Source organism: Carcharodon carcharias, chromosome 7, assembly GCF_017639515.1.
Source record: "Carcharodon carcharias isolate sCarCar2 chromosome 7, sCarCar2.pri, whole genome shotgun sequence".
Taxonomy (NCBI): Eukaryota; Metazoa; Chordata; class Chondrichthyes; order Lamniformes; family Lamnidae; genus Carcharodon; species Carcharodon carcharias.
In genome coordinates this window covers 14,269,063-14,413,241 of record NC_054473.1, presented here as the reverse complement: position 1 = coordinate 14,413,241, position 144,179 = coordinate 14,269,063, and the positions used below count along the sequence as shown (strand labels likewise).

Sequence of the window (144,179 nt, the reverse complement as noted above, 5' to 3'; positions counted from 1 at the left end):
GTATAGCAGCTGAGACAAAAGCTTGTTTATAAATGAAACAGCTTGCTCCTAACAGAGAAACAGTGTCAAAAAGCATGGGGAAATGGAAAATCCTGTACTCACCCCTTTTCTTTTCCTTTGTGAAGCTGTTTCTTCCCTCCAGTTTTCTTCAGTCCCTCTGGGTTATAATGAGAAAAAAGTGGCCAACCCCCAGGCATGATTATAGCAAGTGAGCCACCGTGCTCCATTTGACTTACAGGGCCATCACAGTCACACCCAAGTGACTATTCCTCAGGAGCAATACAAGGCAGTGAAGCTTAGGTTTTCCGAATGCCATCAATCATTTTGAAAGTGGAAATCACCCATTTTAAAGGAATTGGTTAGTGCCGCTGGAAAATCTAGGCTTGAATATTGGCCATCTATTTGACCATGTGAACCATCACAAGGAAACTTACGTAACAGTTCCTCATTTGTGAAACGGGTGAGTGTTGACAGGCCCTTCTGCTTTGCTGAAGGGATGAGGTGGGGAGCCAGTGTCGAACACAATGCTGTGCTCTCTGACATGAACTCTGTGTATATCACTGGATCGTCATTTGGAATCATAAAACCTTATGGAACAGGAGGAGGCCATTCGGCCCATTATGCCTTTTTGAAAGTGCTATCCCACTCCCCTGCCCATATTCCTGCAAACATTTTCCCTTCAAGTATTTATTCAATTCCCTTTTGAAAGTCCATTGTTTCCGCCACCCTCTTGGGCAGTGCGGTTCCAGATCACAACAACTCGCTGCATAAAGGTAAAATCTCCTCATCCCCCTATGCTTCTATACAGAGAGAATGTTGATTAACTTCCCTCCCTTGTCGGTGGTGCAGTGGCCTCTGCATCCTAAATCTCTATTGGCCCCTTTCTATCAAGTTAATTTTTCTACCCTCCTGTGACAACTGCTGTTTCTTGGTCGATGTCACCCTCCCAGCTCTCTCCTTCACCCTGACCATCTGGAAGAACAACAATCTGGAGGGATTGTGCCAATGAGTTCTCCATCTCATCCTCATTGAGAAGCACCTCGGCTCCATCCACTTGCCAGCACTATGAAGCCATTCACAGGCACGTTGAGATGCCAATACCTGGTGCTGCTGTGTTGCTGTGATCAAGTAATTCTAAAGCATCAATTATATAGCACCTTTAATGTAGCAAAGCATCCCAAAGTGCTCTACAGCAGCATTCTCAAAACAAAGCTTGACACCTAGGGGGTTATTAGGGCAAGTGACCAACAGCTTGGTCGAGAGATGGGTTTTAAGGAACAGGGAAGAGCCAGAGAGGTTCAGGGCCTATATAGGCAGCTGCATGAACAGTCACCAATGTTGCAGTGAGGAAAATCAAAGAAACTCAAGAGGCCAAAATTGGAGGAGTGCAGAAATCTCAGACGGCTGTCGGACTAAAGGATGTTACAGAGATAGGGAGGAGGAGAAGCCATGGAGGGATTTGGAAACACGGAAGCTTGTTTGATGATAAAAGCGTCTTGGCTGGTATCTGCCCACCCCCAGGAACAGGACTGCCTTCTGTCCCTCCGTTGTTCAGGCTGCCGATTGAGATTTGGAGACAAAGAGCCCCAGAAGGAAAAAAACAGTAAAATCTGGGAAATAAGAATGCTGGTCCGAGCTGGTCTTGCATACTTTAAAATGGAACACCAGTAAAAACTGGGATATAAGAGCACTGGTCCAATATGCTTCTTTCTTGTGGGAGGGGAAAGCCTTGGATAGAGGAGATGGATAAATTGAGAAGATGGGGTGACTTACCAAGAAGTACTAGTTAAGAATTAACATCTTGGGGACAGGATCTCGGGGACCTCCTCACCAAACTGAGTTACCAAGGCCACTGAAAAAGACAATACAAATGGGCTTGTGCCAAAAGACAATGAGATGTGCTTCTGGTGAGAAAAGGAATTGAGGGATAAATTGGTAAGGTGAATAGGGAAGGTTGATCCATTAGAAAGAGATGGCTTAGCCATTCCTAATAATTCTCACATTCCAAGAAATCATTTCCACCCTTTCTACTAGGGTTGCCAACTGTGATTAAATGTATTCCTAGAGGCTTCATCACATGACTTGACCTGGTGCTCCAGCCATTCATTGACATATTACCCTCCTACGTCAAATGGAAAACTAAAGGACTTATCATCCAATGGGATGATGCTCGAATGTCAGCCAAACAGTCTTTGTTTCCCTCCATTTTCAATAGTTTTAAATCAGGGTAAAGAGAAATGTTCAAAGAAAATGACAAAAGAAATATTACTAAATGTCCCAATAGTATTTCTCCAGGGTTGCACACTACAGTGTCCTGGAGATTGATCTTGAATTCCTGGAGACTCCAGGCCAATCCTGGAGGTTTGGTCACCCTACTTTCTACATTTTTCTCCATGATACTCTGAAACAGGGCTTCCCAATCTGTAGGTCATGACCCCCAATGGGGTTGCAAGATAAGATTTTGAGTTAACGAGCTCGGAGGCAGCAATGGCTACCGTGGAGCTCAGGCCAAAAGCTAACAGCTGCAAGGCCTCTTTAAATACCCCTTTTTTTTCCTAATGATGTAAGGATAGTGGCCCCTGCTGCAAAAAAAGCCTGTAAAAACCTTACATCATGCAACCCCCACCCCGGCTCAGCAACTGAAGGCCACCACCACTCCCCCAACTTGACAAACTCTCATACCGCCCCCCCCAAATTTCCACTCCGGGACCATGCAAAGTCTGGGGCATTAAAATGGGGTCACACTGAGAAAAGGTTTGAGAAGCACTACTCTGAAAGAAGCTACTGGCAAAACCCTGGTAACAGATCACCTGTCCACATTTATGGATAAACTTCGCAAGGGTTCAATTGAAATAAGAACAGTACAAGTAGGCCAGCTGTCAATTGTACATTAAGCGAATGTTTAATTGTATGGGTCTTAACTGGGTGTTCACTTGTGCCCCTATAAATAGGAACAGACTGAAACAGTGTTTGTTGGGATTGGAGATGCACGTTTGTAATGTGTATCTCTGTAAATAAAAGCTTGTAAAGTGTGTAAAGATTGGCTCCAGCTCTATCCTCTGCTGGCTGGCTTTCTGGTGTAGAACATCTGCCATTTGTTATCATTTATTGTGGGGGGAATTGATTACAAAAGTAGGGACGCTATACTTCAGTTGTACAGGGCACTGGTGAGATCACATCTGGAGTACTGTGTGCAGTACTGGTCTCCTTACTTAAAGAAAGATGTAAATATGTTAGAATCAGTTCAGAGAAGGTTTACTAGACTAATACCAGGAATGGGCGGGTTGTCTTATGAGGAAAGGTCGGACAGATTAGGCTTGTATCCACTGGAATTTAGAAGAGTAAGAGGCGACTCGATTGAAACCTTTAAGATCCTGAGGGGTCTTGACAGGGTGGATGTGGAGAGGATGTTTCCTCTTGTGGGAGAATCTAGAACTAGGGGTCACTGTTTAAAAATAAGAGGTCGCTCATTTAAGACAGAGATGAGGAGCTTTTTTTTCTCTCAGAGGGCTGTGAGTCTTTGGGATTCTCTTCCTCAAAAGGCAGTGGAAGCAGAGTCTTTGAATACTTTTAAGGCAGAGCTGGATAGATCCTTGATTAACAAGGGGGCGAAAAGTTATCGGGGGTAGAGAGGAATGTGGAGCTGAGGTTACAATCAGACCAGCCACGATCTTATTGGATGGCGAGCAGGCTTCGAGGGGCCTACTCCTGCTCCTAATCTGTATGTTCATGTGTACGTATGTATGTTATAAAATTTGTCAGTCCAGTACCGGAAATCGTGTTGACAATCTTTCCACTGCAAATGCAATTCAGAGAAAGATTTAATGCAACGCCTTTCGTGACCTCAGGATGTCCCAAAGTGCTTCACAGCCAAGAAAGCACCTTAAGCTGGAGTCACTGTTTATAAAGTAGGAAAACGCAGCAGCCAATTTCCACACAGCAAGGTCCCACAGCAGCAGTGTGATAATGTGGTATTCTGTTTCCAGCTGTCGGTACATTGGTCAGGAAACTGGGGAGAACTCCCTGTGCTCTTCCTCATATATAGTGCCAAGGGATCTATTATGTACATCCGAGGGGGTAGATGGGATCTCATCCGAGAGACGGCACACCTGACAGTGCAGTATTCCCTCAGTCCTGGGCACTTGCAGTGTCTACCTTGATTTTATGCTCAAGTTTCTGGAGTGGGACTTGAACCCCCGACCTTCTGACTATATATAAAAAAAGGATTAACGTATTTCTGTATAAATGACGCCCACGTATCCTCTTGGCTGCAGAACGCTCCTTGATTCAGGGAAGCCTTGGCTGCCACATGTCCTGTGTTACAACCGTGACTACATTGGCTATAAAAGTGCTTTGGGACATCCTAAGGTCACGAAAGATGCTACGTATATAAAAAGCATCTTGCTTTTTACTACTGTGCTTGATGTTAAAAATGTGACAGAAAATGGTTAATGTTACAATATGAAATCTTTAAAACATGACAGTCATGAAAAAAATGGGATGGATCCCTTTAGGCGGGTATCATGAGGAACAATGGAAATAGAAGAGGGTTTTTGGGGGGGAAATGGGAGCTGGGGGTGCACTTATAATTTTTTGCTACGTTTTGAAACTGTCTCTTTAAAACCAAATTAAAGTGGAAATTTCTGTTACCTTTTTTGGTTGTCACCGGATTTTAATTTAGTTGTGCAGTGCCAATAACAAGTGAAGTACGAGCTGTGCTTTAACGGCTATGTTCTATAAATATAAGAGGTGCAATTTGTAAACCAGTGCAGTTTATAGAAGGGACAACTGCGATAGAGTTGAGTGGGCTTAAAGTGCCAGTGTGACGCACATAGATTCTAAATTTGCTGTGGGAGGGAAATCCTTGCAGGATTTTACATTCTTGGATGCCATAACTTTCAACTGCGCCCTTTTTTTTTGATTGGGAGGTCACAGGATTGAAGGTTAAGGGTCTCCCAACGTCAGCCAATTTGGCAATTCTACCGAAATCCATCACCCCGCGTGCCCAAGCGAGGAGCTGATCTGCACCCTTTCAGCACATCGCTGCTTGAGACGTCCACTAAGGAACGTTAGTCCCACCATACGCAACCAAGAGAATGAAAAACCACGTGAAAATATTGCTGTCCACAAGTACGGTTCCAGGCCACAACAGTACTGAGTGAGTCAGGGGGAAATGCAGCAGCAGAGATAACAATTTACTTCATTGCCCAACAGCTCTCTGGATGCACAGATGTGTGGATCCTCACTGGTTATCTAGAACATTTTTGGTTGTTGTGTCAATCCGGTACATTTCAAGATTAAATCCTGAGGCTCAAATTGGGTTGATAATCTCATACAGTCTGTGCCACAGAACCTTCCCAACAGTGCCCTCCAGTGGTGACACAAATCTACCCTCAGTAGAAAATAAATACAACAATTTTTACATAAGAGTCCTGTTAACATCTCCGAATAAACTACCCGGACGTACTGTTGTGTTATTACGCAGGTGAACGAAGCTGGCATTTGGAGCACAGCAGCAATGCATAAATAGTAATAACCAGTTTGGTCGTTTTTGTTGGTGTTGGTTGTATGAAAAATCTTAAACTGAAGTGAATTGCCTGCTTCTCTGTAATTAGTGATCATGAGATGTTTAACATCCACCTCTGAGAAAGGCAGCTAGATCTATCGTTTAGTGTCCCATCTGAAGAATAGCATCTCCAATGCTGCAGTGTAGTGTCAGTCTTAATATGTGTAATTTAATCCACATACTTCTGCCTCAGAAGCGAGGGTACTGCTAACTGAGCCAAACTGACAGAATAGACGAGATTAATGATTTTGAATTGATTAATGAACTTTTAATATGTTCACACGGCTATTTTAACACAAATGTGCTGGGCTGTTTGATAGTGTAAAGCGGGTGCTAGCCAATCAGCAGCCTGTTATACATCTCTCTCAATTTTTACAGCATTTACTTTAAAATGGTTTAACCTTTCTCTTAAAACAGCAAAAGACTGTTCAACAAACACTCTAAGTTACTGTCTGCTAGCATTTCCAAGTGCGATCTATGTAGAAAATTTGAATATCATTGCACTTTCCGCGGTGGCCATTTTGATATGTTTGTAATGTTCTTTTTATTGTATTGCAGCACCTCAGAATGCGACATGATCTATTGTCAGGAAGATATAGTAATTTTCATAATGATATTTGGAATTTATCGTAAAATATTAGTGGGGTCTGTGTCTATGGGTCTGGACGGGGGTGGTTTAACTGGATTGCAGACAGCTGCTTTGACATATCAAATGGGAAACTAGGTTTGAAATGCTAAGTAGGTAAGCATGGGGGATATTTTGAATGTGAGGTGTAAAGGGAACGTTTGCATTTTTAAATAAACCAGATTAGTTTGAATTCAAAAGAGGGGGGCGAAATATTTCACCCAGCCAGGAGGAGTTAAGAAACAGTATGTTTATTTTTCCCAAAGATTACTGGTAAAATTGGTACGATTTTTATTAATAGAGAGGTAAAGTCCAAAGATATAGTGAAACAATGGGAATTTGCATTCAAAAGGGAAAATATGTATAAAGGAGAGAAGGCTGTGTGCAAGGGAAGGAATTCTAAGACCTAACAAGTGTGAAAAGCGTCTAGCCTTTGTGCCCAAACTGCTGTCTGCAAGAACTGAAGTTAAGAAAACTTAAGAAAATTCGGCTGTTCAGGGTATTGTGTTATTTTGCCTGGGTCTGTTATGTGTTTTTACTGTTGCCTTAATGGAGGTATAACCGGGACTTAGATTAACCAGGGGAGCTAGGAGTTATCATAGTAGTAATTTGTAAACCTATGTATGAGCTTAAAAATATTTTTTTATTAATAAAGGTTTAATTTGGTTTTGTAAGAAATCTCTAAGCCTCGGTGACCTTTTTTACTGAATTCAAAGCCCGCATCTCGAAATAACTATGTATTACAAATAGTTGTGGCAGCTGCTTCAACTTTCCCTCTGGTATATGGGCAGCTTGGCATTTACCATCTGCCTGCCATAACACCATGTAGAAAATTTGAATATCATTGCGCTTTCTGTGATGGCCATTTTGAAATGTTTTGTGATGTTCTTTTAGATGCTTTATGAATAAAGTATATTTATGCAAAAAAAAACTTGAGTGTTTGTTGACACCTGGTCTGCATTTCCTATGACATCAGGGCTCCGACATCAGAATCATACCTGGAAGCCCCGTCGAATGTGTGACGTTGGCTGGGCCCTGCAGTTGAGAGGGCCAATCGGAATACCTGAGGCTGTGGGTGGCTGGCACCTCCGTAGGAGAGGTGCTACCAATGCATGTAGGGGACTGTGAAAGCACCTCAAAATGGAGGCGGTCTCTGAAGATTTGCATTCATCAGAGCATTTCACAAGTATACCAATATAAAAGGAAAACAACAATTTATACTGTATGAGAAGAGAGTGCTGATTCGTTGGCAAATGAACACCGATAGAGGTGTTACCATGGGGAATGCACCAGCGATGGTGACTGACAGTTAACTGGCGTTGTTTCAAATTTAGACCAGGCAGCTTGACCCTGATTAGTCAAGGCATTGCCCTGAGGAATGAGTCAGCGAATGGCTGTCACTTACTTTGTTCAGCTGAAACAGGCGCAATGTTCTTTCTGTCTGCAAAGAACAGGGCCCTATGTATTAATATATGGAGTTTCCAGTACACACAAATACACCAGACTGCGAGCCTGACAGACAATCTTAAGTTGGTTATCAGCGTAATTCTTAGCACCTTTAGGATTGTTTAGCAAATGTTGTCCAATCACGGATGGACACTGTGTTTTAAATTTTGCAAGCACAGGCTGGCTGGGTGCGGTCTGTACCCTGCCCTTTGCGAACAGTGGAAGGGGCATGGCTGTTTAATACAATCCGACAGTCTTTGGGACGTACAGGCCACATGCCTAGCATCATACTGGCACTGAAATTCGTATACCACATGACTCATTTGTGTGATTGGCAGAACGACATTTCGGCTTGACAGCAGCATCCTGTAAGTGATGAATACCACTCGTGTTACTATTGCATAGTAGCAGCGTGAAACAGCTAGCTTCGCCTGTTGCTCAAATTTTTGAGATACCTTGCCCTTCCAGGGTAATCTGAGGGAGACTGGACACTTTTCAAGGCCAAAAGTGAGGGCCGGAGGCCCATTCATGAGTTTGCGTGATATACAGCACAAAATGATCTGATCAGGGTAGCCATTATCCCGCAGGATGATTTTGACGCACCCTACTTCACTATCAAGCTTCCATCATGAGTAAATGGTTCGGGCCCTAACTACAAGGTTGCCAGTAAGATCAATCTTATAGGTTGTGTAACTGTAAGAATCCAAACACGTGGATTGACCAGAAAAGGTAGGTTTTCAGTTGACTGTGGTAGAGAACCCCTGGCAGATTTCTCAACTCCCAACTACTCCCAACTCCTCTACTCCCAACTATCCTGCCACAAACTAGCTTCCGCTGAAGACGCTGAATCCTTGAAAGCGCACCTAGCTGATCTAGTGTATGCACAATGCGGGATTCTGAATGACCTGTCTGACTTTCACATGCAACGCAAAAGTCTTACAGCGTTGCCAAGCCATAAGACCAACCCAACACACACATCAATAAACCTGACAAAGGGGCGGGAATGGTCATCCTTAACAAGTGTGACTATATCAACAAAGTGCACACCATTCTTAACGATTGGTCCAAATTTGTATCCATTGGACCTACCGCTCAGCATAACTGGACAGCCTTGCTCGAAAGTAAGCTAAAAAACGCTTGCTAGACTTGTGCAAGAGCGATGAGCTGCCTCGTGAGATATATGACAGGGTTCATCCTCAGGGCTCGTGTAAGTATGGGCTGCCCAAGTGTTATGATATGACAGGTGGTATTTGCCAGGCTGACCAAATCCTAAAGGGAAACTTAGTTACACTATCACAACAATTTTCTAATTTGTATTTATTACAGGAAGGCTTGTGCACTGAAGTCAGAAGAAATAAGTCCATTACCACCTTTAGAGATTTTAAAAATTAAAGTGAAACATTTATTAACAAAAGAAAGTAAAACTTAAACACACAAGGCTACAGTTACACAGTTACAATTAGTTTTATAACAGTTCTCACCAGATTTCCACTTAACTAAACTCCCAATTACACACCCCTTTCGGGCTATACTCCAAATAGATTATTAATCTGTAAAACATCCAGCAATATTACCACAAGCACCCACTGTTGCTGTAAGGGAGATATTTCACAACTTCTTTCTTCCTTTCACTCGACAATGGAATTCCAAAACTTTTAACAAAACCTTGCTTTCAGGAACAACAAATTTCTCCAGGGCAGTTAGAGGTTTTTTCCCCACAGGTCTGATTCACACAATACACCTTTCCAGGTCTCACCCAGCCACGCTCCATTCAACTTTCCATCTTTCTTTAAATATATTTCTCACCTTTGATCTGTAAATGCCCATTGTTGCAAGCTTTCTTTGGCAGTTACTTTTCCCAGGATATAAAAATCTTTCATGTTGCATTTAGGGCCAGCATTTTAGGGAAAAATAAACTTAATAACTTTGCCTTATTTAACTTGCCAATTGTAAACATCTTATCATGTCCGTTTGAAAATCAAACAACCTCTCAATTTATCTAAAAATACAAATTTCATTCATACTGTATCTGCAGGGACTTCATCCTAGCTTACTCATCTCCATTTCAAATGCCTGTTTACACCTAGCACCTTTTGATGATTCGAACCTTGCAATCTGACTGTCTGCAGTTTAATTAAACAAGACACATACACAAACACACAACACAGCCCTCACAAGACTGCTTTAAAGTACCCCACAGTGTTAGTGGGAAAAGAAAGATCTTTCCTTTACAACAAGGCACACAAAAGTGATGTCCCTTTACACCGTCTCTTCTCTATGACTGGTTCTGTACAACATGAATTGGCCAAATGGTTGGGCAAATTATTACAACCAGTTTTGAGCAAGTTTCCCACATACACGTTGAAAGATTCCTTCAAGTGTGCGAAGGCCATACAGGACTAGCAAATCGATAGCAATGCTATGTCCATGTGCTCATTTGACTTTGCTAGCCTATTCACCAATGTTCCCCTTAAGGAAGTCATGGATATTTGCGCTGCAGCACCATATCATGGTGGTCTAGACCTGTCACCATTGTGTGAATCAGTATTCACTAAACTTATGAACTTGGCGATTCACACAGTTGAGCTCAGTTTTAATGACGCCATGTATGCCCCAATAAATGGTGTTGCCATGGAATCCCCTCAAGGTCCAGCTCTTCCAAACATCTTTGTTGGGTTCCATAAGAAACGTGTCTTGGATGGAATAACACCTAACCTCCTATCCCTCGCATGTTTCTGATATTCAGATGATACGCTCGCTATATTTAAATCCGCAGCTGCAGGTAATAATTTCCTTACATGTCTTAATTGGGCTCCATCCTGTGCTCAAGTTCACCTTTGAAATGGAGCAGTCAAAAGAACTCCCCTTCCTTGCCGCACTAATTGAGAAATCTGCCAGGGGAGTTCTCTACCATGGTTTACTGCAAACCTACCTTAACTGGTCAATATACACATTGGGATTCTTATAGTTCCACATGCTATAAGATTGGTCTTATTGGCAACCTTGTAATTAGCGTATGAGCCAGTTGCTCACCATGCAAGCTTGATGCTGAAATAGGGGGCATCAAAGGCATCCTGTCGGACAATGGCTACCCTGATCAGATCATTTCACACTGTATATCACTCCATCTCATGAACAGGCCTAAGGCTGTCACTTTCAGCCTTGAAAAGTGCCCAGTCTACCTCAGATTACCTTGGAAGGGCAAGGTACCTCAAAAATTTGAGCAACAGGTGAAGCTAGCTGTTTCACGCTGCTACTATGCAGTAGCGACACGAGTGGTATTTGCCACTAACAGAATACTTGCGTCAAGCCCAAATGACATTCTGCCTGTCATACAAATGACTAACGTGGTGTATGAATTTCAGTGCCAGTGTGATGCTAGGCCCTACATACCAAAGGCTGGCGGATCATGTCCCAGCTGTTTCTCGCAACGGGCACGGTACAAACCATACCCAACCAGCCCGTGCTTGCAAAACTCAAAACAGTGTCCAATATTAGATGTGATTCTGGGATTGGACAACATTTGCTAAATAATCCTCAGTGTGCTAAGAATTACGCTGACAACCAATTTAAGATTGTCAGTCAGGCTCACAATGTGGCGCATTTGTGTGTACTGGAAGCTACATATATTAATACACAGGGCCCTGTTCTTTGCAGACAGAAAGAACATGTACACACATTGCACCTGTTTCAGCTAAACAAAACAATTGACAGCCATTCGCTGACTCATTCCTCAGGGCAATGCCTTGACCAATCAGGGCAATGCCTTGACCAATCAGGGTCAAGCTGCCTGGTTTAAATTTCAAATAACGCTTGGCAGTTAACTGTCAGTCACCATCACTGGTGGATTCTCCATAGCAATGCCTCTACCAATCCGAGTCCACTTGCCAACCAATCAGCACTCTCTTCCCATATAGTATAAAGTGTTGTTTTTCCCCTATATCGGTACTCTTGTGGTGTATTGATGAGTGCAAGACAAAAAGCTTTGACATATCTCTTTTCAGCAATACTCAAGTACTACCAGATTGAGAATTGGTTAGCAGACAAAAAGCAGAGAGTAGGAATAAACGGGGTATTCTCAGGATGACAGGCCTTTACTCGTGGGGTACGACAAGGATCCATGCTAGGTCCACAGCTGTTCGCAATCTATATAAATGATTTGGATGTGGGACTAATTGTAATATTTTCAAATTTGCTGATGAACCAAACTGGGTGGGGATGTAAGTTGTGAGGAGGATGCAAGGAGGCTTCAAGAGGACTTGGACTGGCTAAGTGAAGAACATGGCGGGTGGAATATAATGTGAATAAATGTGAAGTCACTTTGGGAGAAAAAAACAAGAAGGCAGACTATTTCCTATGTTGGCGTGTGTGTGTGTGTGTGTGTGTGTGTGTGTGTGCATGCGTGCGCGCGCAGGTTCATGTTCAAAGTGGCCTGGGTGTCACTAGGTGCAGCAAGCATTAGGAAGGCAAATGGTATTCATCACGGGGGAATTGAGTACGGAGTAACGATGTCTTGTTGCAGTTATGCAGAATCTTGGTGAGACCTCATTTGGAGTATTATGCACAGATTTTTTTCCCCTTACCTAAGGAAGGATACACTCGGCATAGAAGGAGTGCGATGGAGGTTCATCCCTGGAATGGCGGGATTGTCTTATGAGGGGAGGTTAAGGAAACTGGGTATTTATTCCCTAGAGTTTCCCTAGAGGGGTGATCTCATTGAAACTTACAAAATTCTTACAGTGCTTGACAGGGTGGATGTAGATAAACTGTTGCCCCTGGCTGGTGAGTCTAGAACCAGGGGATACAGTCTCAGGATAACGGTTCATTATTAGTGGTTTGTTTACATGCGCCAAGTTAGGGAGAAACTTTCCTACCTGATTGGCTATGCCCGTAACCTGGCGGGGTGGTGGAAAATCTTTTATGTCTTTGGACTTTTGAGGATCAGCCCTGTGTGGCTGCTGCATGAACGATAGATCCCAAGCACTTTATAGTTGTGAAAACTCACACGTATTGTTGGAAGTTAGCCATGCTTCTTCCAAGCAGTGCAACACCGCTCTCACTCTTCTATCATTGCCCTGTGTGGTGGACCCATGGATCAGGATGTGGCAGTTGACACCTTCTAATCCCTCCAAAATGGTTGTCATTGTTCTCTGGAGCCAACGTGATGCCAAAGGGTAGGTGATTAAAACAATGCCTCCCAAAGGATGGGATAAATGTAGTCAGTAGTTTGGATTCCTCGCCCAGAGGCAGTTGTCAGAAGCCACTGTTCAAATCCAACTTTGTAGAACTGGTACTTTTTGCTAGCTTTGTCAGACTCTCATCCACTGATGTCATTGGGTGGATCTCCCTTTCCACTGCCTTGTTTAGCTGTGTGAGGTCAACACAGATGTGTATCGAGCTGCCCGGTTTTGGCACAGGAACCATCCCTGAACCGCAATTCATGATACTGTTGCCCCTGATGCAGCATGGATTTGATTTCTTGTTTCACCTTCTTTAAATGTGGGTGTGGAACCTTCCTTGGGGTGGACAAGCACATTGGTGTTGCATCTGATCTCAATGTGATGCAATAGACTGTTTTTAAGCTTCCCTAGATCTCTGAATAGTACTGGGAAATCTGCCCTGAATGATGTTGATTTTTGTGGGCTTCCTCGTTTATCAGCTTTGTAGATGAGTTGTAAAGCTGTGCAAGCTTTCCAGTTTAGCAGTGAGAATTCTTGGTTGTGAATCATTTATAAGGTTCCTGTGATTTATTTTCCTTTATATTGGAGGTTTGCAGTCAACTGTCCCTTGACTTTCAACTGAATGCCTCCTGGACCATGTAAGTCTTATGATTGATGTCTGGAGTATCTCTGGTTTTAACCACTTCCCTGTATCTGACAGAATTGAAACTCCTGCTCCAGTGTCCAGCTCGAAGTTTGTTTTATGTCCATTGACCGTAATATTTGTATTCCAATGATTTCCATTCAATCCTGTGACTTCTCCCAAGGATGGTACTTCTGGTTCTTTTTCCTCTTCATTCTCTTGAATGAATTCAGTTTCTTGGGCGGTACATGATTTTGGCAGTTTCTCCTTTATTTGTTTGGTTAAAAGCTGTTTGCTGCGACAAACTGATATAAAATGGCCTTCTCTTCTTGCAGGGATGGTACTCTGCATTTTTGGCCGGGCATTCTTTGTACCCATGCAGCATTTCCCTGCCACAGCGAGAACGCTGAATAATGGTGGCTATCGCACCCTCCTTTTTTTCTCTGTTTGGGGTTGGGTGCGCTGCAATTTCTTTGTGCTATGACCAGGACTGTATCTGCTTGCTTTCTTAACGAGATTTCTTTATCGCCTCAAACAAAACTTTTGTTCTGCTTTCTCTCTTCTGCTTGCCTTGTTATCTGTACCACATTTGATAGGGTCGAGTTTTCCTGCAACTGCAAAAATTCTGAGGGTGTCTCCCCAAAGACTCCCACGTCAATGCAATCTCTACTTAGTTCATCGTTCAGGGCTCCAATCACAATTTTTTGTTAATCGATATAGCTCATTAACAAAGGAATCTACAATCAAGAGGACCTACAAGCAAAAGCTGGTTGGGACTGTAAAGTAACCACTTGCTGGAAAATTCCTATGTGGATTACACTTGACCAACTAGTCCAGAGAGAACACCTAAAAATGTGTCAAGGCCTACTTCAGACAGAGACACTTCAAAGGAAGAGATGCAATGCAAAAACTGAACTGTAATCTCCTGTGGTTGTGGAGATAATGGAGGCCGATTACCATCTTAGCAGAAACCATCTCCTGTTAAGTTATATCCCAGACAATGGACATGATGTGAGTTGGAAGGAAAGCAGTTTCTGGGCAAAAGACATGTTTGTCTTTTTCCCTTACAGAATACACAAGAAAGAGGGTTAAAAAGCCAACTGCCCTGGTCTCTGTGTGCTCGTTTTGGTGTCCTGCTCTGGTGCTAGTGTGTGCTGTGAAGCTCACAGCTGAAGAACATCAACTAGGCATCCCTGCTGTTGCAGGTAAAAAAGTTTCTCTCTGATTGTTGGAAGCAGATCACAAGTCAGCGAAGCCGTAGTCGAAAAGGAAACAGGACAACTCCTTTCAGCTAACCTGCAGAACCAAGAATCTCCAAACCAACCGCTCAACTGCCAAAGTCAGCGCTACCGGAATCACCCAACTTAACGGCCGCAACGTTTTACCATCTACTCCTCACGGAGCAGCCAAAGACTGACTCGTTTAACTTTTATAACTTTTGTTTCACTTCTCGTTTCTAATCTGCGTTTATGCGTGTTGCGTTTTTATTATTTTCTCTCGCGCTTTAGTAGCTAGTAAACTCGCTCTTCCTCTGCCTCAAGAAAGCCTGGTTAAATTGGCTCCTTCTAAATACATTTGGACTGGGAAAAGGTATCCTCGAGGGAAGGGATCTTTTTTAAATTAACCTTATTGGGACCAACCGAGGGAGTTGAATAAAGAAAGAGAGTCAGTTCATTCCTCCTCACCCGGGAGCATAACAATTTGGAGTACATCGTCCGGGATCATAACAAATTGGGGGAACCTCGCCTGGGGACAGGTCGTAACACTAACCCTCCAGAAGATCTGGGATGATTTCTTATTTTATTCTTTGATGGAGCACTGGCAAGGTGAAGGTGAAAGAAGGTTGGGGATTGGAAACAAAATTGATCAGGTTTTCCAGTTCCAGGCGAGAGCAGGAAGTGGCACTTATACGGTCATCTCTGTATTGGAAAAAGAGTTGGGGGAGCGGGCCCGAGTAGGACTAGAACAAGACGTGTTCCACACACCCCACAAAAAGATAGACATAACTATGATCCGTGGGGTACCCATTGCAACATCTTTTATTTGGAGGAAGTGGGACAAGTTAAAGGAGAAATTGTCCTATTACTATAACCATTACCACACCCTTTGCCTTTTGCTCCATGACATCTTTATCATATAATCTCTCCCTCTACTTCTACAGTACCCCAGACCTACCCTTTTGTTCTTCCTCAGCCTCCCCCCCCACTTCAATGGCATAAAACCCATCATATTTCTACCTTCCTTCAGTTGTGAAGAAGAGCCATATTCAACTCAAAATGTCAACTCTGTGTCTCTTGCCATAGATGCTGCCAGACCTGCCAAATATTTCCAGCACATTGCGTCTTTATTTCTGGGTTATTAGTCCAGTGACTTTATCACTACGCCACTAACTCTTTTAATTCCATATTATAGGCTATCACATAAGATCAAATGTGTAAGAATTAAGCATAAACCTTAAATAAGGACAGGAAATTGACTGAATAGTTAAACATAAACCTTTAGGTACTTGTGCAAGGAACTACATCAGTGTTCAGGGATAACACTGGCCAGGATTTTCTGGCCCTGTTGTGGGCAGGACCTGCCACGGTGAGGCGGCGCCCAGACAAAATTCCATTGATCTGCTGTGGGACCGGAAGATCCCAGCGGTGAGCGGGCGCAGAAAATCCCGCCCACTGAGTGGGGCTCCCCGGGAACAGCTGTTGGGACCACTGCAGTTTCTAATTTATATCAATGGATTGGATTTAGAAACCCGTTATAGACTTGGTCAAACTTGCAGACAACGCTAAATTAGAGGGAGAATGGGATCAATGGAGGCACTACCAAAATTGTAGAATGACAAGATACATGATTGAGCAGAACGATGGCAAATGAAATTGCATGTAGGCAAGTGTAAACTACTGCGCATTGGAAGGAAAAATAGGAAACTCATATATTCCATGTATGGTATTGAAATTGAGATGGGTGAACTTTAAAGACACTTGAAAGTTTTAGAAGACTTGATACTTAGCTTGTCCAGCCAATGTCGAGCAAGAACCAACAAAGTCAACGGAAATGTTAAACTAGGAAGTCCAAACGAGAAAACACAACAATCAGATGAAGTCACGATCAAACTAGTCAGAATCAGACCCTGAGTGCTCAGTTTTGGGCAAGGGACATTCAAATATGCAAGTTAGTGAAAAGAAAAGGAATGAGACTAAGTCCTAGTATTAGAGCTCCAAGTAGTGAAAAACATGAGCGTTTTAACTTGAGGTATTTGACAGGTAATCTTATAGAGTAACGTCAAATAGTAAACAGTACAGAAAAGACAAATCCAGCCAATTACTTTCAGTTAAATCAGCAAAGTAGGTCAAAGAAACGCAGATTCAAACTTGCAAAAAGCAAATTTAGGATTGATATTAAGGAATTCTTCACCTAAGGAGATCGGCGCTATGAATAGATTCCCCGGTTCAGTGGTGGAACCATGGAATCATTTCAGAAACAATTGAAGTCTGCAATTGCAAAACTTTAGGGTAACTCTGGATGGAGGATCTAAGGTAGGACAAATTATTTGGAATTATGGGGAACGCAAAAAGTCAATGGAGAATGCATCCCACCGATACCGGCTGCTCCGCAGCCAGCTAACACTCCGCGGGCCATTAATTGGCTCATGGCAAGACTTCCACCCCATCTGGGGAAGAGGTCCCGCCTTAGAGAGCTTCCAGCTCTGCAGTCCCAGCAGTGCCAGGTTCGAGCAATTATCACTGGCTAGAGAGGCATGTGTTGGCATGGAGGGACCACTGGGGTAGGTGGGGAACATGGGTAAGACCTTTTGAAGTTACCTTCATGTCCCTCATGCCCTCCAAGCTAACCCATGCCCCTCCACCCACACCCAATGGCCCCTCATACCCTCCATGCCAATTCGTAACACTTCCATGCCCATTCATGCACTAAACACTCTGTACAAAACCAATGAACCCTACAGTAACAATGGAATGCATGGAAAAGCTTAAAAAATAGACATTCAAGAGGTTCCCGCATCCAAACTCTGAGGGGCCCTGAATCACAAGTCCTTGACAAGTTGGCCTGACTCCATGAAAATTGCAAGGAGATGCCTACCAATGGAGCTGGCTAAGTTAGTAATATTCGCTGACCACACCCTTCACCCGCACGAGCAAAAATCCCCCAATCATGAAAATCCAGCCCAAAGAGCGGTGTGAATGTGGAACTCGCTGCCACAGGCAGTGGTTGAAGTGAATTTTTAGATGCATTTACAGGGAAGTTAGACAAGCATATGAGGGAGAAGGATTACAATGATAGATTTAGATCAGGATAGACAAGAAGGAGCTTAAGTGGAGCATAAGCACCAGCATGGACTTGTTGGGCCAAATGGCCTGTTTCTGTCCCGTATATCCTATGTAATACTATGTAATGTGAGGCTACCTTGGACATGGACTTCAGATGAGTGACTCTGCCCTATGATGATACTGACAGTCAGCGCTCCATCAACCATCAGTATCAGAACATTACTTTCCAGCACCAGGCAGAGCAACACAAACAACCATACATAGAGAGATTAATTCCAAAGGAGACTGGCAATGCATTAGTTGCAGCCAGCAGCTAGGTATTAGGAGCTTAAGGACAGACAAGTATGCAGCAAACAGATTAGAGTGAAAATGCAGACTGTCAAATACATTAGACTCTATTCATGGTGTGATAGGCTGAGACAAGTACAATAGGTGAATATTACCAGGCCTGACTAAGGCAGGATTGACCTTATTGTGAATGATTGTGAAAAAGAGCAATAATTGGGCTTGTAGCTAATCACTGAGAATGGTAAATAAATGAGTCCGACTAGATGTGGCAATTACTGACTATACACCGTGGAGAATGCTGTATTCAAGGTGAAAATATATGTTGAAGTTAAAAATATTCCTCTGGAATATTTTCATGTTTTCTCTTGCAGGTACAGTTATTCAGCACAATATAAACACGCAGGCCTTTGGCAGAGCAACTAAGAGAATCATCAGCTGTGTGGAGAACGAAGCTGGTGGGTTTTATACTGAGATAGAATCAGTGAGATTGCTGTTACTCACTGTTGCCTCTGATTACAGGGGATCAGTCGTCCTCTTCTTCAAGCTTATCCATCGGGATAAAACGCTGCGTCTTCAGGAATACCCAGGCCAGGTGACAAACCAGTGTGTGGCTCTTTAAAATTCCTACCTTGTCTTTAAAAGCAAAATAAACAGCATAATTCAATCTTCAGCCTTCACTGGAGACTAAAACAGCGACAATTTAACCAGACCAGTGGTAAGCAGGATCACTAAATTAATTGCTAGTCTTATTTGTTATCCACTCCTCTCCACTCAGTGCATCAAATATATTTTGTTTGCAATCTTTCCCTTCCCCAGGCACCATTCGGCACAGCCTAGCTCCAGCTGACAGCTAACTCCCACCCAGCACCCACTGATAGGCTGGCTCCCTGCAAGCGACCCGTGATTCACTTGTCGATTGGATGATTGTGCTGTCAGTCAGGGGAAAGAGCTGGTCCAACCGCAGGAGCAGGTTGTATGTGTGGCAGTGCCAGGGAGATGCTGCAGAAATCTCCATCTGCCAGCACATTCTGGGACTCTGACTGGGGGAGTGGGGAGGCTTTGTGAGGGATTACATAGTGTTGTATGTTTGACTGTATTTCAGTCTTTACATATGACCCTCCCCTTGCCCGCCACACCACCACCCCCCTCTCCCCCCCACGCACCCCCCACCCCCCCCCACCCCCACTGCCCCAGTGTTAACAAAATATTAGAATCTACAGATTTTAAAAAAAATGAAATTCTGCTCTTTCCTTTTCCTGCTCACTCGACGGCATTGGCTTTGCCTGGTGCACCCTCCACAGGTGCCAGCATCAACTGGCACCTTATTCACATGGGCATTCTGCAAGCCAGACTAGAGAGGGAATAGCAGACTAATCGACTGGAGAAGGCATCGGAGCCCAACTGGATCCTGTCAACACCTGATACCCACATCTATGACCATCTAGTCAGGGGGGAGGGTTGCTGATCCACTGCAAGATTAAGGTGACCATAGACAGGGACAGTGCCAGATTCTCAAGCAAACAACTTCCTTGAAAGTTCACAAAACTTGTCCCCAAATACCCCGGCTTTTAATTTCCCATATCGAGATGTGTTTAACACAGAAGTGAGGTGAAGCACAGAATATGTAGCAGACATCACTTTGGATGAAGGTGTCTGCAAAATGTCTAAATAATAATCATAATAATCAGCATGTTAATGATGTACGACCTAGAAAAGATGCAAAATATTAGGTTGGTGTAAAGTGAAAACAACATTGTTAAGAAAGTCTAATTCCTACGTTAATGACCAGTTTCAAAAGGATTTCCCATATTTACGATCAATTGAAAGGGAACCATCTTTATTTATGCCAGTCAGTATTTTCCATTTTGAGTGAAGGCAGGGCATCCATAAAAGAGCACATAGTTACCACTGAGAATAAAGCTGCACCTACAGCACATGCTGATTCAAGTTCTGTTACCAATTCTGTTTTGGTTAGTTAAGCCAACACAGGCTAGGTCATGTGGCCATTGGATACAAAAAGCTTACGCTCCTGAGCAGAGTTGAATATTACTTATAAACGGTGTGAATGCACTTCAAGTGTGTGATGTCACCTCTGTGGTAATTAAATGCACATTTGTTTTGCATTTGTAGTGAATACGTGCAACTGTTAAAATATAGTTTGCTAAAACGTTTTTGCCTTACTACACTGGTGACCTACATTTTCCATCCTGACTATACTTTGCTGTGCTCTCACCCTGTGACCCCTGAATTCCATTTAAAAGATATGGTCCCAGATTCCAACCTGATCTCAACCCCACCACTCCCAGCAGCACCGAGGGTAACTTTAACGCCACCTCAGCAGCTTTGGCTGAGAGCGGGTGATTTTCAAAGGGGCACACAGTAAACACTTTATCAGAGTTGCAAAGATGATCTTCTAGGTGCAAGTGATGTTCTGCTACGATCTACACCCCTTAGAATTCAAACTGTGCTTTCAGAGTTGCCACGTTACTATTATGCAACAGCAGCAAATCTCTCTGCTCTTAATGTCTATATATGAAGAACAATGGCAGATGCAAACAATACAAGTATATTGACTTTAATCTTTCTTGGGTTGCTAAGGTAATTTATAATAGACAGGAGACTGGTATCAACTTATTTTATAAAATAGCCAGCCAAATCATCAATGGATAAGAGTGTACAGTACAAGTGAAAAATGGGCAATACATTATTGGGGCTGAGTTAGGGCAAGCTGACAGGTGGTCTTGTGGCTCAGGGGATAGCAACCCTGCCTCTAAACCCGAAGAGTTCAAGACCGATTCCAGGACAAGCCAGGTTGATGGCCAGCCTTCCAAAAACGTTTCCCCAAGGGGGAAAGAAGTAAGTGTGAAGGTTTGAAGTAAAAAAAAACTGACAACAGTTAAAAGGTTTGGTGGACTTGACACTCAACAAGCAGAATTTTATGCCCCCACCCGGGCAGGGGGCAGGGCCCTAAAATGCAGCGAGGCCATCCAAAAGTCCAATGACTCCGGTGGGACCGGAAAATCCCGCCAGTGGGAGGGGCCGTAAAATTCCGCCCAATGTCTCCAACCAACGAAGAGCAGTCGTCAGCAAAGTCAGTTGAACGGTAGAGCGCAAGTTAGGGGGACTCACGATCACATCGTTCAGTCCTGTGCTCACACGCATCTCGAGTACCGGTGTCACGTTCCGGTCTTTAAGGAAGAAGGGAGTCAATCACCGGAGGCAGTTAGAGAGGAATCACAAAGTTAATCACTGACGTTAAAGGTTCGTGTCATGAAGTAAAATGAAAGAAATTTGAACCCCTCTGGCTTGAAAGATGGCATTTAAAAAGTGGTCTCACGGAGGTGTACAGGATTGTAAAGTTATGGTCACTCTGGCAACTTACTTTAAATTAAAATTATAAAAAGGGGATTTGGTCCAGAAAGGGTAACCAGTAAAAGGCTAAATTAGGACTAAAACCAGAATGTTCTTTACATAAAGGCCGGGATTTTCCATGTCTGCTGGCATCGGGGGTGTTTGATGACGTGAGCAGACAATATGGTCATAAGGCCAAAATTGGTTATGATCGTCTGCTCAGCCCATCGATGGAGGGCCATATTCACCACCATCAGCCGTTGGGAACCTCATTGTAATACATCAGTATATCTTTATAAGGCCAGCCCACCAGACTTATTACCCCCGCCCCCCCGCTGGATCATCTACAGGAAAACATGTCGGTGGGAAAACACGCTGACCTGTTTCACAACAGCATATATAAAGAGTGCACTTGGCAGGCTGCACTTCACTCTTCACCCACCTTGCTTCAGTCAGCACACGCAGTCATCAGCGCCAGGCTTCACAGACAGCACCACATCACTTTTAGGGGACTCCACCTACCAGGTCAACCATATATAGGTGGCTTTTCAATAGCTGCAGGGCTAGGACTGGCTTGGGGAAGGGGCAGAAGTGACCTCAGGCAAGGGAAGAGGCTGCAGGGTGAAGGCTGTACTGGGGAAGCAGGGTATCCAAGGTTGTGTGTGTGTGTGTGTGTGTGCGGGGACACATGTTGACCTGTGCAAGTGGCCTCAAGATGGTGAGGGCTGAGGAGGCAGCCTCCAGAGGGAGAATGGGTGGTGATGTCCCTTGAGCTAGCAGTGAGTGAGATGCCAGTGAATGTGTGATGGGCTTGAGTGTGTGGGTTTAGATTGATGAGATGGTTGCTATACCCTGAAGAAACTATCAGGAAGCGTCCTCCTCTTAGATGTATGGGCAAAAATTTGGTTTGTGGCAAAGTGTGCCAGGCACATTTGAGAACTTCATTATACATCTATGTGTCACTAAAAAGCTGCTTGGGATCTGAACTTCCAGTCCACCACACTCACTTCATGTTGTGTGATCGCTACATGTCAATATGTAGCATTGTCTGAGACTAAAAAGTATTTTCACAACCTTGGTGTTATATTTGACCCCGAGATGAGCTTCTCACACCATAACTAAGACCGCCTATTTCCATCTCACTAACATCACTCGATGCTCCTGCCTCAGCTCAACTGCTGTTGACCCCTATTCTTCCCTGTTACCTCTAGACTTGACTATTCCGATGCAGTCCTGGCTGGTCTCCCACATTCTACCCTCCATAACTTGTGGTCATCCAAAATTCTGCCACCCTAACTCGTGCCAAGTCCCATTCACCTATCACCCTGTGTTTGCTAACATACATTGGCTCCTGAACCAGAAATGCCTTGATTTTAAAATGATCGTCCTTGTTTCCAAATCCTTCCATGGCCTCGCCCCTCTCTATCTCTGTAATCTCCTGCAGGCCCACAGCCCTTTGCGATATTTGCACTCCTCTCACTCTAGCCTCTTGAGCATCCCCAATTGTAATCCCTCCAAGGCTACCTTTAATTAGCTGCCAAGGCCCAAAGCTTTGGAATTCCCTTCCTAAATCTCACCTCTTCTTGACCTCATTTTCTTCCTTTAAGACGCTCGTTAAAACCCACTTCTTTGGCCAAGCCTTTGGTCATCTAACCTACTATCTCCTTATGTGGCTTGATGTTATATTTTGTTTTATAACAATGCTGTAAAGTGCCTTGGGACGTTTTATTAAGTTTAAAGGCACTATATAAATATAAGCTGCAGTTGACTTTTAGATATGATTAAAATTAAAATGTAGGTTTTAAGAAGTATCTTAAAGGAGGAAAACAGGGTTGAGAGGTGGGGAGGTGTAGAGAAGGTATTCCAGAGCTTGTGGCCTAGGCAACAGAAGGTGTGGTTACCAATGGTGGAGCAGTTAAGATTTGGGATGTTCGACAGGCCAGAATTTGGGGAGCACAAATATCTGAGGTTACAGAGGAGTGGGGCCAAGAAGGGAATTGTAAACAAGGATGGGAATTTTAAAATCAAGATGTTGCTCGACTGGAAGTCAGGTCAGGGAGCACTGGGGTGAGTGGTGAATGGGATTTGGTGCAAGTTAGACATGGGCAGTAGAGTTTTGGATGACCTTAGGTTTATGGTTGGTAGAATATGGCAGACCAGGGTGCATTGGAATAGTCAAATCTAGAGATAACAAAGGCAGGGATGAGGGTTTCCGCTGCAGATGAGCTGAGACAGGGGCAAAGTTTGGCAATATTATGTGGGTGGAAATAGTCAATCTTAGTGATGGCATGGATATGAGGTCTGGAATTCATCTCGAGATCAAATATGACACCGCGATTGCAAACAGACTGGCTTAACCTCAGACTGTTGCCAGGGGTGGAGTTGGTAACTGGGAATGGAGTTTGGACTATTGGGTCTGAAAATGATGGCTTCAGCCTTCCCAGTATTTAAATGGAGGTAATTTCGGCTCATCTAGTGCTGGATGTTGGTCGGATAAGCAGCCTGACATAAGAACAATGGAGGAAGTGAGAGAGGTGGTGGTGAGATAGAGGTGGGTGTCATCAGCGTACATGTGAAAACTAATGCTGTGCATTTGGATGATGTCACTGAGTGGCAGCATGTAGATGAGAAATGGGAGTGGGGGGGGTGGGGGGGAGGGGGGGGTGGGCTGTCCAAGGATAGATCCTTGTGGGACTCCAGAGCAGGAGCGGGAAGAGAAGACATTGCAAGTTATTCCTTGCCTATGATTCGATAGATGAGAATGGAACCACGCCTGAAAGCATTCCCCACCCAGCTGGACAACAGTGGAAAGGCATTGGAGAAGGATGGAATATCAAATCGTATTAAATAATGCAGACAGGTCAAGAAGGATGAGGGTGGAAAGTTTACCTTTGTCACAGTCACTTAGGATATCATTTGTGCCTTTGATAAGAGCTATTTCAGTGCTGTGGCAGGGGTGGAAACCTATTTGGAGAAATTCAAACATGGAATTCTGGGAAAGGCATGAATGGATTTGGGAGGCAACGACATATTCAAGGACTTGAGAGGAAAGGGAAATTGAAGATGGGACAGTAGTTTGCAAAGACAGAGGGGTCAAGTGTTGGTCTTTTTTGAGGAGATAACGGCAGATTTAAAGAAGTGAGGAACAATACCTGAGTAAAAAGAACTGTTTACAATATTGGCTGATATCAGGCCAGGAAGGGAAGGTGGGTGGTCAGTAGTTTAGTGGAAATTGGGTCAAGGGAACAGGAATTAGGCCTCATGAACAATTAAGCTGAGAGAGGACATGAGGGGAGATAGGAGACAAAGTAGAGAAAGATGCAAGTTCTGGTCTAGGGCAGGGGATGGAGAGTTAGAGGAAGGTAGGCTAATGGATGGGAGGAACACAGCAGATCAGTTGATCTCGGACTTAGCAACAGCGAAGTCCCTGAGATCCTCGCACTTATTGTTGGGGTGAAGGTGAAGGGGACAGGGGAGTGGAGATTGAGAAGACAGTTTGTAGGAGAGAGAAGAAGCTGGGGGCGGTTCCCTTTGCATTCCAGGATGATCCAGGAATAGTGAGCAGTTTTAGCAGACGAGACCATGATTCGCTAGTGTTTTAAGGAGTCCAACCAGATTTGGCAGTGGTTGGCTAGAACAGTTATCCACCAAAACCATTCAATTGTGTATCCATCAACTGGATTTAAGGGAGTGAAGGTGAGGGCCATACAGGGGAAATGGCCAATAGTGAGAGAGAGTATTGGTTTTAATGGTTGTTGTTGATGTTACATCCATAACCCTCGAGTCATAGAGTCTTACAACACAGAAGGAGGCTCTTCTGCCCATCATATCCGCACCAGTCATCAAGCCCCAATCTATTCTAATCCCATTTTCCAGCATTCCAGCACTTGGCCTTGTATGCTATAATGTTTCAAATGTTCATCTAAATACTTCTTAAATGTTGTGAGTGTTCCCGCCTCTATCACCCTTTCAGGCAGTGAGTTCCAGATACTGGGTGATTTTTTTTTCTCAAATACCCTCTAAACCTCCTGCCCCTTACGTTAAATCTGTGCCACCTGGTTATTGACCCCTCCACTAAGTGGGCAAGTTTCTTCCTATCTACCCTATCGATGCCCCTCATGATTTTGTACACCTCAATCAGGTGCCCCCCCCCAGCCTTCTCTGCTCTAAGGAAAATAACCCCAGCCTATCTAGACTCTCTTCATAGCTGAAACACTCCAGCCAGGCAACATCCTGGCGAATCTCTGCTGCACCCTCTCCAGTGCAATTCTATTCTTCAATTTTAGTTTGATTGCACCATTCCCATTTAATCGCAGCGTTCTAAAGTTTTAAGCTCCTTTTTCAAAAACGGGAGCATTTATTTATTCTGGTTGGGGCAAGCCTATTAAGTCCAATGAAAGGGGAATCTGCTTACACATTGCATAAAATGTACAGCACATCGCCACTGTAGGTTATCGCCCTTTGGGTTCCATCGTGGGCGCAGCCACCTTGTCTCATGGCTTTGTACTGTTGTTTTGATGGCTGCATTAAAGTTTGACATTTTCACCTCAACGCTTGGTATTTTGACCCTGTGTATTTGCCGATCTGAAAGTAAACACAACCTACTGGCAGCGAGAGGACCCTGATTCAAAGTAAATGGATGAGCTTATTCGGCACTTCAACACGGATATTGACCTCCATTTAGTCCACAATATTACAATACCGTAACAGTGGAAACTATGGCAGCCACGCATTGGGCACCGAAGCAATGGTGCTTAGGAAAGATTGAGACAGTCAATTCATTTGAGCATTGGCGTCAGAACCTAATTTACACTTCGCCTGATTCCAACTTTGCCCCATTCCTCATTGATGGCTTCACGTGGGAGATGAGAACCAAGAATAACCCTCCCCGTGGATTCAGGGACACAGCAGATGAAGGGGCATTTCCAGGACTCACTGCCCAACAAAAAGTAAACTTATTGAAGCTGATACTGGGACAGATAGTGAATTACTGCCCCATTGTATCACACAACTCCATTGTTAAAACATCCACTTCTCTCACTTCAATATGGCAGGCCATCTGCTTACATTATGGTTTTCAGGCCAGAGTGCCTACCCCTTAGACCTGACTGATATCAGATTGCATGCAGATGAGCGGCATGAGGCTCTACATAATTCCTGGTGGCCTTCTTTGTGGATAACCTCTTGCAGAAAGGTGGGTTCAGTCATCATGGCTGACCTCTTGACAAGAGATGTCCCCCTCAGTGGAGAACATAGTAGTTCAACATTGGTTACAACTCAATCACCCTAATCTACCATGTCTAGTGAAGCAGTGGTATGGGCATCAAGCTCAGGTCCTGGACCCGTCATCTGTCAAGCCAGAGATCACTTGGATTCGCTGTGATATGAGATTCACGCATCTACTGATGTCAAGACTCTCCACGCTGCCACTTCCTCCTTCCAGGACCACTGGACCGTTTCATCCTCACCTAACAAGGCTAGACTCCCTAACTCCCCTCTCTCATGCACACAAGTGTCCTGCCCATTGTGTAAGCAAGTGGGACGATCAGATAAACATTTTCTCAGCAAGTGTAATTTTCTACCAAATCAAGATGTAAATACACAGCTAAAGTTCACAAGATAGCTGCTATCTTGGACAATGATGATAATGATAGTGTCACGGACGCTCATTTAGATGAAGGGCACGAGGGACCTGTTGATATGTCATTGGAATCAGCTGCACCCCCAGCACAAATCCACCAGTCACCCTATTTAAGCACATTCTTTGAGCCCCATGCTACTTGGTGACCATTGACAGTAGAGCCACTGGCAACAAGACCCATGCTTCCGCAGTTATGAGACTCCATGTCCCAGTCAAGAGTTCATTCCAATATGCTCACCAGGCTGATGGTTCAGCACTATTACATGTGGTTGATGAAACGCACTTCTCTCTGTCCAGACACCATCACAAATTGCCTTTGAAGGCCTGGTCATGGAGAACCTTGATGTTGAGATACTAGCAGGTACTCAGTTCATGGAAACTAATGATGTGTCAATTCGACCGGCCAAACACCTAGTGCTGATTGGTGACTCCACCATCAATGTTTATGGATCTCATCCTTTCTCTGGCCCATGCAGAGTGAGACTAGCCCATGTACTTCACCGTCCCTCAAAGTCAACAACAATCCAGTCAGGGGATTTCATCGAGATGACCCTACCTGATGATCATATCGACTTCACGACATTTTCAGTTAAACTGTCCTCTCTTCCTTCAGCATCAGAGTGTGCCAAGCCACCCAATGCTCGGCCTCCACCATATATTTTTAATGTTGCTAACAAGATTTGCATTGCGAAGGTCTCCCTTGAACCTCAGGTCCTGTCTCGCAATGATCATTTTCTCAGATACGACCTGTCTTCACCCCCAGCAACCAAGATTCTCAGCCCTCTCAGGACAACATGACACAGCCACTTACCAAGCAATGCAAACGTAAGGAACACCAGCTGCTTTCAGAGACTGTTCATGTGGATCTAGATCACACACCTGCTGCAGCGCACACATTCCCAGTTCCACACATTCCTTCAGGAGTATGATGATGCCTTTGATCCAGCATTCCCAGATTACAATGGCAAAACCGGACCCTTCCAGGCATTTATCAACATGGGACCTGCACAAGGATAGGGTCGCCTCCCCCAGTATGCCAGAGGCAAATTCGTTGAGTTACAATGAAAATTTGATTACCTTAAAAGCCTTAGATTCTTTGCTCAGCCTGAAGATGAGGGGTCACTGTGGATTACCTTAACTCATCATTTCTCGCAAAGTCGAATGGGTTGTTTTGACTTGGCACAGTTCACTGATGTTGGGCACTACAGTAAGCCTTCACTTATGCCAGGTGTTGACTCAACCTTAAGCAAGATTTCCCAGTGGAAACACATCATTGCAACAGATCTAGCCAGCACCTTTTACCGGATTCCATTGGTGTGACCTTCAATGAAATACTGTGGAGTTGTCACACTGCACAAAGATGTTTGCATATTCACTCAATCTGCCAAGGGTGGGGCTGGATCTGAGACTACCCTTGGGGAATTGACACGCCGTGTCTTTGGTGATCTTCCAGTGGAGAATTTAGGGGATATAGGGGATTTAGAAGTTACCATAGTAGTAATTTGTAGATCTTTGTATGTACTTAAAATCATTTCTTCTATTAATAATGGTTTAATTTAGTTTTATAAGAAATCTATAAGACTCGGTGGTCTTATTACAATGAATTCATGGCAAGCATTTTGAAATGTATACAATTTGCAAAACAGTTGACGCAGTTGTTTCAAGTTTCTCTTTGGGGTTTGAGCAGCTCAGCATTTACCATCGGCTGTGCCATAACAATACCTGATCCAGTACCACGGTCTTTATCTCCTACTCCAGTCAGCAGCCCCTAGCTCAGGCTCCCGATCCTATCCTACTGGCTTGTAGCATGGCTAGCCAGTCAATAACTAACCCTGTTCCCTTGATGTCTGCTTTAAAATGCTCCACTGGTTAGAGATGTCCTGCAAAGCATCGAGAAGATTTCATACTTCTGGATTGATGCTGGTATTCGAGTGCTAAATAAACTCCAGTGATTACAGGGTGGTTCAACCCCGTGAAATCTGTTTGTGCAAGTTTTGGACTGCCTTTTGCAAAGACATTTTTGCTTCTTACGTTTATGCTGTTGCATTCTTTGGCCATGTATGTTCATTTATGAGTGTATGTTGATGCGAGTATACTGTTTTCTTGTACTTATCTCGGTTGTTTCCGTTTGAGCATCGTTTGTTAGCACAAGTAAGGTATGTGATATACAGGTGAGAGAGAGAGAAAGGAGGTCACGCCACCATAGGTTATCGCTCTCTGGTGACTGGCAGCCAGGGTTCAGTCATGGGCAAGGCCACCTTGTCTCATTGCTTTGTACTGTTGTTTCAATGGCTGGATTAAAGTCTGATGTCTTCACCTCGAGCGTTGGTATTGTGATCCTAGGTATGTGCCAAACTGTAAGTAAACACAGTCTCCTGGTGCAGTATCAGGCCATTCAGCCCAACTGGTCCATGCTAGTGTTTTAAGAGTCTCCTTCCACAACTGTCCACCCCATCCTATCAGCTTATCTTTCTATTCTCTCTCACCTGTTTATCTAGCTTCGCTCAAAATGCATCTGTGCTGATGTTTGTCTCAGCGGCTCACCCGGTTGAGGTGGCAGCTCTTTTTATACAACAAGGCAAACAGGGTTGCATTTCAGAAAAGCGCAGCCCAAAATATTGAAGAGAAGAGCAGACCTTCCGAAGGAGAGTCATTCGGACTGGAAACATCAACTTCTGCCTCCCTCTCCGCAGATGCTGCCAGGCCTGCTGAGTTTTTCATTTACCAGCAGCTTTCTGTCTTTATTTTAGAAATACCGATTAGATTTAGAAATACCCATCATTTACCAATAATCACAGAAACCCTTTGTTCTGAAGCATGGGTGAGATCAAAGGTGTCCAATGGGGTACACAGGAGAAGCCTATTTCCCAGAGAGGGGTTGAAGTGGGGGAATCTCCACCAGAGAGAGAGAGAGAGAGAGAGTGTGTGGCTGAGGTGAGGCTGGGGGACTATGGAGAGGATGGGAAGAGGCTGACCTGGGCTATTCAACCCAGCACAGGCCTGTTGGGCTGAATGTGCAGCTTCTGTGCTGTAAAGACTATTGAGCAACACTGAGCTAGCAGAGGCAAAAGGACTAGAGGTTTACAAAAGCGGAATTTCGGTCCTGGGCTGTCAACACTGAATTTTTACCGGGTTCGGATTTGTCCAGCGGACCCCGCGGCGCGAGTCCCGAGTCTCAGCCGGACCAGCTTCAGAGACACACACACACACACACACACACCAGAGCAGAGCGAGGGGGCGGGGTCGGGGAAAGGGAGAGAGAGAAAGAGAGAGAGAGTGAGAGGGGCGGAGCCCGGGGGGGGGGACAGGGGACCAGCCAAGGGAAGAGGGGGGTGGGGGCCAGAGTGCGGGGGCCGGGCACACGGAATGGGGAAGAGGACTGCGAGAGGGGTGGGTGGGGGGGCGGGGACTGCGTGAGGGGTGGGTGGGGGGGCGGGGACTGCGAGAGGGGTGGGTGGGGGGCGGGGACTGCGTGAGGGGTGGGTGGGGGGCGGGGACTGCGAGAGGAGGCGGGGACGAGGGGGGGGCGGGGACTGCGAGAGGGGGGCGGGGAACTGGGAGGGGGCGGGTGCGAGAGGGGGCGGGGACTGGGAGGGGGCGGGTGCGAGAGGGGGCGGGGACTAGGAGGGGAGCCGGCGCGAAGACCGGGGGCGGGGTCGACGCTGATTTGTCGCCATTTTGTTCCACCGACTGACCTGGCAGGTGCGATTGCAGAACTTTATTTTCGCGATTTTATGAATCCCTCACTTCCCCAACCCCGCTCACTGCCCCCGAAATCCACCTCTCCTTTCTCTCCTCCTGTTCTTCTCTCCTCCGCCTTCTGGCTAGGTGGCAGGAAATGTGCTTCTCCTCCATGCCTGGCTCCTCCTTCACTCCAGGAGCTGAGCCCGGGGCCTGGAGCTCACACATTCAGGTTGTGCAGCGTTGTGCCCCTCACCCATTGTCCCTCAGGCTCAACCGTTTACTAAACAAGAGCAGAAATACCGTGGATATTGGAAACCTGAAATAGAAACTCAAATTGCTGATCATACTCGGAAGGTCAGGCAGCATTTATAGAGACACCGTCCAAAATCACCACCCCCCCCCACCCAGCTCTACCTCCCCACCCCCCCCACCAGCTCTACCTCCCCCACCCCCCCCACCCAGCTCTACCTCCCCCACCCCCCCCACCCAGCTCTACCTCCCCCACCCCCCCCACCCAGCTCTACCTCCCCCACCCCCCTACCCAGCTCTACCTCCCCCACCCCCCCCACCCAGCTCTACCTCCCCCACCCCCCCCACCCAGCTCTACCTCCCCCACCCCCCTACCCAGCTCTACCTCCCCCACCCCCCCCACCCAGCTCTACCTCCCCCACCCAGCTCTACCACCCCCACCCCACCCAACTCTAACTCCCCCACCCCCACCCACCCAGCTCTACCTCCCCCACCCCACCCAGCTCTAACTCGCCCACCCCCCCCCCCACCCAGCTCTACCTCCCCCACCCCCCCCACCCAGCTCTACCTCCCCCACCCCCCTACCCAGCTCTACCTCCCCCACCCCCCCACCCAGCTCTACCTCCCCCACCCCCCCCCACCCAGCTCTACCTCCCCCACCCCCCCCACCCAGCTCTACCTCCCCCACCCCCCTACCCAGCTCTACCTCCCCCACCCCCCCCCCACCCAGCTCTACCTCCCCCACCCCCCCCCCACCCAGCTCTACCTCCCCCACCCCCCCACCCAGCTCTACCTCCCCCACCCCCCTACCCAGCTCTACCTCCCCCACCCCCCCCACCCAGCTCTACCTCCCCCACCCCCCTACCCAGCTCTACCTCCCCCACCCCCCCCACCCAGCTCTACCTCCCCCACCCCATACCCAGCTCTACCTCCCCCACCCCCCCCACCCAGCTCTACCTCCCCCACCCAGCTCTACCTCCCCCACCCCACCCAGCTCTAACTCCCCCACCCCCACCCACCCAGCTCTAACTCCCCCACCCCCACCCACCCAGCTCTACCTCCCCCACCCCCACCCACCCAGCTCTACCTCCCCCAGCTCTACCTCCCCCACCCCCCTAGCTCTACCTCCCCCACCCCCACCCACCCACCCAGCTCTACCTCCCCTACCCAGCTCTACCTCCCCTACCCAGCTCTACCTCCCCCACCCCCCTACCCAGCTCTACCTCCCCCACCCCACCCCCACCCAGCTCTACCTCCCCCACTCCCACCCAGCTCTACCTCCCCCACCCCCCCTACCCAGCTCTACCTCCCCCACCCCCCTACCCAGCTCTACCTCCCCCACCCCCCCACCCAGCTCTACCCCCCCCACCCAGCTCTACCTCCCCCACCCCCCCCACCCAGCTCTACCTCCCCCACCCCCCCCCACCCAGCTCTACCCCCCCCACCCAGCTCTACCTCCCCCACCCCACCCAGCTCTAACTCCCCCACCCCCACCCACCCAGCTCTACCTCCCCCACCCCACCCAACTCTAACTCCCCCACCCCCACCCACCCAGCTCTCCCTCCCCCACCCCACCCAGCTCTACTTCCCCCACCCCACCCAGCTCTAACTCCCCCACCCCCACCCACCCAGCTCTAACTCCCCCACCCCCCCCACCCAGCTCTACCTCCCCCACCCCCCCCCACCCAGCTCTACCTCCCCCACTCCCACCCAGCTCTACCTCCCCCACCCCCCCACCCAGCTCTACCTCCCCCACTCCCACCCAGCTCTACCTCCCCCTCCCCCACCCACCCAGCTCTAACTCCCCCAGCTCTACCTCCTCCACCCCCCCAGCTCTACCTCCCCCACCCCCACCCACCCAGCTCTACCTCCCCTACCCAGCTCTACCTCCCCCACTCCAACCCAGCTCTACCTCCCCCCACCCCACCCCCACCCAGCTCTACCTCCCCCACCCCCCTACCCAGCTCTACCTCCCCCACCCCCCTACCCAGCTCTACCTCCCCCACCCCCCTACCCAGCTCTACCCCTCACCCCCCTGCTCTACCTCCCCCACCCCCCCCCGCTCTACCTCCCCCACCCCCACCCAGCTCTACCTCCCCACCCCCCGCAGCTCTACCTCCCCCACCCCCCCCACCCAGCTCTACCTCCCCCACCCCCCCACCCAGCTCTACCTCCCCCACCCCCCCACCCAGCTCCACCACCCCACCCAGCTCCACCTACCCCAGCTCTAATGCCCTCCACCTACCCCAGCTCTACCCCCCACCCATCTCTACCCCCCCCCACCCAGCTCTACCCCCCTCAAGCCCCCCACCCAGCTCTACCTCCCCACCCAGCTCTACCCCCCCAAGCCCCCCACCCAGCTCTACCCCCACAGCCAGCTCTACCTCCCCACCCCCCCACCCAGCTCCACCCCCCAACCCAGCTCCACCTCACCCAGCTCTACCTCCCCACCACCTCACCCAGCTCTACCTCCCCACCACCTCACCCAGGTCTCCCCACCACCTCACCCAGGTCTCCCCACCACCTCACCCAGGTCTCCCCACCACCTCACCCAGCTCTCCCCACCACCTCACCCAGCTCTACCTCCCTGCCACCCCACCAAGCTCTACCTCCCCTACCCAGCTCTACCTCCCCTACCCAGCTCTACCTCCCCCACTCCAACCCAGCTCTACCTCCCCCACCCCACCCCCACCCAGCTCTACCTCCCCCACTCCCACCCAGCTCTACCTCCCCCACCCCCCTACCCAGCTCTACCTCCCCCACCCCCCTACCCAGCTCTACCTCCCCCACCCCCCTACCCAGCTCTACCTCCCCCACCCCCCCTACCCAGCTCTACCTCCCCCACCCCCCCCACCCAGCTCTACCTCCCCCACCCCCCCCCACCCAGCTCTACCTCCCCCACCCCCCCCACCCAGCTCTACCTCCCCCACCCCCCCCCACCCAGCTCTACCTCCCCCACCCCACCCAGCTCTAACTCCCCCACCCCCACCCACCCAGCTCTAACTCCCCCACCCACCCAGCTCTACCTCCCCCACCCAGCTCTACCTCCCCCACCCCACCCAACTCTAACTCCCCCACCCCCACCCACCCATCTCTACCTCCCCCACCCCACCCAGCTCTACTTCCCCCACCCCACCCAGCTCTAACTCCCCCACCCCCACCCACCCAGCTCTAACTCCCCCACCCCACCCAGCTCTACCTCCCCCACCCCCCCACCCAGCTCTACCTCCCCCACCCCCCCCCCACCCAGCTCTACCTCCCCCACTCCCACCCAGCTCTACCTCCCCCACCCCCCCCACCCAGCTCTACCTCCCCCACTCCCACCCAGCTCTACCTCCCCCACCCCCACCCACCCAGCTCTAACTCCCCCACCCCCCCAGCTCTACCTCCCCCACCCCCACCCACCCAGCTCTACCTCCCCTACCCAGCTCTACCTCCCCCACTCCAACCCAGCTCTACCTCCCCCACTCCACCCCCACCCAGCTCTACCTCCCCCACTCCCACCCAGCTCTACCTCCCCCACCCCCCTACCCAGCTCTACCTCCCCCACCCCCCCTACCCAGCTCTACCTCCCCCACCCCCCTACCCAGCTCTACCCCTCACCCCCCTGCTCTACCTCCCCCACCCCCCCCCGCTCTACCTCCCCCACCCCCACCCAGCTCTACCTCCCCACCCACCGCAGCTCTACCTCCCCCACCCCCCCACCCAGCTCTACCTCCCCCACCCCCCCACCCAGCTCCACCACCCCACCCAGCTCCACCTACCCCAGCTCTAACTCCCTCCACCTACCCCAGCTCTACCCCCCACCCATCTCTACCCCCCCCACCCAGCTCTACCCCCCTCAAGCCCCCCACCCAGCTCTACCTCCCCACCCAGCTCTACCCCCCCAAGCCCCCCACCCAGCTCTACCCCCACAGCCAGCTCTACCTCCCCACCCCCCCACCCAGCTCCACCCCCCAACCCAGCTCCACCTCACCCAGCTCTACCTCCCCACCACCTCACCCAGCTCTACCTCCCCACCACCTCACCCAGGTCTCCCCACCACCTCACCCAGGTCTCCCCACCACCTCACCCAGCTCTCCCCACCACCTCACCCAGCTCTACCTCCCTGCCACCCCACCAAGCTCTACCTCCCCACCCAGCTCTACCTCCCCACCCAGCTCTACCTCCCCACCACCTCACCCAGCTCTACCTCCCCGCCACCTCGCCCAGCTCTACCTCCCCGCCACCTCGCCCAGCTCTACCTCCCCGCCACCTCACCCAGCTCTACCTCCCCGCCACCTCGCCCAGCTCTACCTCCCCACCACCTCACTCAGCTCTACCTCCCCACCACCTCACCCAGCTTTACCTCCCCACCACCTCACCCAGCTCTACCTCCCTGCCACCCCACCAAGCTCTACCTCCCCACCCAGCTCTACCTCCCCACCACCTCACCCAGCTCTACCTCCCCGCCACCTCGCCCAGCCCTCCCTGCCACCTTGCCCAGCTCTACCTCCCCGCCACCTCGCCCAGCTCTACCTCCCCGCCACCTCGCCCAGCTCTACCTCCCCGCCACCTCGCCCAGCTCTACCTCCCCGCCACCTCGCCCAGCTCTACCTCCCCACCACCTCGCCCAGCTCTACCTCCCCGCCACCTCACTCAGCCCTTCCCGCCACCTCACTCAGTTGTGGTTGTTGTTCAGAATGTTGCCAGATGTTTTGGAATTTTATGGATTGTCTCAGCTGCTGTGGGTGCAATTTGTGGCAACTGTCAAAATGTGAGCAGAGTTTTCAGAGCAGATTGTTAGATGTGGATTGGCCTGAAGCCGCCTCAATGAGATGGAAGCTCATAATAAAAAGATTTCTTTGTTCAGCTTTGTAGTTATAGAGCATCAACCAGGCAAGGAAAAGCTTCAAGGAAGTCCTCTATAATTGTAGTCAAGTTGAGTTAACACAGCGTGATGGAGATATGATCTCTATTGAGTGCCCTGTTCACTTGTCTGAAAGTCTGTTTTCTTTAATACTATATGCAGCTACTTTATTTTTGAAATAACATGGATCTCCCTGTGTGTGAATGCATTAAATGGCTTTATTTGACAATTCGGGATAGATTTTCAACTTACCTCCTGGCATTTTGGATTGATTGGATGACACAGAAACCATCTAAAGTCAGTAGCAGTGAAAATTCCTAACCCTTTCATCTTTTAGTGAAAACTGATTTCAGATGTCAGGAGAGCCACATCATATCTGTGCTTACTGACATTAGCAACATGAGTTGACATAATCTGGAATCAGCGAGAGCACACAACAGAATATACTGGGATAACAAGTATTAGGTGAGATTCCTATGTGGAGCTGACAAATTATGAAGGAAGCCCGATGTTGTCATCCCAAAGCCATGCCCATAAAATGAGAATATCCAGATCATCAAGACCTTTGATTACATTAACTGCACAACAAGATGTCTGACATGTTGACTGTAAACTTTGTTGGAAAACTTTGGGAGCCATTTGGGGGTAAGGGTGGTGGGGGGCTTTGCTCAGCAACAGACAGGAGAGTTACAACAACAACTTTAATTTATATGGTGCTTTAGACATGGGAAAGCATCCAAAAGCACTTCACAGGAGCGTTATCAAACAAAGTTTGACACTGAGCCACGTAATGAGATATTAGAGCAGGTGGTGAAAAAAGTAGCTTTGAAGGAGTATTTCAAAGGAGGAGAGAGGTAGAGAGACACAGGGGGGGAATTACAGAACCAGGGGCCCGGGCAACTGTAGGCATGGAGCAATAAAATCAGGAATGCACGAGAGGTTAGAATTGGAAAAGTGTAGAGATCTCAAAGGGTATTAAGGCCAGAGGTAGTTGGAAGGGTCGAGGGAGGCCATAGAGGGATTTGAACACGAGGATGAGAGTTTTAAAATTGAGGAATTGTGGGACCGGGAAGTAATGTAGTTTAGCGAGCACAGGGTGTGAATTAGGATACAGGCAGCCGAGTTTTTGGATCAGTTCAGGCTTATGGCTGCTGGAAGATGGGGAGTTGGCCCAGGAGTCCAATGCTGAAGCATTTGCTATTATCTTCAACCAGAATTGCCTAGTAGATGGTCCATTTCAGCCTCCTGAGGCCCCCAGCATCACAGATGACGGTCTTCAGCCAATTTGATGCACTCATTCCAATACTGAAGACTTATGCTCCAGAATAAGCCATGTCCCTAGCAAAGCTGTTCCAGTACAGCTACAACACTGGCATCTACCGGGCAATGTGGGAAATTGCCCAGGTATGTCCTGTCCACAAAAAGCAGGACAAATCCAACCAGGCCAATTACCACCCCATCTATCTACTCTCGATCATCAGCAAAGTGATGGAAGGGGTCATCAGACGGCAGAGCAATAACCTGCTCAATGACACTCTGTTTGGGTTCCTCCAGGGCCACTCAGCTCCTGCCCTCTTGTTGCAAACGTGGACAAAAGTGCTGAACTCAAGAGGTGAGGTGAGAGTCACTGTCTTGACATCAAGGCAGCATTTCACTGAGTGTGGCATCAAGGAGCCCTAACAAGACTGGAGTTAATGGGAATCGGGGGAAATCTCTTTACTGTTTGGAGTCATAAGACCATAAGACATAGGAGCAGAAATTAGGCCATTCGGCCCATCGAGTCTGTTCCACCATTCAATCATGGCTGATAAGTTTCTCAACCCCATTCTCCCGCCTTCTCCCCGTAACCTTTGATCCCCTTACCAATCAAGAACCTATCTATCTCGGTCTTAAATACACTCAATGACCTGGCCTCCACAGCCTTCTGTGGCAATGAGTCATACCTATTACAAAGGAAGATGGTTGTGGATGTTGGAGGTCAGTCATCTCAGTTCCAGGACATCATTGCAGGAGTTCCTCAGGGTAGTGTCCTAGGCCCAATCATCTTCAGCTGCTTCATCAAAGACCTTCCTTCCATCATAAGGTCAGAAGTTGGGATGTTCGCTGATGATTGCACAATGTTCAGCACCATTTGCGACAACTCAGATGCAGCAAGACCTGGACAATATCCAGGCTTGGGCTGACATGTGGCAAGTAACATTACGCCACACAAGTGTTAAGCAATGACCATCTCCAAGAAGAGAGACTATAACAATCTCCCCTTGACATTCAATGGCATTACCATCACTGAATCCCCCACTATCAACATCCTGGGAGTTACCATTATCCAGAAACTGAACTGAACCAATCACAAAAATATCTTGGCCACAAGAGCAGGTCAGACACTAGGAATTCTGCAACGAGTAACTCTCTCCTAACTCCCCAAAGCCTGTCCACCATCCACAAGGCACAAGTCAGGAGTATGATGGAATACTCTCCACTTACCTGGATGAGTGCAGTTCCTTCAACACTCAAGAAGCTTTACACTATCCAGGACAAAGCAGCCCACTTAATTGGCACCCCATCCACTACCTTCAACATTCCTTCCACCACTGATGCACAGTGGCAGCAGTGTGTACCATCTACAAGATGCACCGCAGTAACTCACAAGTCTCCATAGACAGCACCTTCCAAACCTCTAACTTCTACCACCTAGAAGGGTAAGGCAGCACTTTCATGGGAACACCACCACCTGCAAGTTCTCCTCCAAGCCATTCACCATCCTGACTTGGAAATATATCACCATTCCTTCACTGTCACTGGGTCAAAATCCTGGAACTCCCTTGCTAATAGCACTGTGGGTGTACCCACACCACATGGACTGCAGCAGTTCAAGAAGGAGGCTCACCAGTGCCTCCTTGAGAGCAGTTAAGGATGGGCAATAAATGCTGGCCTTGCCAGTGAAGCTCACACCCCGTGAAAGAATGTAACAAAAAAGAGCATTGGAATCCTCCAAGCCTAGAGCTAACAAAGGCATGGATGAGGATTTCAGCAGCAGAGGGGCTGAGGCAGCAGGTGGGGATGGGCGGTGCAATGAAGGGCGTTTCGCACAGCCTGCTCTTGTACACGTCCCAGCAGCTAATCACAAAATGGCACTGGCCAAGACCAGGAGTAGGTAACCTGGCTGGGGGAATTGTGTGTAGCATTAGGAGACTTAAAAAAGAGCAAAGAACGATGATGCTAATTTAAAGAAAAACAAGTTCCAGAATGTTAAGTTGTGGTAAACCAGCGAGTATTGTACTGTGAAGCACTGTAAAGCCACTATAAGCTGTGCTCTACTATGTAAGTGAGTGGCTCACTATCCCATTCTAATGTATTTCTGAGGCATTAGTTAAATCGCTTTTGTTCTAGTGTATTACAGGATCGGGAGGCAGCAATTATACAAGATCCTGTAGTTTGGGTACTTGTGATGCACAAGGAAATTTGAACTACAATGGTTTTTTTTTAAAACAATATAAAGTTTGTTTAGATTGTCTGATATTATTTCTGTTTTCACAGATATCCCAACACTTGAATTGGTCTGGTTGACTGCAATGCTTAAATGGGGTATTATTATTAGAGCTCCGTCTACAGTGACTATGGACTGAAATTGTGGATTATAGGAGCACACCCACAATACAAACCATTGATACGAGCTCCTGACGCAAGGCGAGGTTCTCCCAGTAACAGCACATTTAATGATTCAAGAAAGATTAGTATCGTGAAGACACCTGTTAAAGTACGCCAGGGCCGTGGGAGAGTAGGAAGGAATGTGGAGCAGACGAGATGCGGTGGAAGGTTTTCTCAGGACGCCGCGTGTGCTTGGCCTCATGCTTCAGGGCACGGTCACATCGCCACAGCAGAAGTGAACACACTACATTCCGTGGGGCTGCCTCTTTAACTGCTCCCTCGAGGAGTCTTTGCCAATTTATGCATGAGGCTATGACGGGAGCTAACTGTGTGACCCACTGGCAAAGGATATTTGAACAGAAGGGAATATCAGAGCCACAGCATTCAAGTGAATATATAATATCCCATGTGCTTGGAGGAAAAACTGTTAAGTATCATGAAATTCAGCTCTAGGTTAGGCAGCTTATAGAAGCTTGTGCCTATTGAAGTGCTTTTAAGTGTGATGTAATTAGCTACTTGCCTTAAAGGGAAAAAAACACCTTGTGTATGTTATATGACAAATGTTGAGGGGATTGAAAGATATAAAAAGAATGTAAAGGTGACCCATAAAGAAGTGTTCAAAATTGTGAGGGACTTTTAGGATCAGCAGTAGGCTGTTCAGCCCCTCAAGCCTGTTCCGCTGTTCAATTAGATCATGAGGAATAGGGGCAAGAGTAGACCGTTCGAGCCTGCTCCGTCATTCAGTGACATTATGGCTGATCTGATTGTGGCCTTTACTGCACTTTCCCATCTGCCCCCCATAACCCTTGACTCACTGAACGATCAAAAACTTGTCCAACTCAACCTTGAGTATATTCAATGACCCAGACCCCGCTGCTTTCTGGGGTAGAGAATTCCAAAGACCAGCAACCCCTGAGAGAAGACATTTCTCCCCATCTTAGTTTTAAATGGGTAACCCTTTATTTTAAACAGTGCCCCCCCCCCCCCCCGCAGTTCTAGATTCTCCCACAAGGGGAAGCATCCTCTCAGCATCTACCCTGTCAAGTCCCCCCTCAGAATTCCCTTGATATGTGAAGCTCCCGACAACCTCCAGTGTCACATTGTCCGTGCTGATAAATGGCAACATTCTGGATCACAATATCTTTCTTCCTGATGCTGATGGCCAAATCAAACCTTTTACAGGCATGAGAGTCTATCCATTTGCCACTGCAGTTGTTCCTCAGTGTGGAATGTTAGCGTAGCATTGTCAGTGTAGAGCAACTCTCTGATGAGAACTTGGTGTACATTTGTCTTTGATCCCAGGCCCACAGTAACTATTCTTGACACCAGTCAAGCTGGGTTTGTCACTGGTAACTGCTGCCTCCTGTATTGCCTTATTGCTCTGCAGTGAAACTGGAATGCCCTCTCCAGGGTGCAATTTGTGGAGTCCCTAGGCTGCCCAAGCAATCAGCATTGCATCTGTCTGCTTCCAATTCCCACCCCAGTGTCCCAGCAGTGGCTTTTTATGAGTACAGTAAAATCTTTATAATGTAGCATTCACAGTTAACAGAGAGTTCCATTTACCAATTACTTGTAGCATGAACTTAAATGCAAGTACTTGGGAAGGAAAGAACAGCATTCTTTTTACTTCAAATCTTCAACAGTACATAAGACATAAATTAAAGTATAAAATAATACGGTGTACAGATATAGGTTCCGGATAACTTTGTAATTGCTTCTGTTTGATAAAATTGCGGTTTACATTAGAGGAACATTAGAAATTCTGGTTAGTAAAGAATTCTGGATGGTACAGTGCCGAATAACACAAAGTTTACTGTACTCTAGGAACCAAATTAAACAAAGCCCTTCAACTGTGTATTTTAACAATATAATTAACACAACAATAACGCCATTGCTCCATCCCCAAAGCTCTGCAAGCATATTTCTCTCAGGTGCCCATCTAATTTCCTTTTGAAATAATTGATCACTCCTCTCCCACCACCCTCGTGGACTGAGTCCCAGGTATATTGTGCTGCTTTCAAAAGGGAGCTGGATAAACACATGAAAGAGAAAACATTTGCTGAGTTATGGGAAAAGGACAGGGAAGTGAGACTAATTGGATAGCCTATTCAAGGAGTCAGTGTAAACACAATGAGCTGAATAGCTTCCTTCTGTTCTGTGTTATTTTTTGATTCAATAAATATATTTCCACAATATTGAAATGAATTCACTCAGCGCTATTTCTTTCCATTGTGTATCAATGTGGTGAATGAGCACAGTGAGAACAGTGGGGTTCATCCTTATTCAGCAATCATGCTCACTTTTTAATGATTGCTTTTTCCTCTGCTTTTTGCAGGTTCACAGTCTTGCAGAGGAGGTCCTATCTCGTCCACTTACTACAGAGCAGAAGCAGATGATCTGGAATTTGTGTTCTAAGCGCCTTCAACAGTATGATACTTCAAAAATATTTTTACAGTTCCTTTATCCTTGTCATTTTTTTTTTAGAAGTAATTTTTTTTTGCTGTCTTTAAGCTCAAACACGCTACTCTGAAACCTGATGTTACTGGCAAGATAGCTGGCACCAAGCCTCATCCAATGTCACTTTGTATCCAGTGACTGACCAGTGCCCAGGTAACCTGTTAGGATTCACTGAGCAGGTTTTACTTCCTTCACTGTGTGGAAGCTTCATCACATCTTCGAAGGACAATTCTGGTGAAATCAGGGTGTGCACATGTGAAATGGAGACAGCATATTTTAGTGCAGGGCATTGATACACCAGAGGTGCAGTGTTACACTTCTGGTCAAACACAGGCCACTGTGGAGATTCCTTGTGTTTATAGTGAAACAATAGTTTAGCAACTTTGTGAATGGTTTATTTTGCAGCATGTTCTCTTTTCTTTCCTAGCATGCCTGTGCAGTATGTGATCGAGGAGTGGGACTTCCGTGATCTGACCCTGAAACTAAAGCCACCAGTCTTTATTCCTAGACCAGAAACAGAGGTAAGCAAATACATTCAATCACAAAATCACCTTGCGGGATTGTACGATGGTGTGTTTGTATTCCACTTCATTGAGGCATCCTGCATTTCTATATCGATAAATAAATCGAGTAGAGGACCAAAGCATTCATTGTAGAACGCCACTCAGGATGAAAATGTTGCTGCTGGTCTCGCTTTGTTCTCACTTTCACTGCTCTGCCGCCACACTTTTATCCTCTTGCTGTTTTTACTCTGTTTCCTTGGGCCTCTCTCCCTGATGCTATGGGCAGGATTTTCTGGCCATAGTAAGGAACAGAGGAAGACAGGGCCTGAAAATACTGGCGCTGGTGGTTGCTTAGGCTCTTTAAAAGTCTGGTTAAATCCAACTAAAGGAATCTGACTGCAAATTTCCAGTTGGCCTCCAATTTTCCACTCTTTTGGGGGCCGGTTTAGGTGCAGTGGTGGGGGCAGTGCTCCAGGTGGGCCTAAAAGCCCTCCCTTCGTGCGAGAGCAGCCAGATCTTTCCTGTATAAGAGCTCAACTCCTCCCTGCCTGCACAGAGCTGACCTAGCTGTAAGAACCATTTTTAAAGTTTTAAAAATGTTGGTGAGAAGGTACCTCCATGTTGAAGCATCTTCTCTGTTACTCACCTGTTATCATAGCCTGCTCCTCCTCTCAAGCTGGAAGCCCTTGCCCTCTTCCTTCAAAAGGCTATCACTGTTAATTGGACAGAAAATCTGTCTCCATGCTAATTAAGGGGATGTCCCATTGAAAATCCCAGCGAGTGACTGTTTCCTCCCGGAGGCAGCTTCCGCACCCAATAAAAGTCCTGACTCTCGTTTTCCATCCCTGGAGAGAATATTAGGTCTTACTAATTTCTTAAAATATGAAGAATATTCCCCTGGCCCCTGTGACTTTGTCCCACACTTGCAGCCCAGCATCTTCTGAGCTTCTTTAAGGCTTTACCCTGCCTGTTGTATTACCTCCCAACCTGCATTAAACTGTGGCTCCACTTGGTGCTGACCACTGGTTCTGTTAAACTGGACAGTACTTGAGTCCCCGCTTGCAGTACCATTGGAGATCTGCTAGTGGATAGTCAGACTTTTCAGTTATGTCAGGAATGTCACAGTTTATATTAGATTACTTCCAAGCTGGAGTGTGTTACAAGACAGCTCAAGTGACATTATAAACTGGGCCAGTGAAGCTTGAGCCATTTATCAGTGTCATCTGAACCTTGAGAGAAGGTTCATCCTTGAAATACACTCCAGCCTTTCCTATTTATAATCTGTACAGGTCGAGTTCAGGGAAGCTGTTTTATTCTGTTTTCTAGTGATAGGTATGTTTTTTCCTGGCAATGTTGAAGCAAGTACCAACCAGCAGCAGAACCCAGCTATTTAAGGAAATGAATAAACTGCATCAGAGTGGACAGTGTAGCTCAATTGATCTACCAGATGATTGGACTACAAGGTTGGAAGAAAGACTTGCATTTATATCATCATTCAGACCCTCAGGGCGTTCCATCCAATGAAACATTTTTTTGAAGTGGAGTCATTATTGTAATGTAGGAAATGCAGCCGCTAATTTGATTGAGGAGTAAACATTAGCTGGGGCACTGGGGAGAACTACCACTGCTCTTCTTGGAATAGTGCCCTTTTTATGTCCACCTGAGAGGGAAGACTGGGCCATGGTTCGACGCCTCATCTGAAAGATGGCACCTCCGACAATGCAGCACTCCCTCAGTACTGCAGTGGAGTGTCTGCCTGGATTTTGTGCTCAAGTTTCTTAGCTTAGAGAGATGTATCCCATGTTACACTTGGAATCTCCCATACTTGCTATACACCACTATTGAATACAGCATAATAAAATCATTTCACAAGAAGAGCCCTGAAGAAGAGTCATATTGGACTCAAAAAGTTAACTCGTGTTTTCTGTCTCCACAGATGCTGATGAGTTTTTTCAGCACTTTCTGTTTTTATTTATAATAATATCACTTTTTCATAGTCAGGCATTCTTTATTCCAGGAATTTCCAAACCATGGGTCGCGAGACCCATTGAGGTTACCAGACAATAATTTGGTCATGAACTCAGAGTGTCGAGCTTAGATTCTGGCCAAGGTGTTTTTTTTCTGCCCCCAAGTGGTTCATCAATGGGACAACCTTTCACTGCCCTGACTGACCATTCATTTCAGCACTTTGATCGTCTAATCGTGGACTTCCATTGACCCACTTGCAACAGAGGAGATACTTTGAACACACGTTGTGGTGAATAGCGAGATAGTCTTAGGATGAGCGCCAAGGATGCATGACTCTTAACTCCGAGACCCCATCAGAGTCTTCAAAATAGTTGTGGACAAAATGATTGGTGCCCACTCAACAACTCATACCCCACCCTCTCAACAACTCACTACCCTCACCCACCCACCCACCCCCCTCCCACCCCCCCGACCTCACCAAATGCAACGATTCTCCCCAAGTTCCTGCTCTTGCTCTGGAGTCAATTTTCAAGCATTAAAGTGGGGTCACAATGGGAAAAAGTTAGGGAAGCACTGGTTTATTCCCTCCTTTATTAATGTTCTACGCTACCCTGAGTGTCCACCAGATGGCTGAATTGGCACATTTTAGGTTTGAATCTCAGAGCTAACGTACAGAATAGATATTTGCAATTTTGTGCATGTTTTTTTTTAACCCCTGTCCCAAAGCGGTCACACTGTCTCACAGTCTTGCGTGCTGATCTATTTTTACTTATTCACTCGTTGCAAAGTCGTTTTGCGATGGTGTTTTGAATATGCTCGGTGATATTCTACAATTTATGGGGTATTGTGCTGCTTCCTGTCCCCAGCGCTCTCCATACAATTTCAGATCTACATGCTGGTTGTCCTGCAGTATCAAATATATGACATATATGTTGTTCAAGGAGCTCTTAATTGAGCCTCCAGATGAATGGGACAAACAAATCATTTGATAGCCCAGAAACCATTGAGTTTCAAGCAGCAGCTAACCATCCCTCTACCTATCCTGATAACTCACAATCCTTATTATGTTGTCAGCTGTGGCTCAGTTGATAGCATGCTCTCCTCTGAGTCAGAAGGGGTGGCTAGTATCCCTTCCAGGGACTTAGGTCAGAATTTTACAGTTCTTCACTGCCAAGTTTGCAGGCCGGGGAACACATGGGAAAGTAGGACTTAGGAGCAGGAGTAGGCCATTCAGCCCTTCGAGCCTGCTCCACCATTCAATAAGATCATGGCTGATCTGATTGTGGTCTCAACTCCACTTTCCTGTCTGAACCCCTAACCCTTGTTGATCAAAAATCTATCTAACTCTGACTTGAATATATTCAATGACCCGGCCTCCACTACTTTCTGGGGAAGAGAATTCTACAGACTAACAACCCTCTTTAAAAAAACATTTTTCCTCATCTCCATCTTAAAGGGAGACCTCTTATTAAAATATGTCCTGTTTCTAGTCTCCCCCACAAGAGGAAACGTCCTCCTGGCATGTACCCTGTCAAGTCCCCTCAGGATCTTATGTTTCAATGCATTCACCCCTCATTCTAAACTCCAATGGATAAAGGCCCAACTTGTTCAACCTTACTTCTTAAGATAACCCCTTCATCCCAGCAATAAGCCGAGTGAGCCTTCTCTGAACTGCTTCTAACGCAATTATATCCTTTTTCACATATATATAAAAAATAAGGAGTCCAAAACTGTACACAGTATTCTGGATGTGGTCTCATCAAGGCCCTGTACAGCTGCAGTAAAACTTTTCCCTTCCTTTATATTCCATCCCCCTTGCAATAAACACCAACGTTCCATTTGCCTTCCAAATTACTTGCTGTAACTGCATTGTAATTCATGTACCAGGATACCCAGATCCTTCTGCACCACCGAATTCTGCACTCTCTCCATTTAAATACTATGCTGCTTTTCTTTTATTCCTGTCAAAGTGGGCAAGTTCACATTTTCCCACAGTGTACTCCGCCTGCCAAATGTTTGCCCACTCACTTAACCTGTCCATCTCCCTTTGCAGGCTCTCTACTTCCTCTTGACAATTTATTCTCCTATCTTGGTTTCATTGGCAAATTTAGCCACCCTACATTCAGTCCCTTCGTCCAAATCATTGCTGTAGATTGTAAATAGTTGAGACCCCAGCATTAATCCCTGTAGCACTCCACTAGTTACAGCTCGCCAACCCAAAAATTATCCCTATTCCCTTCTCCCTGTTAGCTAACCAATCTTTTACCCATGCTAATATGTTGCCCCCTACACCACGAGCTCTTAATTTGTGTAGTAACCCTTGATGGGCATCTTATCAAATGCCCATAAAATTCCCTGGGTGACCTTAGCACCGCTGTCTCACCTGGCCCCAATTTTCTATTCGGCAGGCAAGACCTAGCCTGGCTAAGCCTGACTGCCTTCACCCCTTAATTGGCCAATTAGCTGATCACTCAAGGGTCACATCCCACAGCTTCAATGTTGAGGCTGTCAGGAGGATTTCAGGGACGTCTGAGAAGCCAGCAGGCCACCCTGCTTAGGCCTCAGATGAGAAGAGGGGCACCTCCCTCAAGGGCCCCTTTACCACATCCCCCCGCCCCCCTCCACCACCACCGCCATCCCCAGATCTGCCTCCTGCAAGTGCTCCCTCCTCCTCCTGGTCTTTCCATCAAGACACACGTCCCCATCTCCCCACCCCCCTCAGGCCTCATGAGACCTCCCGCACTCACCTGGTCCTGGACTCCAGGTCTTAGAATCTGGGGATTGCTTGTAGTCCCAGTCCTGACCACTGCCACCACTGGGACTACAGAGCTGCTGGCTAATCAGATTGGTTGGCAGCTCTCTGAGGTGGGACTTCTGCTCCAGTGAGGAACTGAAGTCCCGTCTCCAGCCAATTAACATTTCTCGGAGCATTAAATTGCTGCCGGGCTTCTGTGATCGAGGGGCCCTGCAACTCTTCTGGTGGCAGGGAGGGAACCCACACCATCCAAGAAACCGTGCCTTGAACTCATCTCCTGGGCTGAAATTTCCAGTGGAGACTGAGGGAACGCTGCAATGTCGGAGGCGCTGTCTTTCAGTTGAGTTGTTAAACAAGGCCGATCCGTCCCCTCAACTGGAAGAAACTGATCCCATGGCACAATTTCAAGATAAGCAGAGGAGCTCTGACTGGGCCTGGCTAATATTTATCCCTCAACCAACATCACTTTTTTTTAAAAAAGAAAGCCGATTATCTGGTGATTATCATATCACTTTTTGTAGGAGCTTGCTGTGAACAAATTGGCTGTCACATTTCCTACATTACAACAGTGACAGCACTTAAAAAGCATCTCACTGACCATGACGCTCTTTTGAGGTAAGTTTGTGAAAGGTGCTATATAAATATGTCTTTCTTTCTTCCTTATAGATATTCATCCCAGCAGCATTCCTCAATTTTTTTCTTCCCTTCTGCTCCAGGTGACAACTGCTGGGGTTGATTTAATGGACACTGGAGTCTCTCTCCATTAGTCTGCCAGTCTTTGTAGATGAGGCAAGACATTATACAGCAGTAAATCATTAAGCAGTAGTGAGCATTACAGAGAGCTCAATCCACTTCTCACAGTTCAGAAAGGGAGGAAATAATGAACCAGGGAACTACAGGCCAGTCAGTCTAACCTCAGTGATGGGGAAACTATTGGAAGTAATTCTGAGGGACAGAATTAGTCTACACTTCGAGAGATAAGGATTAATCAAGGACAGTCAGCATGGTTTTGTTAAGGGGAGGTCATGTCTGGCCAATTTGATTTAATTTTTCAAAGAGGTGACCAGGTGTGTGGGTGAGCGCAATGCATTTGACGTAGTCTACTTGGACTTCATCAAGGATAAGGTCCCGCATGGGAGACTGATAATGAAGGTAAGAGCCCATGGGATCCAAGGCATTTTGGCAAATTGGATCCAGAATTGGCTGAGTGGCAGGAAGCAGAGGGTGATGGTCAAGGGGTGCTTTTGTGACTGGATGCCTGTGTCCATTGGGGTTCCACAGAGATTGGTGTTGGGTCCCTTGCTGTTTGTGGTACATATAAACAATTTAGACTTGAATGTAGGAGGGTTGATCAGTAAGTTCGCGGATGACACGAAAATTGGTGGGGTGGTAAATAGTGAGGAGGAGAGCCTTAGATTACAGGAGGATATAGATGGGCTGATCAGTAGCAAATGGAATTTAATCCGGTTAAGTGTGAGGTGATGCACTTGGGCAGGACAAACAAGGCACGGGAATACACAATGAAAGATAGGACCCTGGGAAGTACCGAGAATCAGAGGGACAATCCACCAGTCCCTTAAGGTAGCGGGACATATAGATAAGGTATTTAAGAAAGCATATGGGATACTTGCCTCTATTAGCCAGGGCATGGAATATAAGAGCAGTGAAGTTATGCTGGAACTGTATAAAATGCTGGTTAGGCCACAGCTAAAGTATTGCGTGCAGTTCTGGAATCCGCATTATAGGAAGAATGTGATTGCACTAGAGAGAGTGCAGAGGAGATTTACCAAGATGTTGCCTGGGCTGGAGAGTTTTAGTTATGAGGAGAGATTGGATAGACTGGGGTTATTTTCCCTGGAGTAGAGGAGATTGAGGGGGGACATGATTGAGGTGTATAAAATATTGAGGGGCATAGATAGGGTAGACAGGAAGGAATTTTTCCCCTTGGTGGGGGGATCAATAACCAGGGGGCATAGATTTAAGGTAAGGGCCAGGAGGTTTAGAGGGGATGTGAGAAAGAATATTTTCACCCAGAGGGTGGTGGGATTCTGGAACTCACTGCCTGAAAGAGTGGTAGAGGCAGAAACCTTCATAACATTTAAGAAGTATTTGGATGTGCGTTTGTGCTGCCATGGCATACAAGACTAAGGGACTAGTCCTGGATAATGGGATTAGAATAGTTAGGTACTTGTTTGGCCAGCACAGACTCGATGGGCCAAAGGGCCTTTTTCTGTGTTGTAGACCTCTGTGACTCTAAGTGCATGCTAACACCGTCGCCTTTAAGTTTCCTTCAGAGTCACACACCATCCTGACTTGGATATATGTATGGCTGCTCTTTCATCCCCATTGAGTCAAAATCCTGGTTCCTCCAACCCCACTATCCACCATAGGCTAACCTTCACCACGTGACCTTCATCAGTTCAAGAAGAAGGCCAATTGCTACCTTCTCAAGGGTAACTAGGGATAGACAATGTGCCTAAATATCAAATGTTAAATCTGAACATCCACGCAAACACAAAAACTTTCAACCAGGATTGTAAACAGTCATAGAAATCCTGGTTGTTTTTTTTTAAGCCCCTCAGGAAACATATTTTCAGGCCATAGGTAGTAAAAATCTGGAACCCTGGCCCCAAAAAGACACTGGATGCTGTGGAGGTGTACGATTGAAATTTTCAAGATTGATTTGTTAGGGAAGCGTATTGGGGTTGCTGAGCAATGACAGATAAATGGAGTTGAGGTGCAGATGGGCCATAACCTAATTGAATGGCAGGGCAAACTCGAGGGGCTGAATGACCTTCTCCTGTTTCTATGTTATCAGTCACAAGATCCTGAGAGCAGCTGCTATCCTGACTGAGATCAGCTCAATACAGACCATAAATTCAACCAAGTTGTTTAGTCCTCCACTAAGCAGTACATTTGCCCAACTGCCTCTAATATTTTAATATTATAATGCTTTTGACAGCAAGTACCACAGTGTCAGCTAAGACTATCCCTTAATTTAGGAACAGCAGTCGGCCATTCAGCCCCTCGATCCTGTTCCGCACTGTTCAATAAGAACGTGGCTGATCTGTATCCTCATTCCCTCCATCTGCCTTGACGCCATTTCCCTTAATATCCTTGGCTATCAATCTCGGATTTAAATTTATTAATTAAGTTAGCATTGACTGCGTTTTGTAGGGAAGAGTTCCGCAGTGCAGTGCAGTCACTGGGTGTGTTGGGGTGGTAGCAGAGGAAGGCAGTATTGGGGATGATGTGTTAAGAGGCGTGATGGAAGAGAGGATGTGGAAGGAAATGTGAGCTTCTGGGGGAAGGGTTGGGATGGAGGCTGGAGCGAGGCAGTATTTACCTCATATCCCAGATGTTGCTCCTAGCACTGGCACACCATGCCATGACACCACCACTTTCAACACAAAGGAAGAAAGATTGAAATAAAGCAAAATACTACGGATGCTGGGAATCTGAAACATAAACAGAAAATTCCAAAAAAAACTCAGCAGGTCTGAAGGCTGTGGAGAGAGAAACAGGGTTGACGTTTCGAGTACGTATGAATTCTTCAGAGAAAGATTGAAAACTCAGAAGAGAGTTGAGTTAGGCAGTAAGAGGGGTGAGGAAGGGAGCAGCAGATAGGAAGAGAATAAGAGAGTCAGAAACAGATCAGAGAAGACACAGCGAGAAGCAACTGCAGACGGGAAGGAGAGACCATATTCTCTGATTTATTGTCATATCACCCAGTATACCGTTTGAGGATACTGTCTTGAGCTTTATAGCATATGTTGAATAACTTTGCTAACATCTGATGAATGGTTTTAGCTGTACATATCAGGCTTAGTACATTTTTTCCATCATTGGTTAAACTGGAAGCATAATGATAATCCTATGTATAATTTCAGTGCGTGCTTCCCTGCAATCAAGGCTCATTGAACCTAAACCATATTATGGCTGCAAGTTTATTTGTTTTTTTTTATCATTATTCGTTCACGGGATGTGGGCTTTGCTGGCTGGGCCAGCATGTTTTGCCCATCCCTAGTTGCCCTTGAGAAAGGGTAAAGACAGATTTCTAATCCTAAAGGACATAGCACACTTAGGAACATTTTTGTTAGGATCTGGACAAGAAACAGAGTCTCGGAAAGAAAACATTTTGAACAATTATTCTTTAAAAAACTGGAGAAATAAAATTCACTTATAACAGATCACAAGTTTGTCTATTTATGACTATTTGCAGCTTGTTTGGATAATAGTGATCATTTAGTCATTAAAATGCTGATAAAATGAGGAACAATTGAAGCAAAAGTAGATCACTAAAGATTGATCATTTGTGTTTATGCTGTAGTGTTTCAGCACACTTACGCAGTCCCTGGTTATAAGATGGCTTAGTGTTATTTACTCAGCTTCATTATCTGATTGTGGTTTGTGCAAAGGTCCTCTCCTCTCATTTCTATTTTTGCCCCCCCCATTGTAAACTGCCGTTTCTACAAATCATGGTGCGCAGGGGGCAGGTGTTGATGGAGGGAACCACAGATTTCTCAGTAAATAACTACCCTTCAATGCATTCTATGTGTATAAACCACCAGTTTGGCAGGAAACACAAGTGTCATTGGATAATTACAGCTGTTCCTTTTTCTCATGAAAAAGATGCTTTATTTCCAGGGGAAGATGAAGCGGTGGTGATGAGGCTAACCCACCTCGTGATTCAGCAGAGAGCTGATGAAAGGCATTGCATGTGTTTTTTCTATGAGAAGTGCTGAGTTTCATTGCGCTACACTGGGAGTGGGGGATGCTTCCTATGCACAACTCCGCACCAATGTAAGTTGTTGGTACATCTAGTCAGTGTGAACAGTATTGTTGACTGTTCAAAAGTTTGCTTGAGCAAAAGCAAAATTTATAATGCGCTAACCCTCTAAAAGGTCTCAAAAATGCTTCAAATACTGTAGTAATGTGCAGTGATTGTTGGTATATGGGAAGAAGAAGAAAGATTTGCATTTGTAATTGTGCTTTTTGCAACATTAAGACATCCCAAAGTTAATGACATTCTCTTGAAGTGTGGGCACTGGCATAATGTAGGGAGATGCAGCATCCAATTTGCACACAGCAGGTTTCCACAAGCAGCAACGTGAGATAATAAACAGATAATCTGTTTTGGTGATTTTGGTTCAGGGATAAATATTGGCTAGGACACTGGGGATAATTCCCCTGCCTTTCTTTGAAATAGCATCCTGAGATCCTGTGCACCTGAGAGGCTAGACGGGGTCTTGGTTTAACGTCTCATCCGAAAGACGGCATTTCCGACAGTGCAGCATTCTCTTTGGACTTCACTAAATTTCCAGTCTAACTCCTTTCTCTGGAGCAACCTTTTGGGGCTGTTTACAATTGGCCTCAGCATTCTGGCTTAGAACCAAAGGGGAAAAGAATTTACCCAGGATTCCCATTCCTGACAGTTGTCCAATTTGACTCTTCAGAAAACAGAGTTTACATCCACAACCTTTTGACTCAGGGGCATGTTATGAACGAAGTTCAGCACTCTGGAATGGCCCGCAAATAGTCACGTTCTAACCTTTTAAAAAAAGCAAGGCCATTGATGAAGCAGATGAAGATGGTTGGGCCAAAGATATTTGCCAGAGAAGCTGCAATAACAATTTTCTATGGCTGCAATGATTAGCCTCAATAAATCTTACTTTCTGATTTGCTCACAATTTCATATTTAACAATTTACAATTATGTAACTACAAAACTGCACCAAAATCTGCAAGCCACCTCCATGAGCACCTTGTATTCACCTTTTTGCTTTCGGGCCTCTGAATTTGGGACAGTTTATTCTTCTGAATCACAGGACCCCATTATATTGCCCCAAGACTCATGCTCCAGCATTATTAAAACCCTAATACCAATCTTTCAGTGTTCCAAAACCCTTACCACAGTGCTGTAAATGTTTAGGACCACTATTTGAGTTCTATCAAACCCAGTTCCCCATTCAAGAGCCATCAAATCTCAGAGTGACACCCTCAGTGGTGCCAAACCTCAGTTCTACAATAACCTAAGGTCTTCATTGTGGTGCTTCCAGATACCCAGACCCTTGATTCATTTCTACTAAAGACCTAGACTTCCCCAGTGCTGCCAATCCCCCCATGATACTCACCTACCTCAGTGTTACTAGTTATCTACCTCCAACCTAGTACATCTTGTCTAGCATCCTCTTGTTTATCTTGAAAAGGATTAATTAAAAATTGATTACATGTAGGTAGAAAAACATGCAGTAAGCAAGGCCACTGACTGAATATTTTTTACCACGTCAAAACGTATAATTTCACTTTCATCAGTCACTGTGAGTTAGTCATGAAACGTCATGTGTTGCATCACTTAACAGCTCCGTTATTATAAAAGAGTGAGCAAAACCATGAGAGGTCTAATTTGAGCATAATGAAATATTTGGTTTGACGGTCAGTCTGAATCAGAACATTCCTTTGCCCACTATATGGTAACACTCTGACTCATTCTGCACCTGCACCTGAAATTTTCATGGGGGTTCCCTCTATCATCTACTATACTGCAGACTACCATTTATGCAATTCCTTTGGAGTTTCTGCTGAGGTTATATTGGCCGATCAAGGGAACCCTCTTTCCCCACCCCCATACCCGGCTTCCACCACCTCCCCCCATTTTCCTCTCTAGAGAAAATTCTATCCCAATATTGTCATAAGTTTCGTTGCAACTGGAAACCTGGTAAATTTTGCCAGTCACTCACGCCTCTGTGTCTTTCTGCCTATGCTGGGTAATTCCCTTGCGGTTTCCTTTCACTATCTGATCACAGAAACTCCAGCCAAGATTAAGTCTTGCTGCAGTGCTTTCGATAGACAATGTTGTCAGATGGGGTCTTTCTTCTCACAGCCTAGTATGGTAATCATCCGATCTCTGGTACGTGCTGATCTGGAGCAGCCTTTTGGGGTTGTTTACAATTGGCCTCAGCATTTCGGTTTAGAGCCGTGGGGTAAAAGAATTCACCCAGGGTTCCCATCCCTGACAGTTGTGAGGTGAGATAAAAACGGAAAGTGCTGTTAAAACTCAGCAGGTCTAACAGCAGTTGTGGAGAGAAACAGAGTTAATATTTCAAGTCCAATATGACTCTTCAGAGCACAGTGTGCAGTGATGTGCAAGTTGTGCATTGCATCCTGCTGCTAAGTCTGCACAGGTCCACGATGGGTAAAAGCAGTATTTAGCTCAACTGTGATACCCATGTAGCTGAACAACCTGCCTATATTCACTGTCCAAACATGTGTGAAGGTACTTTGGAACTACCAGTCTCCAGGAACTGACCCAAGCAAGAGAAGGCACCTGTCAGAAGAGGTAAGTTGAATTAAAAGAAAAAAAATCAGTATATTGAAATCCACGGAAATTGATAGCATTTTCCCAAATGATGATTTCTAGATCAGAAAGCCACTCCCATCGTCTTCACTAATTTTCATGCAACTTGTTATGATCCTTGGCCAGACCCCAAGTTGTTGGTGAGATCCAGTTAGGGACCAATAACGTTTTATTTAAAGTAGCCAAAGTTTGAGATCCAAGACACTGACTAAGTGAAGGAAGCCACAAGATTCCACAGGTTTTGAACAAATCAAAATAAACTTTACTATATAAGGTTAGAAAGATAAAACAATTTACAATATCTATCTTATGCTCTAACATTCAAGGTACGTATGAGGTATATGTGGACAAGCCAACTGTAGTCGAACACCACACTGGACAATAAATGCCAAATAGGACCAAAACAGATTCCACAGATTTCAAAATAACCCACCCAGATGTCTGTTACATTGTGAATCAGCCAATCTCACTGAAACTTCGTCTCTTTTACAAGGGCTTCCAATCTTCACCTTTGAAGATCTCGCCTTGGAATTCTGTCCAAAAGTCACTCCAACCCAGATGGCTTCAACGATGGCCCACCTTGCAGGGTTTCGATCTCGCCTTCCGAGATTCCGTTCCCCTGGATTCCAGAGTACACTCAAGTGTCAATTTACAAGCACTATTTCAGCTCTTCGGCTGTGCCAAGCAATACTACTGCTCCACAGGGTACCTTTGCCCCAGCAGCAAGGAGTCACCAATCTTTGGCTGCCTTCTTGCATCTTCAAGGCTCCTTCTGAGCCCTGTTCAATTACCAGGGCTTCTCCCAAGTCCTCTTCACTTAAAGTCTGCTCCCTGCAGCCCTTTTCTTTAATTGGAGCCTGTTTCTCTGCTCCTTCCTTTTAACTGACCAAGACTGGGACCTGTTTCTGTCCTCTCTCAGCTGAATTCCTGCTTTATAAGAGCTACCCGTTTACCAGTGTAAATAAGTACCTGTATATGCTTTTATTTATGGTGTAGGGGTTCCCATTTTCCCTCAGAGACCCTCCCCACACTCAAGCTCGTGACACCAGATTCGCAAGTGTATGGCTTGAACAGAATGGCCGGTGAGACAAGTTTCTCCTGATAATTCACAATTGCTTTATTGAATCACCCACAACCCCACAGGACAAAACCCAAAATTTAAAACAACCTATTCCTAGTACCCGACACAAAATCACCACGACTCGGTTAAAACTTACAAAAACATGGGCAAAACATGACGTCCTGTCCTGAACTCTTAAGAACAAAAGCCCTCAGACCAATATCACCAAGATATGGCTGAAACAAGTTACAAGGTACCGACAAAAAACACAAAGTTTTCGCCCCAAACCTTCACAAAACACTCAGACCAATACCACTACGATTTGGCTGAAGCTTACAATCTCCAACGTGGCTGATCTGTCCGGTGTTGACAGTAGGCCTGAGTTGAGGTGACCAAATTCGACCCTTCTTCTGACTGCAACCCAAAACCGTCAGGCCAGTGTCACCACGATATGGCTGAAAATACTTACAGTCCCCAACACGGCTGGTCTGTCCGGTGTTGACTGTAGCTCTGAGTCAAGGTGACCAGACTTGACCCTTCTTCCAACAGCAGCCCAAAACCTTAGACCTGCTCTTCTTCTTTAATAATTTAACTCAAGCATGGCAAAACCTATTTCCTGTTGTTCCAATGTTCATTTAGTTGATTCCACACAAAAACCAGACAAATGTCATCAGCCCCTGTTGGTTGAAACAATACAGGGTTTTCCATGGAAGATATATCCAGATAATTATTTACCAGTTCTCACCGTATGAGCAATTCTCCTGCTGTTTGAGGTGGCACAGTGATAGCACCTGGCTCCAAAGTTGATGAGAGTTTGAATGACCCTATTCCAGTACTATTGTCTGTGGTCGTTGAATAATTCCCTAAGTATTATATTGATGATATGTCCTTTGTGCCATTGTATTGGGTAATTAGACTTCTTGATCACATTAGTCAATGCCCAAACCCTTTTGATGAGTTACTGTGTTTTCACTAAATTTCCGAATTATCCCTTTGCTGCCCAGCCCTGTACTGCAGCTTATTTTTTTTTAAATTTATAGTTCCAATCATGAGATCAAAACATGTCCACGGGTTTGAAATTTTGTTCCATAAATTTCCCAATTGGAGGAGATTTTGATCCTACAATGGGCTACTTGCTCTATTCTGGGGAATGTTCAACTTGATTATTTACCTGCCTGTATCTAGCTCCCTTACATTAGATTTCACTATTTAGAACCATGGAATGATACAGCACAGAAGATGATCATTTGGCCCATCATGCCTGTGCCTGCTCTTTGAAAAAGCTATCCAATTAGTCCCACTCACCTGCCCTTTTTCCACAAGCCAGCAACTATTACCCCTTCAAGTGTTTATCCAATTCTCTTTCAAAGTTTCACAATGCACTTAAAATTACCTTACACTACATAATCAAGTCCATCCCATCCAAGGAGCCTGATGCCTGCCTGTCTCTTACATTTCCGTGACAGGCTGGTGTTTCTAGTGCTGTTGTGTTTACCTATGTAATGCAGAAACTGAATTTGGCAGGGTGCAAAAAACAGGGACCCGCTCCCAAGTTTCGCTTGCAGGAGCTGGTAGCCTTAACCCAATAACAGATTTGCTGATCTACTTTTACTACAAGGTAGTAGGTTCCTTGATGATCACCTCAATTATACTAAAGATTGCAGCTAGCACTAGATGAACTATGCTCCAGAAATGTTAAACCACCTTTAATTCAACACCTCAGATTGCTCCCAACTCCAGTGTGAGATTACCAGTAGTTCACTGTAGTGTTATACAGATCAAAATGCTGTTTCTGGACACAACCCAACTATGAGCAGACAAAAGCTATCATTGGGCTGACAGGTGTTTTTCAAAATTCAAGCAGATATGGCACAAACATTTCACACATTTTACGAAAAGGACATGTACAACACAGATGTGTAGGGCTTTCACAGTGTTCCTATAATTCCTAAACAAGATGGGGTTTTTTAAGGCAATCTTGTAGCTTCATGGTCATCATTACTTCCATGGGTTGGAGAATTTGCAGCTAAAATGAGAAGAATCAGAGTCAAAGGCCCGGATTTTTGCTCCTGAGGCAACAGGCACGAATCAGGAATTTTTCCAGTTCGCTTACATTTGCCTCAGGAGAAACTCCCTCAAATGGCGGGATCTTCGTTCCAAGGGGCAGATGTGAGATAAAGTCAGGCCCAATGTCAGATCAAAATGTGGCCACAGACTCACTTCTCTGGGGCTTTATCCTGCTGTTTTGTTACATTTAAGGCCCTCTAGCCCTCATCTCTCACACTCCCTCTGACCCATCCCCATGCCCTCTTGCCAACCCACACACCATGCTTTGCTTTATACCCTCCATGCCAACTCACTCAGCATCTACCATGGGCAGACCTCAGTTGAGATGAAATAATATAAAGGTCTAAACATCTATTACAACCTTTACTGTATTAAAAAAAACACTCCCATTCATGAAAACCCATTCAAAACACTTAAATCTCTCCATGAACTTAATCCCTTATAAAAATAAACTTGTATTTATAACCCCACATCAAAGACTCCACATGAAATCCTTTCATAAGCTATTTGAGCTGTATGTCAGTCTGTGAATTTAGGATCTCCTGCTGAGATACTTACAGGTTATGGAAAGTAGCCAAGCATTAATAATGGCATAATGATCGCCCTTGCGAAAATGTCAATAAACAGCAATTGTAACTCATAGAACAGAGTTTTTTAAATCTCTCAATAACACAGGCAACCTGTTTTTTAATTTTTAAAGGGCTGAGGATTTAAATAACTTCATAGCTTGACAGTTTTACAGACTTCATCCACCTTAAAAGAGCATTTATGTCTACTTATAATTCCCACACTGCAGGTTAAGGTCCTTGCTACAGCAAAAATAGAATCTGTTTGAACTGAACATTGGGTTCAGGTTTTCCTCATGTGTGAGTCACACCCCATCCCCTTTCCACTACTGGTGAAAATGGGATCTATTGGAAATGGGGCAGTACTTCTGAACCTGGGTCCTGCCTGCCATTTTGGAAGGGCCAAAGACTTGTTACAAGGAAAGAAAGTGAAGGTGAAGGGGGCAAAAAAACTCTCTTTTGAAATACTCCTGATTCCAGAGCAATGGGATAAGAAATTCTGGCCAGAATTTTCCCGTCGGCGATTTGGGGGCAGGGCCCACTCACCAACGAAAAAAATAATGCCCCCGACGTCACTCCAGTCCATTTAAATGTTTAGGAAGGTGGGCAGACAGCGAAATCAGCTGTCCGCCCGCCAACCTGTCAATGGCCAATTGAAGCCATTGACAGGATAATTAAGATCATTACAGGCCCTGCCCGTCCAACCTTAAGGCTGGCGGGCAGGCCAGGAGCCCCAGGGGGCTTCTGATAAAACATGAAACCTCATCCACTGGCGGGATGAGGTTTCATGTTCGTGTTTAAAAACTTTAATAAAGTTTCAGTGCTTCTTATTAACATGTCCCATCTCGTGTGACATTGTCACATGAGGGGGACATGTTAATGATGTCTTTATTTTTCTGTTTTTAGAGTTTTTTAACCTGCCACTAATCTCCCTGAGACAGCACTTAGCATGCGCGAAAGAGCGCACTTTGACAGTTGGGGATTCTCTCTCTTCCCCCCCCCCCCCCCCCCGCACAGGAAGCGCATAGCGCTTCCCGTCGGGCAGGCCTTAATTGGCCCGCCCACTCAAAATGGCAGCAGGGCCTGTTTTGGTGGCAGGAGTCAGCTGCCTGCCCGCCCACCGCCAAGCCAGTGGGGCCCACTACGGGAAAAATTCTGCCCTCTGTTTTCACACAAGACATCATTAGCCCTTAAGATTTTAAATCTTGTGGGTTTTTGCTGTCATGGGCTAATGTGCATGTGCAAACCATCTGATGTGTGTTCTATTTATACTATGTGTGCCCCATGTTCAAACTCATGGTAAAGTATCACCAATGCTGAATAACAGCAAGGGTGTCAATCCTAGCCAACACAGCAATTCCTGTGCTGAAAATACACAAATTGATTTCCTATGTTTTTTTCCAATTACGATTGTAAAGAAGTGTAAAGATCTAGAGCAAGCAGGGAAGAGGGGTAAAGAAAATTAAACGGGCAAGCTATTCTTTACACATACAAACTGGTTCTATTGGTAAAGGTGACACATAAAGAACCCACATGGCCCAGATTATCCTAGGTTCATTTGTGAGCTTGATATCTGATCTAAACTGGGACTGCAGTTACAGCTGGCCTCAGCAATTCAGGAACTAGGGAGGGGAAAATTAATTCCTTTCTTGGAAAGGATTATTCTTCTTACAAAGTGAATCATACACCACTGGGTTAGATAAGAGACATATTTAGTAAAAGGAATTAGAAGGCCAGTAACATCTTTAGACGAAACAGCTGAAACAAGCTGCTTAAGTAACTAGTAAATGCAGGGCTGGGATCTAAAACAGGAACAGAAGTGATAGCCTGGCGGTTAAATGCCCTTAATCATTGCCTATGTGACACTCAAATGCTAGAGGATACAGTCAGTGTTCCTTCTCCTAGCTGTTGCATGGTGACGCTGGAAGTATAAAGGTGTTGATGTACTTTGAGGACAGATTGGATTCAGGTGTGATGCGCATCGTATTTGAGTATGCACTGTCTTGAATCATGCATGCAGAATGGCTCTTTAGCAAAGTAATCAAGGAGCTCTAGTAAAACTGGAGTTAATGGGAATCAGGGGGAAAACTCTCTGCAGGTTGGAGTCATACCTAGCCCAAAGAAGATGATTGTGGTTGTTGGTGGTCAGTCATCTCAGCTCCAGGACACCACTGCAGGAGTTCCTCAGGGTAGTGTCCTCGGCCCAACCATCTTCAGCTGTTTCATCAATGACCTTCCTTCCATCATAAGGTCAGGAGTGGGGATGCTCACTGATATTGCACAGTGTTCAGCACCATTCACGGTGACTCAGATACTGAGTAGTTCTATCCAAATGCTGCAAGACCTGGACAATATTCAGGCTTGGGCTGACAAGTGACAAGTAGCATTACACCACACAAGTGTCAGGCAATGACCATCTCCAACAAGAGAGAATCCAACCGTGTCCCCTTGATGTTCAATGGCATTACCATCACCGAATCCCCCATTATCAACATCTTGGGGTTTACCATTGACCAGAAACTGAACTGGACTAGCCATATAAATACTGTGGCTACAAGGGCAGGTCAGAGGCTAGAAATCATGCTATGAGTAACTCATTTCCTGACTCCCAAAACCTGTCCACCATCTACAAGGCACAAGTTAGGAGTGTGATGGAACACTCTCCACTTGCCTGGATGAGTGCAGCTCCCACAAGACTCAAGAAACTGGATACCGTCCAGGACAAAGCAGCCCACCTGATTGGCACCACATCCACAAACCCTCACTCCATCCATCACCGATGCACAGTAGCAGCAGTGTGTACCATCTACAAAATGCACTGCAGAAATTTACCAAAGCTCCTTCAACAGCACCTTCCAAACCCACGACCATTACCATCTAGAAGGACAAGGGCAGCAGATAGATGGGAACACCACCACATTGAAGTTCCCCTCCAAGTCACTCACCATCCTGACTTGGAAATATATCGCCGTTCCTTCACTGTCGCTGGGTCAAAATCCCAGAACCCCCTTCCTAACAACACTGTGGGTGTATCTAAACCACATGGACTGCAGCGGTTCAAGAAGGCAGCTCACCACCACCTTCTCAAGGGCAACTAGAGATGGGCAATAAATGCTGGCCCAGCCAGTGAAGCCCAAATCCCGTGAATGAATTTTTTAAAAGTCTAGGGTGGCCTGTGCCTGTGGACCTTTAACACAGCAGGAAAGGAGGGTAGAAAAGAAAACACCAAAACAAACCAGTGCCTTTATTTTCTTTCCACTGTAGGTATCTCGTGTATTTTTAAGGCACAGTAATTCATGGGGACAATATCAATTTGTTCAAGAACGGCGTGTGACATCAATAGATTTAAAACTAGGTGTTGGCTAATGATCTTGCCAACTACTGTAAGAGTGTGATATCCTTCCGTAATGTGTCACAAAAGTTTTTCCCCTCTTCTCAAAACTCTTAAACAGCTAATAAACAGAAATTCATTAAACTAAGACACACTAATCTGTGGGTTAATGCCTTGGGCATTTTCCACCAGAAAGAATCTAACTACTGTTATCCTAAGGAGCAGTAGAGAAGATGCTCAAACAGAGACATCGGCTGCAAAATTTGGCTCCGTAGCCCCACAGATGTCATGCAGGCACCAGAAGTGTCAGGGGACTTTGGATTGTGATGTCAGTAAACCACTGATGCACGTTGTTGAAACTTCATTTGCACTGGTCCACTGAATCCTGTGCTAATCACTCATAGTTGAACATGTGTTCGGCTGTATGGGAAATCTTGATTCACAATATTTAAAGGGCCAGCCATCCAACTTGCAGATGAGGTGCTTTTGACTTAGTTCTGCTTTTTCAAAGTTGATCAGAGTACTATGGCTTGTTCTTGAAGCTCTGGTAGTGAGCTTGTGCATCCACTCAGAGAGCGCAGAGGATCTTGCCACCTGTAGTCTGTAAGACGTATGGGTCTGTGCAACATGGCCAACAAATAGAGCAGACACTGCAGAAAGCAGGGAGGCGGGGGGCTTTCTACAGAAGGGCTTACTGAGAACACTTTTCCAACCTCCATCTGAGCCAGGAGCAATGCTTGAGATGACTCAGCTGCACCAAGGAAGTGATTGCAGAAGTTTGCTACTTCCTTTAACACAACCCGGAGCCTCATACCAGGGCAAGGATGTGCAGTGACAGGTCACAGTAGCATTAAACTTCTCTATGACCAGATTTTCTGAGGTAAGAGTATGCAACATATCCAACATCTCCCACTATGCCATCCATCAGTACATCTAGGAGGTGAGGGAGGCATTATGTGCCAAGAGAGGCAATTACATTGTGTTCTTTCTAAGGATAGAGAGGCAGAATGAGTAGGCACGCGGATTTGCAAGGGTAGCAAGATTACCGATGGAGCAGGGAAACATCGACTGCATGCACATAGCTCTGTGGATCACCCATGTCAACAGGAAGAGGTATAAGAACTGCAAGGGCAACAATTCCATCAGTGTTCAATTGATGTGCAACCATTTTGGTGAATGCTCACTATTCTGGCAGCAGACTGATGCTTTCATTCTGAGGCAGCAAGCTGTTCCCACCATCTTTGCACCTCCAAGAACAATGGAGGGGAGCTGCCCAGGGACAAAGAGTAGCCCCATACATGGAGCTGATGACCCACCCGACCACGCAAAGACAGTTGGCCCATAATGAAAATCATGGAGCGCACAGGGGCGTCATGAAGCAGATTCATCGGCTGGCTGAAACAACACTCTGATGCCTGGAGCACCTGGGGGAGCTCTACGCCAAGTACACATGCCTCTCCAAGTTAGTGGCGGTCTGCTGCGCCCTCCACAGTATTTCGAACATGAGGGCACAGTTATTAACCGCCAGGAATCTGGAGGCTACGTCAAGAGGAAAAGGACTTGGTTCTTGACCTTTCCCACAGTGATCAGAAGCCTCCTGGAGCCTTGGAGGAGGAGGAGGAGGAGGTAAGTGTGCAGAGTTAAGTTCTCAAGGAAATCGAACTGTTGTAGAGTTGAACATCAGACAACCTTTCTTAGTGGAAACATTTGGTTTTACTTACAAAAAAGCAGAAGCAGCTACACGCATTCAGCAAACTCCATAACTAAAGTACTCCCTTTTATAGAGGTTCCCTGTGCTGCTAACACATTGGGTTACACAGGTCATGTGATCTTACATCACAGGGCTTATTCTTAAAGCTACAGCCCAACATTTTCCAAAACTATAATTACTAGATTCCTCCCCCTTTAACTTCTCTGTACATTTTGTGTTTACAAGGATATTTATCTCATGACACTACAATATTTACAAAGGTCATGAAATTACAAGTTCCGTCTTTCAGGTGGTTTCCTGATCTGTGTGGAACGTTGCAGCTCCACGACTTCAGATTCTTTCGTGGGAAGCATGCTCTCAGGAGCCGCTTTACCATCAGGTACCTCATTAGGCACTTGCAGTACAGTGTCTTCCAATCTGATAAAGACATCAGGCATGTCTCTCCTTGGCTGATCATCTTATATAGGAACCAGTGGTTCAGTCATGGTTACAGGTGGAACAATATCTTGTTGTGATATCCTTCTTTTTTTTAAATGATCCACGTGCTTACAGGTGATCCAGCCCTCCACTTGCATGGTATGACAATGACCCAGTCACTGAACTTACTGTATCAGGTAACCACTTCAGTCCTCCACTGAAATTCTTTACAAATACTGTTTCTCCAACAGTAAATTGTCTCTCAGGACTATACAAGCCATGCGTCGCTGTCTGTCTCCCTTGACTTTTCTCCACCTTCCCCTCCAAATTGGGAAGTATTAAGCTCAGTCCTGCCCCATCAGCAAATCTGCATCTTCTTTATATGTGTCGTCTTCTTTTTACCACAGAATTTAGCCTCGGCCTTCTTTTTGACTTCACTGTCGGCCAGACTTCTCTCAGTTGAAATTTCAACTTGTCTTAGTTTAGTAGGTGAGTCACCCAAGACTTCATTATCTGCTCGCCTCTTGAAGAATTCTACAACTTTTGCTTTCAAAGCCTCTTTAGCTTCATTTAGCTGATTCTTCAGCTCTTCTGTCTTTTTCTTGTATCTGATAGCCTCCTCTTGGAAGCTTGAACATTGTTGCGTCTTCGCTGCCAACTGGCTCTTCAGTTTGTTCAGAGAGATGTCAAATTCTTCCTGATTTTCTTTGTACTTTTCTAGAGGCACAAACTTTGACTTGAGGGAATCTTGTAGTGTGTGAAGGTCTTTCACAATCACTTCGACTTGAAGTCTGTCATTCAGCAGGGCCTTCTTGAGTTTCTTCTGCTGTCCTTCCATGTCGTTGTTTAAGATAGTTTTCATTTCTTCAGGTTGTTGGATCCTTACACATTCCTTTTTCATCCTGTTGCAGTCCTTAGACCCTAGGCTCTTTCTGCAACACCTGTCTTGTTCCTTTTTCAAGACAGGAACTCTTGCAGTTTCCTTTTGAAACCTCACTGGGCAATTAAGGTTGACTTCCCTTAACCAATTTTGCCCCCGAAAGCTTGGTCCTCTGCTTTTCAATACCATCACTGGTAGATATGCCGATTTGTTTCTGTAATGAACAGTTGCTCTGGTGATGCCCTTTACTTGGATTTCTTTGCTTGTGTACAGTTTCAACTTTGCAGATGTTTGTTCCAAATTTAATTCTTGACTGCCCTAATTTAGATATCTGAAAGTGTGTTCTCCTATTACAGTGGTGGAAGCTCCTGTTCTACTTTCATTTTTAATGGTTTACCATTCACTTGCACTGTAACAAATATTGGCAGTCTTTCTAACTTTCATGTTGAATAATGAATAAATATCTGAATTTGTTGTTTCAGGCTCTTCTGCACTATAGACTTCATTGGACTTTGTTGTTTGGAAGCCTGTTTAAATCTCGCTTTGCACTGTCTCATTACACTAAGCTGCTTCCTCTCATTTTTCAGTTAGCGGGGGCTGTTTCCCAATTTGTGGTGGAGTCCTGGCTTTCGACCGACTGTTCTCGCCTGATTTGGTGTACAGCGCCATTTTGCGCTTATAAACCTCTTATAGCACTTTCCATCACCAGCGCTATTTCTGATGCTTTCTTTAAATCAAGATTCACTTCAACCAGCAATCTTCGCTGTATCGTGTCTTCCTGCATGCCACATACCAAACGATCTCTGAGCACGTCATTCAGGGTTTCACCAAAATCACAATATTCCGTTAATTGCTTTAACTTCGCCACATGGTTAGCGGTTATCTCACCCAGGGCGCTACTTTGTGAATTGAACCTGAACCTCTGCATTGTAACTGAGGGCTTGGGTTGATAATGTCCCTTAACAAGGTCTACCAATTCACTAAAAGTCTTCAAATCTGTGGCACTAGGAGCCATCAAGCTTTGAATCAAACTGTAGGTTTTGCTCCCACAAGGACTCAGGAGGATCAGGATCACTCTCCTCTTCTCTTCCCTCATGATTTTGTTTGCTTGAAAGAAGAATGCAAGGTGTTCTTTATACTGAGATCAATTGTCTGAGGCTGGCTCAAAGCGATTGATTCTACCAAACTGGTATTTCAGATGAGTATATCTTCTGTTATTTTTAACGAGCTTAAATATTCACAACCGCTAGGCGAGGCACAGCACCATTTCTGATTTATCTTCGTCGCCAGTTTGTTATAGAGCTGAACTTCAGGCAACTTTTCTTAGTGGAAACATTTGGCGTTATTTATAAGACAGCAGAAGCAACTACACGTGTTCAGCAAACTCCATAACTAAAGTACTCCTTTCTGTAGAGGTTCCCCGCACTGCTAACACATTGGTTTACATAGATCTTGTGATCTTACATCACAGGATTATTCTTAAAGCTACAATCCAACATTTTCCAAAACCATAATTACTATACTTAGAAGTTTTTTGCCCTCTCCAAAATCTTTAGATTGATTTGGGACCTTCCGACTGCTAATTTCCATCATTAGTCAGAATGACCCAATCACTGAAACCAGATTTACAGGCCCTGGAGACTGCCCCCAGGCCAATTAATAATCCTGTACTAGAAAATCCAAATAGTTCCAATGCTGTGATAAAGGCAAAATACTGCGGATGCTGGAAATCTGAAACGAAAACAAAAAATACTGGAAAATCTCAGCAGGCCTGACAGCATCTGTGGAGAGAGAGACAGAGATAACGTTTCAGTCCTGATCTGAAGATGAGTCATACGGACTCGAAACGTTACCTCTGTCTCTCTCTCTCCACAGATGCTGTCAGACCTGCTAAGTTTCTCCAGCATTTTTTGTTTTCGTTTCATAGTTCCAATGCTAGTTTGGTGCAGAGGTTGAAAAAGATGAAGCTATGCTGAAGACTAGATGAGGACAAGAAATTTGAAATTGGTGCAGCATGGGTTGAAGTTGTCAGTTTTTCCGATTACTCAGAACAATGTACAGTTCTCTGCTGGCCAGTCACAGGTACCATGGGCCACATCAACTAGATAATGTTAAGGCCTTTGATCAGCCGTTCTTGAGGTTTGATTGATTAGTTTTGAAACCTAACTTGTAGGTTACTGGAATTGTCTTACTATGTACAGTATATATCCGTCAGTAAAGCGTTTATAACTGATAATTTTATGTCTGAAAATTATCAGAAGATACAGCTTACATGTTTGTGTGTATGTTGCAGTCACCTTCATTTAGTATCAGATTTGGTGTAAAAGAATTTTATGACTTGCAAATTTGCAATGTAATTTACTGAATACTGTAATTTTAATAATGGTGTAAGATATAGATTTATATATGTGTAACTAGTACTGTACTAATTGTTACGGTAAGGGAATTATTATAGGAATAGAAACTGAAAATCTAAGATTTCTGTATTCAGTCATCCTACTAGCTTAAAATATTGTAGCTGTAAGTGACTAAATTTTACTCGGGCTTGATTCTTGGCCCTGTTTACGATACCAAAAGCTTGCAGATTGATCCTATTTGTATGATGCCTTCAGTGACCTTCCCCAACATGCTTCTAAAGTCTAGTACTGTCATGAAAGAAACTGTGCAGACAAGCCATTATAAATAACCATCAGATACCCCATGGCATTGCTCATGGGGACTCAGGGGATTTTTAAAATTCATTCTTAGGATGTGGATAGCAAGCCAGTAGCTCCATCTGTAGTTGCCTTGGGAAGGTGGTGATGAGCTATCTCCTTGAATTGCTGCAGTCCATATGGTAAAGTTGCCCCCACAGTGCTGTTGGGGAAGTTTCAGGGTTTTGACCCAGCAACAATGTTTGTTTGTTTTGCATATCTTCACACACTTCCTCCCCTTGGAGAATAGTGTGGAGTGTTAGAAGGATTTGCAAATTGAATAACAACCTGTTGAACTATGTCATAAACACCCCCTTTTGTGACCCTCAAGCCTCGGAGTGGGAATGGAATCCAGGGGCTTTTCAGCTCAGAGCTAGGAATGTTATCAACTGACCCACAGCCACAATTAACAAACATGATAAATGTCCAAGTGGGGATGGTGTGTGACTTGGAGGGGAACTTGAAGATTGTGGTGTTCCCATGCACCTTCTAGGTTTAGATCTATAATTAGCCATAGTCTACAAGTGGCCATAGGCATTTCTCTCTGCTTAGTGCAGTTCTGCATGCAGTTGTATTCCTCCCTCTGTCCAATTTCTGATGATGTGCACCAATTCAGTCCTTCTCTGACCTGGCCTGTTTTTTCCTGATGTTTCACCTTCACCGCCAACTTTTGACTCTCACCCTGCCTTTTCCAGTGGTCGTACCTTTTCAATTTCCACTTCTTCAATTCAGCTAAAGCCCTATGCTATGGGACTCCCGACTTTCTTGCAGACATATTTAATGCTTCTTCACTCTGTCCAGTTGATTCTAGGGACCTTTTGCCAGAGCCACATTTCAAAGGCTGTAATCCTCTTCTCAGCAGCCTTATTTAGGGTCCATCTCTTGCACCAATATAGCGCAATACTCAAAGTAAGTTACTTTGCAAGTGCAGGCCGATGTTCAATGCCGTCCATTTTTCATTCAAATGACGAGCAGTGGGGTGGGCAGTTGCTAGCCTTGTTTTAATTTCAATGCTGCTATCCTGATTGGTGGCCTCTTTAGATCCCAGAAAAGGAAATTGATCTACGTTCGCACTGGTTGCAGACTGAACCATCACACTGCCCTCACCATGAACTGTCATCAGCTATGTCTTGTTATTGTTGATGCTCAACCCAAACTTCAGATTAGACTTACTCAGCTCTTCAGTCATCATGGATCATTCTTGCTTGTCTTCAGCCATTAGGGTAGTGTCATCATCAACATATCAGATGTTCATATGTTGTAACCACCAATATTGACCCCAAAATGTTCTGAAAGAGCAGAGCTGATTTTTCTCATGACCCTTTCTCCAATGGCTTTGAAACGTACGGTGAAAGAAGACATCCTTGCCTGATGCATTTGCCAAAACTATATTGTTCTTTCTTGTCTCAAAGTGTGTGCACTACAACTTTTCTCTGTAAAGTAAACAGAGTGATCACAGTATGAACTGAGGCCAAACCAAGATCGGTGAACCTCCAGGTAATTCTATTTTTGTTTTGGATTTCCAGCATCCGCAGTTTTTTTGTTTTTATCTCATCGAAGTATATATGCCAACTACGGAATTCCCTGACTAAGATGTTGAGGAAGTGTCTTGCCAAGATCAATGCCAACCCCAAATGTGAGAGATTGACTTTAATGGGAGGCTTTTGTGTAAAAATAGGAAGTGAGACATAACATAAGTGCTGTGGAAATTTGGCTTGGGTGAACTAAATGATAAGAGTAGAAAAGATGATGAGTTGGCTAACTGACAACAAACTTGTTGCTGTGAATACATGCTTTTGGCATCATGAGAAAAAACATTGCACGTGGATATTGCCCAGTGGACAGGGCAGAAACATGATTTGATCATATTTTAATGAAAACACATGACAGTGAAGAATATATTGATTCTAGAGTCCTGGTTAGTGCAGATTATGGGCCTGACCATCAGCTTGCATGGGTCAAAATTAAGGGCAGATAATGGAGACAGAAACATGCAAAGAGAAACTCTCCCAAATGGTAGATTGTTTACATAAGAACTCCAGTATATTTGAACAAGTCTGCAAGGGGAGATGGTTTCAAACAGAAAAGCAGAATCAACTTGGGAAAGATTCTCACCTGCTGTAAAAACTGCATTGAGTCAAGTTTCGAAGGTGACGTTGGAAAAGGCTTGTGGGTTGCTGCAGTTCGTGCAGTGGATAGTATGCACAATGGTAGAAATAGTAGATGTTAAAGCTGTGGCTGGGTCTACTGATCAAGCAGAATGCTGTGCCCTAAACCTTCTGATCAAGCAGAATGCTGTGCCCTGAATCATGTTGAGCTTCTTCCAGCCATACCTTTCCATGCAAGTGGAGAGTATTCCTTCACATCCCTGATTTGTGGCTTGTAGATGGGAGAGACTTTGGGGAGTCTGAAGGTGAGCCACATGCCACAGAATAGTCAGCCTCTGACCTGCTGCATTAGCCCATGCTATTTGTGTGGCTTGTCCAGGTAAGGCTCTGCTCAATGGTGATGCCCGCCCCAGGAATATTGACAGTGAGAGATATGGCAATGATAATGCCATTAAGTGTCATGACAAGGTGTTTAGGTGTTGTTGTTAGAAATGGTCATTGCCTGGCACTTGTGTGGCACAAATGTCACTTTCCACTTATAAGCCCAAGCCTGAATGTTGACGAGGTCTTGGTGCATACAACCATGGATCGTATCTGAGCAATTGCTGGAGCTGAGAACTGTACAATCATCAGCAAGCAGCCTGATCTTGCTTCTGAACGCACTGTTTTATAACACTAGAGGTGCTTTGGAGGTAGAGCATGAGAATAGTACCAATCGTATTAAAGACCTGGCACAGGCATGATGGGATAAATGGCCTCTTTCTATGCTGCGTGGTTCTATTGGAGGTGATATTAGCAAAGAGCCTCGATGAGCCTTCTTCTGTGCTGTGAGTTTAATGTGGACATTAACAGTACTTAGTTTCCATTAACGGCTCAAAATGGGATTATTAGGAAAGAAAATTGCAATTTGAAAGGTAACAGGTACTCCAAGAGCTAATCTAAGCCCAAAGGCATAGGATTTGAGTGGTTGCTGAGTTGAAACGTGAGAGATCTTGTGGGTGCTGATCAGGTCTCTGGTATGCACGTTTCCTCCGTGTACTTCATGCTGCCTTAAATTCTAGGAACTTGTGCACTCACCACTTCTACTAGGAAGACAGTGCTGGCTTAATTTCTAAGGGGGACTTTGTTAGCATTCTGTGTTACCAGGAACTTGCATTTGTGATAAACACAGCAATTCTACTTTATCGTTGCTCTGATCAGTGAGTAGGAAAACACATGAAACTTTTTTTTCCACATGACGCTTGCTCTTCACTAATTAGGACGTTTCATTATCAAACAAAGCCTGCAACCAGGAGGCACCATGCTGGAAAACAAATGTGGTAACTTCATAGTTTTGCTGGTTTGCCAGCATTTTACAGTAGCCTTTAAAATTACCAAAGCTTTCGATAGGAAAAAAAAAGACTTGTATTTCTATAACACCTTTCACAACTTCAGAACGTCCCAGTGAAGTGATGTATCAAAGTCAGCAGCCAATTTGTGCACAGCAATGTCTCATAAACAGCAATGTGATAATGACCAGATAGATTTTTTTTTGAAAATGAGATTGGTTGAGTGATAAATATGGACAAGACACTGAGAAAAACTCCATTGCTCTTCTTTGGCATTGTGGGATCCTTTGTGTCTACTTGAGGAGCCAGACATGGCCTCAGTTTAACATGTCATCCATACATAGAATTGGAAATATAGTGAAAAGGAAGCGTTTGTGGGTCTATGGGGAAAGAGTGGGGAGTGGGATTAATTGGATAGCTCTTTCAAAGCATCATTAGAGACTCATATGGCCTCCTGTGCTGTATTATTTTATGAAAAGAATAGTCCCAACATAGGGTGTGCATGGAAAAGAGCAAAATAAAAATAATTGAACTTTGATGAACTTTTAAAAGATTGCTTTTAAAGCCGTCTGAAATAACTAAATCTAAAAACGTGTATGCTATTATATTGCAAAACAAAGGGAAGGCTGAGAAAAACAGTTTGGCAATATCTTTCAATAAAACGTTGTTTTCCTTCAGCTTACGCATAGTTTCGAAATATTGCTTAATTTCAAAGATCTGTCCACTGCAAACTGTCGGATGAGTCTGCATGCCGCTAGTCCTAATTTCTCTAACCCACGAGGTGTGTGAAGTAGACCTGGTGTTGATTCCTGGAATTGGGACAGCCTCTTCGGTCTACCACAAAGATGCCTTTCTGAACCTGACCAATTTCAAGGCCCCAGGGTCAGTTAACTATTGGCAGAGTCTCTGCCAGGTGTCAGTTTGGAGTTGGAGTGGAGTGGTATTAGTGCAAACTCTACTGCGTGTGTGCTTTTGTCTATATGTCCACCAGTGTACATGTAATTTTACATTAGAGTTGAGCAGTGTAATCCTTATGTAACTGAACTAGTAATCCCGAGAATAAATTCAAATCCTGCCGTGGCAGATTAAAAATTTTAATTCCATTATATAAAAATCTGGAAATTAAAAGTTGGTATCAGTAAAAGTGACCATCAAGTTGTTGGATTGTTGTTAAAAACACAACTGGTTCATTAATGTCTTTTAGGAAAAGAAACCTGCCACCCTTACCCAGTCTGGTCTATAGGTGACACAGTTGACTCTTAACTTCCACCTAAAGTGGCCTAGCAAGCCATTCAGTTGTATCAGGATGGGCAATAAATGCTATACTTGTCAGCTACACCCCCGCCTCAAGAACAAATTTTAAAAAAATTTATACCATTTGGGCTTCATTTTTCTGGGCTTCTCGGTGCCTCTAAAATTTCCAGTTGTTGGCAATAGCAATACTTTCAGGATCTGGATACCTCCGGAACCCACCCCGAAGACTCTTCCAACCAGTCCTCACAAATTCCCTAGACTATCCACCCAGAAATGTCAGACTCTTAAGACTGCTACCAGTGCTTCCATACCCTGTGATCCTCTCCTCATGCTCTTTGAACCCAACCTTCCCCTCAGTACCTCCAGATCCCAGAACCCATCTCCAGTATTCTCAGATCCCAAGGTGCACCCCAAATTCTGATAAATGAGCTCCCCATATAAAAATACTTTACGTAACACTCTTGTTCCTGTACCGCCTCCAGCTCACCATAAGCATTGACATAAGGCATCAATATGTTAAATGGTTCATGAACAGCACACACTTCCTATAAGCTTCATACTTAGTGGAACACTTTCTGTGCTAGTGCATGGGCATTCTTTGTGTGTGCATGCCCATAAATTTATGCTCATCCAAAACTTTGCTGTCCGTATCCTAACTTTCATCAAGCCCCATTTACCCATTGACCTACATTGGCTACTCGTAAAACAATGCCTCAATTTGAAAATTCTCATCCTGTATTTAAATCCCCCCATGACCTTGCGCCTCCCTGTCCTGTAGTCTCCTCCACCCTGACAACCTTCCCAGGTCTCCATGCGCCTTCATTTCTGACCTCCTGAGCATCCATGATTTTAATTGCACCAGCATTATTTTCTGCTGCCTAGGCCCTAAGCTCTGGAATTCCCTCCCTAAGCCCCTCCGCCTCTACTTTGCTCTCCTGCTTCAAAACACTCTTTAAAACCTAGCTTTTTGACCAAGCTTTTAGTCATCGACTCTAATGTCACCTAAGTGGCAGTGGCTCAGTGTCAAATTTTGTTTAATAACATTCCTGTGAAATGTCTTGGGATGTTTCACTAACTTAAAGGCACTATATAAATTCAATTTGGTGTGTGTGCAAAATCATGTCTGGGTAATACTTGCAAAGCTCAAAGCCACCCACTTTGCAAAAGATGCAGAAGTTGCAGACCTGGAGTAAAAATAAATTTTATTGAAGCAGCTAAGTGTTCATTTACTGTTCCAGAAACATTGAGGGTGTTAGATTTCTAATTATTTACTATGCAGCTGTGGTATATATTTATTTATCAAAGAAAATAAGTTTTTTGTTTATTTTTCAGAGACCAATCACAAAGCACTTTTTAATTCAATTTTTGCAGAGATCTAGAAACTTATAATTAGAGCCCTCAGGAAAATCTTCCTGGCCTTTCTTCCATGTCAGTGAATATTGTGGCTTCAATTCGAGAAAAAATAATTTATATTTCTCATCAGCAAATAAGGAAAATAAATGAAATAATGGGCCACTGTTGCAATCAGTAAGATTCTGTGTGAAGGCCAACAGAGATCCTTCCCTGGAACATGATTTTAGCCCAGTGAGTTACTGTTTCTGGCATTTGAAGACCATCTTTCCTGACCATTGTCCCTGGGAAGTATCCTCTTCTTGGGTGCACAGCTCAGGAAGAAGGCAGCAATAGGTTGCCTTTGCAATAGGTGCAGGCCCAACAAACAACTTAAGTGAGGTAGAAATAGGGTTACCAACTCTGGTTAGACATATTCTTGGAAGTTTCAACGTAAGACCTCCCGCCCACAAGTGCCCCACCCAGTAAACCAATCTTTTTCCCTTATCTCAAATGTTTTTATTACTGATAAATGTAAGTGTTCAAAAAAAGGGGAAAACTTTGTCATTATTTTCAACGCCCCAGCTATTTTTCCCCAGGTGTTGGTTGCTGCAGAGTCCTGGGGCGGAACTTAATGCCCTTGCCCAAGGCACATTTGGAGGTGATGAGTGCATTTTGACAGGCTGGAGGGTGGTGGGTGGGGACCTGTTAATGGTAGTCCAGTAACATTACCACTTGTATTACATGAGTGACTCATGCCTGCATGTTTAAGTGTGCTTAGGTCTGTTCAAGTGAAACTTAGACAAGTAAAATAGGCTGCCATTCACAGAAGCTTTTGGTATTCTTTTCTTCACTTATTTTGCAAATACGTTTCCCAAGCCGTAAACCCATACTTCACTCCAAGCCAAGAGAGCTAGAGGCAACTAATATTGACTCTGTAGCAGATGTACAAAAGCTGCTGATACTTGCTTCACCCTTTACTTCACCTTGCCTCTACTTAGCACCTTACTCATGAGTAAGACTAAAAGCAAGAGTTCAAGATGGGTGGAAACTTGTAGTTTAGCCTGCAGCTTAAAGTTCATTTAATAAACACAGATCTCAATTACAAAACGCCTTAAGTGTAGAAAACTAGGCATGATATAGAGATCAAAAAAACAGGCCAAGTTTCTGTCAAGGAGTAACTGAAGTCTTCATCAACTACAAAAGTTTTAAGGAGTCTTTTATTCATTTATTCCTGGGATTATGGGCATAACTAGGCTGACATTTATTATCCATCCCCAGTTGAGTACCTTCTCAACCACTGTGGTGCACGTGGTGAAGGTAACTTTGCCCCTTGCTACCAGGTAGAGTTGAAGCACAACCTGGGTTGGCAAAGTCTCTGCTGCTCTTAAGACTTGGAAATTCTAACTGGTGTAAGGAGTGCTTGTCTCACATCCACCATGACGCCGCTTACTGAATCAGAACTGGTAGCATGACAACTCCCCGCCCAGCTCCTCCTCTCCTGCAGCCAAAATAAAATAAGTAGGCCTACTTTACTAATATGGAGTTGAGGGTCTTGTGTCACTTCAAGCACTAAACGAATAACTGATTTGCATTTTATTTTTAATTCAGCACCAAGGAAACGCAGTAAACAGGAAGACTGCCTGCCCTTTTTTTGCACTCCCAGCACTTTCAGCCTCGTTGGGCAGAATTTTCCAGTGAGGTTTGAGATCCTGCTGTCAAGACCAAATGGGAGCCCCGAGCCTGAACCTGCGAAACCAGCGGAGCACTCTTCCCAGAGGCGGCCTCCTAATTATTCACCTCCAAGTTGACAGCAGGATCCCATTGCTGATGGCTCCATCAGCAGGCTGGCACCTCCAGAACCTCAGCAGTCTCACTAGGAAAGCTGAGTGTTGCTGAGGCAGTTCAGGATCAGCAAGGGCACCAAAAATTGGAGGCGCCCCCATTGAGCTACACATGAAACATCAAGTAACTGGCATCTACACTAGAAAGTGAATTAGCCTGCAGTGAAAACCCCTTCACTGAAAACGTCTGGGCCCTTCGATTGCAGCCTTAATTCAGCTCCCTCTTTGCGGAATGGAGCCTCTGACCACTGCAGGGAGGCTGCCTCTGTTGAGTTGGTGGCCTCTGCATGTTCAAAATTGCAGAGAAGCTACAACATTGCACCTATTGGTGCTTTAACAATTCTAACTGAATGCCTGCCTCTGTGGAGCTGACCCACTTCCTATCCCATCCCTGGGAAAGTTCCCCAGTGGCAAGAATGCATCAGGAAGCTGTCCCAATGCCAAGCCCGCCACCTCAAAGCCAGGCAAGTTCAGCCCCTTGTCCTTTTTGCATTGCAGTATTCTTTGCTGTCATTACTGCTAAATTAGCTTTTAACCTGCTAACTCGACTCTGCCTAAACAATGATTTGCCACAGAGAATTCCACGCCACTAAGCACCCTGTATGAGAAGAGATTTTTTTGAGCCTCCTTTTCTAGATCTGTTAGAGAGAGGACCCTAACTCACCTGGGGCGGAATTTTACGCCGACAGGATTTTATGGTCCTGCCGAAGTTGATGGACTTCTGAATGGCTCGCCACATTTTACAGCCTCGCCCCTGTCACGACAGGGCTGTAAAATTCTGCCTCCAATGTATTAGGCTGCAGGGTGACCAGGGATGGGAACTTAACATCCAGGGGTATTCAGTATTTAGGAAGGACAGACAAAAAGGAAAAGGCAGTGGAGTTGCATTGTTGGTTAAAGAGGAAATTAACGCAATAGTGAGGAAAGATATTTGCTCCGATGATGTGGAATCTGTATGGGTAGAGCTGAAAAACACTAAGGGGCAAAAAACATTAGTGGGGCTTGTATATAGAACCCCCCCAAACTGTAGTGGTGATGTTGGGAATGGCATTAAACAGGAAATTAGAGATGCATGCAATAAAGAAACATCTGTAATTATGGGTGACTTTAATCTGCATATATATTGGACGAATCAAATTAGTAACAATACCGTAGAGGAGGAATTCCTGGCGTGTATATGGGATGGTTTTCTGGACCAATACATTGAGGAACCAACTAGAGAATAGGCCTCCTAGACTGGGTATTGTGTAATGAGAAAGGAATAACTGGCAATCTAGTTGTGTGAGGCCCCTTGGGAATGAGCAACCATAACATGATAGAATTCTTCATCAAAATGGAGAGTGATGTAGTTGATTCTGAGACTAGGGTCCTGAATCTTAATAAAGGAAACTATGATGGTATGAGATGCAGGTTGGCTATGATGGATTGGGAAACATTACTTAAAGGGATGATGATGGATAGGCAATGGCAAACATTCAAAGAGCGCATGGGTAAACTGCAACAACTGTTTATTCCTATCTGGTGCAAAAGTAAAGCAGGAAAAGTGGCCAAACCATAGCTTACAAGGGAAATTAGAGATAGTATTAGATCCAAGGAAGAGGCATACAAATTGGCCAGAAAAAATAACAGATCTGAAGATTGGGAGCAGTTTAAAATTCAGCAAAGGAGGAGCAAGGGATTGATTAAGAAGGGGAAAATAGAGTACGAGAGTCAGTCAGCCTGACGTCGGTAGTGGGGAAAATTCTAGAGTCCGTTATAAAAGATTTAATAGCTGAGCACTTGGAAAACTGTGGCAGAATCGGACAAAGTCATCATGGATTTGCGAAAGGGAAATCATGCTTGGCAAATCTGCTGGAATTTTTCGAGAATGTAACTAGTAGAGTTGATGAGGGGGAGCCAGTGGATGTGGTTTATTTGGACTTCCAGAAGGCTTTCGACAAAGTCCCACATAAGAGATTGGCATGTAAAGTTAAAGCACATGGGATTGGGGGTATCGAGGTGGATAGAAAACTGGTTGGCAGACAGGAAACAAAGAGTAGGAATAAACGAGTCTTTTTCCGAATGGCAGTAACTAGTAGGGTACCGCAGGGATCGATGCTGGGACCCCAGCTATTCACAATATAAATGATTTGGATGAGAGAACAAAATGTAATATCTCCAAATTTGTAGATGACACAAAGCTGGATGGGAGGGTGAGCTGTGAGGAGGATGCAGAGATGCTTCAGTGTGATTTGGACAAGCTGAGTGAGTGGGCAAATGCATGGCAGATGCAGTATAATGTGGATAAATGTGAGGTTATCCACTTTGATAGCAAAAACAGGAAGGCAGATTATTATCTGAAAGGCTATAAATTGAGAGAGGGGAATGTGCAACGAGACCTGGGTGTCCTCGTACACCAGTCGCTGAAGGTAAGCATGTATATGCAGCAGGCGGTAAAGAAGGCTAATGGTATGTTGGCCTTCATAGCGAGAGGATTCAAGTACAGGAGCAGGGATGTCTTGCTGCAATTGTACAGGGCCTTGGTAAGTCCACATCTGGAATATTGTGTGCAGTTTTGGTCTCCTTATCTGAGAAAAAATGTTCTTGCTGTAGAAGCAGTGCAGCGAAGGCTTACCAGACTGACTCCTGAGATGGACATATGAGGAGAGATTGAGTTGGTTAGGATTATATTCGCTGGAGTTCAGAAAAATGAGGGGGGATCTCATAGAAACCTATAAAATTCTAACAGGACTAGATAGGGTAGATGCAGGAAGGATGTTCCCAATGGTGAGGGAGTCCAGAACCAGGGGTCACACTCTGAGGATATGGGCTAGATCATTTAGGACTGAGATGAGGAGAAATTTCTTCACCCAGAGAATGGTGAGCCAGTGGAATTTGCTACTACAGAAAATAGTTGAGGCCAAAACATTGTATATTTTCATGAAGGAGTTAGATAAGCTCTTGGGGCGAAAGGGGTCAAAGGATATGGGGAGAAAGCAGGAACAGGCTATTGAGTTGGAAGGTCAGCCATGATCATGATGAATGGTGGAGCAGGCTCGAAGGGCCAAATGGGCTATTCCTGTTCCTATACTCTATGTTTCTATGTATTAAGCATTTGTGTTTTTAACACTGCAATCATTGCCAAAAAAAACTGGTCAGCCGGGCTGGCACTCTACCCAATGGACACGTGTTTTATTTTTCTCTCACTTGTCCAAAACCAGCTTTTCTTTGAGTTGGAGCCAGTTGTAGAACAAGTGCTGGACTACTGGCCCTTGTCTCTCATGTAGTGGCCAAAACAGATCCCTGCAGCACCTCAAAGAGAGTGCTTCATAGATTTTTTTTAAAGTCTACTTTTCTAAACCAGTTTAAACCTTTGAAGTGTTTGACTGGATCTTGCATATTGTGTGTTCTGATTGTAAGCCAAAATATATTTCATTTGGAGATATTGACCTGGATTCCCTTGAAGCTATTCCCACTCTGCCACCATAAGATTGGAAAATACCAGGCCAGTATATATTCTCCTCCTGAGTTTCAATGGGGAGCAGGAGCAAACAAATGTGGAGGAAGAATAGATCGGAATTGTCCTTCAAGTCACCGCCCCCCTCCCCCACCTTTGAATGTAAGCAACACAATGTATGTAACTCCTGAAATGAAAGAAAATTGGTATAATGATATTTAAAGGGTATTAAAGAAAGGGTATTAATTAGATGTTTTGTGAAAACAGCTGCTTGCCAATCCAGAAACAGTCTGTCCAGGGTAATGCCAGAGCATGCCATACTTGTTTTTAATTTTGTGTGGCAATTGCCACCCATACTTCAGGTGGTAGACAATCATTAGCCAATAATGATGAGGTTATCAAAAAAACTTGGCGGTAGCACCATAAATGTATTGCAGCAGCCAGCACTCTGACCTTCTATGACTGTCTTATCCTCCCTTGCAGTGGTTTTGAAAGGACTTACTTTGGTTATGAGATTGTCTTAGGTCATTTAAATCAGATTAAAATCAAACGAGGAGTTTGGAAAATCACTATTGGAGATTGCTCCAGTAACTCACTGTCATATAACTCACAGACCTGTGCTGAGTTAGTGTCAGATATGGCTTAATGGGCACTCTCATCTCTGAGTCACAGGGATGTGAGTTCGAGTCCCACTCTAGCGACTTAAGCACCTAACATGGGCTAACAATACTGAGGACGTGCTGCACTGTCAGATGTGCCCTCTTGCAACGAGATGTTAAACTGTCCTCGCAGTAAATGGCAACGTTCAAAGAAGAGCAGGGTAGTTCTCCAGTTTTCTGGCCAATACTTATCCTTCAGTCAACATCAGAAAAGCAGATTACCTGGTCATTTACCTCAATGTTGTTTGTGTACAAATTACAGCTGCATTTCCTGAGATTACAACAGCGACTACACTTTAAAAAAGTGCTTAATTGGTTTTAAAGTGTTTTGGGGTGCCTTGGAGTTCTGACGGGTGCTTTATGAATGTAAACTCGTTCTTATCCCAGTAAGAGTGCTATAATAACCCTCCTCTGGAGGAAGAATTAATTAGCCAGTGTTTCTATCCCTTATCACTGTTTAATAGCTTGTATTATGATTCACTGCCTGGTGAAATAGTCTATCAATATTCACTCTAGAAAGGCATGGCTGGACAGTCTTAAATGCTATTGGCAAGGAGACGATTGCATTGCAGGACCCTCCATGCTGTGCCATTATGCAGATATGGCCTTTGCCATCCCCAATTTTTATTCTAGTGGCAGCTCTATATTTATTCAAACCAGAATATAAAGCAAAAGAATTTAACAAAAATGTTCAAACCCTTAGACAGAAGCTGAGCGGTGCTTTGTAATCTGTCTGGGTTTTTGGTTATCATCTGTGAGTATGGGTGCAATTTAGTGCTCCCCGCAGGCAGCCGGCTGGGAGGCTGACAAGGTGGGGGAATGTGCGTGCCATATAATGGGGTGGAAAGATTCAGGTTGGAGAGCCTTCCTGATATCGCCCAACTAAGCCCAGGGTGTGAAGCGTGGAGAACAGCCTTCCTGCCTGGAGACCAATTGAGGTCAGCTAGAGGCCATTTAAGGGCCTCATCCCACTACCACTGGTATTTGGGCAAAGTGCCAGCTAAGCCCTGGTGGACATGCCAGGTGAGGGGACTCCCCTCTTCTCAGGCATCCTACGCCCAATGGAGATAACTGCAGGCGGCAAGGGAGGGACCCGGAGAAAGACACACTGCTGCCTTTTACTCCACCCAGCCCCTCCCCATGCCTCCCCCTTGCTTAGGTCTTCCGGACTGGCCCCAGTGAAACTTCCCCACTCACCTGCATTCTGGGACACGAGCGATGATCTTTGTTCTCAGGCCACCTGCAGTGGCCTCCACTCCCAGTGGCGCAGCCTGTATTGGAGAACTGCTGGCCTCTGATTGGCCGGGATTTCTCAGAGACGGGACATCTCTTCAGGAGGAAATCCAGTGGAAAATTGACCCTAGTTGAGCCAAGAACCCAGAAGGCATCCAGCGGGCTGACTAATTGGGACTTAATCCCAACAAAGCCACAGCAGGGATGCCACCTGCTGTCCAGCCTGTGGACGGGCTCACCAACACCAGAATTAAATTCCGCCCTATAAGTCTGACGTCACAACTTGTGTAGTTCAGTATACTATACAGTACATTGTAGTCTGAACTGGTGAGAGTTCTGGAGAACAGTTTCTGCAGTCGACCAGCAAGGCACACACTAGAACAAAAACTAAGATAAATAAAGAGTTCAGCCAAGTACAGATACTTTCCATGGCTGAGTACCACATCGAGCATTTTCTCACTGCTACCGAGAGGGTATTCCTTCCACAAAGGCATTGTCCATTACATTACAGTCATGGTGTTGTCTGATTGTTAGAGCGAGGGGTCTGAGAACTGCAAAAGACTTAACGAGGCACTGATGAGGTAACTTTTTTTTCATTCTTTCATGGTATGTGAGCATCACTGGCAAGGCCAGCATTTATTTCCCATCACTAATTGTCCTTAAGAAGCTAATGAGCTTCCTTCTTGAACCGCTGTGATATATCTGGGGAAGGTACTGCCACCGTGCTTTTAGATAGGAAGATCCAGGATTTTGACTGAGCAACAATGAAAGCACAGTGATATAAGTCAGGGTGGTGTGCAACTTGGAGGGGAAATTTGAGGTGGGAATTTCCCATCCACCTGCTGCCCTTGTCCTTCAGAGTGGTAGAGGTTGCAAGTTCGGTAGGTTTTTTACAAAGAAGGCGTGGCAAATTACTGCAGTGCATCTTGTAGATGGTATGCTCAGCAGACATGATGTGCCTGTCGCGGAGGGAATTAATGTTTAAGGTGGTGGATGGGATGCCAATCAAATGGGCTGCTTCATCCTAAGTGTGTCGAACATCCTGGCTTTTGTTGGAGCTGCATCCATCAAGGCTGGAGGATGGATATTCCCTCACACTCTTAGCTTGTGCCTTTTAGATGGGGGACAGACGTTGGGGAGTGAGGAGGTGATTCACTTGCTACAGAATTCCCAGCCTCTGATCTGTTCTTGTAGCAAGAGTATTTATGTGGCTGGTCCAGTAAGACTTCTGATCAATGGCCACCCTAGGACGTTGATGGTGAGGTATTTAGTGATGGTGATGACTTTGAATGTCATGGGAAGTGGTTACTTTCCCCTGTTGAAGATGGTCATTGCCCGGCACTTGTGTGATGTGTATGTTACTTGTCACTTATCAGCAAAATCTGAATGTTGTCCAGACCTCACTACATGCAGACATGGACTGCATCGTTATTCATTGTGCATGGAACTGAACATTGTGCAAGCATCAATAAATATTCCCACTTCTGACCTTAAGATGGAGGGAAGGTCATTGATGAAATAGCTGAAGATGTTGGGCCTAGGACACTACCCTGAAGAACTGCTGCAGCAATGTCCTGGGTTGAGATGACTGGCCTCCAACAGACAAAACCATCTTCCTTTGTGCTGGGTATGACTCCAACCAGTGGACAGCTTCCCCCTGATTCTGATCAATTTTCTGAAATCTATAATCAGATGGCACGGAAAATCTGTATATTTAGCAGTCAGTACAAAATAAATGATAGTTATTTTATGTTGATTTCCTGAGTTTTTTCATTTTCATTTAAATTAGGAGTTAGTCAATCTTGTGCTGTCAGAACTCACCGAAGAAGACGCTTTATTTTCTGTTGAAAAGGTGCATTGGCAGAACTCCCAACAGGCTGCTGGCCCTCTGTTCCTGGAAATTGGGTGTGGATCTGGTGTCATAGTTCTGAGCTTACTGCATTTCTTTAAACAAGTGAGTATTGGCAATTTTTTTCATTAACGCCCTTTTTTTAATTGATAATATATTTGAATAGGAACTTTGCCATCAAAATTTTAAGTCATTCCAATTAATTTCAATGCTTTCTTGTTGTTTTCTGTTGATTTATTTGAAAGCTGTGTTGGCACTGGCCCGCCGAATTCTTTTGAACTCTGGAGGAAAAGGATATTCAATTTCTTTTTAAACTTATGCTACCTTATGGTTTTGTTATGCGACATCTCATTCTTAATGATCAATCGAAGCCAAAACAATCAAGCTCAATAATTCTGAAAACTTTATATCTAATTAATTAATTTATGAATTCATAACATCTGACTAAAAATATTAACATTGGTAGGCCTGAAAAACATTTTCTCCTCCACGTACTTCTCTATTTTCACGTTGTTTCCTATGGCCAGAATTTTATGCCCTGGCAGGGGAGGAGGATGTAAATTGGGCAGAATAGAAGGGGCCACCATGCCTGTTGCCTACCCGCCTCCACTGGAATTTTACCAGTAGCGGGGGGAGGTGTTGGGTGACCTGTTCACCTGTGAGCCAATTGAGGCCTTTAAGTGTCCAATTAGTGACTTCTTCAGGGCCTCTTGTTGCCGCCTCTGGTATTTTACCAACAGCGAGGTGGGCGCACTCCATGTGGCAAGGTGTTGGGCATATTCAGACCTCCCACCCAGAGGCTCGAGTTTTGTTTTAGGTGGATTGTTGTCCCTCCTGTTCAGAAACCCTCTGCGGAAAGGGTTGCCCCCCCTCTTGAACACCCTCTCCATTGCTGGCCTCACTCTTCCTGCTCCACCCTTTGCCAGGGCCTGACTGACTGGCCCTGGCTAGCCCACCTCATTTATCTCCTTCTCTGCCCCCATGTTGGTCCTGGTCAGGGACTGGCGCAGTTGGCCGTCTGTTTGGCTGGCAACCTTTGGAGACGGGATATCCTCCTCCAGGAAGGAGGAAGCCATAACCTTAAGCACCTATTGGCCTAACAACCATAAAATCCGGTCGTGGCTTCCAGGGCCAGTGGAGAGATATTCTTAAACCTGAGTTTCCAGCCACTGCCTCCTCATTAAATCCTGATTTTCTCGTTTTTTTCTCTTCTGTTTCTGCCTTACACCTTTTTCCCCTTGTTTCCCTCTAATCATTTCGATCTCTGTATTTCTTTCGTGACCTTTCATACTGTCTCTGCTCTCCCCTTCTGTGCCTCTCTCTCTCTTGCCCTCTGTAATCTTCCTTTGCCCCTTTCTCACCACATTCCCTTCTCCCTTACCGTCTCATTTTCCTCATCTTCTCTCTTACACTCATTCTTCCCCTATCTCTTATCTGGGCATCCAAAATAAAAACAGAAAATGCTGGAAACGCTCAGCAAATCTGGCAGCATCTGTGGCAAGAGAAAAAGAGTTATCATTTCAGGTCAATGACCTTTCTGTTTCTCTCTCTGCAGATGCTGCCAGACCTGCTGAGTGTTTCCAGCATTTTCTGTTTTTTTATCTCTCATCCTCTTGTTATTTTCCTTCTGCTTCTTTCTTCTCATTCTATCTGTTAAACCATATGCACATCTGACCTTTATAGTGAAACTATTTCCTCATGTAACAATTTAATTTGCTTTTCCGAATGCTGCCATTTATTGTCAACATAAGCCTATCGTACTGCTACCCTATCCCATTCTTCTGAATTGTCATGTCACTTCATTACTTTTCTTGATTGAATTGTTTTATTTTGCAGAGTCGTGCTGTGGCAGTGGATAAAAGCCCAGAAGCTGTGGACCTCACTAGACAAAATGCTGAGAGGTAACAAAAGGGCCCCTTGGATCATATAATATTGAAGTGCTGTTCATAAATTATTCCTAAAGTGTGTGAACAATATATCATTAAATTATACATAATATACATATCAATGTAAAATATATGTATTGCTGATTATGCACTGAGCAATAGCTTCTAATGATCAAATGTTGAGCATCGCTTGACAAAGCTCAGTGACTGCATGATGAGATGTTAAACCAAACTCCATCTGCTCTCTCAGATGGACATTAATGATCTCACGGCACTATTTGAAGAAAAGCAGGGGAGTTTTCATGGTGTCCTGACAAACATTTATCCCTCAACCAATGTTCTGTGTAAGCTGAAAATGTTCCCAGCAACCCAAAAGTCCCAACGCAAGCCACGTACAAATTGGCCCCTTTAAGTTTCCTGGATTATGCAACTGGCAATAAAAGATTTAAAAGGGGCGATATAGTTAAATACATCACCTACACACTCCAAATAAATATTAGAGAGAACAGTGCCTGCTATCAACATCATTAAATCAGATTGCATGGTCATTTATCTCATTATTGCTTGTGGCCAGGGCCAGGGAGAGAAATCGTGAGCCCTGGTGCTTTTCCTGTTTCCAGGCCTCTTATTCCACTCCACCTTCCCCCACCGCCCCTTCGATCATGCATGATTTTTTTTTTCCCTTTCCAGCTTCATCAATCAATTCACCAAACAATCACAGAAAGGTTCTAGTAAAATGATAATACCCATCGTTGCCATCTGGTTACAAATATCATCAGATTATAGATGCAGCGTAGGTCATTAATATTAAGAGCAGCAAAGATGCTATATAGGTGATCGTCTAATAAACAAACCAGTGAGTACAAATTTGACTTTAACAGCATCATGCAATATTATTAATTTGACAGGAAGATATCCCATTGGTTATTTATAACACTGTGCAGGCGATAGCACTGATTTTGATGACTGCCTCAGCACGTTCTGCATGTTGCACCATACAGACACGGTGACAGTAAATTCATATTTGGGAGGAAAATTAATTCTTGTAAACCAGATAAACTGCACCAGCTCCTTCCCATGCTGTAGAAGAACTAAAAGACTTTCTCCTGCCTGGGTGCATGATATAATTCAATATAATTATTTCATACAAGGGATGTAATTGAATTCTGTTTTATCAGTAATCTCACAAGGCAGAAAGATCAAATGACTCCTGAACAACAAAGTGGAATGATTGAACAACATAGGCCTTCACTGTCAGTGAGAAGAGTTGAATCCCTCAGTTGTCTTTGTGCGACACAACTTGAAGAGGCCAGAGCACAAGACTGAATGGTTCACAATTGCATCTTTGTTTTCCTGATCAGCAAGTCTGATGATTCTGCTGATTGCTGCTTCTCACTAGAACATGTTTTCCATATCTACTATGCAGCACAACTTTGTCAAGATATTTAAATAACTCAAAAAACTCATAAAAGCACCAAGATAGAGTGGAATTGTAGGTAAGAGGACAATATTGGAAGGACAATGGAAAAGACTCTTGAGAATCATGTGCAACGTAAAACAGGTTGCTGATTCACTATGACCCCATTACACACTCCTGTCCTAGCAATTTTACCCTGCAAAGTCTGCTCAGTAAACTTCCATTAGCAACAAAATAAACAGAACTCTAGCTATGATTCCATCCATTATTCGCAAGATATTTATGGATGACAAAGGCCACCTAGCCCAGCTCATCTCATCAATCCAAATAACTTATGAATATATGTATTAGGAGCAAGAGTAAGCCAGTCAGCCCCTCAAGCCTGCTCTGCCATTTGATAACATCGCCATCATTAGACTAGTGACTACTACAACTCAAAAGTACTTAATTGGCTGTAAAGCAATTTGGGACATTGTGAAAGCTGATCTATAAATGTAGGTTTTGTGTTTCTTTTATCACAATTGCATGCAGTAGGCAGAGTGACAGTAACAGTGGTGAAATTGGCAGCTCAACGTTGATTCTCTAAGGTTAATTAATCACCGAGCAATCAAGTGATGTTAGGAAAGTAGTTACAAAGAAATCACTACAAATTTACAAAGCAGTTCGACTCTAGTTAATATAACCTTACCTTTCTGACTTCTCTGCCACCAGTCCACAATATACCACAAATGGCAACTGCCCCTTTTATACTAATTACACTATCCCCAAGATTTGTCAGTCAGACATGTACCAGCAGTTCAGGAAAATGTACATTAAATTGTTGATCTGAATTTACTTGCCACTTGCCAGCCCTAGCCTGTATATTGTCCAGATCTTGCTGCATTTGGACATACACTTCTTCAGTATCTGAGGAGTTGTGAATGGTGCCGAACATTGTGCAATCATCAGCGAGCATCCCCACTGCTGTCCTTATGATGGAAGGAAGGTCTTTGATGAAGCAGCTGAAGATAGTTGGGCCTAGGACACTAACCTGAGGAACTCCTGCAGCGATGCCCTGGAACTGAGATGATTGACCTCCAACAACCACATCATCTTCCCTTGTGCTAGATATGATTCCAACCAGCGGACAGTTTTCTTCCTGATTCCTATGAACTCCAGTTTTGCTAGGGCTCCTTGATGCCACACTCAGTCAAATGCTGCCTTGTTGTCAAGGACAGTCACCTTACCACACCTCTAGAGTTCAGCTCTTTTGTCCATGTTTGAACCAAGGCTGTAATGATGTCAGAAGCTGAGTGACCCTGGTGGAACCCAAACTGGGAATCAGTGAGCAGGTTATTGCTAAGCAAGTGCCGCTTGACAGCACTGTTGATGACCCCTTCCATCACTTTACTGATGATGAAGAGTAGACGGTTGAGGCAGTAATTGGCTGGGCTGGATTTGTCCTATTTTTTGTGTACAGGACATACCTGGGCAATTTCTCACATTGCCAGGTAGATACCATTGTTGTAGCTGTACTAGAACAGCTTGGTTAGGGGCGCGGCAAGTTCTGGAGTACAAGTCTTCAGTACTATTATCAGAATGTTGTCAGGGCCCATAACCTTTGCACTAACCAGGGCCTTCAGCCGTTTCTTGATGTCACGTGGGGTGAATCGAATTGGCTGAAGACTGGCATCTGTGATGGTGGGAATCTCTGGATGAGGTCGACGTGGATCATCCACTCTGCACTTCTGGCTGAAGATTGTTGCGAATGCTTCAACCTTATCTTTTCCACTGAAGTGCTGTGCTCCTCCATCATTGGGGATGGAGATATATGTGGAGCCTCCTCCTCTAGTGAATTGTTTAATTGTCCACCACCATTCATGACAGGATGTGGCAGGACTGCAGAGCTTAGATCTGATCTGTTGCCTATGCAAATGCTTAGCTCTGTCTATCACTTGCTGCTTATGCTGTTTGGCACGCAAGTAGTCCTGTGTTGTAGCTTCGCCATGTTGACACCTGTTATACTAGAGGGATAGTCAGCTGAGTCAGATGCAGACAGGATTCTGCTCCATCTTGAGTCTTATCCTAGGAAGGGTAGTGCCTTCAATAGAGAAAAGAGAAATCCTGGCTGGATGGGAATCCGACCTGTGTGTTTGAGAGTATTATATCTTGGTATCATATGGAGGATGTGCGAAAGGTGGAGCTGAATTTTTTTGGCCCATTGGAGATGGGCTGGGTAATGGAAGGGCTAGCAATATGGCGCGATGAAGGCCTCGGGAGGGGAACCCAATGTCCTTCTGCTGCCATGGCATATTACCAGCAGAGGGCACCTTAGTAATGCAGCCACCGAGCAGCCACTTAATGGTCAAATTAAGGGACACTACCTGCCCTGGGGGCATTTTGCCCACAATCGGAGCACCCATCGCTATGTGGGGAGACTACCCAGTAAACCTGTAGCAGCCTCCCGGCATGTTCCCGGGGAGGGGGACCTCCTTAATGGCCATTCTGTGGCCCATGGGGAAGTTCTCCAGCGGCAATGGCTGGCCCCGCACCCATGGTAGCGCCACTTAACTGCTGCTGAGCTACCATCTCTCAGATTGGATGGCAGCCCCGGTGACTTGTTAATTGGCTACCTCCAGCAAAATACCACCCCAGGGTTCTACAATCCACTGGAGTCGGGTTGGCTCCCTCTGGAGGACCTCCAGCCCCTCAGAAAAATTCTGCCCGTGATTTCTGCAATGAGTGAGGCAGGCTGAAGGTTATTGACTGAGAGAGATGGATCGTGAGTATTTTAGTTAAAAGGTGCTACATTAATTCGTAACAAGAAGACTGCTTTAAGTGTGGATGGTTTGTTGATGGGCAAGAATTAAGCTGAATTGAATGTTTGTATTATAAACAGGTTTTGCTGAAAAAATAGACACGCTGGCTAAGCTTTTTGTCTTGCACTCATCAGGACAGATCACAAGATTACCAACATTTAAGGGAAAACCAATTTATACTGCATGAAAAGAGAGTGCTGAGCAGTTGGCAAGTAGACTCTGATTGGTAGAGGCATTTCCATGGAGAATGCAGCAGGGAATGGTTAACTTTCAATCTATTGTTCAAATTCAAATCAGGCAGGTCAATTATGATTGGCCAAGGCATTGCCATGGGGAATAAACCAGGCTGTCTCCCAAGCTTTTGTTTTTCAAATTTTTGAATTTGAGCAATAGCTTGCCAGTTAACTGTTCCCTTCTGCATTCTCCATGACAACGCCTTTACCAATCAGATGACCACCTGTCAATCAATCAGCACTTCCTTCTCATGCAGTGTAAATTATTGTTTCCGTTCCTTTTGGTAATCTTGCAATCTGTCCTGATGAGTGCAAGATGAGAAGCGTAGACAGCAAGTCTCTTTCTTCAGCCATGCTCAAGCTCTGTACTACTAAATGACTATTTATAAACAGGTTCTTATTCCGTATAGGTGGGCAGTATAGCTTACTATGAATTAAAGCTTTTTGGTAAAATCTTTTATTTTTGCAATTATGTGATCATTTTAACCATGTGCAGATGAGCCCAGATAACTTAAATGTGCATGGCCTGAATTTTCAGCACGGTGGGCAGGCGCGATCGATGGGCCCAGGAACGGTCGGGAAACAGACCACCAACTGCGATCGGTCCCTGACCACGATTTCACACTGCCATGAAACACATGCTGAAAAGCTCAGCACTACCGGGGTGGGGGTGGGAGTGGGAGGAGGGCGGCTGATGACGTTTCTGCGGTCGAGCACTGAGAGAAAGCTCTCTGAAGGCAGAGAGCTGCCTCAGGGAACTGCAGACCCGAAAGCCATAAAACAAAGTTTTGAAAATCAGGAAAAAAATGTCCAAACATCACAATCAGGCACATCGATGATAGAAATGCTGCCCATAGATTTTTATTTTTGTTTTATTTAATAACAGTAACCTCATCCCACCCTTGGATGAGGTTTCATAAGAAATGCAAAGCCCACCTGGCTGATTTGCCCATCCCCCAACCGTAAGGTTGGACAGATCGTGAAAAATCAGATTCAATTACACCGTTAATGGGTTTAATTGGCCTCTTAATTGTTGGCGGGCGCACTTCTGACTTTTGCCCACCGACCGAAATATCGCACAAGCACAGGATGACATTGGGTCGCTCACCTGACGTCTTCTCACGTGATTTTACACCCAATCGAGCTGGGCGTGCACCCATCTACGGGATGTAAAATTCTTCCCCATGCAAATCAGATTCCAAGTATTTTTTTGTTTAATTTGTTCCATTCCAAATTTCCCAGCCAGCTGTAAAGAGAAATCTCTTCACCATACAAGCAACTGTTTGTTGTGGAAATATCAGATCGCACAATTGTGCCTTTGTTAATTTACTGTTGAGACCTATTTTGGGACTGCAAAATCTGACCTCAGGTGTCATTCAGTATTCAGCCCTGTTGCTGCTGTTCGGAGGTTTCTGGAAAGCAAGAATATCTCCATTCTTAGACACAGCAGTAGAGGTGCTTATGGAGCAGGTGAGGGTACTCTCAAAAGGTAGGCAAGTGCCCCAGAAGATGCTGCAGTTGGCCTGCAGGGAGATGACAGACAATGGGATCTGTACTAAAGGAGAGAGTAGAACATCAGGAAACAAAATATAATAATGAACAGTCAGCATTATTCCAAAAGACAAAGTCTTAGTTAATTTTTTTGAAGAGCTAACAGAGAGAGTAGACAAGGGTAATGCAGTAAATGTAATTTATCTAGATTTTCAAAAGGCCTTCAATAAGATATCACAGACTAATAAATAAAGTCAAAGAAGGTAGGGTCAGGAATAAGTAGCAAAAAGGATTGCTAGCTGGCTTCAAGACAGAAGGCAGAGAGTAGGGTTAAAGGGTAAGTTATTCAGAGTGGCAGAAAGTGGGATGTGGTGTTCCACAAGGATCAGTGCTGGGACTGCAGTTTTGTTGCGGCTTAAATGAACAATTTAGATTTTGGAATCAGAAGCACAATTTCTAAATTTGCACATCACACCAAATTTGTGGGATAGTTAATACTGGAACGAATTACATAAAGATATCAACAAACAGGCAGAATGGCAGATGATTGGCAAATAAGGAAGTTGCATATTACTTACAAAATAAGAATCTAAATGGGGTGATAACAAAGAAAAAGCAAACCTATCACTAGGGTTTATTTCTGGAGGGAAAAAGTTAAAAAGTAAAGAAATTATGCTAAACTTTTATCAAACCTTGGTTAGACCACATCTGGAGTACTAACTACAATTCTGGTCACTATAATATGTAAAAGATACAGAGGCACTGGAGAGGGTGCAAAAATGATCACAATAATGACACCAGAAATGCAGATGTACACCTACCAGGAAAGGATGACCCAAGCTGGGTCTCTCTATTCTTGAAGAGAGAAAGCTGAGGGTGACCTAGGGCAGGATTTTTCAGTCGTTGTGCAGGGGCAGACCCAACATGCCGACATGTAAAGTGACACGCGATGACATCAGGCATGCGTCCCGATGTCATCGCACTGCATAGCAATGTTTCGCTCAGCGTGCGTGCACCGGAGTCGGCTGCACGCCCGCCGACATATAAATGGCTTATTGGTGTCAGTAAGGAAGTAATTAATGTAATTGTTAACACTACCTGCCCAACCTTAAGGTTGGCGGACGGGCGAAAAGGCCAAGTGGCCTTCATGTTTTTTAGGGAATCTCATCCACGAGTGGGATGAGGTTCCCTAAAGCTTTTATTAATTAAATAAATATTTTTTCTGAAATATCAAGACATGTCCCATCTCATGTGACGCAGTCACATGAGGGGACATGTTTAATTAAATTTTTACTCCATTTATTTAATTATTTCAAAAGCCCTTCAATCTCCCTGAGGCAGCTCTGTGCGTCAGGGAGGTTGAAGCGCTCTTTCGCACGCATGCGCAAAAGAGTGCTGGCATCGACTCTCTCTCCTCCCCCACCCACACGTACTACGGCTCACGTCTTACGCTGGGTGGGGCCTTAATTGGCCCGCCCACGTAAAATGGTGGCGCGGAGCCAATTGCGGGCGGGCCCGCCAACTGAAAAATTCTGGCCCTAGTGTAAGTCTTTAAAATTATGAAAGGTTTTGGTAGACTAGGCACCAGAGAGAATGTTCCCACTTGTGGGGAAAAGCAAAACTAGAGGCCATCAATATAAGATAATCATCAAGAAACCCAACAGGGAATTCAGAAGAAATTCTTTACCCAGGGAGCAGTGAGAATGTGGAACTCAGTACCACAGGGAGTGGTTGAAACGAATAGTATAAATGCATTTAACGGAGACTGGATAAGCATATGAGGGAGAAAGAAATAGATATTATGCTGGTAGATGAGAAAAAGTGGAAGGAGGCTTAAATGGAGCATATATGCCAACATGGATTGGCTGGAATGAATGGCCTGTTTCTGTGCTGTAAATCCAAAGTAATGTAACTTGTGGCGTTATCCTTAGGACATGGGGCTCAGTGTTGTGAGTGCTTCGATACTGACCTGAGAAACAAGGAACAGAAGTAGATCTTTCAACCCCTAAAACTTGTTCTGCCACGCAGTTAGACCATGCACGATCTGATCACCTCTCCTAATGGCTACTTATTTAGCTCAGTGTCAGTTTTTGTCTGATTATGCTTCTGTGAAGTACCATGGGGCATTTTTCAATGCTGAAGTGGCTTAGTAAGTGCAAGCAGTTTTTGTAATATCACTTTTACTGAGCACTGCTCAGTTTATTTGTTGAATGTTACGTAAATTTGTCAATGCGTGCATGACCTAAGTTAGACACAATGTATATTTTTCAGTCTTTGTTGTTGAGATGAGTCAGTGGTGGCACATGATATATTCCAGTAAGTACTCACTGTTCAACCCCTGGGTCTTGCGACATTTACATTTATGGGAATGCTCAGTGATGCTGAAGTTTAGGAAAACCCTCGGATCAAAATCCCAAATCATAGCAACGCGCTCTCTCAACAAGAGAATTTCATTTGGTAGTGGTGCCTTTGACTTCAAGCGACAAGTTTATCAATTGAATTTCTTGCTTGGGTGAATAGTTTAATCTTCCCATTCCACTGGGAAATTGTGAATAGCAGATACAACAGTTTTGCAAATTACTTGGAATCTGATCACTGTTTATTTTGGTGACTCTCCATGGCAGGGGAAGCAATAATGAAATTGCAATGATAAGAGATTGGCCAAAAACCTAAATCACATCCTGAACACCCTAAAGCACAGCCTGGGAATAATCTGTCAATTCTTGAGCCAACCTTTGTCCAAGATATTAGAGATGCCTGATTATGTTCGTTGATGTGAAGAAATGACTGAGCTGTTTTTCTCACTATTCATTGCAGTTTTAAGGAAACATTCAATAAGCTGAAAAAATAAAAGTTTCCTTTTCTACATTTTCTATCCATTCAAAAGGCAAGCCCCTTTCAAAGGATCTGGGTGTCCTAGTACATGAATCACAAATGGCTAGTATGCACGTACAGCAAGTAATTAGGAAAGCTATTAGAATGTTATCATTTATTGTGAGGGGAATTGAATACAAAAGTAGGGAGGTTATGCTACAGTTGTACAGGGCACTAGTGAGACCACATTTGGAGTACTGTGTACAGTATTGGTCACCTGTCAAATTGAAACAAAAGATCCCTAACTTGTCTTGAGCCATCGCTAAAGCTCAGCTTTCCTTCTGTCAAATGAATATAATACAAGCTACAATATAAAAACAAATGCCCGTCTCATATATGATAGCACAGTGGTTATGATACTGGATTTCAAACCCAAAGTTTGTGAGCTCAAATGCCACCACGGTAAATTTGAAATCAAATTCAGTAAATCTGGTAATTTGTGGACTAGCATGTTACAATATCAGTGGCTGGTATTCTTTTTTCTTCTTTCATACCTGTGGTAACTTTTTGAAAATATGCAATGTATATAGATTTTTTTTTATTTCTACTGGTGGCTACACATTAGATTGGTATTGGTACATGTAACGAAATTCATTCAGCACATGGATAGAAAAAAATAATGGGACCATTGGAGATCAGCCAAGAGTGCATTGAAATAATCATGTCTAGAAAGAACAAAGGCATGGATGAGGATTTCAGCAGCAGATATACTGAGGCGGAGCACAGATGGGCAATGTTAAGGAGATGGAAATGGGTGATCTTGGTAATGGTGCAAACATGTAAGTTGGAACCTCCTCTCGGGGGTGAAATATGACACCAAGTTTGTGAACAGACTCGTTCAGCCTCAGTCAGTTGCCAGGGAGAGGACTTGAAGTCAGTAGGTTGGGAAAAGAGTTTGGAGTGGGGACAATATTTCCATTATTTAATTGGAGAAAATCTCTGCTCATCCAGTACTGGATGTTGGACAAGCATTCTGACAATTTTGACAGCAGAGGAGTTGAAAATGGTGGTGTTTATACAGAGCTAGGTGTCATCAGTGTACGCATGGAAACTGAGCCAGGGCAGAATTGTCCCAGATTTGCACTAAGTGCGTAGCAGGCAGCTGAAATGGCTGCAATGGTGGCTTTTCACACCATATTGTCCCAAACCCACCACCTTAATTATGCATTCTCGGGGAACATGCCAGCTCCAAGGCAGGCAGGCTTCCATTCGCCCGCCACACCATCATCTCACTGGCTCATCACGCTGGGTGCCATATTTGAAGTGCAGCTGTGCGCACACCTCTCAGGGCTTCCAGCCCACAACTGCTGCAAAGAAGACATGGCCTTGAAAGCCAAAAAGACTGCAACCCCCAGGTCCAATGACATACCTGAGGTGCTGAGGGATCTGGGTGTCCTAGTACATGAATCACAAATGGCTAGTATGCACGTACAGCAAGTAATTAGGAAAGCTATTAGAATGTTATCATTTATTGTGAGGGGAATTGAATACAAAAGTAGGGAGGTTATGCTACAGTTGTACAGGGCACTCGTGAGACCACATTTGGAGTATTGTGTACAGTATCGGTCACCTTATTTAAGAAAGGATTAAATGCATTGGAAGCAGTTCAGAGAAGGTTTACCAGACTAACACCTGGAATGAGTGGGTTGTCTTATGAGGAAAGGTTGGACAAACTAGGCTTGTATCCACTGGTGTTTAGAAGAGCAAGAGGTGATCTGTTTAAATCATATAAGACCCCGAGGGGCCTTGACATAGAAACTAGAAGCAGGAGTAGGCCATTCGAGCCTGCTCCGCCATTCATTATGATCATGGCTGATCTTCCAACTCAGTAGCCTGCTCTGCTTTCTCCCCATATCCTTTGACCTCTTTCGCCCCAAGAGGGCGAAACTATACAATGTTTTGGCCTCAACTACTTTCTGTGGTAACGAATTCCACAGGCTCACCACTTTCTGGGTGAAGAAATTTCTCCTCATCTCAGTCCTAAGTGGCCTACCCCGTATCCTCAGATTGTGACCCCTGGTTCTGGACTCCCCCACCAGTGCGAACATCCTTCCTGCATCTACCCTGTCTAGTCCTGTTAGAATTTTGGAGGTTTCTATGAGATCCCCCCTCATTCTTCTGAACTTCAACGAATATAATCCTAACTGACTCAATCTCTCCTCATATGTCCAACCTCCCATCCCAGGAGTCAGTCTGGTAAATCTTCGCTGCACTCCTTCTATAGCAAGAACATCCTTTCTCAGATAAGGAGACCAAAACTGCACACAATATTCCAGGTGTGGTCTCACCAAGGCCCTGTACAATTGCAGCAAGACATCCCTGCTCCTGTACTCGAACCCTCTCGCTATGAAGGCCAACATACCATTAGCCTTCGTTACCGCCTGCTGCACCTGCATGCTTACCTTCAGCGACTGATGTACAAGGACACCCAAGTCTCGTTGCACATTCCCCTCTCTCAATTTATAGCCATTCAGATAATAATCTGCCTTCCTATTTTTGCTACCAAAGTGGATAACCTCACATTTATCCACATTATACTGCATCTACCATGTGTTTGCCCACTCACTCAACTTGTCCAAATCACACTGAAGCATCTCAGCATCCTCCTCACAGCTCACCCTCCCAACCAGCTTTGTGTCATCTGCAAATGTGGAGATATTATATTTAGTTCCCTCATCTAAATCATTAATATATATTGTGAATAGCTGAGGTCCCGGCACCGATCCCCGCAGTACCCCACTAGTCACTGCCTACCATTCGGAAAAAGACCCATTTATTCCTACTCTTTGTTTCCTGTCTGCCAACCAGTTTTCTATCCATCTCAAACACTACCCCCAATCCAATGCGCTGTAATTTTACATGCCAATCTCTTATCTTCTTGTCGAAAGCCTTCTGAAAGTCCAAATAAACCACATCAACTGGCTCCCCCTCATCAACTCTACTAGTTACATCCTCGAAAAATTCCAGTAGATTTGTCAAGCATGATTTCCCTTTCATAAATCCATGCTGACTCTGTCCAATTCTGCCACAGTTTTCCAAGTGCTCAGCTATTAAATCTTTTATAATGGACTCTAGAATTTTCCCCACTACTGACATCAGGTCTATAATTCCCTGTTTTCTCTCTACCTCCCTTTTTAAATAGTCGGGTTACAATAGCTACCCTCCAATCTGTAGGAACTGTTCCAGAGTCTATAGAATCTCGGAATATGACCACCAATGCATCCACTGTTTCTAGGGCCATTTCCTTAAGTATGCTGGGATGTAGATTATCAGGTCCTAAGCCTTCTAACCCATCAGTTTCCCCAACATAATTTCCCTACTAATACGGATTTCTTTGAGTTCCTCCCTCTCACTAAACCCTGTGTTCCCCAACATTTCTGGTATGTTATTTGTGTCCTCCTTTGTGAAGACAGCACCAAAGTATGTATTTAGTTGGTCAGTCATTTCTTTGTTCCCCATCCTGTTTCTGACTGTAAAAGGCTTACGTTTGTCTTCACCAATCTTTTTCTCTTCACATACCTATAGAAAGAGTCAGTTTTTACGTTCCCCACAAGCTTACTCTCGTGCTCTATTTTCCTCTTCTTAATCAATCCCTTGGTCCTCCTTTGCTGAATTCTAAACTGTTATTTTTTCTGGCCAATTTGTATGCCTCTTCCTTGGATCTAATACTATCTCTAATTTCCCTTGTGAGCCATGGTTTGGCCACCTTTCCTGGTTTACTTTTGTGTCAGACAGGAATAAACAATTGTTGCAGTTCACCCATGCGTTCTTTGAATGTTTGCCACTGCCTATTCACCATCATCCCTTTTAGTAACATTTCCCAATCCATCATAGCCAACTCGCGCTTCATAGCATTGTAGTTTCCTTTATTAAGATTCAGGACCCTAGTCTCAGAATCAACTACATCATTCTCCGTCTTGATGAAGAATTCTATCATATTATGGTCGCTCATTCCCAAGGGTCCTCGCACAACTAGTTTGCCAATTATTCCTTTCTCATTACACAATACCCAGTCTAGGAGGCCTATTCCCTAGTTGGTTCCTCAACGTATTGGTCCAGAAAACCATCCCATATACACGCCAGGAATTCCTCCTCTACAGTATTGTTACTAATTTGATTTGCCCAATCTATATGCAGATTAAAGTCACCCATAATTACACATGTTCCTTTATTGCTTGCGTCTCTAATTTCCTGTTTAATGCCATTCCCAGCATCACCACTTCAGTTTGAGGGTCTACATACAACTCCCACTAACGTTTTTTGCCCCTTAGCGTTTCTCAGCTCTACCCATACAGATTCCACATCGTCGGAGCTAACGTCTTTCCTCCCTATTGCATTAATTTCCTCTTTAACGAGCAATGCAACTCCACTGCCTTTTCCTGTTTGCCTGTCCTTCCCAAATACTGAATACCCCTGGATGTTCAGTTCTCATCCCTGGTCACCCAGGGTGCATGTGGAGAGGATGTTTCCTCTTGTGGGAGAACCCAGAACTAGGGGGTCACTGCTTAAAAATAAGGGACCGCCCATTTAAAAAGAGATGAGGCAAAATTTTTTCACTGAGAGGGTCATGAGTCTTTGGAACTCTCTTGCTGAAAAGGTGGCGGAAGGAGAGACTTTGAATATTTTTAAGGCAGAGGTGGATAGATTCTTGGTAAGCAAGGGGGTGATAGTTTATCGGGGGTTGGTGAGATGCAGATTTCAGGTCACTATCAGATCAGCCATGATCTTATCAAATGACGGAGCTGTCTCGAGGAGCTGAATGGCCTACTCCTACTCCTTGTTTGTATGTTCGTATGTCTCCCTGTCTATGGCTCCTTGTTCTGATGAGCAGTGTTCATGCCCTTTCTGCACAAGATAAAGGCAGATGTCTCAGTCCAGGGCCTCTTCCCTGTATTTGTGCAACGATCAGACCAAAGTGATGGTCCGGCCTCACACTCCCTGGACACATTACTGATGCCTGCACCTCGACGATGCTTGTCATTGCTACCAGAATGTCATGGGCAGGCGTCACAGAGTTCCGTCATTCTCTCGATGTGCCCTCAGCACCTTTAAGGTGGGGCTGGTCCTCATCTCTTCAGCATCTGTGACCAGTGATGCTGTGCTCCTGAAGTGGTCAGGTGCTGAAGGCGGACAAAGGATCAGATGCTTTGAAGTTTCATGGCTGCGTCTCTATGCTATGACCCTCATCACAGAGTGCAAGAGAGCTGCCCTCAGCCAGACTGGAGTCAGACATTTTCAGAGGCTATATGAAGATCTATGGAGTGCCCTCACTGCATGTCGTCATCATCCTCCTGCAATCGACCAACTGTTAGGGCCTCCACTGCATCTCCATGACAGGAGCATTATCACAGAAGGTATGTGCACTGCCATAAGCCAGACTGGAGTCAATACATTCATAGATGCAATGTGAGGATCTTATGGCCTTCTCACTGCATGTTGTCATCATGCTCCACAAATCTAGGCAGCTATGAGGGCCTGCCGAGCACGCCTACCTCGCCTGACCAGTGCGAGGGCCTCATTGCCATCATCATCACCTTCGAGGACCTTCTCACACACCACCATCCACGTTCTCCTCATCTGAGGAGACCTCCAGCTCCTACATCTACTCCTCAGCCAGCTCCTCTCCCCGTTTCAGCGCCAGATTGTAAAGGGCTCAGGGGAACCAGTAGATGTAATATATTTGGATTTCGAAAAGGCGTTCGATAAGGTACCGCACACAAGGCTACTTAATAAGATAAGAGCCCGTGGTTTTGGGGGTAATATATTAGCATGGATAGAGGATTGGCTAACTAATAGACAACAAAGAGTTAGGATACTGAAGGCATTTTCGTGATGGCAACCTCTAACTAGTGGAGTGCCACAGGGATCAGTGCTGGGGCCACAATTATTTACAATATATATTAATGACTTGGATGAAGGGAATGAATGTACTATCACCAAGTTTGCGGATAACGCAAAAATAAGTGGGAAGGCAAATGGTGAGGATGACACAAAGAGCCCTTAGAGGGATATAGACAGGTTAAGTGAGTGGGCAAAAACTTGGCAGTTGGAATATAATCTGGGAAAATGTGAGGTTTTGCACTTTGGCAGGAAGAATAGAGGAGCTGAATATTATTTAAATGGAGAAAGGCTGCAGCACAGAGGGATTTGGGAGTCCTTGTGCATGAATGCCAAAAAGCTAACATACAAATTCAACAGGCAATAGGGAAGGCAAATGGAATGTTGGCCTTTATTTCAAAGGGAATGGACTATAAAAATAGGGAACAAAAACAAAAAATGTTGGAAAAACTCAGCAGGTCTGACAGCATCTGTGGAGAGAAAAACAGAGTTAACATTTCGAGTCTGTATGACTTCTTCAGAGGAAGAAGAGCCATACAGACTCAAACCGTTAACTCTGTCTTTCTCTCCACAGATGCTGTCAGACCTGCTGAGTTTTTACAGCATTTTTGGTTCTTGTTTCAGATTTCCAGCATCCGCAGTATTTTGCCTTTATAAAAATAGAGAAGTCTTGCTAAGACTATACAAAGCACTAGTTAGACCATACTTAGAATACTGTGAACGATTTTGGCCCCCTTATCAAAGGAAAAATATACTGGCATTGGAGATAGTCCAGAGAAGGCTCACTAGGTTGATCTCGGGGATCAAGGGATTTTCTTATGAGGAGAGATTGAGTAGGTTGGGCCTATACTCAGTGGAGTTTAGAAGAATGAGAGGTGACCTTATTGAAACATATAAGACTCTTAGGGGGCTTGACAGGGTAGATGCTGAGAGGTTGTTTCCCCTTGTGGGAGAGTCTGGAACCAGAGGGCATAATCTCAGAGTAAGGGAGTGCCCATTTAAAACAGAGATGAAGAGGAATTTCTTCTCTCATAGGATAGTGAATCTGTGGCATTTTTTGCCGCAGAGGGCTGTAGAGGCTGGGTTGTTAAGTATATTCAGGGCTGAGATAGATTTTTAATCAGTACGGGAATCAAGAGTTATGAGGAAAGGGCAGGAAAGTGGAGTTGAAGGTTATCAGATCAGCCATGGCCTCATTGAATGGCGGAGCAGACTCATTGGGCCAAATGGCCTACTTCTGCTCCTACATCTTATTGTCTTATGGATGCATGACACCCTCTGTGGACTATATTGCAGGGCATCACCAGACCAGTCCAGGCACTGGAACCTCATTTTCAACATCCCGATGGTTTGCTCCACCAAGTTGCAGGTTGCAGCATGAGCTTCGTTATACCTTCTCTCTGCTGCAGTCTGAGGCCGCCGCACGGGTGTCATCAGCCATGGCCTCTGTGGGTAGCCGTTGGCCCTGAGGAGCCATCCCTGCAGCGTCTGCAGACCCTGGAAGATGTCAGGGATCTGTGACCAACTGAGGATGTAGGAGCCATGCACACTCCCTGGAAATCATGTGCAGACCTGCAGATTGCATTTGTGGCGATCGCACACCAGCTGCAATTCAGCGAATAGAAGGCCTTGCAGTTGACATAATTGACCGTGTGTTGTGACGGAGATCTGAGGGCCACATGAGTGCAGTCGATGGTACCCTGCACCTGTGGGAAACCTGAGATCTGGGCAGGTCCAATCACCCTTGCATCTTAACTTTCTGGTCCCGGGCGAAATGCATAAAGTTGTGTGCCCTTGCAAAGATGGTATCCATGACCTCAGATGCATTTGTGGATGGGGGCTTGTGATATCCCACAGAGATCACCTGTGGAGCCCTGAAAGGAGCCACTAGCGTAGAAATTGAGTGTTGCTGTCACTTTCACAGCCACTGGCAGTGGATGCCCTCCATGTCCACGTGGTGCCAAATCCTGCAGTAGCTGGCAGGTGTGACCGAGCAGTTCCCTAGACGTGCGCAGTATTTGACGATACTAGTTCTCAGTCATCTGCAGGGATGAAAGGCTGCGCACTTAGACCCTAAACCTAGCTAGGCACCAACCAGCAATGTCTCGCTGTGGCTCTTCGGCGCATGTGCGGGAGCCCCAGTCACCCCTTCCAAAGTGTGCTGCTCCTCCCTCTGCTCAGCCGGGCCATCTCAGTCACTCTCTTCTCCATCATCCTCCATCTACGCCACGAGACATGTAGCTATTGCACCAGGTGCCATGCTCCTCCTGCAGGATGAAAGAGAGAGACGGGTGGGTGAGTATGGGTGTACTAAGAACCTCTCTTGGTCTGAGGGCCCCTAACGCATTCCGGAGAATGCTGGCCACCACTTGGATGGCCAGAGATTAATGCACTGCATGGCTGCCCGACACCCCACCTTGCTCCGCCCCACTCCACCTGACCGATTGGCAGCAGCTTTGCCCATTGGACTGCATGTTGTGTTCTCAGCTCAGACACATGCATCCTCCTAACCCGCACTGCAAGGCTGCATTGTTAGCTTGAACCATGAGGAGACTGTCCAAACCAGGATGATGACATTGCAAGGGGCTGTGAGCATCTCCACCAGTGACTGCTCCATGGCCAGCTTTAGCAAGGAGATTGTACAACGTGCCCAGTCGTCCAACTGTTCTGCAGTCCACTAAAACACACATTAGTTTGCAGTCTGTGCCCGAGAGGTGAAAATCTCTGGAGCATTTGGTGGCACTTTGATGCCTTTGCGTTGCTTGAGTAGGTAGAAAAGCTAGAGGCCTGACCCCAATCATATCAATGTGGCTGTGTCTGAACTGTAGCAGTTGCAAAGGAATGGTCACTTTATACAAGGTGTCTCTCAGCTGTTGGCGCTTCCTTCGCCCACCAACCCCCACCCACCCAACCACACACACTTGTACACTGCCTTCAACTGCAGGACAGCCTTTGCCCGCAACCCCCCACCCAAGTCGCCTCAACCACAGGGCAGCCTTTGCACCCCCCCCGACCAATGCGGCTCAACCTTGAAGTCCAACAGGGGTCCCTCACAAGCGCTCCACACTATTACTGTGCACTCACCTCCGAGTTCCCCTCAAAATGCAGCCCGCCAAGTGCAAGCTTTTTATATGCTGTTGTGATGGGCTGGCCTAACACTGATATGCACGTGTATTACAATAAGTTACCAAACGTCTGATCACAGGAAACGCAGCCTGCCATTAAGACCGCAAACTGGTTTCACAACATCGTGAAACCGATTCTTGGCCTTCTCGCCATATTGTCCGCTCATGCCACGGACACACCTGACGCCAGCGGGCGCAGACAAATCCGCCCTCAGTGTTTTCAGGTGGCATCATTGAGGGGCAGCATGTAAATGAAAAGTAAGAAGGGATGAAGGAAAGATCTAGAGGTAACAGCAGGAGCAATTGAATGATAGCAAAATCAGGAGTGTGGCGAATTGAGGCATGCTGATTTCTTTTCCCAGCTCTTTGATCCATGCTCCTATTGAGAAAGGCCCCACACTAGGAATGTACACAATCTGAATTTACTCTTGCTTGAAAGGCAAATCAAATCTGTCTCATTCATTTGCCTCAAGCCAGTAGATCTGATTATTAAAGTATACACATTACAGGAAAGGCCACTCCTTCCTATTTTCACAGATAAAATTGGTACATATCATGCAATGCCATAATCATTTTTTCCTGGTTGCATCTGCAGGTTGTGTGTTCAGCACAGGCTTCAAGAATTGCAGCTTGATGTAATATCAGGTATGTAAAACCAAAGGTGTGAGAAGTTATCATTTTAACTTTGTGTTTATCCGTTTTAATTATCTGTCATTCAGAGAACACCCCTCCTCCCTTATTTTAATGGCAAAAATGAGATTAAGCTGGTGCCTTCTTGCAGTTCAGAAGGTACTGCACTGAGCTTTGCAGCAGGATTTCCTCTCAAATTGGATAGGCTACTGAGACATGGAAAAGAGCCCCTAGAGCTTGATCTATAGCACACTTTGCTGAAGGAGTAGAAAACCCAAGTAAACAGCAGCTCTTAAACAGCTGCCGCTCTATTAAAAAAGAGGTTATTGGAGGTGCCAGCAGAGTTGACTAATTGTGTGCAACGGTATAATGGAAGTGTAGGCCGCTGGGCTTGTTTTGATGTTGGTCAGGGTCCAAAAGTTCACAGTGGAATTGAACAACAATTAAGTTATATTAAATTTGTACAGAATCTTGGTTAGACCACATTTGGAGTACTGTGAGCAGTCCTGGTCTCCATATTACAGAAAGGATTTAGAAATGCTGGAGAAGGTGCAAAAAAATCACATGCAAGGTTGATATCAAAACTGAGAGATTATAACTTGCAGGAAAGACTGAATAAACTGGGGTTCTTTTCTTGAGCAAAGAGAAGCCTGAGGGCTGGCCTAATAGAGATCTTTAAATTATGAAGAGTTTGATAAGGTAGATGTAGAGAAGAAAGAGGAGATCAGAATATAAGCCATAAATTCAAGATAGTCACTAATAAATCCAATAAGGCATTCAGGATAAACTTCTTTATTCAGAGAATGGTTAGAATGTCGAACTTGCAGCCATGTGGAGTCATTGAGGCAAAGACCATAGATGCATTTATGGGAAAGCTAGATAACAACATGAGGAAAAAGGAATAAAAGGATATGCTGATAGAGTTAGATGACATTGGTCATTTCGGCTTATTTAAAATCAAGTAAACCATTTAAGAGGGCCAGCACACGCCTGTGGTGCAGGTGCTCTTCTGGCCTCAATTAGGCACGCAAAGCCCTGATTAGCAGCATGCCTGCTCCTTGCAAAGCACTGCAGCATCAGCACAGCCTCAGAAACTGAGGGCTGTGGTGTAGAGTTCCCAGAGCCACCACAGCTGCGTGGGCATACTGAATGTACAGTTCAGTTTCGTATTTGTTCATTTTGGAAATTCCCAGCACAGGCCTTCCCCGCATTCTTGCACCTCCAGAGCATGTTATATCAGTGGGTGCAAATGATCGATGCTGCAAATTAATCGAACACATGCTTCTGGTGGCTGGGTTAGTATCAGGTTATTTTGCTTCGTGGTAACAGATTGGGTTACAGATTCTTAGAAGCAACTAGCGGTAGCATCATCTCAGTGGGCCACTTTCACTTATGCAGTCTTTCTCTTCCTTTGCAGTTTCATTAAGTTGTACATGTCAGCTGGGCCTGGATGATATTTGGTTATTGTGGCTTTATGGTAATGAAATTGAGGTGCTTTTTTTCCCCTAATTGGTTGGTACCCCACTTAGTAAGCAAGAAAGAACTTGCATTTGTATAGAAAGCTTCAGGATGTCTCAAAACATTTTACAGCCAATTGAAGTGTACTTTCTGTTGTAATGTGGGAAATGTGGCAGCCAGTTTGCAGTCAGGTCCCACAACAACAATGTGATGATGATCAGATGTCCGGTTTTAATGATGATGATTGCTTTGTATTTTGTTGATAGTATTGCTATACTAACCAAATATTTAATAGGATGAAATTATGCTTGTTTTTAAGAACTTTGTATGATGGTGGTATTAATAGTGATTTATAAAACCATGGTTCACCAGAACGTGTTGGGATTTCAATTTGGTTAATTCAGAAGACTGGACTGCATAAAATGGAGACCGGTGGGCATTGGAACATAGGAGCAGAAGCGAGCCATTCAGCCTGTCGAGCCTGCTCCGCCGTTCAAACAGATCATGGTGGATCATCCATGCCATTTTTCTCCACTGTCCCCATATTCTTGATGGCATTAGTGTCCAGAAATCTATCAGTTTCTGCCTTGAACATGCTCAATGACTGAGCTTCTACAGCCTTCTGGGGTAGAGGATTCCAAAGATTCACTACCCTCCGAGTGAAGAAATTTTTCCTCATTTCAGTCTTAAAAGCCCTGCCCCTTGTTCTGAGACTCTGTCCCTGGTCCTAGACCCTCCAGCCTATCTACATCTACCCTGTCACGCCCTGTAAGAATTTTGTAGGTTTCAATAAGATCACCTGTCATTCTTCAAAACACTAATGAATACTGAACCAGGTGCCTCAGTATTTCCTCATAAGACAATCCTGCTATCCCAGGGGTTAGTCTGATGAACATTTGTTGCACTCCCTCTATGGCAAGTATATCCTCCCTTAGATAAGAAGATCAAAACTGTACGCAGTACTCCAAGTGTGGTCTCACCAAGACTTTATACAATTGCAGCAAGATGTCTTTACTCTTGTACTCAAATCCCCTTACGATGAAGGCCAACACACTATTTGCCTTCCTAATTGTTTACTGCACTTGCCAGCTAGCTTCTAGTGACTCATGAACAAAGGCATCTATGTCCCTTTGGACATCAACACTTCCCAACCTCTCACCATTTAAGAAATACTCAGCCTTTCTGTTTTCTCTACCAAAATGGATAATTTCATAATGGAGAGGGAAAAGCCAGAAGAGAGAATTTTGAGTAACTGTGAACAGCCAGAAAGACACGAGTACGGCACAAGTTTGAAGATAGTTCAAACCAGGAATCCTCAAGACAAAAATGACACACTTATGAGATTATTTAATAGCTGATTTTTCAAGCTGCAGAGAACACCCATAAGCAGTGATAGATGGTAGGTTGTTTCATAAGCATTAATATTGTTGAACAATTGGTGCTGGTGCTCCCTGTAAACTGCTGGACACCAGCTGGGGGAGGGGAGTGCTCAAGAATGGCAGCAATTCGGTACTGCCGGTTCCTCAAACTCTGCGAGGAGTGGCCCCTCGATCAGACTAAGAAAGGCCATGATCTCCATGCTTTCATTCAGCAACGACTGTAGTGACGCAAAGTTTCCGGGAAGGGGAGAGCACCCAGATTACAGACCCAGAGAAATGTGAACGGATGTATGAAAGTTTAGCCAGAATCCATTCTACTTATTACAAAAACAAGTACCCTCAGCTTAGAAACACAAGTTTTAGTGGTGCAAGAGTGGAAGAATGACGAATGGTTCTTGCAACAGATAACATGAAAGAAATGGAGGAAATGAAGAAAGTTATGTGGAAAAAGCTATGAGAGGCAAGCCAGAAGATGTCACCAAGGAATATGTCTAACAGTTGCATCTTGTTAGTATTGCTGCTTAGATTTTATTTGCTGCATTTTCTAAATAATAAAGGTTTTGTTTCTGGGGGGAAACATCTGCCTGTCAGTTGTTCATCATATCTGTGAAAAAGTATTTTCCCCGACAGCGTCCTGATAATTGTTTAGGCAATGTTCACTCTCTGCAATCTCATTTGAGCTGAGAAAGGCTGGCCAGCGAATATCTTTGACAAGCTGTTGATATTTTGAGCAATAGATTTGTCTGACAGCTATATCAGAATTGATTCCACTTTGTGAGATAAACATAGAGTTTATTTTACTTTAACGAGCAGAAGTCAGGTTGTGGGTTGTTCTCGTCAGTCAATTATGAGGCCACCAGAAATTGGAAGTTAATCAGTGGCTTGCCAAAAGAGAATTCAAGAGAAATTTTTTTACCCAGAGAATGGTTAAAATAAGGAACTCATTACCACATGGAGTAGTTGAGGCGAATAGTATCAATACATTTAAGGGGAAGTGAGGTTAATCACATGAGGGAGAAAGGAGTAGAAGGACATTTTGGTGGGGTTAGATGAAGAGTTTGGGGAGGCTCGTGTGGAACATTAAGAATGCCATGAATCTGTTCGTCCGCATGGCTTGTTTCTGTGCTGTAAAAAAAATTGTAATACTTTGTAATGTTTCTAATAGCCAAGTAGGATTTAAACATCTTTCGGGGTTAGAGTTGTGTTGGCACAGGAAAAATGTCTTTTTATCAACAGTTCATGGAGATCAGTAAAATTTGTGATTATTTTGTACTGAGAACTGTGCATTTGACGACACAAAAATAGGTAGGAAAGCAAGTTGTGAGGAGGACATAAGGAATCTGAATTTATGGTAAACAGAACTGGAGCTAGAGAAACCAGATTCAACCAGTTAGCTAATACTGCAGTATGGAGAGACCCGGGTGTCCTTGTAACTCTTTCGAGTACAAACCCATTTCCATCTGTTTCTATTCAGATGAAGTTACATTGTTTCATAGTTTTGCCATTGTGAGATTTGAACTCTTGATCTTGGGGTTACAAACCCAGTACCATAACCACTTGGCTATTTAGGCTAAGCCAAATGCCTGGTGAGATTTCCAGTACATTGACTGTACATTGATGTAACTCTTTCGAGTACAAACCCATTTCCATCTGTTTCAGATGAAGTTACATTGTTTCATAGTTTTGCCATTGTGAGATTTGAACTCTTGATCTTGGGGTTACAAACCCAGTACCATAACCACTTGGCTATTTAGGCCAAGCCCCCGGGTGTCCTTGTACATGAATCACAAAAAGTTAACACGCAGGGAAAGCAATTAGGAAGGCAAATAGCATGTTGGGCTTTATTGCAAGGGGGATGAAGTATAAATGTAGGGAAGTCTTGCTGCAGCTGTATAGGGAATTGGTAAGACTGCATCTAGCGTGCTGTGTACAGTTTTGGTCTCCTTACTTAAGAGGGATATACTTGCAATGGAAGTAGTTCAGAGAAAGTGCACTAGGTTGATTCCTGGGATGAAGAGGTTGTCTTATAAGGAAAAGTTGAGCAGGTTGGGCCTATGCTCATTGGAGTTTAGAAGAAAGAGAGGTGATCTTACTGAAACATACAAGATTCTGATGGCGCTCAACTGGGTAGATGCTGAGAGGATGTTTCCTCTGGGGGAATCTAGAACCAGAGAGCAAAGTTTAAAAATTAGTGATCTTCCATTTAAGACAGAAATGAGGAGGAATTTCTTCTCTCAAAGGGCTGTTAGTCTTTGGAATTCGCTTCCACAGAGAGCAGTGAAGACGGGGTCATTGAATATATTCAAGGCTGAGTTAGATAGATTTTTGACCTACAAGAGAGTCAGGGATTGTGGGGGCAGGCAAGAAAGTGGAGTTAAAGCCACAACCTGATCAGTCATGATCTTATTCAATGGCAAAGCAGGTTGGAGGTTCTGAAAGGCCTTCTCCTGCTCCTATTTCTTGTATTCTTCTGTTCTTAATCTTTTTTATATGGCTGATAAGGGTGATTTTAACCCTACTCGCTGAATGGAAACTGAGCACTTGGGGCTGGGTAGTTAAAATCAGCCAGATTCCATACATGCCAATTTCCTGCACCTATGGACTCCAGAAGGAATGTTTGGTCCTCTCCTGCTCCAGGCTCTTTCCATTCCCTCCATCAGGATCTTCATGAAACTGTCTGGTTGCTGTTGGTCACTCCCTTGGCGTTGACCAGCAGCCTCCAGCTGCCAAAAACTCCATGCCTGCCTCCTGGCCAGCTGTCACTTGGTGATATTTTAGGTGGGTATCTGTCTGGCGGATTGCCAGTGAGGCCTAGAAATTAAAATTGCACGGGCTTCACACTGCCAAGGCCAGGAGGATTAGAGCGTGCACTTTCCAACCAACCAACCCTTCCCCCACCCCACTAAAATTGTTGAGGTTTGGTCATGGACGTAGGTTTTAATGAGGGTTTTAAAGAAAGAAAGAGGGGCAGAGAGGCTTAGCAAGGGTATTCTAGAACTTAGGGCATAGGCAGTTAAAGACAAAGTCACCAGTGATGGAATTATTAAAATCAGGCGTGCACATGAAGCCATAATCAGAAGAGTACAGAGATCCTGAGCATTATGGGACTGGAAGATTACAGAATTGGGAGGGACGAAGCCATAGAGTGATTTGAGAATTTTAAAATCAAGGCATTGCTAGAGCAGGAGCCACTATAAGTCAGTGAGCACAGGGGTGTTAGGAGCACAGGACAAGTTAGGATGCAGCAAGTGGTTTTGGGTGAGCTGAATTTTACCGAAGTTGGAGGTGGGGGACTATTTGAAGTCCTTTAGAATAGATGGGACTAAAGGTAACTAAAGCATGGATGAGGGTTTCATTAGCTGATGAGTTGATACAGAGGCAGGTGGACGACGATATGGAGGTGGAAATAGGTAGTCTTACTAATGAATTGGATATGAGGTTGGAAGCTCAGCTCAGCTTCAAATAGGATGCGAGCAGTCTGGTTCAGCCTGTGGCTAGGGTCAGTTACCATCCAGAGAGGACAGATCTTTTCTCCCCTTTCAGACCTTGCAACTCTAATAGGTAAAAGATTGATTAAGTTTCCGACTCAGAGGCTAAGATCAGAAATAGACTGATGGAAGCATCTTATGCTTATCAACAGTCTCTGGACTTCAAAAGCCATTAACTGTATGAAGTTCTTTGATGCATTTCAATGCGATGGAGCATGATATAAATGCAAGTGTTATCCCAGCCAATTATTCAAGATGCTGCTAGAAGACACATAGTCTCGAACTGGTGCTTCCCTGAGCAGCAGAGCAGAGATTAGAAACTCTGGAGTTCAAATCTCTGTGATATTCATTCATACCCCACGGCACCATTTGGGGCTGGATTTACAGCCTCTGCCCCTGAGGCGGGTTGGCAGGCAGGTGGGCTGGCTATAAAATTAGGCACCATGCCCTGCGTGTTGTTCCTGGCCCTCCCATAGGCCAATTCAGGACCTTAAGCAGCCAATTGATAGCCACTTCAGTATCTCCTCCAGCCACCACTGGGATTTTAACGGTGACTGGTCAAGGGGGGCGGTTTCCATCTTTACAAGCCCCCTGTGTCCATCAAAGGCCCCTCCAAGGCCATCCCACCCACGTGTAGTCCCCCCCTCCCCTGCTCTGTCTACCCTGGCCCCCAACCCCCTTGCCACCTTCGCTGCTGACTACCAGCTGGTCCTGGTGAGACCTCAGACTTACTTTAAAGCCCATATGCTCCATCACACCAGGCCTTCTTTGGAATGGCTACAGCCCCAGCAGTGGTCACCACTCCCGGTGCTGCTGCTGGGACCAGAGAGCCTTCTTGGAGGCAGCACTCCCTCTCCTGATTGGGGTGACCATTAAATAGCTACAGGGAAAGTGGGCCAAGTGGAGGGCAGCTCAGTCCCCAACTTTTACGCCGGCGGGGGTGGGGGGGGGGTGGGTGGCAATTTAATATTTGGAAAATTAAAAGTGAGGATTATGAATAATTAACAGACTAACAGTAGGAGCAGCCAGTGTTGTTTTCTGAGCTTTTTTCAGGATCGCAAGTTGCTGGGAAATGGTTCAAAGAATTTTTCAGGAAATACATTCCTACTAAATATTAAAAAAAGAACCAAAAACCTCGGGGAGTGCATAAAGCTGTATTATAAATGGTATTTATTGCCCCTTTGAAGACCCTAGAAACTTATTTGAAACGGAATACATAATGCTTCCATTGCAGAATTTCAGAGCTGCCTGGTGTTATGGCCAACAAAGTCTTTACCAACAAGCAACTAAAAGCAATGAGAACACAAGCGCAGTCATGTTCCAGCTTGTAAATGTAATAATAGGAACCAAAAAGTATGTATTTGCTGAGACGGACAAGTCAGACTTTCCCACAGAAAAGATGTGAAATATTTACTAGCATGATGGATGTACTTGTATCCCAGATAGGACAGTTTTCAGGGCAACTTTAGCCTGACCGACCTGTTGGAATGCTGATGGGGCTGGATGTAGTATAGGCTTTGCACCCATTTGACTTTCTTCTCCATTGAAGTCGGGAGTACAGTTCCATCCAATCCCATAAAAACAAAATGCTGGAAAAACTCAGGAGGTCTGGCATTATCTGTGGAGAGAAAAACAGAGTTAGTGTTTCAAGTCCGTATGACTCTTTTTCAGAGTTCCAACAACAAGTAACTAAAGGGTTGCCTTTGGCCCATGGCTTTCTGTCTGACAAGTTAGGTCGAAATAAGCCCCAATATCTGTAATGTGGGCGAAAGCCTTGAGACTAACAATAGGCCTTCTACATCAGTGGGTTTATCAGTAATCCCTTTTGGATGTTGCATTTTTGCAGTTTTTACCATTGATCTTCATCTTCCACACTATTGGCCAATCCCATAAGTAAATCTCATGTCCCACATGAATAAGTTTGTGTTCTTATCTGCTCGGTACATATAACAATACCCAGGGATAAAATAGAGAATCCTTATCACCATATTCCAGCTTTTCTGAAAAAGCAAGCAACATTTCTTGTTAACTGGCAGACCTTCAATTTTTAGCTTGAATATACTTAGGCAAGTATTAATCAAAATATTGTTTGCCATCCCACTTTCCTTTTTTCTACAACCTTGTGAATGAATTGGGATGCACTTGACAACTCTAACGAAAGGGAAACAGTTCGGTGAAGGATTAATGACCTATTGGGGCACAGTTTGTTCAAACCTTTGTACAATCGCAGAATAACAACCCAAAAGGTTTCTGTGCTTCTTTACCATGCTCAGGTTAAATAAAAGCCAGTAAATATTTTAAAGGGAAGGTATATTTGAGCCCCTCTCCAAGAAGTGAGCAAATAAATTAGGCTTATACTTTGAAGAGGAGGGATTGAGAAATGTAATGGAAAGATAGAGGTGATCCATGAAAAGTAATGGACCTATTGAATCCAATAGACTTTTTCTTCTCCTAAAAATTCTTGTTCTAATCCAGGTATTCTGTGGCTTCCTGTGTATTTTGTTTTCTGTTGGCAATGTAGGATATTAAGCACGACAAATTGCAGTGCCAAACCTGTCCTGAACCGGAATTTGTTTCACATAGATTCTCAGAAGCTGGCTCGGATCTGTGGACTGGTGGATGTGATTGTCAGTAACCCACCATATGTGTTTCATAAAGATATGCCTGGACTAATGCCCGAGACCCTCAAGTAAGTCAAACAGAACATATTCTCCACATTTCTACTAAACCCAGTGAATCCTGCTTGCCCCCCATAGCATAGAACTGGAATTGAGCTGGTTTTCCTTTCATATCTGAGATATTTTTGGTTCAAATTCAGCTCAAATTAATGGAGTAAAAGCTCCCCTTCCAATTTATGGTCCAGGTCTGCAGAAATTTGCTTCATTTCACATCCCTTACAAACAGGAGTTTTCATATTCTAATATCTGGTTGTACAATAGTGTTCCCTGGGGTAGCAGGGGTGGGAAGAGAGCTTACAGTATAGCCTGTCTTTATCAAGATAAAGTTAGCCAGCATTTAAAATTGCATAGATTAATCAAGGGCAGCCAATGTGAACTTGTTAAGGGGAAGGCATTTTTGAAAAAATTTAAGTCACTTGAAAAGTGATCACTTTGATTGATAAAGGAGGATGAGATAGATGCAGTGTATGTGGATTTTAGGAAAGCATTTGAGAAGGAGTCTCACAAGACACCTGTTACAAAAATGCAGGATTATGCAGGTGGTGTGGAAGTAGAAGATTAACCATAAATGTATTGATTTGCAGAAGGGCTGAATTTAATGATATATGAAAAAGTATACTAGTCTAGAGGAAAGAGAGGAAGGACAGATTCATGATGAATAGGTGTTCTCCAGACTGAGAAAGATGATATACATTGGAGTTCATTTTTGTATAGATGATTTGAACTTGGATGCAAGGAACGCATTCTCACCACATAAGTAGAATGCTTGGAAAAAAAGGATTGACAAATAGCCTTTGAAACAGTTTCAACAAAAAAGATCTTAGAGTGATTTAGATGGTTTGCTTAAATTCCTATAATAGATAAGATGCTAGTACGTTACAGTTCACTTGGAGTCTGACACTAAGTTGCCGTGGCAACACACACTTTTACATGCATGTTGTAATCTGGAGCTATGAAAAGTGATGGTAAAGGCTCCAATGTTCTTTCCATCACCTAACTGACCAGGAATCTCTCCTGCTTTTACTGCCTGCCATTGGTGTGTGTTAGAAGGAGTTACAAGTTGATACTCAACCTGTTTGGATGCCTTATGAGCGCACCTTTCTTGGCCTGTGGTGGGACTCGAACCCAGAGCTTCTGGACCACAGGCAGGGCGCTACCCACTGCAATACAAAACATCCAGATAGAAAGTAATTCACGTGTAAATGCTGTTTCAAGATAATGTTATGTACTCAGAAAATTTAGGCTGTTAAGTAGAAGCCTGACATCTCAAAAGGGCGAGGGCAAAATCATCCTTATTTCCCCAGAGCTCCTTATGCCCACCTCCTGCCATCCATTTGTGGCTGCTGAGCCTCTAGAGGCCAGTGAACATGTAATTCTTTCAACTAAGGAATCTTGATAGCACCAGGCACCTGAGAAAATCAGGGAGGAAAATAGCATGATGCCATTCACAGCAAGAAAAGAGAAGCGAGGGAATCATAGAGGATAAGATCCAGAATTTTATGAAAGCTTCTTCTTCACCTGAATAACTCCAGGTATGAAGACCATGATGCACTGGACGGTGGAGCAGATGGATTGGATGTCATCAAAGCTATACTGCAGCTTGCGCCTACTGTTCTTAAGGATCATGGGTAAGTTTAGATTATCATCATTTTACATTCCAGCATGAATATAGCAATATAAGACTGTCACTTCTTTCGTTTATTATTTATTGCAATTACCAACCTTCGGCGCAATATGTACAGATGCACCCACTATGATTACTTCAACAGCAGCAGCTTGCCCTTTGTTAATTTTATGTAAATTATGGTTAACTATGTGTGGGTTGAGGGCATAGATTGGGTTGTTACTTGAGCACTTATAAAAAGACTCTTACTAACTGGTATGGTTGAGCTAGAAGGTATGTACATGTACTGTTTCACTCTGTGATTAATCTAAACTGAGCAAAGATTGACTTCGGTTTCATCCTTCACCAACTGGCAATCAGGAGATAACACCCTGCAACCTCTTTCACTGAGCAGGACAGGAGCCGCAATGTCACTGGGAACATAGTCAGCTCCAGGTTCCCTTCCACACAATTGTGGCTTGGATGTATATCCTAGATATTGATCGAGCAACAGTGAAGGAATGGTGATATATGTCCAAATCAGGGTGGTGTGTGACTTGGGGATGATGGTATTACTACGATCTTGATATAGGGTATTGCAAAAGCATTGTCATTTTCACACCCTAATCTAACTCTATTTCTTTGTAGAGATTAAAAAGTATAATTATAAGTATCATAAAATGTCCTGACTGAGCAAAGTTATCTAGCACCCATGAATTTCATTGAGTGCTGATATAAGATGCACTCAACTGCCAGACTTATTGTTGAGCACACCCAAAAGCATTTTGAGCAACACTGAAGTGGTCTTGACAAATCAAAATGAACTTCTTCAATTTCACCCAGTCAACACCTTCAAAATGATCATGGTGTGTTGCATGCTCCTCAGCTTTGCGATTCAGAGGGACGTTAGCAACCGCTGGTAATTGCCCACAAGGTGAAAATTAGGCCAACCCAGTAACGGGTGCGGTTACCACACTAACCATTGGGCACTTACTAACACCCAACATCTGCATCAGAACACAGGGCGCCAGGCAAAAATCAAGGCCAATAAAATTTCAGAGGACAGAACACCTTCTTCACATTAGGGGTTTCCCTGCAACAGCTATCAACCTCGGGAAACAATAATTATTGTCAAAAAGTCCAGTTGCCATCTATTTTAATAGTTGGAGCATTTTTTTAAGACTTTTAAGAGTATCACACTTAAAAATAAATCAAATGTTCAAACCAAAGTGAGTGTGTCACTCCAGCTAAGAGGACCTAGTTTACCATCTGCTCAGGGACCCAGGCTCAATAAGCAACAATCCCCTCCTGTCTCCTTATGGAACAAGGCCAGCTGTGTCAAAAAGATGTGCTTGTGAGAAGTTCCCAGCTAGCTTATAAAACAAAAACAGAAAATGATAAAAAAATACACAGTTCTTTTTCATTCAGAACTTGTAAAGAGTAAAGTCAAGGCTAATATTTTGGGGCTGGCCCTTCCTCAGAATGGCTCTTGTGTAAGGATCTGAACCAAAATCTTAATCTATCCTCGCATAGTCTTACAAAGAATTTATAGCACAGAAATACACCACAGTGCTGGTGTTTATGCTTCACCCACGTTTCCCCTTAAACGAATCAATACTATTCGACTCAACCACTCCGTGTGCCTCTGACTCCCACGTTCTCACCACTCCAAGTACATCTTTTCTTTACTAATATAAAATGAACGCACAAAGTTCTGGAAACAGTCAACGATCGAGCAGCATCTTTGGAGATAGAAATAGAGTTAACATTGTTTCAGATCGATAACCCTTCAAAGAAGCTGTCTTTCTTTCCATTTTTATTTCAGTTTCCAGCGTTTGAACTTTTTCCTTTGTACTTATTAGCTGTCTCTGATCTTTCTTTCCCACAGTGAAAAAACAGGCTTCTATTCAGCCTGTCCCCAACAGTAACAGGAATGGGATTAGGAATTCTTTCAATTATTGCAGGGATTGTGCAAGGATTTCTTTAATAGTAAAATTACAAACTTCGCTGGAAAGCAAATAACATGAATGGATTGATATATGGTGTTGGAGATTGATCAGTTCAGAGATTAGATAGAGTGCCTTAGGCGTTTTTTTCTTCATTTGATCAGTGCCAGAGGACTGTTACGAAGCAGATGTTTTTTCTCCTCTTACTGGGAAGTGTGGATAACAGTCCAGATAAGCTGGGACTGTACAGCACGTTCCTGTCAGCATTGCTGAGTCCAAAGTAAATAGTATTGATGTACATGTGTAGAATGTACAAGGCCTTTCTAGAAACTAATTCACTCAGTTCTCGTTAATCATTTGTGAGGCTGCAATGCCAAAAATATCGTGAATTTTTTTTTATTCCACCGCCCTTTTTGGAACAGATTATTTTTCCCATCCCCTTACTATGTGAGCAAGGTGCAGCAATTAGTAATGACAGGAGGCATCTCAAGTGTGGGGAGAAAATACTTCCTATTTTTCCAGAGTGTTAAAAGAGGTGGCTATAGAGATAGTGGATCCATTGGTGGTCATCTTTCAAAATTCTGTAGATTCAAGAATGGTTCCTAGAGATTGGAAGGTTGCAAATGGAGCCCCACTGTTTAAGAAAGGAGGGGGAGAGAAAATGGAGAACTACAGATCTATTAGCCTGACGTCAGTAGTAGGGAAAATACTAGAATCTATCATAAAGGATGTGATAACTGGACAATTAGAAAATAATGATCTGATTGAGCAGAGTCAACGTGGATTTATGAAAGGGAAGTCATGTTTGACAAACCTGTTGGAGTTTTTTTGAGCATGTTACTAGCAGAATTGATGTGGCGTATTTGAATTTTCAGAAGACTTCCGATAAGGTCTCACACAGGAAGTTAGAAAACAAGATTAGAGCATATGGGATAGGGGTAATAAAGTGGCATGGATTGAGGATTGGTTAACGGACAGCAAACAGAGAATAGGAATAAACGGGCCATTCTCAGGTTGGTTGGCTGTTACTAGTGGGGTACCTCAAGGATCAGTACTTGGGCCTCACCAGTTAACAGTCTATATCAATGATTTGGATGTGGGGACCAAATGGAATATTTCCAAGTTTGCGGATGACACAAATCTAGTTGGGAATACGTGTTGTGTGGATGATGCAAAGAGGCTTCAATCAGATTTGAGTCATTCAGTGAGTGGGCAAGAACATGGCAGATGTAATATAAAGTGGATAAGTGTGAGGAATGGAGGCGTTTCTTAAATGGTGAGAGATTGGGATGTGTTGATGTCCAAAGAGACCTTGATGTCCTTGTTGATAAGTCAGTGAAAGCTAATATTTAGGTGCAGTAAGCAATTTGGAAGGCAAATGGTACGTTGGCCTTTATTCCAAGATGATTTGAGAACAGGAGTAAAGATATCTTGTATCAATTGTATAAAACCTTGGTTAGACCGCACCTGGAGTGTTGTGTACAGTTTTGGTCCACTTACGTAAGGAAGGATATTCTTGTTACAAAGGCAATGCAGCGGAGGTTCACCAGACTGATTTGTGGGATGGTGGGACTGTCCTATGAGGCGAGATTGAGGAAACTGGGCCTGTATTTTGAGTTTAGAAGAATGAGAGGTGATCTCATTGAAACTTAGAAAATTCTTAAGGGCTGAACAGGATAGATGCAGAAAGAATGTTTCCCCTGTCTGGGTGTCTAGAACCAGGGGAATAAGGGGCAAGCCATTTAGGACTGAGATGAAGAGGAATTTCTTCACTGAGAGGGTAGTGAATCTTTGGAATCCTTCAGAGGACTGTGGAAGCTCAGTAATTGAACATGTTCAGGACAGAAATCGATAGATTTCTAAATACTGTTGACATCAAGGGATTATGGGGGTTGTGCAGCAAAGTGGTGTGGAGGTAGATGATCAGCATGATCTGGTTGAATGACAGAGCAGGCTCGAGGGGCTGAATGACCTACTCATGCTCCTATGTTCCTATAATGCCTTACATCTTCAGAACGTAAGAAGTGCTACATAGCCAGTGAATTACAGACAGTACTGTATTGGTGCTCATGAAAATACAGCAGCTAATTTGCATGCATACAGCAAACATAAGAAACAAGAGCAGGAGAAGGCCATTCAGCCCTTCGAGCTTGCTCTGCCATTATATGAGATCATGGATGATCTTCTACTTCAACACCATTTTCTTGCACTATTCCCATATCCCCTGATGTTTTTAATATGTAGAAATCTATCAATCTCAGTCTTGAACATACTCAAGGAGTGGTCTCACAAGGCTCTATATAATTGCAGTAAGACATCTTCACCCTATATTCAAATCCTCTTGTAATAAAGGTCAGCATACCATTTAACTTCTTAATTGCTTGCTGTACCTGCATGTCAGCTTTCAGTGACTAATAAACAAGGATATCTAAGTCCCTTTGAAGTTCAACACTTCCCTGCCTCTCACCATTTAAGAAATACTCTGTATTCCTGTTTTCCTACCAAAGTGTATAACCTCACATTTCTCCATATTGTTTTCCATCTGCAAATTTTTGCCCACTCGCTTAGTCTCTGGAAATCACCTTGAAGTGTTTTTGCACCCTCCTCATAACTCACACTTGCACCTAGCTTTGCGTCATCTGCAAACATGGAAATATTACATTTAATGCCTACATCCAAATCATTGATATTGATTGTGAAAAGGGGACCAAGCACTGATCGTTGTGGTACCCCACTTGTCAAAGCCTGCCATCGTGAAAATGACCCATTTATTCCTACTCTCTGTTTTCTATCCATTAACCAGTTCTCAATCCATGCCAGGATATTACCCCTAATCCCATGTGCTCTAATTTTGTTTACTGACCTCTGGTGTGGGTCATTATCAAAAGCTTTCGGAAAATCTAAATATACCACATCCATCAGTTCCCCCTTATCTATTGTGCTAGTTACATCCTCAAAAAACTCCAACAGGTTTGTTGGGAATGAGAGAAGAAAAGGCTGAGAGGACATCTGATAGATGTATTCAAAATCGTGAGAGTCTGGACAGATTAGATGGGCAGAAACAGTTCCCACTCGTGAAAGGATTGAGAATGAGAGCGCACAGATTTAAAGTAATTGGCAGAAAAAGCAAAAGCAATATGAGAAAAAACTTTTTCACGCACCGGGGTGGTTAAGGCCTGAAACCCTCTGCCTGAGAGTGTGATGGAGGCAGGTTCAATCAAGGCATTCAGAAGAGAATCAAATTGTCGTTTGGTACAGCACTTGAGTATTGCTGAAAAAATAGACATGTACTCATCAGGACACTTCACAAGAATACCAATATAAGGGGAAAACAACAATGTATACTGTATGGGAAGAGAGTGCTGATTGGTTGGCAAGTGGACTTTGATTGGGAGAGGCTTTGCCATGGAGAATGCACCAGTGATGGTGACTGACAGTTAACTGCCAAGCATCGTTAGAAATTTAAACCAGGCAGCTTGACCCCAATTGGTCAAGGCATTGCCCTAAGGAACGATTCAGCGAATGGCTGTCACTTATTTTGTTTAACTGAAACAAGTGCAATTTGTGTACATGTCCTTTCTGTCTGCAAAGAACTATATGTATTAATACATGTAGCTTCCAGTACATGCAAATGCACCACACTGCAAACCCAACTGACAATCTTAAATTAGTTGTTAGCACGCTGAGGATTATTTAAATGTTGTTCAATCACAGAATCACATCTAATGTTGGACACTGTGTTTTGCATTTGCAAGCACAGACTGGTTAGGTATGGTGTGACCCATGCCCATTGCGAACAGCAGCTGGGCCATGCTGACTGATATGATCTGCCAGTCTGGGACACGTGGCCTACATACCTAGCATCACACTGACACTAAAATTCATATACCACATTGCTCATTTGTGTGATAGGCATAGCGTCTTTTTAGCTTGACAACAGCATCCTGTTAGTAGCGAATATCTCTCGTGTTGCAACTGCATAGTAGCAGCGTGAAACAGCCAGCTTCACCTGTTGCTCAAATTTTAGAGCTACCTTGCCCTTCCAGGGCTTAAAGTGAGAGCTTTAGGCCTGTTCATGAGCAATTAAATTGTTATCTGAAAAGGGAGAATGTGCAAGATTACAGGGAGAAGGGAGGAGAATGGCACTAGGTGAATTGCTAATTTGGAGAGCCAGTGCAGACACGATTGACCGAATGGCCTCCTTCTGTGCTGTAACAATTGTGTGATTCTGAAGTTGGGTATGAACCCATAATTCTCTGACTGATAGGTCAGAGTGTGCTACCATTGAGTCAACTTTTGTGTTCAGCATAGCAGAACTATCCACTAGATAAGCCTCTTTCGGCTTAACGAGGTGTTTTTTTTTAATGCTTCTACACCCTCCTCATCATTTCTTACAAATGGCGAAGGTTGGATTATACTTACCCCAGAGCCAATAGCTAATGGCAGTACTTTTCTCACTGCCTTTTATGGGAGCTTGCTATGTGAAAATTGGCTGCTGCATTTCTTTATATCACAACGAATAACCACCTCCTGTGCTGTATGATTCTAGGTAAAACAGTCTGTTGACTTGTTATGTCCCCTTTTACACTATAGCAACAAAGTCAAGGCCTACCTCCCCATGGCAATGGTTAATCTGTTCATGATTTTTAAGAGGATTTATGTAATCTGTTTTTTAAAGCATTACCATGACGATAGGGGATTAAGGCTCTTGACTGAAGCTGTGTTAACAGTGGTGGATAATGACCATTAATTTATCCTTCCATTGGGTGGCGCTGGAGCCAACTGTAGGCTAAAGAGACAGAGAAAAAAGGCAGCAGTAGATTTTTTTTAATAATAGTTTATTTTGTTAGGAACAAAATAAACAGGAAAACTATGGATCCTGTAAGTCCTGAAATAAGAAGCTTGAAATAGGTCACAGCTTAACCAACGTGGAGAAGGGAAACTCCACTAAAATACTGAGGGCTAGACATTGGTCCAGCTGGAAAATTGGGATCAAATTGAGCAGCTTTGCATGTATATTCCCTGTGTCCTGAGCACGTGTGAGATATGTCTGACACCAGAGGAGCAAGATTTTCGGAGCCCCATGGAGATGGGAGCTGAGGCGGGTGAGCTTGTAATTTAGTGCCACCAGCTGGCATGCTGGTCTGCCGGGGCCACCCTGCTCCCAAGCCATTTCCCGAAAGACCAGGTCAGACGTGGAACGGCTGCCCACAAGTGATAGGTAACCAATTATGGTAGTTAATCTGGTGGCCTCTCAGGATGTTGGGGATGGGGGATGGGACGTTGTTGAGGTTGGTGACGCCGGGGCGCAGCCGAGTCAGCTGTGCGCCCGCCGACCTGTTCCTTCTAGGGAACACCCGCCCTCAACCACCCTCCATCTACACATAGCTATTCAGGCCACCGCGGCTGTGAGGCCATCCAGTGACCTCAGGGTGTCCAACTGTCCCGTATTTTACAGGATTGTCCCGTAGTTTTACCCTTTGTCCCATGTCCCTTACATCCTCTTCCCAGAACACCTTTTGTCCCATATTTCTAGAGAAGTTGGGTGTCACATCTTTGCCCCCACCAACCCCACTCTCATATATGTTCCAAACGTTCCTTATCGTTTCTCTTAGCTGTTAGTCACCTGAGTTGAGGGTCTCTCTCTCTCTCTCTCTCTCTCTCTTTCTCGCACCCCCTCGCCACCACTAATTGACCAGTTCAACCAAAATTAATGCCAGGTGTCTGCTTCTGACACAGTGAGGGGTCGAGACCTGCACTTCAGCCTGATGTCAGGGTTCCAACTCAAAGCAGAAAATCTTGCCCTACATTGATTTCGAATGATTTTCAGGCATCCCAGGTGGCTGCCTCAAACAGATATTAGGGGATGAATTTTCCCATCGGCAAGCAGGGGCGGAGCCCGCTCACCGACGCGGAATAGTGTCTGGCGGAACTCCCAACGTCATCTCGCGTCATTTGCATTTCCAGGTCAGCCGGGGCGCAGCCGGGTCAGCTGTGCACCCACCGATCTGTCAACGGCCTATTGCGGCCATTCAAAAAACAATTGAAGCAATTGAGTGGACCTGTGGTGGGCAGGTCAGGAGGGCTGGCAGCCACCTGAAAAAGCATGAAACCTCGTCCAGGGGCGAGATGTGGCTTCATGACTGAATTAAAAAATTAACAGTCACTTTTACTTAAAGTTTATGTCCATATCCCAACTCATGTGACGTTGTCACATGAGAGGACATGGATGGTAAATGAAATTTTCGACAGAATAGCTTTTTCACTTTGGGAACCAATCTCCCTGAGGCAGTACTTAGCCTCAGGGAGATTGGAGGTCATACACCTGAAGGAGCGCACTTCCGCATTTGGCATTCCCCCCCCCCGCCCCCCCCACCACACACACACACACACACACACACACACACACAAACCTGCCCGCCTGCACAGGAAGCACATAGCTCCCACCCACGAAAAATCCAATCGGAGGGCCGGCCTCCCGTTCCTGCACTTTGCCCCCAACAAGGGAAAAATGTTGCCCTGGAACTCTTGCACATATTAATAAGACACCTCACAGTCGTTGCAGGATCCCTCAGCAACATGAGTTAGCGCTGAGTAGAGTGGACGTTGAGTGTTTGTGGGATTGCAGCCACCACCAAAAAACAAGTATTTTTATTTACTTATCTTCCTATGGAGCCTTGAAGAGCAGGATCATTCCTGTGGCTACCCTGTGCCAGCCCACAGCTATTCCCCGTCCCACCCATTCTCCCACCCATGGGACCACAACTTCCCAGCCCCCAAACTTAGCTGATTGCTGCTGATGCCGTTCCAATTCGTGTTTAGCTACAATCCTATTTACAATTTATTTCCCCCTTCCACTTAACCTGGTTAAAGGTCCTTTTTATCTCTCTATAATTTGATGTCTTTTCTTTGATGAGCTATCCTTGACCTGTACATTTTCATCTTTTTTAACATTGAACCTAATCATTGTGTGGTCACTGTTTTGCTAAATCATCTCCTGTATTCGTGTCATCCTATTTGCTCTGTTGAGTTACCCAGAGTTAGGTCAGGTAGTGCTTGCTCCCATGTCGCAGCAGCCATTTTGGTTGGAAAAATATTCCGCTACACACACTACACTTCAAACATTTCCCTATCCTGAACCTCTTTTATATAATGAAAATCTCCTTGGAATTACACAAAAAAAAATAGCCAAAGTAACATAGCTACTGGAAATCCGAAAGAAACACAGGAAATGCTGGAAACAGTCAGCAAGTCAGGCATCATCTTTAAAGAAAGGAGAAATGTTGATGTTTCTCGTTCGCCAACATCAGTTCTGAAAAAAGTCAAACGTTATATCTTCCTCTGCACCTACTGAGTGTTTTGAGCATTTTCTGTTTTTGTTTCTCCTTTGATTATAACTATTATCAGTACCTGACTCTCTAATTTGACTTCAGATTTCCTCTTGAATTTCATTTGTTGGTCTACAATTTGCAGTAATTATAAATGGGAATAAGGATCAGGACAATTTTCTGCCTTGGCTAATTTAAAGGCATAAAGTAAAATGAGTAGAAAGCAGAGGCAGGCTCTATACAGTGATCTACCCTTGCTGCAAAATTCATGTAGGAATTTTGGCACTTTGAATTTAGGCTTGGGCAGGATGGAAAGTAAAAGATCAGCTCAGAGATTTTGTATGAAGTCCCAGGATTGGATTTTCCCCTTTAAGAGACCAGTAGGAACGTGACAGCTCAAGAAAAGTTGGCAACTAGTATGATCATATCTTTTCAGTCCCGGTGTGATTTCAGAACAGGGCAAAACACTGACAAGCCTTGCCATCCCCAACTTTATTGTTTTGCATTGTACATCTCACTGGCCCCCACCTCTCCCCAGCTCCCAGTTAAGAATCTGCTTAGTGACATGGGTACGGTGTTGTTAGAAATTGGCATATATTAAAAACATTGTTTTTTTACTGATATATGTAAATCCATATTTACATATAGATATATATCAGTACACATTAGAAGACAGATATGTAAAGGAGGAAGAGAGTGTTTAACACTCCAATTAAATAAATAAAAAAATACCACCAACCCTCGCCAACTGGAAATTAGCTTTTTAATTTTCAAGAACAGTCATTTTTAATAGTCCAGTTTTTACTAGGAAATCCATATTGATGTTTCACATCAAGTTCCACTTCTGAATACTCATTTATTTAAATAAACATTTGGTAAGGTACAGGATGTGCTGATTTTTATCATACTGAATATGCAGGGGATTGAGAATATATTCCTGAAATAGCTGCAATTATATATTTTTTGGATCTGTCTCTGGTACGTGCAGTATCGCTTGCCAAACAAAATTTCTCGAAAGCTTTATTGTTATTAGCCTTTCAGTTGAATGGCACTGACCATGATGGCCATTGAGCCTGGCCATCACTCCCGACAAAAGAAAGCAGGTTTCATGGCAGTAGCAAAGAGGAAAGTGGACAATAACTGCTTGCATTTATATAGTGGCTTTAATGTGGTAAACATCATAAGACGTTTTACAGCAGTGCTATCAAGCAAGATGTGACATCAAGCTACATAGGAGGAACTTAGGACTAAAGCTTTATCAGAAAGGCAGGTTTCAAGGAACGTCAAAGGATTTTTAAAAATTTGACACTGAGCCACATAAGAAAACATTAAGATGGATGGCCTGGTGAAAGGGGTATTTTACAGGAGGGAAGGCAGGTAGATAAGGCAGAGGGGTTTAGGTAATTCCAAAGCTTAGAGCCTAAGCAGCAGAAGGCGTGGGTGCCCAGGAAATCGGGAGTGCACAGGAGACCAGAGTTGGACTCTTACTTAAGGAATACCTCAAGTCTATCCATATAAAGAAAAGCAAAAAAAAAGTTGGCAACGGAACAGACAGATCCTGTTTTTGTAGTAACAATGTGAGATAATTTGCTAATTTCGTTCACAGTAATGCATAAAGCCATTTGAAGATAAAGTAGAGGATAAAGTTTTCTACAAAATGAGACGGTTTTACTCAGGCTTGTAATTCCGCTAACTCCCATCCACCCCCAGCCCCACAACAAAAATCCCAAATTCAGCTGTACAACTTCCAGGAGATTTCCCAACAGGAACCCAGGCACTTCTCGATGGAGGGTTTAGATATACAACATTTCTTAAGGGCCATTTGCAGAAGCCTGCATGCAGATCAGCCATTAACTCAGCTGGCGATAATCAATGCCCTATAAAGACCCAGAGGGACCAAGGAGAAGAAATACGCCTTTAAAAAAACTGACCCAAAAAATAGGAGATCAAAAGCCAATGAGCATTCTGCTTTTTACTTTGATTAAAGATTTTGAACTGAGACTTTGTACCTTTCTAGCCCTCTTCCACCCACTGTTCAATTTTTAAGAGCCAGCTGCTGGACTGAGGCAATAGGGATTGAGAGAATCTTGCTTCCCAATTGTTCCAGTTTTATAAACAATCTGATTGTAGATAGCATTGCTGAGACAAGTAGCAACGAGGCTCCAACTTCATTTAACAAAATACTTATTTGGCTGTAAAGCACTTTCAGACATCCTGAAATCAGGAAAGGGGCTATATAAATGCGAGATTGTTCTTTTACATTCTTTCCATCTTTCTTTCTTATCAAAATCAGCAGATTTGGCAATTCTACAGAAGACCAAATTCCGACCAAAACTGAATCTAACTTTCTGCCGTTCCACAAATTGGAGGTTATGAGAATGGAGGGGAAAGTTGGAGCATGATTCATGCTTGGGTTGCTTTACACATCTTTTAAATGTGACACCAGTGCTATTTGTGAAATGGACAAGTGCTAAGACCACAATGTTGCAACAAGACTATCATCTTACACTGTTTCAATTTTCCAGTGTCTATCTGCAAAGTCAACCATGCTGCGACCCCCAGGGAATTCTGATCCATTTCCCAGCGTTTTGAAGTGCATTGTGATTCTGCCTTTGGATACTTGAGTTTAGCAAAGGTAGCAGCAATTCTATCCATTTCTCTTGCTTGGCATCCAGAAGATCAGTGCAGCAAATGTACCTTGACACCATTGAGATTCGCTTTTGAGAGCAATGGAATGACCCCAACCTGTATATCAAATCGTACATCACAGAAGGAAGCCGTTCAGCCCATTGTGCCTGTGCCTGGTCTTTGAAAGAGCTGTTCAATTAGTCTCAGTCTTCTCGCTATCACCCCTGCAAAAGTTATTATTAAATCTGCTTCTACCACCCTTTCAGGCAGTCCCTTCCAGATCACAACTACTTACATAAAATAATTTCTTCTTTCCATTCCCTTTGGTGTCTTTGCTCAGAGCATTCAGCACTTAACAGCTCAATCAGTTAATTAAAGTCGCTTACTGGGCCCATTGGCAGTTCTTTCCAGATTCTCAGCCCCGTAGGAAATTAAAAATCTGGACAAGAGATGGGAACCAAATCATACAGCTGTATTTAATTTACAGACTAAAAGTTTACACCTTTGGCCAGTTGCAAGGATTCCGTTTGGGCTGACATTTTGGGTTTGAAAGCTGCCTAGAGGGCTGACCAGTTGCACTGAGGATCTTGACGTGCAAGTTTTATTTTCAGTCAAAACTTCCAAGCCTCAGTTCGTGCCAGGAACCCAAGGGGACCAGTTAAATCACTATAATCTTCTGTGGATTCAGCACATGCACAGCAGAGATACAGCACAAGGCTATGTAAGGTGCTGAAAATCTATAGACCTTAGAAGTGCTGCATGAGTCATGCAAGCAGCTATTGACAAAGATGAGGCATACTAAAAGTGCAACTGGTTGACAATGTGCAAATAACATTTATGTACTTCATTAATAGAGATGTGAGGTACAAAAGCAAGGAACCTATGACAAACCTTTAGACCTCAGCTGGATTATTGTGTCCAGCCCTGTGCGCAGCACTTTAGAAAGGATATCGAGACTTTGGAAAGACTGCAAAGGAGATTCATCCCATACCAGGGATGAGAAACTTCATCTATGTGGAGAGTCTAGAGAAGCTGAGATTATTTTCCTTAAAGGGAAGTTAAGGGGAAATTTAATAGAGGAGTTCAATACTGAAGGGTTTTGATAGCGTAATTGGGAGTGAAACTGTTTCCCCGGCAGGAGGATGAGTAACCAGAGAACGCAGTTAAGGTAATTGCAAAAAGAACCAGAAGTGAGATAAGCAGAATTTTTCTTACGCACGAAGTAGTTATGATCTAGAATGCACTGCTTGAAAGGAGCGATGGAATCTGAATCAATAGTAACTTTCAAAAGAAAATATTGGAGAAATAATTGAAAAGGAAACATCTCCAGGGCTTTGGAGAAAGAGCTGGAGTGGGACTAATTGTTTAGCTCTTTCAAAGGGCTGGCACAAAAATGACTGGCTAAATGGTTCTCTCTCTCTGATGTATCATTCTGTGATGCTATGAGAAGGTAAGGGGGCAATTTAATAGAAGTGCTCAAAACTATGAGGGGTTTCAACAGAGTAGATCAGGAGAAACCATTTCCACTGACAGGAGAGTCAGTAACCATAGAATGCAGACTTAAGCTAGCCGGCAAAGAACCAGAGGTGAGATGAGAAGAATTTACTTTTTAAACAGTAAGTTGTTATGATCTGGAATGCACTGCCTGAAAAGGTGATGGAAGCAGATTCAATAGTGGCTTTCAAAATGGAATTGGATATACAGTTGATGAGGAAGAATATGCAGGGTTAGGGGAAAGAATAGGGGAGTGGGATTAATGGTTGGTTCTTTAAATCAGCTGACACAGACACGATGGGCTGAATTACCTCCTTCTGTGCTATATTTGATTTTATGTTTTGTATTTAGTACCAGTCATGCTACCTCTAGATCATGGGGGATACATCACTGGTAAGCAGCAACATTCAGTCCCCTCTCCCTCTAGCCCACTGCTGGAACACTTCATGCAGGCACTACTTAGACTACACCTAGAATACTGTGAACAGTTTTGGTCCCCTTATCTAAGGAAAGATATACTGGCATTGGAGGCAGTCCAGAGAATGTTCACTAAGTTGATCCAGGGTTCCTATGAGGAGAGGTTGAATAGGTTGGGCCAGTTAGTGGGCTTGACAGGGTAGATGCTGAGAGGTTGTTTCCCCTTGTGGGACAGTCCAGGACCAGAGGGCATAATCTCAGAGTAAGAGGTCGCCCATTTAAGACAGAGATGAGGAGGACTTTTTTTCTCTGAGAAGGTAGTGAATCTGTGGAATTCTTTACCGCAGGGGGCTGTAGAAGCTGGGTTGTTAAGTATATTCAAAGCTGAGATAGACAAATTTTTAATCAGTAAGGGAATCAAGAGTTATGGGAGAAAGGCAAGAAAGTGGAGTTGAGGAATATCAGATCAGCCATGATCTCATTGAATGGCAGAGCAGACTCGATGGGCCGAATGGCCTACTTCTGCTCCTGCATCTTAAGGACTTACGGTCAATTTACCTCCCAACTTCTTCATCATTAGCTTGTTTTAAGAACAGCAAAGTACTTAATTAACAGCTTTATTTGTCTTGAACTTGTTCAAGGAAAGTCCCAGGTAATTCCTTAATTTTCCAGAGTCAGTTATAAATTGCTAAGATTTGGATGACCTATCCCTCCCAACCCCACCACCACCACACAGTTTTTCACAAACTTTCCATTTAACTACAAAGGCGACCTCACTGAGCCTTTGATTGCTGATATGTTTACCCAAAGACTTTCCCAGCAGCGGGCTTCGTTCTCCTTTTCAATAATGTGCCAGTATCAAATTTAAGAAAAAATAAAGTTAAACTGAACTGTCACGGGAATGAGGATCACTTAATTGTTTAGAAACTGGAGAGCACATTCTCAAATGGTACGTCTGGGAACATAAAGAGACAGGAAGTCAATAAAATCTTTTAACTGGTAAACTATTAAAAAGTTTTTATTTTAACAAAATCATGCAGGGTTGGAAATCAGGCAGTCCTCTATGAGTAAGTTTAAAGCTAACAGAATTACTTAGTATTTTTGAAAAAAGGTTTACGAATATTAGGATATGGGGCAGGGTTTGAAATTTTCACTTCACCCTCATCCCCATTGAGGTTATGTGTTGGGGGAGCATCAGGGAACATGGTATTATGAAAATTACAGTGCTGAACTTACTCAGTCCACCTGTTCTCATTTTGCTGGGAGTCTTGAGAATGGGGACCAGAGCTCACTGTCTGATTCAGCCCACTGCCACATTAACATATATAAGTTAAGACCCCATGATGTGCAAAGGTAGGTAGAGAGCCAATTAGGACCATAGGCATGTCCCTCTATTAGACAGGGACAATTGGTTATATAGCTTGAGAGGCATAATTCCATATCGAGCACAGGGCAGGCAAAGAGGCAGGTCCCAAGTCTACCTCAGCCAGAACAGGAATTGAACCTACGCTGTTGGCATTATTCTGAACCACATGCTAGCCATCCAGCCAACAGAGCTAACCAGCTCCTATATGTAAATGACCCTGCAGCAATTTTCAGATACCCAATGGGCACATTAGTACAGTAGGGTAGCCTAAACAGCGGCCCTTAAATTTAAAGCATGCGGCCAGAAAATAATCCACACTGGTGATTTTTCTGTGGCCAGGAAGAAAAATGTTAATGGCTCATTTCTGATAATTTCCTGCCCCCACGCTTTAAACGTCCAACTTGGCAGTGTGGAGTAGCCGTCAGATTTCCCTTCCCTGTGCCCCCCACCCAATTCCCTGCTCTCGCAACTCACGTTGGGGTGGCGGGGGGAGGGGGTGTGCATTGGGTGGATGGGTCCCCTCACCTCCGCATGCTGTTTGCTGCAAGTTAAAATCTATCGTGCTGTCTTAATATATAAAAATAAATGTGATTAGCTACCTCCACAGCCTAATGGATTAAGACAATTCTGCATCAATCATATGGATGAGGACAGGATTAGAATGTGTTGCACCTCACATTCGAATAGCTTTCTAACATTCAAGATTCCTGAAATGTAGAGCAAGCAGCCAGTTGAGCAGAGAATTGGAAAAACCAGACTCCACCAAGAGATTAAGCCTTAAGGAGAGAACTGTGAGGAGAAAAATATTAGATGCAAAATTTAATTTTGTTTATTGTTTAAAACTCATGGGTGTTTTGCTTGTTTTTGGACATATTTCTTTGTTTCTACTCTACTGTGCCAAATATTTCTTCTATAAGAACAAACCAAGCAGAAAATTTATTGACCTTCAGTTCTACTAACTGTCAAGTTACAGAGATTTCTATTTAGAACGAATAAATCATGCTTCCTAAACCTGTAGCTGTCCAAGGATTTATTAATGTACAATGCTGACCAACTTCAATGCCTAGTAATGTTGTGCTTGGATGAGGATTTCACAACATTTAAGCCTCTTTCTTTCTACAGTGCGAGTGAAAGCAACATCAAACTTTACTGCTGCGCAAAAGTTTCTCCTTGCTGTTAATGTGCACCAGTGCAACAAGCTGTCAATCCACTGAAGACCAGTCCATGACCTGTGATAGCTGGAGCCCAGAAATGAACTGCCAATATCTTAAATGCACAGCATAAATCATTGGGGAAATGGTTATTCTTGGATTTAGATTACAAATTCAAAGTATTAATGTTTGCATAAGGAAATCTTTAAAATGGAAAATGAGTTAATTCAGGTAATTGGAATTGCATGGCTGATAAGGACAGTGTTTGAAGCCAGTACACTCAGCATTATTCTTCTATCATTTTAGATTCCATGGAAAATAAATTGTTACAGGGAAACAGCAATCTAGGGAAATTTTTTTTATTTTGTTTCTGCTCCTCTTGAAGATTCTGATTCTTTATTGCGTAGAGTTCCAGAGGCACTGTCAGTCCTCCAGCACCTCATCCGAGCTGCCTATAACCTAAATAGCGGTGGAAGGCATTCAACCATGAGAGCATCGCTGTTGAGGCAGATTCTGTCCCCACCCCATATCCAGACATGCATGAGTGTCCAAAACAACTCCTTTTCCCTCCAGCCCAGCAGATCTGAAGCCGGTTATAGCATAGTTGACGTTCCAGCTGAGATCAGCTAACACAACACAGATTTGGGATTGAACTTGACATCTTTTGGTTTATGTGGCTCAGTAGCACACCAACCAGAAAATACTTCCACTGCCAAGTGCCATGCTCTTTGCAGTAATTCTTTTGAGTTTGTGTGCCTTGCACAAACCATGCCCTCTGTGACTGTGTTAATGGTGAATTATTCCTCTTCATTCTTCTGGATTTTTCCATGATGCTCAGTACCGTTGATCATGATACCATCCTTCCTTACTCACTCTTTCCCCATTGTCCAGCTCTGTGGAATTGCCCTTGCATGGTTCCTACCTATTCAAATGCAGCCAGTGGATCTCCAACATTGGCTTCTCCTCCCTCTCTCACACCATTAACTCCAGGATGTTCAACGGATCTATCCTTGGTCCCATCTGATTCCTTATCAGCAAGCTACCCCATAAAGAGATAATACGCAGGCAAAGAATCAACTTCCACATGTACAGAGATGGTACCCAACTCCATTTTCACCACTTGCTTCAACCTCCTCATTGGCTCCATACTGTCAGACTGCTTACCCTGCATGATATATAAATTCCACCAAATTTAAAATCAGAAAAATCAAAACCATCATCTTTGATTCTCAGCACATGGTGTAGTTCTGAACTGGACAGACATGAAGGTCTCAGGCTCGTTTCCCACTCCCTGCTGACCTGATTGATTTAAACTGCGCAGCTGTACAGGTACTGTGGGATCCTCAACCTCTTTGCACTATTAAAGAAAAAATCTGCATGAATTTCAGCTCCCAACTGCTATTCACTGACCCCTTTTTATAATATTATGTATTTAGGGTTGTTTGCCCTAATTTGTGACACAGCCCAACCACATTTAAATCAGAATTCTTTCATGTTGTTCCCCCTGATTTTCAATGGTTGCGGAGTGTATAAGTGAGGAAAATGGAATGCAGAACCTTCCATTGAATCTTAGTCATTCTACTCTCTATTCCTGCCCTGCATGTAAATGGCAACAGGTAAGTAGGGAGCTAATGTTAAATGGATCCCAACCAGATGGTGAAATACAAAACTAAATGCCAAACCTTCTCTTGATAATAGATTTATTTACAGAATGCAACGTTACTTATATCTGCCTACTACCCCCAGTGTCCCAGCAGTCTCTCTTTTTAAGTGCTCTGGGTACCTAATTAAACAATGCCCTTCACCTGTGTATCTTGACAGTATAATTAGCGCACTGTTGACAAATGCATCCTTGCATTTTGCTCTCAATCCACTCCTCTGCTCTGCCTCTCAACAGGGTGGTTCAGAAAACTTTGTCGGTAGGCGGTATGGATGCTGAGGCCAGCACATTGCATTCTTTGCTGCTTTGCACCCCTCTCCATAATGATTCTTTAAAGCAGCACTCTTATTTCAATGCTAGCCTCCATTAGGAAGTTGTTGGTCTACTACTTTAAGCTGCAGCATTGAGGGGACTGCTGGAGCTGCACAGAATTTTGCTTCCCCCTAATGACACGACCCCAAACTAGACTGGAGATACTTGTTGGGAGCTCACTCTGTGGATATATTTTATCCTGACTCAGGAAAATGGAACAACATTGGCATGGCATGTGGATGTATGATCTTGACCTGCTTCAGTTGACAACCCACCAGTTTGGGAAATCTTGCCCCTTCTCTCTGGAATTATACACAACGTGGCCACTTGGGGAGATATCAGAAGACCACACATCTCCATGCATTACACCCCAGCTCCCAGAAATAATTAAAAGTACAGAGGAGAAATGGCGAAATGAAAGTAATAAAGTAATTATTTAAGAAGGCTCCAATGGTGTGTACCCTTCCCCCAGAAATTTCAGAAAAACAGTGAATGATCCCATTACTGAGGCTATTTCCTAATAGCAGATCTAGGCTGACATTCCCACTGCAGTACAGAGTGAGCGCTGCACTGATAGAGCTAGAGAGCCACTTTCCGGATGAGGCATTAAATCAAAGTCCCATTTACCCTCTACACTGTGTCAAAAAGAGCACAGGGTTCTCCTTTGAGTTCTGAAGCTAATATGAAACCTTCAATCAAAATCACTAAAAGCGCGCAAAAGCAAAATTCTGCAGATGCTGGAAACCTGAAATAAAAACAAAAAATGCTGGAAATACTCAGCAGGCCAGGCAGCATCTGTGCAGAGAAATAGAATTAACATTTCAGGTCGAGATGGCCTTTCATCAGCTCAGGTTTCTGATGAAAAATCACCTGAACCTGATACATTAACTCTGTTTCTGTCCACAGATGCTGCCTGGCCTGCTAAATAATTGCAGCATTTTTTGTTTTTCTATTACTAAAAGCATATCTGGTTGTTATCTCATTGCTGCTGCTGTGCATAAATTGATTGCAGTGTTTCCTATATCATAACAGTGGCTATGCTTCAAAAGATTATCATTGGCTGTAAAGTGGTTTGGGACATCCTGAAGTCATGAAAGGCGCTATATAAATGAAAGTTTTTTTTCGCTCTTTTCCTGTGATCTGCTTTTCTGTTGGCAGATTTTTGTTACCTAAAGGTACTAAGGACTATGAGGTAAAGTTGGATATGTGGAGTTAGGTTGCTGATTAGCCATATTGTCACTGAATGGCAGAACAGGCCTGAGAGGCTAAATGGGCTCCTCCTGTTCCTATGTTCCTCTCAGCAAGCTTCTTCTTTACCCCAGCAAGGTTTTCCTCGAAGTGGATCCCAGACATCCAGAGATGATGCAAAATTGGCTTCAGGAACATGCCAGCCTGCGGCTCACCTACAGGGCTACCCACAAGGACATCTGCGGAAAGCAAGTATCAGCGTTTTTTTTAAATTAACATACATGAAAGTTAAAATCCACAGTGCAGTACATCACCAAGAGTATAAAGAGTCGGAGAGGTGAAGAGCCATTGAGCAGATGGCGCAAAGTTTAGGATTTAAAAGTATTTGTTTTGAAGGAGGAATATTTGTTATGATTTTAGTAGAGACCAATAACATTTTTTTATATTTTTTAGAATCCAGAAACCCAGGTGTTTACAAAAAGATTGAAGTTACAAAGTTCACGGTTTAAAACAAAAGAATTTTACTACACAAAAATAAAAGAACTTGAATATTAATAACTACACTTTGGGTGGAATCTTCCCAGATTTCACTAAGTACGGAAGCGGGCGGGTAAAACGACGTTTTACCTGTCAGCTGCAACGGTGGATTTTTCACGCCATGTCGTCCCAAACCTCCCGCATAACTTATGCATTCCTGGGAAACACGTCGTTTCCATGATGGACAGGTTCTCCTTCGCCCGCCACGTCATCACCCTGCCGCTTCATCACACCAAGCGCCATATTTAAAGTCCAGCCATGCGCCCACATCTCAGTGCTTCCAGACCACGACTACTAAGGGGAAGATGTCCAAGAAAGGCAAAAGGACTGCAGCCCCCAAGTTTAATGACACGTCACTTTGAATGCCATTTGGATGCCATGGAGGCCCGCCGTGATGCCCTCTGCCCCTGCTCTGGCTGCAGGACTGGCATTGGCATCACCAATCCAGCATGGCAGGCAGTGGTCAGCGCCAAAGCTGCACAGGAGCGGTTGGCCATCCAATGCAGATAGAGGATGAATGATCTCATCCGTGCAGCCAGGGTATGGCATCTCATCACCTTAAACTCACACACTCAAGCCCATCACACATGCGTTGGTGTCTCACTCACTACCAGCTCAAGGGACATCACCATCCATTCTCACACACATACTCTCACATGTCCATCTGGCCTCATCCCCTCTGGAGACTGCCTCCTCAACCCTCACCATCTTGAGGCCACTTGCACAGACCAACACGTGGCCCCACACACACCCTTGGATACCCTCCTTCCTCAGTATGGCTCTCGTCCTGCAGCCTCTTCCTTTGCCTGAGGCCAGTTCTCCCCCTTCTCCCCTAGCAAAATCCTGCCCTGCAACCATTGAATAGCCACACACATATGGCTGATCGGATAGGTAGAGACCTACCCGTGAGTCCCCCTAAAAGTGATGTGGTGCTGTCTGTGAAGCCTGGCATTGATGAGTGTGAGTGCTGACTGAAGCAAGGTAGGCAAACAAGCCCACCAGATGCTTGTCGCTATGTACAGTTATGAAACACATCGGCGTGTTTTCCCGCTGACGCGGACAGACGATCCGGAGTGCGGGGGGGAAACGAGTCCAGCGGGCTGGCCTTATAATGATATGCTCATGTATTACAATGAGGTTCCCAACGTTTAATGGTGGGAAATGCAGCCCGCCATCAATGGGCGGACGGACATAAACTGGCTTCACGCCATATTGTCTGTTCACACCACCAAACACACCTGATGCCGGCAGGCACAGAAAATCCAGTCTTTATCTTAAATAGTCAGTTATTTTAAAAGATATTAGAAGTGCACAGTCTAAGCCAAACTTCTCAACTCAAATTTCCTTTGAAACTTAAATTGCCCATTTGACTTACACCCCCAAAACCGAAGGCAGATGCCTATCAAAAATTAGAAGGTTAACGGCTTAGTCTGAGTACCGTTTCAAGCTTTTGTATGCAAATTGAGGTTTCTCAGGCCTTCCACTCGCTTCTGGCAAGGTGTCCCTTCAGACCTCCCATTCAACACCGGCGTGATAGCATTTTAAGCATACTCACCTCGGGTCAGAACTCTCCTGGTTCTAATGTTCTTTAACTCTGGAGTCTTGTATCTATAAACTCACTTTCTCTCTTTCTTCTCAGCTTGACTATCCCAGAAGTCAAACTCACTATTAGTAGCATCCTTCAGTTAATCAGGTTTTTAAAAACTCTGTTGGCCAGCCACACAGAATTTCAACTGAATCTTGCTTGAAAGAAAATTTTCCTCCAGCCAGCTTGTTCTAAACCAAACTGAAACTGCTTGGAACACAAGAACCACACTCAGACCTACTCACACCTACAATTAACTTCTACCTGACGCTTTCTTTCCTATTGTTTATCTCCTAGGCAGCTTGGTCACTTGATCAGTTACTGGAAGCAAGCTGCTTTTTTTTTTACAAGGAAATTTTCTTTCAGAGAAACCTTGTTCTTAAAGGGACCATCACCTCAACATAAGAGCACGTGGGCTATCACATAGAAAAGAAGAAATGAAGTGTGAAATGGTAAGTTTGGATAAGGAGAAAAAAGTACAAGTTAGGCTTTATGTTCGGCTAAAGGTGAAGAGCAGAGAAAGATGTGTAGTTTCCAGTTCACAAGACCTTGAAAGCAGTAATTCAAATGGATGACATCATACTGGGACACTGGCTTTTGTGCTGGGAGCTATAGAACATAAAAACATGGGTGTAAAAGTGAATCTGTGTAGAACTACAATAAGACCATAGTTGGAGTATTATGTACAGTTTTGGGTTCTACAATAGGGTAAGGTTGTTGAATCAATAGAGAGCATATATCATAGATTCACGAGGAAGCTGTTTGGTATGAAAGAATACAGCGATGAAGACTTTGAAAATTTGGGCTGACTTCATTAGAGGAAATTGGAGGAGGGTTTTAAACAGGCATTTAAAATTATAAAGTGACAGAGCAGGGTAGATCGAAACAAGCTGTTCTCAGTGACTGAGCGGCTGGAGCAATGGGGAACAGTTATAAGATTAAATGGAGTGATAGCAGGAGAAACGTTTTTAGCCAGAGGGTTGTGAGGCTGTGAGATTCACTCCCCCAGATTGAAGCAGAGAGCAGATCAACACTTAAGAATGAGTTAGATTGATGATTGAATGAAAAAGCGGATAAAGGGATGTGGGATCCAGTCAAGACTGGGAAAGAGCCTGCTGATTACAAAAGCAAAAATTGCTGGCATCGTGAAAAGTCTTTTTTTTAATCTGAAATATATTATCTATGGAGTGAAATCTGATCTGTGATAGCATGGAGAAGAGTCCATCTGTGCCTGTTTGTGTCTGAGATTTCCCTCATCAAAGACTCTTTATTTCCCCACGGGGAAGGAAAGGCACAAAGGAAGCCAGTGACTTTTGGATCGGTTTGGCCATCCAATAGCTGATATCAGAGCTATTTGTCAGAGGTCCCTGGAGGAAGACTGTTCATCCTCCCTTCTGTCGGAGTGGTGGTGTCACATACGCAAACTCAAGAAACAAGCTAATTACAAATAGCTTATAATACGCAGTTTCACTTCTCAAAAACCTTATCCAATAATTTGCATTGACGTGGATTCTCAGAATTGGGCTTTGACTTGCATTTCAATCAGCAAATGGTCCCAGTCCCAGCCTACAATTGCCATCTCCTGTTTGGATGCATTCTGCAAGTTTCATCACATGGCTTCCCACCTCCAACCACCCCATCTGGCTAAAAAGCCTCTTCTCCCCATCTCCAGTATCCTTATAACAACAACGACTTGTATTTCTATCAAACAAACAAAAGTCTTCAAAGGAAATGAAAACCACATCTAATTCCTTTAGTGCCCTAGGATTTTACCCCTGGGTGTTGCTCTCTGCAATGACCAGAAAGCTAATCTTTAATTCTTGGAACTCTAGGACAATTCTGGAAAGTTGTCAACTCTGTCTCACATGAAGGATTGGTGGGGAGTGAATTCAAGAGTGCATCAGGGAAAGACAAGGCAGGATTTTTACTTCTCCGGGCAGGCACGGTGGACGGGCGCAGGAGTGGCCACAAAACCCGCGATTGGGCCCCAACATCGATTTCACGCTGGCTGGCCAGTTAACGGCCAGCCAGCGCTGCTGGGATGGGGGCGGGAGGAGGGCAAGCACGGAAGTTCACACCTGCGCATGAGTGCACTCAATGAAAGCTCCCTGAAGCACAGAGTTGCCTCAGGGAGCTGGAGATTTTTAAAAAATCAAGAATAAAAAACTTAACAATGTTAAAGACATGTCCCCTTGTGTGACTCTGTCACATGAGCAGGGACGTTATAAATAAAATTTTTATTAAATTTTTAGTTGCTGTTGGAAACCTCATGCTGCACCTGGACGAGGTTTCTGGCCTTTCCGCCTGCCCACCAACCATAAGGCTGGACGGGCGGTGAAAAATTTCATTCAATTATAACTTTAATGGCCTGAATAGGCCTGTTAATTGTCAGCGGGCGCGCTGCCGGCTCCCGCTTGCGCCCGCCAACCAAATATCGCACAAGTGCACAATGATGTTGGGACGCTCACCCAACGTCATCGCACGTCATTTACGTTCAAGCAAGTGGGGCACGCGCCTGACTGCTCAGCGCAGATTTCTGCCCCATAGGAAATGCTTGTGTCCTATCAGCTTATGCAAACTCAGAATAGGATGGTACTGAAACCATGTGCCTGCTCCTTTCTTGGGCATTTCCCATTTTCTTCACCCCACCACTTATGGGCAAAGCTCCTGCAAAATGAACTTTGATGGACTAGGCAATGTGTCTGGTTGGCCAAAAAGGGTCTACCTCAGCAGCTTCTGGTTTTTCAGCTCTCAAGTGGCCAGCGTTCCATGGGGTGGGTCAAAAAAAATGCTTCAAAGACACTCTGCAGCTCTCCTTGAAGTGTAGCAGCATTGACCTTATTGACTGGACGGAGCTTGCTACCAATCATTCAAAATGGCGACAACTTGTCCATCAGGCTGCATCATACCGTGAATCACAAGGTCTTCATGATGACGCAAGAACAGTGACAGAGAAAGAAAGGAAAGGACGCAAATCTTGCATTCCAGACCCCAGCACCTCATGAGATGTCCTGCTTCGTGTGTCCAAAGATCTGGGGTCGAGAATCGGCCTGTTCAGTCACATGAAGACCCATGGCAGAAACTCATGACCCTAAGTAGACATCATCCTCAAACCAAGGGACAGCCAGTGATGGTGGCCATGCCATCAACACCCAATGCTCTAAGCTCTGGAATTCCTAAACCTCTCCAACTCTCCATCTCTCCATCTCCTTTGAAATGCTCCTTAAAACTTACCCCTGTCACCGAACTTTTGGTCATCTGTTCTTACGTTGTTCAGTGTCAATTTTCATTGGGTTGCACTCCTGTGAATCATCATTGGAAGTTTCCCTACTTAAAAGGAGCTGTATAAATGCAAGTTGTTGAACGTTAGTGCATTTAGGGTGGTAGAGGAGGACCTGAAGAGTGGGATTATTTAAAACTATGTCTCAAATCTGCTTAACAACATCAGAACACATGAAAAATGAACAGTGGCTCAAATTAATGAAACAAAAACAGAAAATGCTGGATTAACTCAGCAGGTCTGACAGCATCTGTGGAGAGAGAAACAGAGTTGACGATTCAAGTCCATATGACTCTTCTTTAGAATTAATGGTGCTTATGATCCGTTGATAGATTGATTTTAAATGCCTACATTTATTTGTTCCCATTACAGGCCACGTTTCTGTGTACTCCAGAGAAGTTGAACAATTGAAGGACCAACCCCTCACCCTTCTTACCTATATTTAATAGAAGATGTAAAATTGTGTCTGCAGAAATTGTGTCTTAGCAGCACACTATGTTTGCAGCTTAGAAGGCAGAGTTTTGCATTGCATCTGTTACAATAAGCAACCTCACAATGAGATCTCCAATGTACGCTGCAGCAAATGTCACAATTTCTTCAGGCAATGGATTCCAATCGGATGCTGTAACTTCAGTGGAAAAGTGGCAGGGAGCCTATTTATGCGTCTATCCAGGATTTGCGCCAAAGTGGCAGCAGCCAATCGAGATCCCTGTGGAATTTCCCATGTTAGTCTTATCAGCTTTATTTTCAATTCACAAAATTATACAGTACAGAAGTGAGCCCATCGTACTTGCGCTGACTCTGAAGATCTGTCCAATTTTGTCCCACTCGCTGCTTTCTCCCCATAATCCTGTAAATTTGTCATCTTCAAGTACATGTGCAGTTGTCTTTTGAAAGTTCCTATGGAATCTGATTCCACCCTCCGCACCCCCCACCCTTTTCATATAGTGCATTCCAGAATATAACAGTCCTCTGTATGAAATGATTTCTCCTCATTTCCTTTCTAGTTCTTTGACTAATTATTTTAAACTTAGACCTCTGGTTTTCGACCCATTTACCAAAAGGAAACAGTTTCTCCCTACTTGCTCTTTTGAACTCTTTGTAATTTTGATCCCATCCAATTGTTCTCCCCTGAACCTTCTCACCTCTAAGGAGAACGATTCCATAATATCCCCTCCAGGTAACCAAAGTCCCTCACCTCTAATATCATTCCAATAAACTTCTCTGTTCCCTCTTCAAAGCCTTGACATGTTTCCTGAAGTGTATAGTACTCAGAATTACACACAATACATCACAATTGCACCCAGCACTAGTAATTATCCTAAGGAAAGTTTTGTTTTATTTTTTTAAAATCTTTTAAAATAATGCCAGCCCCCCCCCCCCCCCCCCAGCCTTTAATATACTTTACTGGGCTTGCGCCGCATGTCCTAATCAATCCCACTGTAATCGATAGAGCTATTCCGGGCACTCCTTGTTAGATGCCAGTCTTTCTCAGTTGATAGCAATACCTTGCTGAATCAAAAAGTTGTAGTTTAAGACACCTGCCAGGATCTGAATAAATCACTGAGGTGACAGCATTGCCCTTCAGAAGCAATGTTAAACCTAGATTTTCCCAATTTAGGGGTGGCACTAAAGATCCATTGATACCCAATGACATGAGTTGAGGTAGAAGACCCTGAATGGCGGAGGAGGCTCAAGTGGTCAGATGGCCTATCCCTGCTCTTCTTTCTTATGTCCTTACAACACTTTTCAGGATGAACAAAAAGTTCGCCCCAGTGTCACCAAAGCTAATTGCTTTACTGCTGCTCACTGTGTGCAAATTGGCTGCAACATTTGCCTAAACAAGTCACTGCATTTTAAACAAAAAAGGCAGTTCACATGAACTGCTATGAGTCATTTTGCAAGAGACATGGTAAAGCACTATATTATAAACATTTATTTCTTTAATCACTAGAGCAGACTACAAGCTAAGCCACACAGCTCTCAAATCAGATAAAAAAAACCTGAAAAAATTATATGTATATGTGTGTTTTTTTATATAAACATAATTTTTAAGTAGATCTTGGGGGAACTATGCTACATAAAAAAGTACTTCATTAAATCTGTGCAATCGTGTGACAGAAACTTAAACACTGCAAGGATAATGGTTTGATAAATATATTTTTTACTAGCAGAGACTGCAAAACATATGCAGTCCAATTGCTACCTTTATTTCAACAATACTTTATTTCAACAGTATTTCTTTATATACAGGATTTTGAGTTATTATTTCATCAAAGACTTTAGCAGAATCAAAATTTCTCACTCTGAAAAAAGCTACATAAAGCTGTCCATGTCTAAAAACAGGCCTAAGAATATAAATGTAAATTATGCCAAGAGTCTTGCCTTGTGACTCGTTTATAGTCATAGAATATGAACGTTGAATTGGGAATGGTTTGCTTCTGAGGAAGGTTCACAATGATGGATGCAATGTTATTGCAAGAGGAATAAACACTCTTTTTCCTTGAAATCTTCCTGTTATAATTTCAGGATCTATCATCAAAGAAAAAGGCCTTCTAACTACGAATCTTGGCCATGACAAAGTCCTTGTTTAGGCTTCAAGTTGTGTCACAACATTATAATTGTTTCTTTCTTGAGTCTAAGTTGTGTGATGGCATGCCTGTTGTAGGTTGGATTATTTAGAAACTCTGGAATGCATAGACTGTTAACATCCTCAGCTATAGAATCAATGCTGATGTATTTTTTTAATTCACCTAACAGCTTTTCTAAAACTTTGTCATTCAAATCTAGTGAATCCTCATTTCTAGCATGGAGAATGGCTTAACTAATTCCATCATTATCATCCACCCCTCCCATACCATCCTGATCCCAAGCAGTTCCACCTTCTCATGCCATCTCTCCCATCATCCCCATCCCTCCCTCAAATGATACCCCACCCCTCATGGAAACAATCTCTCCAGTCACAGCGACTTTGCTGTTAGGTGTTGCATTTGCATGCAGCAGGCACCATCCACCAACCCACCGATAGATGTGCCCTTTAACCTAACCAATCAAAACATTCCAGTCAAACAAAAACTGATTTATTATTTTGGATTACAGATGCAACTTTTTGAGGAAGTCATGCCCGTGGTATGCTTTCGATAAAGGAAGCTTCAAAGCTGCACATGAGCTAGCCTTGCAAAGTAATTCAGATGAATTTCCTAATTTGCTGCTGTTTGGTTCCCTATTTTAAGCTCAGGTTAGTCACTTATGGTTCATTGCATCAGAATCCACATGGCTTAGTGAGTAACATGTCACACAATGTGCTAAGTGAGCTACAAAGTCTGGAAAAATTTCCAGTTTGGTCCCTGTACTTTTCAAAGTTGGTTCATCTCATTAGACACAGCAGTATAGCCTGAGGTAGAAATTCATCGAGTGATAGCTCTGAACTGGCAGTACACACCTGACTGTGAAATCCACCAAGTCAGAATCAATATCAGGCTGTCCACCGCCCTTTTCACGATATCACCCAGGTCAGATTTCTACCCCTTAGTCTCAAAGTGCCTGTGCTAACAAGGGACTCCTTTTTTGAAATGAAAAGGCTGTATGGTCAGGCAAGTTTATCAAAGTAATGCATTGGCTGTAAAACACTTTGGAACATCCTGATGGTATGATAACACAACATAAACTCAAGCTCTTTCCATTTTTCAAAGTAATGTCCTGTCACCTATTTCACAGTTTCTTGACAAGCTTTGCAAGGCAAAAAAGTGTTCCTGAACTCCCATTCTTCCTGCTCTTTTTCTGAGGGAACTGACTCTATCCAGCAATTTCCCAGAGCCTTGTCAAAGTGGTTTTCTTCAGAGGCCAAGACAGTGAGTGTCATCAAACTCCCAGTTCCAGGGGACACCCAAGCCAAGCCCAAACCATTTTCACATGACATTTACACAAGCCCACTTTTTCACAGGAGCTAATAGCAGTTGATCAAATATTCTTCCAAAGCCCTGAAATGATGAGCATAGCTACAACTTGATTGCAGCTGATAGGACTGATGGTACTGTTATTTATTGTCATATTATCTGTAAATATCCATAAGTAGCTGGGAACTACTCAGCTAGGAATTAACGTGGTATGTGTAAGTGTTCCAGGGGGTCACATTCACAGCTACACTAGAGTCTGAAGTGATGTGTACATAACCAGTTCAATCTGGTTTTTCATTTGAATGAAAGCATGGCAAAATTAAATATAAAGAGTTTATGATCTTTACAAATTTATTAACAACATCTGGGAGCCAAAGGACAAGAACAACACGTTAGCAGGTATCAAACAGCACAGACTAGGTCATAATTGTGCCAACTTCCTAGTCAATTTAAAGCAATACCACACCCAAACCGACAGGGCTTCGAGGATTTATCTTCATGATTATCATATAGATTCAGCAGCAGCTATTGCACCAACTTGTGGTGCCCTTTTCTCTTAAGTATCTCGTAGACATTTGTTGTCAACACATTTTTGAGCCTCAGCACCACTTGGGCTAGCATTGCCTCAAAGGGGGAGAAAAATCCACACATGGGTCAGATAGCCTACTCTTAGATGTGGAGTAAATAACGATGACTTGCCATGGTAACACAAGATGTTGTGTTGTGTAGCAGAGAACACCACGTTCTTTGTCCGAGAACTCCAAGAGGCCTTGGCCCTCGCTACATGTTGTTCTGGCCATATTTGTATTGAACTCTCATCCTATCTGTACTGTACAAAATAGCACAGATAGTTTTGCACTGACATTAACATAGTCTTGCATTAACATCAAGGAATGGGCCAGTAAGGTAGCCTCGGTCACAGTTTTTGTTTTGTCTGGCTGCAGTGTCACCCTCTAAACATGCCTGGAAAGACTATGAAAATGATTGGTATGAAAAGACAGCCTAACCCACACTGGAGCACCATGTCTAGACACTAATTACTGCATGTGGGAGCCATGTAATCTTCTGGGGAGAAGAAATAAAAACAAGGAGAAAGAATACTGGAACATTCCTCTCCGATTTCCCCCACCCCACCAAGCCACCCCAAATACCAGGGAAGTGAAACCTAATCCTGATCAGACAAATGCCCGGGCAGCATTTGAGCTGCAGTGACCAATCAAGAAGCAGCTGCAGGGACTAATGTCCATTGGATGTCGGTGACCTGAAAGCTGTCAGCCCAATCAGAGGGCTGGTGGCATCAGCAGCACCACCAACAGAAATGGACACTGCTAAGGTTGCAGGAAGAAGAAAGTGCCCCCGTGCTGAGGCATCCTCAAAGCCCAGGTAAGTTTTTTTAACCATGCCAGAGCCAGGCAAGGCAGGTCCAGCAATTGGGGGTGTCCGCCTTCCAGCAGTGCTGCCATAGCCATGGGGGTGGACATTGTTGCCGAGAGGCTCTTCTGTGAGCCATGGAACAGCCAGAAAAGAGACCCCTACAACAGAACCTGCTGGAAGGGCAACCAGGGTTTATCTTACGGTCTCTCCATGTGATGGCAGACCCTCCCAATGCTGACAAAATGCCGGCAATGGTGGGAATAGCCAATATTAGGCCACTTACCTAGCTGCACTCTGTGGCAATATTCTGTAGCAGTGGGAAGACGTTAGGCTCCCCTCTCCCCCCAGGCTTTCCACCGCCACTTTATCAACCTTCCCATCTCCCAACCTGTCTCCAAAGGGCTAGTAAAATCCAGCCCTAGGGGATTACACTGACCGTGTTAATCCACTTACATCCTTCACGGTGCAGTCAGTTCTTAATTTATTACCAGAAACATTCCTCTACTTTTGTTATTATTTGTTCTTACAATGTAGGCGATGCTGCCAATATCAGCATTCATTACCCACCACTAGCTGTCCGAGGAAGGTGGCAAATCATTGATGCTGGAGTCAGGAGCAGATCAGGCTTTGTCGGAGCAGTAGTTTCACTTCCCTGAATTGTATCAGTGAACCAGTTGGGACTTCATAAAAATTTAACATGGTAACTTTTTTCGGGGGGGTGGTGCAAAGATATTTATTTAACTCAAGTTCATAAATCACTATGATGAGATTTGAACTCAACGCCATTATTTAAGTTGCTACCTCGAATGGCGTAACTACTATACTACCATAACCACTAATCCTGCATTATAATGGGATTGTGCTATACCCGGCAGAGCACTGG

The 144,179-nt window shown here is 44.3% G+C and overlaps 1 protein-coding gene across 10 annotated transcripts; it reads left to right on the top strand.

Annotated features, from left to right (window-relative positions):
- The first annotated feature begins 30,625 nt into the window (after positions 1 to 30,625).
- On the top strand, positions 30,626 to 140,535 carry hemk1 (HemK methyltransferase family member 1). 10 transcript variants are annotated; one of them, XM_041191895.1, is made up of 13 exons: positions 30,629 to 30,704; positions 39,322 to 39,573; positions 39,620 to 39,858; positions 41,768 to 41,859; positions 42,317 to 42,410; positions 82,177 to 82,341; positions 84,073 to 84,137; positions 102,494 to 102,543; positions 111,437 to 111,542; positions 113,064 to 113,159; positions 132,759 to 132,872; positions 135,044 to 135,198; positions 138,399 to 140,535. In XM_041191895.1, coding segments are annotated over exons 2-12 (1,152 nt in total). In that variant the 5' UTR covers positions 30,629 to 30,704; positions 39,322 to 39,572; the 3' UTR covers positions 135,174 to 135,198; positions 138,399 to 140,535. The 10 variants fall into 10 exon arrangements, 7 of the variants coding, with proteins under 7 accessions (XP_041047828.1, XP_041047829.1, XP_041047834.1 ...); XM_041191894.1 differs by having other exon boundaries at positions 30,626 to 30,704; positions 39,322 to 39,858; XM_041191900.1 differs by having other exon boundaries at positions 39,322 to 39,820.
- Positions 140,536 to 144,179: the final 3,644 nt, after the last annotated feature.

Bases quoted from the DNA above. Each gene is read 5' to 3' on its own strand.
- hemk1 (XM_041191894.1), top strand. From the start codon at position 39,589: ATGCGGTGGAAGGTTTTCTCAGGACGCCGCGTGTGCTTGGCCTCATGC. The intron at 42,411-82,176 runs GTAAGCAAATAC...CATTTAAATTAG, and splicing joins TTCCTAGACCAGAAACAGAG to GAGTTAGTCAATCTTGTGCT. The intron at 111,543-113,063 runs GTAAGTCAAACA...GAATAACTCCAG, and splicing joins CTAATGCCCGAGACCCTCAA to GTATGAAGACCATGATGCAC.